Source organism: Schistocerca americana, chromosome 3 (assembly GCF_021461395.2).
Source record: "Schistocerca americana isolate TAMUIC-IGC-003095 chromosome 3, iqSchAmer2.1, whole genome shotgun sequence".
NCBI lineage: Eukaryota > Metazoa > Arthropoda > Insecta > Orthoptera > Acrididae > Schistocerca > Schistocerca americana.
In genome coordinates, this window is record NC_060121.1 from 149,748,998 (window position 1) to 149,893,176 (window position 144,179).

Genomic DNA, 144,179 nt, shown 5'->3' on the forward strand with positions numbered 1-144,179 from the left:
TCGACCAACACTCTTCAGCGTAGTGGTGAGACCGCAAAGAGCATTCAAGTTTTATGTGACTGAGGTCCATGGTATCATTCGAGTTGGATAAAATCGTGTCTACATACGAACTTCATGCGCAGAATATTGGATCTTTGTTCTCTTTCTCAGTTTCTTTAGAACACATGGCGATCAGAAGGCGTCTCTGTGCTATTGGCGAGATGGCGTAAGATGATCCAGCTTTCAATTGCCAAACGGCTCCTGCTGTAGGTATAAACAATAGCTGTCTCCAGAGCTGTGGCAACACCCAGGCTGTACCATAGACGCGCTTACAAAATCGTGATACGTTATTGGTCGAGTTAATCCAGCGAAGCTAACACGCCCTGCTCGCTGCTATCGTCGGGGATCAACTTAACGCCGACTCAGCTAGAGGCACCTGTAAATTCAGGTGACTTACACAATACAACGTTTTCACTCCGTCTGCGACGTTGTCTTTATAATTATGAGATATGCAGTTCGCAAGGAATGTTCGATATTCCTATTATATGTTTATTCATAGCCACCACGACTGAAGAGCCAAAGAAAGTGGTACGCCTGCCTAATATTGTGCAGGGCCCCCGCAACACGACGTGGCATGAACTCGATTAATGATTGAAGTAGTACTTGAGGGAACTGACACCATGATTCCTGCAGGACTGTCCATAAATCATTAAGAGTATGTAGATGGAGATCTCTTCTCAACAGCAGAGCACGTTGCAAGGGGTCCTAGATATGCTCAATAATGTTTATGTGTGGGGGGTTTGGTGGCCAGAGGAAGTGTTTAAACTCAGAGTAGTGTTCCTGGAGCCACGCCTTAGGAATTCTAGACTTGTGGGGTGTCGCATTGTTCTGTTGGAATTGGTCAAGTCCTTAAAAATGCACAATGGACATGGATGGATGCCGGTGATAAGACAGTATGTTTACGTAAATGTCACCTGTCACAGTCGTCTCTACACGCATCAGGGGTCTCATATCACTCAAACTGCACACGCCCCACACCATTACAGAACCTCCACCCTCCTGGACAGTACCCAGCTGACATGCAGGGCTCATGGATTCATGAGGTTGTCTCCATACCCGTACACGTCCATTTGCTCGATATAATTTGAAACGAGACTCGTCCGATAAGGCAACATGTTTCCAGCCACCAACAGTCCAATGTCGGTATTGACGGGCCGAGGCGAGGCGTAAAGCTTTGGGTCGTGCAGTCATCGATCATGATTCGTTGAATGGTTCGCACGCTGACACTTTATGATGGCCCAGCATTGAAATCTTCAGAAATTTGCAGAAGAGTTGTACTTCGGTCACGTTGAACGATTATCTTCAGTCGTCGTTAGTCCCGTTCTTGCAGATATTTTTTCGGCCACAGAGATGTCGGAAATTTGATGTCTTACCGGATTCCTAATATTCACCGTACACTAGTGAAAAATGGTCGTACGGGAAGATCTCCACTTCATCGCTACCTCGGAGTTGATGTGTCCCATCTCTCCTGCTGCGACTATAGCACAACGTTCGAACTCACTTAAATCTTGATGAGCTGTCATTGTACCATCAGTAACCGATGTAACAACTTCGCCAGACACTTGTTGTCTTATTTAGCGTTGCGGACAGCATCGCCGTATTCTATCTGTTTTCATATCTCTGTATTTGAATACACATGCCTATAACAATTTCTTTGGCGTTTCAGTGTACAATCTGCTTGTAAGCTACAGGGAGGACAAAGATACGGAAAGACCATAAAAGCAACTCGCTACCATGCCTAATAATGCGTAGGAAAGCCGTTGGCATTCACATTCCAGACGCCTTGGAATTGATAAATAAAGGTCCTGTATCGTTTTCAAAGGAAACTCATATCACACTTCCAGCAAAATAGAGACAAGTCCAGGTAATGATGATGGACAAGGATAGCGATTACGCAACCCTTCTCTGCAAACTAGATCACAAACTTTAAATAACACAGATACGTGGTGACTGTGTTCGCCATGGGCGATGCGACATTTCATACCCCTGCTCGCAAAACCAGTCCTGGACGATGCAACTTGTGTGAATGGGGCTCTGTCGCCTTGGAACGCAGACTCAACAATGGGGAACAAACATGCCACTACACTACTGGCCATTAAAATTACTACACCAAGAAGAAATGCCGATGATAAACGGGTATTCATTGGACAAATATATTATACTAGAACTGACATGTGATTACATTTTCACGCAATTTGGGTGCATAAATCCTGAGAAATCAGTACCCAGAACAACCACGTCTGGCAGTAATAACGGCCTTGATACGCCTGGGCATTGAGTCACACACAGCTTGGATGGCGTGTACAGGTACAACTGCCCATCCAGCTTCAACACGATACCACATTTCGTCAAGAGTAGTGACTGGCATATTGTGACGAGACAGTTGCTCGGCCACCATTGACCAGACGTTTTCAATTGGTGAGGGATCTGGAGAATGTGCTGGCTAGGGCAGCAGTCGAACATTTTCTGTATCCAGAAAGGCCCGTACAGGACCTGCAACATGCGGTCGTGCATTACCCTGCTGAAATGTAGGGTTTCGCAGGGATCGAATGAAGGGTAGAGCCACGGGTCGTAACACATCTCAAATGTAACGTCCACAGTTCAAAGTGCCGTCAACGTGAACAAGAGGTGACCGAGACGTATAACCAATGGCACCCCATACCATCACGCCGGGTGCTACGCCAGAATGGCGATGACGAATACTCGCTTCCAATGTGCGTTAACAGCGATGTCGCCAAACGCGGATGCGACCATCATGATGCTGTAAACAGAACCTGGCGTCATCCGAAAAAATGACGTTTTGCCATTCGTGCACCCAGCTTCGTCGTTGAGTACACCACCGAAGGCGCCCCTGTGTGTGATGCAGCATCAAGGGTAAACGCAGCCATGGTCTCCGAGCTGATGGTCCATGCTACAGCAAACGTCGTCGAACTGTTCGTGCAGATGGTTGTTGTCTTGCAAAAGTACCCATCTGTTGAGTCAGGGAATGAGACGTGGCCGCACTATCAGTTACAGCCATGCAGATAAGATGCCTGTCATCTCGACTGCTAGTGATACGAGGCCGTTGGGATCGAGCAGGGCGTTCCGTATTACCCTCCTGAACCCACCGATTCCATATTCTGCTAACAGTCATTGGATCTCGACCAGCGCGAGCAACAATGTCGCGATACGATAAACCGCTATCGTGATAGGCTACAATCCGATCTTTATCAAAGTCGGAAACGTGATGGTAGGCATTTCTTCTCCTTACACGAGGCATCACAACAACGTTTCACCAGGCAACGCCGGTCAACTGCTGTTTGTGTATGAGAAATCGGTTGGAAACTTTCCTCATGTCAACACGATGTAGGTGTCGCCACCGGCGCCAACCTTGTATGAATGGTCTGAAAAGCTAATCATTTGCATATCACAGCATCTTCTTCCTGTCGGTTAAATTTCGCGCCTGTAGCACGTGATCTTCGTGGTGTAGCAATTTTAATGGCCAGTAGTGTATTTGATAGTCCAGAACGGCCGAAAAGATCAAATGATCCTTGACAGTATACGACCTTGCAGAGTATCAGTGGGGCCAATGGAACTGCACGATATGGCTGCCCAAATCATCAGCCATTCCCCCCCAAGTTTCACTCTTGGGACGTAAGCTCGGTCGGGAGGGGAAATATTTGGAACGAGACTCGTCCGACCAAATTACTTTCTTCCACTGCTCCATAGACTAGGTTTTGTGGTTTAGAGAACCCCGTTTTCCTGTTAGAAGCATTTGCCTGACTGGTGAGTTGATATGAAATTCCAGCTTGCCGTGCGACTCCCTGCTCGTGGAGCTCCGTTTGTGTTGGTGCTGATAGGATTCGCGAGTGAGATATTCAGTTCTACAGACCTTGGGGCTTTCGACCTCCTATTTTTCGTCACAACCGTCTTCAACGACCGTCTGCCAGGATCACTCAGCACACGCTTTCGCCCGCATTGTGACTTCACATCTACATCTGCATCAAACATGGATACTCTGCAAATCACATTTAAGTGCCTGTCAGAGAGTTCATCGACCACCTTCACAATTCTCTATTATTCCAATCTCGTATAGTGCGCGGAAAGAATGAAGGCCAATATCTTTTCGTACGAGCTCTGATTTTCCTTATTTTATCGTGGTGATCCTTCCTCCCTATGTAGGTCGGTGTCAACAAAATATCTTCGCATTCGGAGGAGAAAGTTGGTGATTGGAATTTCTTGAGTAGATTCCGTCGCAACGAAAAACGCCTTTCTTTTAACAATTTCGAGCCCAAATCCTGTATCATTTCTGTGACACTCTCTCCCATATTTCGGGATAATACAAAACGTGCTGCCTTTCTTTGAACTTTTTCGATGTACTCCGTCAGTCCTCTCTGGTAAGGATCCCACACCGCACAGCAGTATTCTAAAAGAGGACGGACAAGCGTGTTGTAGGCAGTCTCCTTAGCAGGTCTGGTACATTTTCTACGTGTCCTGCCAATAAAACGCAGTATTTGGTTAGCCTTACCCACAACATTTTCTGTGTGTTCCTTCCAATTTAAGTTGTTCGTAATTGTAATACCTGAGTATTTAGTTGAATTTACGGCTTTCAGATTAGACTGATTTATCGTGTAACCGAAGTTTAACGAGTTCCTTTTAGCACTCGTATGGATGACCTCACACTTTTCGTTATTCAGGTTCAACTGCCATTTTTCATACCATTCAGATATTTTTTCTAAATCGTTTTGCAGTTCCTGTATCTACATTCTTCCTGTGTTCAGCCTGCTCCCTTTGTGACTGAAGGCCTTCTTGTGTTTTCCCGAGACCCTCTAACCTAAAAAACCGCCCAGTCCTCGCCACACAGCCCCTGATAACCGTGTAGCCGTCCCCTGCGTATAGTGGACACCTGACCTATTCAGCGGAACCCGAAATCCAACCACCCTTTGGCGAATGTCGAGGAATCTGCAGCCTACACGGTCGCAGAACTGTCTGAGCCTCTGATTCATACCCTCCACTCGGCTCTCTACCAGAGGTCCACAATCGGCCCTGTCGACTATGCTGCAAATGGTCAGCTCTGCTTTCATCTTGCAAGCAAGACTGGCAGCCTTTACCACTTCTGTTAGCCACTCGAAACCAGAGAGAACCTTTTCTGATCCAAAGTGACACACATCATTGGTACCGACGTGAGCAACCACCTACAGTTGCCTGCACCCTGTGCTCTTCGTGGCATCCGAAAGGACCCTTCCCACATCTGGAGTGACTCCACCCAGCATGCACACGGAGTGTACATTGGTTTTCTTACCCTTCTTGTCAGCCAAGTTCCTAAGGGGTCCCATAACGCACCTAACGTTGGAGCTCCCAACTGCCAATAATCCCACTTTCTTCAGTTGCCTGGATCTTGCAGGCTGAGTGGTTTCCACTGAAACAGGGCAGGCGACAGCATCTGGCTCAGCGACAGTGTCAGCCACAGACAGCACCTGGAACCTGTTTGTCAGACAAACCGGTAGGGCCTTACGTGCGGCCGCCTCGGAATTCTTTCGCCATCTGCTTCGTCCCGGGGCGACCTCCCACTCGACCACAGGTGAGGGGTTACCCTCAGTGCGAGCAGTAACTGGGCTGGCCACCGGTGAGGACCAATTGGAGGACTCTGAAGCGCTGGTCGTCCGTTGGATCCCCACGACCGGCCCACAACAGTGGTGCCCTTCCACTACAGCGTCAAGCTGTGTAACCGAAGCCATCACAGCCTGAAGCTTAGAGCGAAGTGTCACCAACTCGGCTCGCATTCGCACACTACACAGGTGCCGATCATGATCAAATACAACATTGCAACCTGAACGCTTATCCAGCATCTGCATTTATGCCACAGCATGAATTCCTCGCAGTGTTTCCATGCTTTTTCCAGCCACTATATACTGAGTTTTTGACCCGGCCCACAAGTCCCTTATCTTACACATTTTTCCTCCAAGTACCATTTTACGAGGCATGTTCGCCCCCGTGTTTGATTCTTTCAACTTGGTTTCACGGGAAACGCGTTTCCCACACTTACCTTTCTACGTTGCACATGCATACCCTAGTAGAAATTATTCTTTTGTAACAAATTTTCGGTAATACAGATAAGCTGACGCTGACGCAGTTCTCCGAAATATTCTGCAGCTCAGACGAAGTAAATGCGTTCACCACACAAGTTCTATGTTTTCAAGCTCTGGTAACAACCGAAAAAAAATTTGTCCACGACGCAAAAATATTTGAGCGTCTTAGTCAATGTAATCAAAATATTTTCCTATTTATGTCACACATTTTGACACTCGAAAAATCACTCATCAAAACTTGTAGTGTAGTTTCCGTTGACACAGAATCATGAAATTTGGCAGGAAGCGATGTTTCACAATAAGTAAAGTACAGTAAAGTAAACAGAATGAGATTTTCACTCTGCAGCGGAGTGTGCGCTGATATGAAACTTCCTGGCAGATTAAAACTGTGTGCCCGACCGAGACTCGAACTCGCGACCTTTGCCTTTCGCGGGCAAGTGCTCTACCAACTGAGCTACCGAAGCACGACTCACAGCCGGTACTCACAGCTTTACTTCTGCCAGTACCTCGTCTCCTACCTTCCAAACTTTACAGAAGCCCTCGTGCGAACCTTGCAGAACTAGCACTCCTGAAAGAAAGGTTATTGCAGAGACATGGCTTAGCCACAGCCTGGGCGATGTTTCCAGAATGAGATTTTCACTCTGCAGCGGAGTGTGCGCTGATATGAAACTTCCTAGCAGATTAAAACTGTGTGCCCGACCGAGACTCGAACTCGCGACCTTTGCCTTTCGCGGGCAAGTGCTCTACCAACTGAGCTACCGAAGCACGACTCACGCCAGGTACTCACAGCTTTACTTCTGCCAGTACCTCGTCTCCTACCTTCCAAACTTTACAGAAGCCCTCCTGCGAACCTTGCAGAACTAGCACTCCTGAAAGAAAGGATATTGCGGAGACATGGCTTAGCCACAGCCTGGGGGATGTTTCCAGAATGAGATTTTCACTCTGCAGCGGAGTGTGCGCTGATATGAAACTTCCTGGCAGATTAAAACTGTGTGCCCGACCGAGACTCGAACTCGGGACCTTTGCCTTTCGCGGGCAAGCGCTCTACCAACTGAGCTACCGAAGCACGACTCACACCCGGTACTCACAGCTTTACTTCTGCCAGTACCTCGTCTCCTACCTTCCAAACTTTACAGAAGCTCTCCTGCGAACCTTGCAGAACTAGCACTCCTGAAAGAAAGGATATTGCGGAGACATGGCTTAGCCACAGCCTGGCGGATGTTTCCAGAATGCGATTTTCACTCTGTAGCGGAGTGTGCGCTGATATGAAACTTCCTGGCAGATTAAAACTGTGTGCCCGATTGAGACTCGAACTCGGGACCTTTGCCTTTCGCGGGCAAGTGCTCTACCAACTGAGCTACCGAAGAACGACTCACGGCAGGTACTCACAGCTTTACTTCTGCCAGTATCTCGTCTCCTACCTTCCAAACTTTACAGAAGCTCTCCTGCGAACCTTGCAGAACTAGCACTCCTGAAAGAAAGGATATTGTGGTGTCACCGCCAGACACCACACTTGCTAGGTGGTAGTTTTAAATCGGCCGCGGTCCATTAGTACATGTCGGACCCGCGTGTCGCCACTGTGTGATCGCAGACCGAGCGCCACCACAAGGCAGGTCTCGAGATACGGACTAGCACTCGCCCTAGTTGTACGGACGACGTAGTTAGCGATGCACACTGAGGAAGCCTCGCTCATTTGCAGAGCAAATAGTTAGAATAGCCTTCAGCTAAGTCAATGGCTACGACCTAGCAAGGCGCCATTAATAACATTGCAGGTATCTAAAGAGTCTCACTTGTATCGCCACAATCTCCAGATGTACCAAAAGGATGGATTAAAGTTAAGTATTCCAGAAGCTACGTTCTTTTCTTTATAGAATTCATTACGTATCCTGTTTCAGACCTCCCGCCATCCTGCTTTAGCTTAGCGCGTGCCTTTCGGCTTCCTCTCGTTGTGTCTAGGCTGTCTTGTCTAGACACAACAGATATTGCGGAGACATGGCTTAGCCACATCCTGGGGGATGTTTCCAGATTGAGATTTTCACTCTGCAGCGGAGTGTGCGCTGATATGAAACTTCCTGGCAGATTAAAACTGTGTGCCCGACCGAGTAGTAAGTAAAGTAATGTAAAAAAAATGTGAACAATTATTAAATTGTAACAATATCACATAAAAATATATTTTTGCCATTAGAACACACATTGCATTATCTTCCTTCTTTTCGTATGTCCAGGATAGTGTGAGGAACTCCAATCGAGATTATGATATGGTCTTCTGTTTCCCAGGACCGATATCGTGGAAGTATCTCATCAAAAATAGGCAAAAATGGTTTAGAATCCCGATTCCCAAGATGGATGATCTGTTATATAGGACTATATATTGCACGGAACCATCAGTGCACATGTCCTACTCGCACTAGGATACCTTTCTCCTCTGCTGTTGTGGGTGTGGACATCATTTTTCTTCTCAAGTTGTGATTGAACAGCTAATACATGTACCGCGACGGTGCAGTTAAAGTGCCAAGCTCACTGAACACGACACAAGAAACCCAGATGACCACTACTCTTACTGCTCGCTTTTGTGCTATCAATACTTTCTTTTTAAGTGATGAGTTACACTAGGAAGTGATTCCATAAGATATTATTGAATGGAAATATGTACTGTATATCAGGCGACTGATTCGTTTGCTTCCAAGATAAGCAATTGTACGAAAGGCAAAGGTAGCTGAACTTATCTATCTGAGAAGCTCGGTAATACGCTTTTTTTTTCAGCTCAAGCTTATATCATTATTTACACCCAAGAATTTGGGTCAACCTAGCCTGATTAGTGAGTGTTTTTTTATGTCCTACATCAACTGTTGGTATAACTCTATTTGTTCTATAGAACTGCATATAGTTTGTTTCCTTAAAAATTTTAGGGAATGTCCATTTTGACGGAATCACTCAATAACTTTTTGACAAACATAATTAACAATTACTTGTTGCTTTCTTTCTGATGGGATTTATTATAACTCTGGTTCGTCAGCAAAAAGTAACAGTTCTGCTTGATGAATTTCAAGTGGAAGATCATTCACATACATAAGGATTAGGAGTGGACCCAAAATTGAACCCTGTGGGACTCCCTTTGTAATTTCTCTCCACTTATTAAGATTTTCTCAACTTCCAGCGTTGTTTGAACAATTTTTTGCACACATTATTCATTGTAACACTCTATGATGGTCACTTGAAATAGGGATTAAAACTCTTAAACATTATTTCACAACAAGTCGCAGTCTATAGCCAAGAAGAGTTTTATGGACATTGGGAACAGCTGCAAAAGATTGTGCACTCGACAGGATAACCTTTGTGAATGAGTTTAACCTCAAACAACGTTTCTCATTCTAGGAAACAATTCTCACATGGTCTCGAGGAGCCAGATGTGCCAGAGCAGCGGGTAAGTCCAGTGGGTGGCAACTTCAGAGAGTAACTCTTATTGCTGCATGAGTCTTCACTCAAATCACCTATACTTTATTCATGGTAATGTGACGTGTACAAAATGACATGTAGAACAGTCCTTATTGGACGAGCCGCTGGTAGACTATCTCCTTGATGATCTTGTTGTTGGCCACCCAGACGGAGCCCGACTTGCCCTCTTGGATGACAGTCATCAGCCCCTCGGCGATGAAATCAGGCCTGCAAAGAGAACACACACACACACACACACACGTCATTAAATTGTTCAAAAAGAATGCAGCATAATAAGTAACAAAATCTGTAATTCCAACATCCACATGTAATTAAGTATTGGCTGATAATTACAAGTGGAATCATTTCATTCCTGTGGAGTATGCTTCAGAAGTGGAGTAGCCATAAACAGCAACAAGGCTAGGTTAAATATGTGCTCCAGCGAAGTGACAAAATCACTATACAGGGTGTTACAAAAAGGTATAGCCAACCTTTCAGGAAACATTCCTCGCACACAATGAAAGAAAATATGTTATGTGGACATGTGTCCGGAAATGCTTACTTTTCATGTTAGAGCTCATTTTATTACTTCTCTTCAAATCACGTTAGTCATGGAATGGAAACACACAGCAACAGAACGTACCAGCGTGACTTCAAACACTTTGTTACAGGAAATGTTCAAAATGTCCTCCGTTAGCGAGGATACATGCATCCACCCTCCGTCGCATGGAATCCCTGATGCGCTGATGCAGCCCTGGAGAATGTCGTATTGTATCACAGCCGTCCACAATACGAGCACGAAGAGTCTCTACATTTGGTACTGGGGTTGCGTAGACAAGAGGTTTCAAATGCCCCCATAAATGAAAGTCAAGAGGGTTGAGGTCAGGAGAGCGTGGAGGCCATGGAATTGGTCTGCCTCTACCAATGCATCGGTCACCGAATTTGTTGTTGAGAAGCGTACGAACACTTCGACTGAAATGTGCAGGAGCTCCATCGTGCATGAACCACATGTTGTGTCGTACCTCTAAAGGCACATGTTCCAGCAGCACAAGTAGAGTATCCCGTATGAAACAGTGATAACGTGCTCCATTGAGCGTAGGTGGAAGAACATACTGACGAAACTAAAATGAGCTCTAATATGGAAATTAAGCGTTTCCGGACACATGTCCACATAACATCTTTTCTTTATTTGTGTGTGAGGAATGTTTCCTGAAAGTTTGGCCGTACCTTTTTGTGACACCCTGTATATAATGGACAAATACGACCACGAACCACAGCACAGCACCTGGCTTTCTAGCTTTTGTAACAATTTATTACCTATCTTATTCATATAATTTTTGGGCAAGAGTTTCTGGTTAGGGCACATCAGGTTAAATTTGGAGATTGGAGACTTGCCATCTTCATGCGCATCAGTAATTAACAGGATGTGGTCTTACTGTAGACACATCTATACGTTGCTTAGTTTTAAAAAAACTAAAGAAAATAAATTAATGAAGTAAAATTAGTTCCTATTTTAGTACAAAACAGAAAGGTGATAGTCCGTGTACTGAAACCAGTCCCCCACGTACGTTAATCGTTGTTTACTTTTACTATTTTGCTTTCAAAGTATCAGAGTTCCTAAATGCATGCACAACGCGGCCCACAGTTCTGACATCAGGTTTATCGCCACTCACGTTGCTGGTACTCCTCATTAGTTTCATCTTTCTTTAGTCTCCTCTCACGACATATTCTGTGCTCAGTAGAATCTTCATGCCGATCAACAGATCCTATAAGTCCTCCACACCTTCAGTGAATGTTGTCGGTGGTCTCCCGTCACTCGTGTTTCAACTTGAATGTGATAGATGATCTTGTCATTCATTTCCGTCATTCCTTCATTAATATACAGGTTGAACGGTAAGGGACGGAAGGCAGCGATGCCACCGTACACACTTTTCAAACCAACCGCTTCCCTGTTGGCCTTCTTATTGTTCCCTCTTCACTCTCCTACATGTTATACAGGGTGTCCGTAAAGTCCGATTACCATCTTAAATAAATCATAACTTGGGGAAACTTTTAAAAATAGAGGAACGTGATTTTTTTAGCAGCTACCAAAGTTTCTTTCCTTTGTACTGTTCTCGGGTCTCCAACCGGGTTCAGTCGTTTTGAAACCACGATATTTCGAGAGCGTTCCTTGCCGTCATCTTCAGGTGATACGTACAGGTATCACCTGAAGAGAACGGCAAGGAACGCTGTTGAAATATCGTGATTTGAAAACTACTGCACCCTGTTGGAGACCCGAGAACAGTACAAACAGTTAATTCGCCGGGAAAGCCTAAGATCACACAAAGTTTCTTTTCCTGTGCCATCTCTCGCACATTTGACTTGGACTCCATCAAACAAGAGACACACCTGGATATGGCCCAAAGTGTCGTGTCATACGCTGAATCCAAGTCTGTGGGAACGATACTGCGGAATGATCAACGCCAGTGTGGGAAGACACAAAATGTAGAAACAACCATAATGTGGTGGTTAAAAAGCAATAAAGAGACAGGCCGCGTTCAACATCTTTCTCGAAGTGGGCCTCCCCTGTGTCTCACGCAGGTGTCAAGGTGTCAATAGAGGACAAACTTCATTTCCACACAGCGCCCCCCCCCCCCTCTCCCCCCCTTCCCCTGAACTCAAAACGTCGTACTTCATGCGAATTGTAGAAAGAACGATCAATTGGCATTAAGTATTACAAAAGCAGTTAGGCCTTCTTGCACACAAAATGCAAATGCTCCAAGCATTACAGCGGAACGCTCGTCCTGTGCGGTATGCATTCGCGTTTTCCAGGCTAGCCCCTATAGACGCTGACAATGACTACCTGGAAAAGTGCCTGTTTCCAGATGAAGTAATGATCTACATTTGTGGACATGTGAATTGGCACAGTGTCAGGATTAGGGGCTCCGAAAACCATGATCCATCGGGCATTATGAATGAGCAAACTTCGATTAAGTACGCAGCCCTGCTGAATAACTTTTTTTTTTGAAGCAGCGTCCAGACTCATTTGCTTCTACTTCTCGTTTCTGATTCTGGAGTGTTACACATTTATACTTCTTAACTGGGCCAGTGTTTACGCCATTGCTTTGGTGGCCCTTAATTAGGCTTAGCTACTATTCGGCATGTTCGCAGCTCGTGGTCTTGCGATAGCGTTCTCGCTTCCCGCGAAAGGGTTCGATTCCCGGCGGGGTCAGGGATTTTCCCTGCCTCGAGATGACTGGGTGTTGTTGTGTTGTCTTCATCATCGTTCCCCATTGCGGTCGGAGGAAGGCAACGCCAAACCACTTCTGCTAGGACCTTGCCTAATCGGCGGTGCGGGTATCCCGGATCGTCCCCTACGCTCCTCGGAGTATGAGACATCATCATCACCATCATCATCATCATCACTATCACTGTCACTATACAGCACATGCCTATCTCCCATAGTGAGGATCGCGAGGTCCACCCAGTTTATTTTACATAGCTCTGAAATGTCCTCTTTTAATAGAAGTTTATATATTTTCAAGTTTTTATACTATGACTACGGCGCATTATTGTGCGTCATTATCTCTGTCCTCATTAAATTAAAATTTTCCTATCTTTCATAATATAAATTTTGTTTCAACTCTTATCTTATGTAAACCTCACTGAGTCGTCACCTTTAAGTTAGCAAGTTTTGAATTGCTCTTACTTTTAATGTGTCCCTTTAGTGCTAGTGAAGCTAGGTATTAACTGGTTCAGAAGTTTCTGACAGTGTACACTGTAAGGATTTGCTACTTTCCATTTTATTCAGTTCCATTTTACCCAGTAGCGAGATGCTTGTTAGTAGGAGTGGCACATGTGTATGTTCTTTCAACTCATGACAGTGGTAAGTTATTCCTCGTATGTATCCTCGCTAAACAAAAAATGAGCATGTTGCTCGTGGAAAGGCAAAAATTTTGATTGCGTTTTAAGGTTTACACATAAATTTAATGTCGCCGGCTTCCAGATAGTTTTACTACAGTTCCGTACTGGCCCTATTCAATATGTTCCTTACGACTCATAACGTACTTTTAACGCGCTTCACGTAACTTTCTATGTAATTTTTATAAACGTAGACCAGTAACTCAAATTGTGAACGGCCGGGCTAGATGGCCGCGCGTTCTTCTACCCGTCAACAGATGGCAATAGTTTTGCCACTCTGGTTTACCAGCTTGCTTCCCCCTTCGTGTACTCTACTCCGTGCTCTGCTCTCGCCAGTGATATTTCTAAACCCAGGCAGTCGTCCGTAGTATTTTCTGGTGTCACTTTGCCATTGACTTATATTCTGCCGCACCCAACCCGACCGTTGTTTTATAAAATGTTATATGTAACTTCTTTTCTGTTTTATATACATATATGTGCTACTGCTTGTAAAAACTATTACTAGCTCCGGTCTCTTGTTTATTTTCAGTATAATACCGGACGATGAGTCTGCAAGAACCCGAAACCGGTCGCGTTTTAACTACTGAAAAATAAAAACAACTTTACGTCTGAAGCGGTATTTTCGACCTCTGCTATAATGTTCAGTTGCGGATGTTCCTCCAGCAGGATTGTTTGTTGAAATGCAGTGTAGTTATGGGGACGGCGGATCTTACAGGCACGGTCGGGAAAAACAACTGAACAGGGAAGGGAGTTCCCTTGTTAGAAACCTTCGGTGTACAGAGCTTTAAAACCGCGATGACAATCTAAAACGGTAAAAAAATCTCGAGTGTAATCTTTCTCAAAATTCGTCAAGCTAAAAATAATTCTGGGTGTCGGTAGGAGCCAGTGTGGAGACCCGCTGCATCCTTGGCGTAAAACGTTAAAATCAACAATACTCATCTCCAGAAGGCAGTCATTCCCATGAATCCCACAGTGCCTCGTTATCCGGTGTCTAGCACGAAGGAGCCTTCCCATCAGTGACCGAGGGACAGTATGGCACGCAGGTTTGTACAGCGTGGACAGTGCTTTATAGCCCTGTCGCAAGATGAGTAGTCATCGTGTGATGTGAAGTGGAGGAATGGGCGAAGGTGAACAACTGTAGAGGGAGACCGAAGTTTGTATACAGTAAATAGATTGAAGAATGCCTAAGGATTTGAACATGGGAATTATCTGCCCGTTACATAAAAAAGGGGACAAGTCAGAATGTAGCAATTATCGTGGAATCACTCTCTTGAATGTAACATATAAGATATTTAGTAAAATTTTAGCCTCCATACTTGAAGGAATGATAGAAAGGATATTGGCGTACTATCAGGCCGGATTTAGGAGGAGCAGATCCAACGATGGATCAGATATTTTTATTAAGACAAGTGGTAGAGAAGTTTTACGAGTATGACAAGCAACTACATCAGTTGTACATTGATTTTAAGCAAGCGTACGGCAGTCTACACAGGAAGAAAATTATACAGATCATGAAAGAATTTAGAATCCCACTAAAACTGGTCAATTTAACAGAAATGACAATTAAAGCAACAGTGTGTAAAGTAAGAATAGAGCAAGAACTGTCTGATGAATTCCAAGCACAGAGGGGGCTACGATAGGGAGATGTGATCTCTACAATGCTATTTAATTTAGTTTTAGAAAAGGAGATGCGGCAAATGCTGATAAACTCAGGAAGAACAATACTTAATCGGCAAGTTCAAGTGGTAGCATATGCAGACGACGTAGCATTAATGGCAAGGAGTGTAAAGGGCACTAAAGGGGAACTATGATACGTTAGAGGAAGCAGCAAGAGAAGTAGGTTTAGAAGTAAACATTAACAAAGCAAAGTATATGGTGATGGGGGAACCCAATATAAACGGACAAAAGAATTCAATAGTAATGAATGGGAAAGAATATGAAAGACTGAAAACATTTAAATATTAAGTTCTGTAATAACGGAGGACAATAAAGTAGCAGTAGAAATTCAAGAAAGGATAGCGAGTGAAAATCGTTGCTATTTTGCCTTGCAGAATGTATTTAATTCCAGGAATTTTAGTAGGAATCAAAATGTACACGACCATATTAAGACCTATAGTAATGTATGGATCAGAAGTTTGGGTATTGACAGTTAACGAGGAGAACTGGTTGTTGAGATGGGAAAGAAAGATACTGAGAAGGATTGTCGGAGCAGTGAGAGAGGAAAATGACTGGAGAGTAAGGACAAATGTAGAACCACAAACACTTTTTAGATAGGTGGATATTTTTGTTAAAATAAAGCAGGGACGAATAAATCGTGCAGTACATGTAAAGAGAATGCTAGAAATTCGGAGTGTCAAGAAAGTTTTCATGGGAAAACCTGGCGGAAGACGGAGAAGAGGTAGATCCAAGAAAGGTGGCTGGACGAGAGGGAAGAAGATCTAAAGGTGATGGGAATAAGAAATAAGAGAAGGAAGGCGATGGACGGAGAATAATGGAGGCGGGTAGTACAGGAGGCCAAGGTTCTTCAAGGACTGTAGAACCAACGAAGAAGAAGAAAAAATAGATTGACGTGGATGTCGGTAGCAGTAGTTATTCAGGGATGAAAAGGCTTCCCGCGGATAAACTAGCGTGGACAGCTGCACCAAACCAGCCGGACTTAAGACCAAATCAACACGTACGTTGTGTGTACTAACATACCGGGTGATCAAAAAGTCTGGCCGAGCGGTTCTAGGCGCTTCAGTCTGGAACCGCGCGATCTCTACGGTAGCAGGTTCGAATCCTGCCTCGGGCATGGATGTGTGTGATGTCCTTAGGTTAGTTAGGTTTAAGTAGTTCTAAGTTCTAGGGGACTGATGACCTCAGATGTTGAGTCCTATAGTTCTCAGAGCCATTTGAACCATTTGATCAAAAAGTCAGTATAAATCTGAAAACTGAATTAATCACGGAATAATGTAGATAGAGAAGTACAAATTGACACACATGCTTGGAATGACATGGGGTTTTATTAGAACAAAAAAAAATACAAAAGTTCAAATAATGTCTGACACATGGTGCTTCATCTGATCAGAATAGCAATAATAAGCATAACAAAGTAAGACAAAGCAAAGATGATGTTCTTTACAGGCAATGCTCAATATGTCCACCATCATTCCTCAACAATAGCTGTAGTCAAGGAATAATGTTGTGAACAGCACTGTAAAGCATGTCCGGAGTTATGGTGAGGCATTGGCGTCGGATGTTGTCTTTCAGCATCCCTAGAGATGTCGGTCGATCACGATACACTTGCAACTTCAGGTAACCCCAAAGCCAATAATCGCACGGACTGAGGTCTGGGGACCTGGGAGGCCAAGCATGACGAAAGTGGCGGGTGAGCACACGATCACCACCAAACGACGCGCGCAAGAGATCTTTCACGCGTCTAGCAATATGGGGTGGAGCGCCATCCTGCATAAACATCGTACGTTCCAGCAGGTGTTTATCAGCCAGGTTGGGGATTATGCGATCTGTAACACATCGGCGTACCTCTCACCCGTCACGGTAGCAATTACAAAACAAGAATCACGTATTTCCTCGAAGAAAAAAGACCCGATAACGGTAGACATGGTAAATCCAACCCATACCGTGACTTTCTCGTCGTGCAACGGAGTTTCCACGACAGTTCTAGGATTTTCAGTAGCCCAAATTCTGCAGTTGTTGGCGTTGACAGACCCTCCGAGCGTGAAATGAGCTTCGTCGGTCCAGAACACGTTACTCAACCAATCGTCATCTTCCGCCATCTTTTGAAACGCCCACACTGCAAATGCCCTTCGCTTCACTAAATCGCCAGGTAACAGTTCATGATGCCGGCCGGAGTGGCCGAGCGGTTAAAGGCGCTACAGTCTGGAACCGCACGACCGCTACGGTCGCAGGTTCGAATCCTGCCTCGGGCATGGATGTGTGTGATGTCCTTAGGTTAGTTAGGTTTAAGTAGTTCTAAGTTCTAGGGGACTTATGACCACAGCAGTGGAGTCCCATAGTGCTCAGAGCCATTTGAACCATCTGAACAGTTCATGATGCCGATTAATTTTGTACGCATAGCATCGGAGGGTCAATGAAAACCAGACAATAGTGTATGGAATGCCGGTGCGACGTGCGACTGCACGAGCGCTAACTTCGTCGTGCATGGACGAACCCGCTACAGTCTCCATTTTTTCCTGAACTGTCTCAGCAGCATTACGTCTTGTGCTCGGTCGGCCACTACGGGGTCTATCGTCTAAACAACCCGTGGCTTCGAACTTGGAAATCATTCTCGCCACAGCTGCATTTGTCAACGGACCTTTACCCGTTCGAATCCCCTTCCTATGGCGATAGGATCGTAACGCTGAACTAGCACATTCCCCATTCTGATAATACAGCTTCACTAAAAGCGCCTTTTCAGGTAATGTCAACATGCTGCGACTGCTGGCGCATCTGATTCTCTCTCTCATTACAGCTCCTTTTATACACGATTGTCATCCGCAGTCACTGACTTTTTGCTGTCCAGCGCCACATTTTTTTTCTAATAAAACCCCATGACATTCCAAGCATGTGTGTCAATTTTTACCTCTCTATCTACATTATCCCGTGATTTATTACATTTTCAAATTTATACTGACTTTTTGATCAAACGGTACGTTTGTTCAAGCCATCAGACTTTGTATAAATGTTGCATGGTACTGGCTGCAGGTCAGTACACTAAACGCAAGTAAAATTGAAGAAGAAAATGGTACGTGCGTGCAGAGGCCTCCGTAGGAGGATGTCACGTCGATCATCGACTGCCGGGCGTAGTCGTGTAGGCAGTGCTGGACGGCGTCTCTCCCAAGCGGAGTGTCCGTAGGCCCCGGGCACAGCGCCACCACCCTCACGCCAGTCTCATTCACGTGCAGCTCGTCCTGGAACACAACACAACACGACACGTCACAGGCCCACCTCCTGTGTATGGTTCAAATGGCTCTGAGCACTATGGGACTCAACTGCTGAGGTCATTAGTCCCCTAGAACTTAGAACTAGTTAAACCTAACTAACCTAAGGACATCACAAACATCCATGCCCGAGGCAGGATTCGAACCTGCGACCGTAGCGGTCTTGCGGTTCCAGACTGCAGCGCCTTTAACCGCACGGCCACTTCGGCCGGCCCTCCTGTGTAGTCGGGCACTGTGTCAATGGTGATATGTCAGAATTTTGGGTCAGGGCGCACTATAAAAATGCCAGCTCACGAAACAACTTGCGGGGGGCGGGGAGTGGGGGGAAATTATGGGAACTCCAAAACACAACATACACTACTGGCCATTAAAACTGCTACACCAAGAAGAAATGCAGATGATAAACGGGACAAATATATTATTGGACAAATATATTATACTAGAACTAACATGTGATTACATTTTAACGCAATTCGGGTGCATAGATCCTGAAAAATCAGTACCCAGAACAACCGCCTCTAGCCGTAATAACGGCCTTGATACGCCTGGGCATTGAGTCAAACAGAGCTTGGATGGCGTGTACAGGTACAGCTGCCCATGCACTTTCAACGCCGTAGTAGAGTAGTGACTGGCCTACTGTGATGAGCCAGTTGCTCGGCCACCCTTCACCAGACGTTTTCAATTGGTGAGAGATCTGGAGAATGTGCCGGCCAGGGCAGCAGTCGAACATTTTCTGTATCCAGAAAGACCTGTACAGGACTTGCAACATGCGGTTGTGCATTATCCTGCTGAAATGTAGGGTTTCGCAGGGATCGAATGAAGGGTAGAGCCACGGGTCGTAACACGTCTGAAATGTAACGTCCAAAGTTTAGAGAGCCATCAGTGCGAACGAGAGGTGACCTAGACGGGTAACCAATGGCACCCCATACCATCACGCCAGTATGGCGGTGACGAATACACGCTTCCAACGTGCGTTCACCGCGATTTCGCCAAACACGGATGCGACCATCATGTGCTGCAAACAGAACCTGGCTTCATCCGAAAAAAATGACGTTTTGCCATTCGTGCACCATCGCAGGCGCCCCTGTCTGTGATGCAGCGTCCAGGGTAACCGCAGCCATGGTCTCCGAGCTGATAGTCCGTGCTGCTGCAAACGTCGTCCAACTGTTCGTGCAGATGGTTCTTGTCTTGCAAATGTCTCCATCTGTTGACTCAGGGATCGAGACGTGGCAGCCCGATCCGTTACAGCCATGCGGATAAGATGCCTGTCATCTCGACTGCTAGTGATACGAGGCCGTTGGGATCTAGCACGGCGTTCCGTATTACCCTCCTGAACCCACCGATTCCATATTCTGCTAACGGTCAGTGGATCTCGACCAACGCGAGCAGCAATGTCGCGATGCGATAAACTGCAATCGCGATAGGGTACAATCCGACCTTTATCAAAGTCGGAAACTTGATGGTACGCATTTCTCCTCCTTACACGAGGCATCACAACAACGTTTCACCAGGCAACGCCGGTCTACTGCTGTTTGTGTATGAGAAATCGGTTGGAAACTTTCGTCATGTCAGCACGTTGTAGGTGTCGCCACCGGTGCCAACCTTGTGTGAATCCTCTGAAAAGCTAATCATTTGCATATCAGAGCATCTTCTTCCTGTCGGTTAAATTTCGCGTCTGTAGGACGTTACCTTCGTGGTGTAGCAATTTTATTGGCCAATAGTGTATTACCACACCTATAAAAAATAGCATCCAGTCGTCTCAGATTGGATAAACACAGGTTCTGGATAGTTTTCAAGAGAGTCGTATACCAGAGGTGGACAGGTATCACGCATGTTACTCTCCAAACTAGACCACAAAGGCTGAATAATAATGAGATCTAGTGATGGTCATGGCTAGGAAAGATGTCATAATTCATCCTTGTGCTCACAAGACCTGTCCTAGACAATGTGAGCTGTTTGAACAGGGGCCTTGTCGTCTTGGATCACACAACCGCCACTGGCAACTAACGTTGTACGATGGGATGGACCTGTACAGGCAAAATGGTCACACAGTTCTTGGCAATAATTCGACGTTCCAGGGCAACCACGGAATACCACGATAGTGCTGCCCAAATCATCACCGAATCTGCGCCATGTATCGCTCTCCGGACGCAAACTCGACCAGAAGTTGGAAACAGTGTGAAGCAAGACTCATTCGACCAAACGGCTTTCTTCCATTGCCCCATAGTCCAGATATTACGACTTTCGCACCACGGTTTCGTATTAACGGTGTAAGACGTATATATTTCTATTGTCAAACCACAATTTATGAGAGATGTTTGTATTGTATTAATAGGATTAAGTAGGAATAATTAATATTCGTCATTTTGGAAATAATTGTGGTAGCAGGGAATGTCTGCACCAAAGTATTGTTGGCGGGAGAGACCGCACATTGATATAATTTTAAAAAAGGCGGGAGAGACCGCGTATGGATACATTTTAAGAAAAGAGCGGGAAAGACCGCGCGTTGATACATTTTGTAATGGTAGCAGGGATTGTCTGCACTAGAAAGCACTGTTGGCAGGAGAGGCCGCGTTCGTAGGAAGTCAGTAGTAAGCGAAATGTGAAGAGAGTCGGTAGCAGATCTGAAGCGAGAGGTTGAGAGGAGCGGTGTGCCTGCCAGCCACCAGCTATGTTTACAAGAGATTATAAACGGATGTACAGAGACATCAGCTAACTATTATCATAAGAGGAACTAACATTATTGAATTATTTTTTTTAAGAAACTCAAGACTACTGAAGGTATGTTTGCGCAATGCTATTTGTAAGATTATTTTAAAAAGTAAGTCCCATTTGAACGTTTGTAAAATCATTTCATTACCAACAGTAAATATTTGAAGAATCGTTTCCAGAATATAATTAATTTTTTCCAGAAATACTGCATTACTGATTACAATCCCTCCCAAAAACCATCAACGAAAAACTTTGCAAAATTTTATTGTAGTCAAGAAAAAGTTTAACTATGAATTACGTAACTTCAGTCAAATTAATTAAAGAATAACGTCAGCTTTGCTATTAAAGAATAACGTCAGCTTTGCTAATAAATACAGCCACTTATGACAGTCCATCAACAGCTAATAGAGTATAGTAAAACAGAGTAAGTATATTCATGTCGCAGTTCGACGTAGCAGTCAGATGGCGATCCAGCAACAGTAAAAAAGGTAAGGAACAGTTTTGGGCTATTGTAGGTAACGACTGAGGGCCACGACGACGACACATTCTATGTTTCATCGAAGTAATCAGCAAATCACTTTTAATAAGCAGCATTTAAATTTGTATGCGAAGATTGCACTTATTAATATTGAGAAAGAGAATTAATTTCAAAGGGAAGATTTCACTTGTTATTATTATGCAAGAGATAGAATTCATAAAGGAACGTACTCAGCTTTCTTGATTTTTGTAAGTGGTAGTCGTACATTAATATACATCCAATGTCTAATAATGAATCATAATAACTATGAGACGCCCATTTTAGGTTCGATGATAATTATTGGTTTAGATAGTAAGCTATTTGCCGCTCTTATTATTTTGCTAAAATGTGTTTGAAATACGTTGCAAACTATATTGCTACATAATTATTAAAAAATGATTGAATCTGTTGAAGTAATATATTCACTGGTTCCTGAAGTCATTTTATCCAGTGTAATGTGATACTCCATTGGGGTGGGGTGGGGTGGGGGGGGGGAGGGCTGTAACCCCCATAGCCCTCCCCACTTGCCACCGCCCCTGTTCCTCTTCAATGACGGTCCGTCACGATCACTCAATATACTCTTTCGTTAGCGCTGTGACTTTGTAGACCATATGTTAAGCCTTCCCTGTATGTGGTATAAATCGATAAGCGCCTCTTGAAACACCAAACATTTCGGCTCCAGTGCTTACAGAAGGATCCCACATATGAGCAAAAACAATTTGTCCACGTTCGAATTCACTCAGCTCAGAAATAACGCAATCACAACTACATACAGCGCTGCATGGCCACCACTGACACTTGCAATGTGTTCAGAGCATTGCAAAGAAGGTGCTGTTCGTAGTCAAATACAACAGCGCAACCTAGAGGCTTGGCTAACATCTGCATATACACGGTGTTAGGGATACCTTTACTGATGACTGAGGACAGTATAGTGAACAACATTCTTTAACTATTTACTTCATCTGAAGAGTAGTATACTTTTAGGTTGGTTAGTACCTCCAAGTGTGTATGGCAACAGCAAACCATTAATGCTTATTTTCCCTGGACCAGTAGGTCAGTTGTTGAAGCATTGACATGTGATCGCAAAACGGTTAGTTTTTAGTCTATACTGACAGGTGTATTCCGCAGTGCAGTTAAGAGTGTGCATAAAACATCACGTGCTAAATTACATAACGTGTTTGCGAGAAGACTATTAAATCTGAGAAAAAGCAGGTAACACGCTGAAGTGGGTATATCCTAAGGTGCCAATGATCACAATATCTGCACACATACTGCTATCTACCTGTCTTCTGAAGCATGAGTTTCTAGCAGTGTGCAGGGCTCCCATACTTTGCACCGACCTCTCTATAACGACCGCTCCTCTCTAATGGCTCGAAGGGACATTCGGTAGACAGCATTAAGGCGATGAAATCTGTAGCTGGATCTCGGTGGGAAGCAGACCCTTACATTAACTTGATGATGAACAAACGCCTAGGCGACTCCGTCATCAATTATGGATGTTCCTTACAACACTACACTGCTAAACATGCTTCATAAACTAGACGTGGTACAATTCCGACGCCTGCAGATATGCCTAGGAGAAAAGTGAGCTGCTACTACGAACGCCTTACTGGTAGAAGCTGCATAACTTCCACTGTCAATATTTGGTGAGGAAATTAGTTTACTGCAAGAGTTCGCAGCCCAATAGTACATTCACCGCCTGGGAGGCAATCTTCCGCTCATAATGTTTACACCGGAAATCAGGGAGCTTTCCGCCCTGCTACTGGCAGCATTAGATTCACAATGAGTGCGTACCACTGACTGATGTATTCAGATTGCTACATAACCCCATTGGGAAAGCCATTCGGATAGCGGTTGGAAAAGCTTGGTATTCACTACTACAGTTTTATGAAAAATTACTTTGCGCAATCAATTCAAACTTCAGTACTTACGTTGCTGACCACACTTTATTCACAAGTGTACTCGTGTTTATAGATGACCTTGACGCTCAATCTCTGTATCACAGTAGAATGAGTCGCAATATTTCACAGATAACTGTTACTGTGTATCATAACATGCCATCTGGTACGGCATTCGTCTGTAGCACGATATATAAAATGTAATAGTCGTATTGGTTCTTGCTTTTCCTCCGATACTGGTTGCAAACCGAATCCGGTCGGAATGAATGTGTAAAATTGAATACAGCGAAGTTAACATGCATTTTTAAAAACATTTACACGGCTTTTTACTCTGTTTATTATAAGGTATAGTTTCTGCAAACCAATTTACAAAACAGAGCAGATCGCTCACAAGTTATATTGTATAACATTTCCAGAGAATTGTTATCAGTCAGCGGACATCAACAGATTCAACTCGATATTATCTTCTGATAATCTCGGCGTCAAGGGCTGTAAATAATAACCACTCATCAGTGATGAAAATGCCCGTAACTTGATGCCCAAACCATAATATGTGAGCTTTGGAGGAATGGAAGAAAGTCATTTGGTTGGAAGAGCCTTGTTTCACACTAATTCTAGCTTCTGCCCGAGTTTACGTCCTGGGAGTGAAAAACTGCGCGCGGATACGGCGATGGTTAGGGGCAACAGTTTTCTTATTAGTTTTGGTTATGTTGACAAAACTAAAACTTTTTGACAAACGGATTCTTTTGAGCCCTCAGGTCTTCTGACTGGTCTTATGCAGCCCGACACAAATTCCTCTCCTGTGGCAACCTCTCCATCTCGAGTAGCACTTGCAAACTACGTCCTCAGTTATTTGCTGGATGTATTCCAATCTCTGTCTTCCTCTACAATTTTTATCCTCTACAGCTCCCTCTAGTACCATGGAAGTAATTCCCAGATGTCTTAACAGATGTGCTATCATCCCGCCCCTTCTCCTTGTCATTTTTTTTCCACGTATTACTTTTCTCTCCAATTCTGCGCAGAACCTCCTCATTCCTTACCTTATCAGTCCACCTACTTTTCAACATTCGTCTGTAGCACCACATCTCAAATGCTTTGATTCTCTTCTGTTCCGGTTTTCCCACAGTCCATGTTTCACTAGCACACAATTCTGTGTTCCAGACGTACGTTCTCAGAATTTGTTCCTGAGATTAAGGCCTGTGTTTGATACTAGTAGACCTCTCTTGGCCAGGAATGCCCTTTTTGCACTGCTAGTCTGCTTTTGATGTACTCCTTACTCTGTGCGTCACTGGTTGTTTTGCTGCCTAGGTATTAGACTTCCTTAACTTCATCTACTTCGTGATCATCAATCCTGATGTTAAGTTTCTCGCTATTCTCATTTCCGCTACTTCTCATTATTTTCGTCTTACTTCGATTTACTCTGCATTTAATAATGGAATTGCATTCTTAATGTTACAACCTTTGCTCTTAATTTCACAGAAGGTTGTTTTGGCTTTCCTATACGCTGAGTCAGCCCTCCCGACAATCATTTCTTTTTCGATTTCTTCACATTTTTCATGCAGCCATTTCGTCTTAGCTTCCCTGCACTTCCTATTTATTTCATTCCTCAACGACTAGTATTTCTGTATTCCTGAGTTTCCCGTAACATTTTTGTACTTCCTCCTTTCGTAAACCAACTGAAGTATTTTCTGTTACCCATGGCTTCTTCGCAGCTACCTTTTTTATACGTATGTTTTTCTTTCCAACTTCTGTGATCGCCCTTTATATAGATGTCCATTCCTCTTCAACTGTACTGCCTACTGAGCTATTCCTTATTGCTGTATCAATAGTCTTAGTGATCTTTAAGCGTATTTCGTCGTTCCTTAGTACTTCCATATCCCACTTCTTTGTGTATTAATTCTACCTGACTAATCTCTTAAGCTTCAGCCTAATCTCCATCACTACTACATTGTGATCTGAGTCTATATCTGCTCCTGGATACGCCTTACAATCCCGTATCTGATTTAGGAATCTCGGTCTGACATTGATGTAACTGAAATCTTCCCGTATCACCTTGCCTTTTAGAAGTATACCTCCTCCTCTTGTGATTCTTGAACGGAGTATTCGCTATTACTAGGTGAAATTTATTACAGAACTCAATTAGTCTTTCTCGCCTTTCATTCCTTGTCCCAAGCCTATATTCTCCTGTAAACCTTTTCTTCTAGTCCTTCCCCTACAACTGCATTCCAGTCCCTCATAACTATTAGATTTTCATATTCCTTTACATACTGCATTGCCTTTTCAATATCCTCATACACTTTCGCTATCTCTTCATCTTTAGCTTGTGACGTCGGTATTTATACCTGAGCTATCGTTGTCGGTATTGGTTTGCTGTCGATTCTGATGAGAGCCATCCTATCACTGAACTGTTCACAATAACACACTCCCTGCCCTGGCTTCCTATTCATAACAAATCCTACTCCCGTTATACCACTTTCTGCTGCTGTTGATCATCTGACGACAAATCCTTATCTTCTTTCCATTTCACTTCACTGACCTTTACTATATCTAGATTGAGCTTTTGCATTTTCCTTTTCAGACTTTCTAGCTTTCCTACCACGTTCAAGCTTCTGACATTCCACGCCCCGACTCGTAAAACATTATCCTTTTATTGCTTATTCAATCTTTTTCTCGTGGTCACCTCCCCCTTGACGGTTCCCTCCCGGAGATGCGAATGGGGGACTATTCTGGAATCTTTTGCCAATGGAGAGATCATCATGACACTTTTTCAGTTACAGGCCACGTGTCCTGTGGATGCACGCTGTGTGCCATTAATGCAGTGGCTTCCGTTGCCTTCAGCAGCCTCATGTCGCTGATCATTGCTGATTCTCCGCTTTCAGCGGCAGCTTCCCTCGCCAAGGACATGAGAGTGCCCTGAAACACTGTCTGTTCCTCCCGCCTCATTGACAAGGCCGTTGACAGAATGAGGGGTCAAGTCTTGTGCCGCAAGTTTTCCGTCGCCAATCCTGATTACTAACCAAAATTTAAACCATGGTGGGTTTCGTGCCCGAGACGGAAGATGTATTTATTATTTATCAAAGAAACTATCCATAGGCCGCGTGTCCCATGACACCTGCACGCTCCCAATTACACCGGGTTATACAGTATGCTACACAGTGTTACACTGTATTGCATTGGTTTAAGTTTTCGAGAAGAGCCCAGTCTGACTCCGGCACTGGGCCATAGCCTATCTCCTGAACTGTGTGTTGTACAATGATATTACACTACTAGCCATTAAAATTGCTACACCAAGAAGAAATGCAGATGACTGCTATACTAGAACTGACATGTGATTACATTTTCATGCAGTTTGGGCGCATAGATCCTGAAAAAATCAGTACCCAGAACAACCACCTCTGGCCGTAATAACGGCCTTGATACGCCAGGGCATTCCGTCAAACAGAGCTTGGATGGCGTGTACAGGTACAGCAGCCCATGCAGCTTCAACACGATACCACACTTCATAGAGAGTAGTGACTGGCGTATTGTGACGAGCCAGTTCCTCGGCCACCATTGACCAGACGTTTTCAGTTGGTGAGACATCTGGAGAATGTGCTGGCCAGGGCAGCAGTCGAACATCTTCCGTATCCAGAAAGGCCCATACAGGACCTGCGACATGCGGTCGTGCACTATCCTGCTGAAATGTAGTGTTTCGCAGGGATCGAATGAAGGGTAGAGCCACGGGTCGTAACACATCTGAAATGTAACGTCCACCGCTCAAAGTGCCGTCAATGCGAACAAGAGGTGACAGAGACGTGTCATACCCCTCACGCCGGGTGATACGCCAGTATGGCGATGACGAATACGCGCTTCCAATGTGTGTTCACCGCGATGTCGCCAAACACGGATGCGACGATCATGATGCTGTAAACATAACCTGGCTTCATCCGAAAAAATGACGTTTTGCCATTCGTGCACCCAGGTTCGTCGTTGAGTACACCATCGCAGGCGCTCCTGTCTGCGATGCAGCGTCAAGGATAACCGCAGCCATGATCTCCGAGCTGATAGTCCATGCTGCTGCAAACGCACTGTTCGTGCAGATGGTTCAGAGTATCTGTTGACTCAGGGATCGAGACGTGGCTGCACGATCCATTACAGCCATGCGGATAAGATGCCTGTCATCTCGACTGCTAGGGATATGAGGCCGTTGGGATCCAGCACGGCGTTTCGTATTACCCTCCTGAACCCACCGATTCCATATTCCGCTAACAGTCATTGTATGTCGACCAACGCGAGCAGCAATGTCGCGATACGATAAACCCCAATCGCGATGGGCTACAATCCGACCTCTATCAAAGTCGGAAACTTGATGGTACGCATATCTCCTCCATACGCGAGGCATCACAACAATGTTTCACCAGGCAACGCCGATCAACTGATGTTTGTGTATGAGAAATCGGTTGGAAACTTACCACATGTCAGCACGCCAGCGGCGCCAACGTTGTGTGAATTCTCTGAAATGCTAATCATTTGCGGATCACAGCATCTTCTTCCTGTCGGTTAAATTTCGCATCTGTAGCACGTCATCTTCGTGGTGTAGCAATTTTAATGGCCAGTTGTGTATTTTGCAAGAACATTTAGTAGGAGATGTGGTGACTGTCTCCAAAATGTGGTGTGATCAAAGTTAGTAGTAAAGAATAACAAATTAAAATGGGATACCTGTGAGACTCTGCTCTGACTTGTAACTGTTGAGTTTAGTTGTTCTTCATCAGCCAGCATACTTCCCGGCAAGAATGAGTTCAAGGAAGTGCAAGTGGTCCTTCACCGAGACAATCTTAGGAGGCACTAACAAAATGTAAATCAATGTAATTTTGGTAACAGATTTAAGTGATATTTTGCATTTCGCATCCAGAAAATTGATACAAGTCAAAAACATCAATTTTTAGTTTCTTTCAGAGAAAAATACGAGTGAAGTGCCCCAATGTGCACGAAAAACGTCTCATCTCTATGTGACACTTTGTCCACTTCAGAGTATATGTGTCTGCTTTGTTGTAGGCTACCTGGTGATGGGCCGCAGTAAGAGCAGTGGAACTTTAGCTTTGCTACTGGCAGGTGTGCATCAGTTAGTCATGAAGAGCGGCACATTCTGAGTTGTGAAATTTTTCACATACAGGGTAAGTAGAATATAATTGTTAATAATCATTGATTATTACAATGTCAGTGTTTGTGCAATGTCCGTATCTTACATTACAATGTCTGTAGCTCACGTATGCATGTCTAAAGGAAGAGAAACTGTTTTGACGATTACAGTTGTAGTAAATATTATGAAATTTCCTGTGTTACAGCGTACAAGAAAAAAATGGTCTTTTCTGCTATAAAGAAAGTTCACATTGAATCCCTTTTCTCAGCGAAAATTATTCATACATTATATAATCCCATTTATGGTTTTATGTTTTTGTAAACTGTGTTCCTTGAATTGTACCTATTACAGTTTCGTTATTATATTACTTTTCAGAAATTACAATTTTGCATTTCGTGTTTTTCTACTAGAACAATTTCAACTTCTTTTTCAGTTTCTTATTTTAACTTGAGTACTAATCGAATGTCGTATAATATTACAGTAAATAAACATGGGCTGTAAAAGTATCAAAGGTGTTACATGTACGATCATAATTGAGAAAAGTGACAAGTGATACACTTCAAAGGTTTAAGTAATAATTACCAGATAACAGGTCTCACATTAGACGAAAACGGGGCTACGTGTCCATATTAATGTTGTGTAGACTATAATGGCATTTACTGGCAAATTAGTTATTTGCAATTTAAAGGACTCTTATACTATTTCATTATAAGTTTTATAGTATACATTTTGAGATGACTCATTGTTCTTCCTGAGGTCCGGTTTATTGTGTTTAATTAAATCTGATTTTACTTTTTGCAGTATCAATTTTTTTAGTGTGTCCCAAATTCTGGTCTGGAAAACATGGTCACCTTAATTGTAAAATGTTTGAGTAAGATATGCTGAGTATACATACCAATAACATGAAATTTCATAGCGGTGCCTTTGAGATGGTTCAATTCTTGCAAAGTAAATGTCAAAACTACTCACACCCACAACTTGCACATGTGCTGGACATTAGAAATGCTGCAGGTAACGGCACCAGGAGCGGTACTCACCCCGTAGGAGCGCGTCATGGCACACACGGCGTGCTTGGTGCCGCAGTAGATGGCCATTTGGGGGACGGGGTCGAGGCCCGCCACGGACGACACGTTGACCACCAGGCCGCCAGCGCCCCCGTTCTGCTTGCCCATGTACTTGTACGCCAACAGGATGCCGTGCACCACGCCCTTCTGTAGGCACACACAAAGCACCAAACGTGTTCAACAGCACAGGGTAACTTCCGTCATTCTAAAACACTCAAGCAATATCGGAACAACTCTACCCTAGAATCTTAGACAGGGTACCTATAAAATCATCATCCACCATACCTGTCAATTCCCACAGCACTAATCCAAGGACAGTCACAAACATTTGCTACTATCTGTTACTCCCAGATACACTCGTATATCAGTCGTTTTGTTATGTTGAGTGATGCTGAGTAAGTAGGCTTACCAGATTTCGGAATGCCAAAAAGAGGACATTTTTTCCACATTTTACGATGAAAAAAGAGGACACTTTCTATTTCTTAAACTTATTACATAAGAAAAAAAATAAAAACATTACACACTTCTCACGCACCTACGTATTTTTCACGTGACTGAATCTTTTTTAAAAGTTCCTTCTCTTGATACAAATATTTAAAAAAGTTCTTGCAATTCAAATTTCTAAAATTAAATTTCACCATTGCAGTCCCCTTTACAGTGTCAATAGTGAGTCTACTTCTCTCCTTTGTCCACTGTGCCTCTATTAATGAAACAACGTCTCCCCACAGCATTATGCGCTGGCAACGCGAAGAAGAATTGTGCAGTTTTGATTAACTCGCTAAACTGTTCCTCACTGCTACACGACTCAACATACTTGCACCACTTTTTATGGCCCGGTTCTGATTTTCCATCATATGTGGCTATGAATTTTTTTAAACTGTAAAACTGATCACAGCACTTTTCATCGTCAACTTTAATATATTTATTCTCAAAAATTTGACTGATGCTTCCACGTAAGACCACGATATATCTGAAAAATCGAGCCACTTAAAACAAGAAAATTCAGAAAATGGTTCCACCCACATATCCAGATACTCGAAACATCCTCGGATATTTTTCTCGGAGTTTATCCGTAAATGCACACTTCCTCTTAGGCACGATGAGAAATTATCTTAAACGAAAGTTAAACAAAGAATGATCAAAACGTACTGTTCAGCTAAACCATGAAATAGTCTTCACTTACAAAACTTAACTATAATTCTGTGCCATAAGCTATATTTTGAAATTCACGAAACTTACCCAAAAAGATGAATACGGAAAGTAAAGATGCAGCTGGACGATCAACAAGTTCGCTAAAAACACGTGTGTCATACGAAAATAAACAGCACGTAGACAATCACAGCTATGCTTTGACCATAGATACTACCTATGGTTGAAGGTAAAAGATACATAATTTGTATGCAATACAAATCGCTATTTTCGATTTTGTGAGTGTAACAGATCGAATTTAAGCTAATAACAAATGATGCAATTCAATGACCGTAGTAAAAAGTACACAAATTGTTGAAAACAAAAATCAAAAGATCTTCATTCCCAAAACCAAAAAATGCGGACGTTAACAGAAATCGCAAAAATGTATGCGGACGCTACATCCCCTCCAACCACCCGAACACACGACGGAGTGGCAGGCATACACCGCTGCTGACGAACGGTGCATGCAGACGGACGTGTGCAGGCGCGCTCATCCATGCAGTGTGATATTGAATATTGAACTAGCTCTATACATTATACAGTGTGTACAGTAGGCAACAAATTTAATAACATTTTAACATGTTGTAAGGTCATTCAGTGATGTGAAAAAAGAGTTTCATCCCCCAAATCACCCTTTTAAACGTCGAATTTTCATTTTTTTTTTTTTTTTTTTTTTTTTTTTTTTTTTTTTTTTTTTTAAGTAGCCTATGTTTTTGCTCAGGGTTCAAGATTTATCCATAGAAAATTTCATAAAAATCGGTTCAGCATTTTAGAAGCGAAATCGTGACCGATTTACTGTCACATATACACTGACGAATAAAATTCGCAACTCCAAGAAGGAGTTCTGCGACCTAAACGAAAGTCTGTGGGCGTCTGAAAGATGATGTCCATTCAAATTTCTCGTCAGTGGCATGAGAGTGGCGCCATAGCGCCACTATGAGGATGAAAATAAGGTTTGCTTTAAATACGCACTGCAACGGTTCTGAACGATAGTTAGCTTTGGGATTGGACTTGGGAGTTGATATTAGACACAGTGCCTTTAAGGCAACAAACTAGCCATTGTCAACACCACACACAGTTGGAACGAGGTTGTGTAATAAAGCTACGAGAAATGACTGTTCCTTTGCGATGCTGCTGAAAGACTTGGCAGGAATGTAACTCTTGCACAGGTTGCTGTGGCGCTTGTCACGAGAATGTACGGTCACATAAAGACCGGGCTTCATATGGCCACTAACGAGAGGTAACACCATCGTGTTCAGCTTGTGGCTCAGACGTATCGTACTGCTTCTGCAGCAGCAATTTCAAGATCCAGAGAGACACAACGAACTGTTACAAACGGTTACTTCTGGGACAGAGCCCTACCAGAAGTCCTGTAGCGTGCATTCCACAGACCCCACACCACCGTCATTTGCGTGGTATCTCGCGAGGGTTCATTGGAAGTCAGGGTGGAGGTATGATGTGTTTTCTGATGAAAGCTGGTTCTGCCTCGGTCCCAGTGATGGTCGTGTGTTGATCAGAGGCCAGTTGAGGGCCTGCAACCAATCTGTCTACATGCTAGACACACTGGATCCACACCTGGTGTTACGGTCTGGGGTGCGATTTCGTCTGACAGCTGGAGCACTCTTGTGGTTATCTCACACATCCTACCTGCAGATTTGTACGCCAATCTGCTGATTTTGCGTGTTGTGTTACCATCATCAACAGCATTCGAGGGGATGCTTTCCAACAGGACAATGCTCACCCACATACCGCCGTTATAACCCAGAATGCTCTACGACATGTTGCCTTTGCCTGCTCGATCATCAGATTTACTCCAGTGGAGCACATATCAGACATCAGCGGACGACAACCCAGCATCGTCCACAAACATTTACTGTCCCTGTGTTGACCATGCCAAATTTCATAGAAATCAGTTTAGCGGCGTAGTATTGCATTTATAAAACTTAAAAATAAGACATGTTTCTTCTGTGATCCAATTTTGATGAAATAAAGTCTATACGTTGCCTCAACCTACGCTGACTCTACCTGTGAAAACCACACGAAAATCGTTTCTATTGCTGCTACGTGTGCGATGAACACACACTGTCCGAAAAACTTCTGCGTATTCCAGTTACTACAGTAGTTCTTTGTGATATGTACATATATGACTGGAATACCCTGGAAGTTCCATGTACTAGGTCTTGAGGAAGACAACAATTTTCAAAAATAACAACTAATGCTATATATTCCTACAACCCCACGAAAGTTCTTCTAGTAGTTACAAGAATAATATACAGAAGAATGGAAAAGAAAATTGAGTATGCGCTAGGTGACGATCAGTTTGGCATTAGGAAAAGTAAAGGGACGAGAGAGGCAATTCTGACGTTACGGCTAATAATGGAAGCAAGGCTAAAGAAAAATCAAGACACTTTCATAGGATTTGTCGACCTGGAAAAAGCGTTCGACAATACAAAATGGTGCAAGCTGTTCGATATTCTGAAAAAAGTAGGGGTAAGGTATAGGGAGAGACGGGTCATATATAATATGTACAACAACCAAGAGGGAATAATAAGAGTGGACGATCAGGACCGAAGTGCTCGTATTAAGAAGGGTGTAAGACAAGGCTGTAGCCTTTCGCCCCTACTCTTCAATCTGTACATCGAGGAAACAATGATGGAAATAAATGAAAGGTTCAGGAGTGGAATTAAAATACAAGGTGAAAGGATATCAATGATACGATTCGCTGATGACATTGCTATCCTGAGTGAAAGTGAAGAAGAATTAAATGATCTGCTGAACGGAATGAACAGTCTAATGAGTACACAGTATGGTTTGAGAGTAAATCGGAGAAAGACGAAGGTAATGAGAAGTAGTAGAAATGAGAACAGCGAGAAACTTAACATCAGGATTGATGGTCACGAAGTCAATGAAGTTAAGGAATTCTGCTACCTAGGCAGTAAAATAACCAATGACGGACGGAGCAAAGAGGACATCAAAAGCAGACTCGCTATGGCAAAAAAGGCATTTCTGGCCAAGAGAAGTCTACTAATATCAAATACCGGCCTTAATTTGAGGAAGAAATTTCTGAGGATGTACGTCTGGAGTAGTGAAACATGGACTATGGGAAAACCGGAACAGAAGAGAATCGAAGTATTTGAGATGTGGTGCTATAGACGAATGTTGAAAATTAGGTGGACTGATAAGGTAAGGAATGAGGAGGTTCTACGCAGAATCGGAGAGGAAAGGAATATGTGGAAAACACTGATAAGGAGAAGGGACAGGATGATAGGACATCTGCTAAGACATGAGGGAATGACTTCCATGGTACTAGAGGGAGCTGTAGAGGGCAAAAACTGTAGAGGAAGACAGAGATTGGAATTGTTGTTGTTGTTGTTGTGGTCTTCAGTCCTGAGACTGGATCGATGCAGCTCTCCTTGCTACTCTATCCTGTGCAAGCTTTTTCATCTCCCAGTACCTACTGCAACCTACATCCTTCTGAATCTGCTTAGTGTATTCATCTCTTGGTCTCCCTCTACGATTTTTACCCTCCACGCTGCCCTCCAATACTAAATTGGTGATCCCTTGATGCCTCAGAACATGTCCTACCAACCGATCCCTTCTTCTGGTCAAGTTGTGCCACAAACTTCTCTTCTCCCCAATCCTATTCAATACTTCCTCATTAGTTATGTGATCTACCCATCTAATCTTCAGCATTCTTCTGTAGCACCACATTTCGAAAGCTTCTATTCTCTTCTTGTCCAAACTATTTATCGTCCATGTTTCACTTCCATACATGGCTACACTCCATAAAAATACTTTCAGAAACGACTTCCTGACACTTAAATCAATACTGGATGTTAACAAATTTCTCTTCTTAAGAAACGCTTTCCTTGCCATTGCCAGCCTACATTTTATATCCTCTCTACTTCGACCATCATCAGTTATTTTGCTCCCCAAATAGCAAAACTCCTTTACTACTTTAAGTGCCTCATTTCCTAATCTAATTCCCTCAGCATCACCCGACTTAATTAGACTACATTCCATTATCCTTGTTTTGCTTTTGTTGATGTTCATCTTATATCCTCCTTTCAAGACACTGTCCATTCCATTCAACTGCTCTTCCAAGTCCTTTGCTGTCTCTGAAAGAATTACAATGTCATCGGCGAACCTCAAAGTTTTTATTTCTTCTCCATGAATTTTAATACCTACTCCGAATTTTTCTTTTGTTTCCTTTAGTGCTTGCTCAATATACAGATTGAACAACATCGGGGAGAGGCTACAACCCTGTCTTACTCCCTCCCCAACCACTGCTTCCCTTTCATGTCCCTCGACTCTTATAACTGCCATCTGGTTTCTGTACAAATTGTAAATAGCCTTTCGCTCCCTGTATTTTACCCCTGCCACCTTTAGAATTTGAAAGAGAGTATTCCAGTCAACATTGTCAAAAGCTTTCTCTAAGTCTACAAATGCTAGAAACGTAGGTTTGCCTTTCCTTAATCTTTCTTCTAAGATAAGTCGTAAGGTCAGTATTGCCTCACGTGTTCCAGTGTTTCTACGGAATCCAAACTGATCTTCCCCGAGGTTGGCTTCTACTAGTTTTTCCATTCGTCTGTAAAGAATTCGTGTTAGTATTTTGCAGCTGTGACTTATTAAGCTGATAGTTCGGTAATTTTCACATCTGTCAACACCTGCTTTCTTTGGGATTGGAATTATTATATTCTTCTTGAAGTCTGAGGGTATTTCGCCTGTTTCATACATCTTGCTCACCAGATGGTAGAGTTTTGTCAGGACTGGCACTCCCACGCCCGTCAGTAGTTCCAATGGAATATTGTCTACTCCGGGGGCCTTGTTTCGACTCATATCTTTCAGTGCTCTGTCAAACTCTTCACGCAGTATCATATCTCCCATTTCGAGATTGGAATACGTCAAGCAAATAATTGAGGACGTAGGTTGCAAGTGCTACTCTGAGATGAAGAGGTTAGCACAGGAAAGGAATTCGTGGCGGGCCGCATCAAACCAGTCAGTATACTGATGACCAAAAAAAAATGCAGTTGTTCCAATCCGAGAGGCACGCCGGCTTGATGGAAAGGGGGGAGGGGGTTGAGAGGTTTATAGGGCGGGGCACAGACACGTCAGCTGACAGCAGAAACATGCTGCCAAGTCCTTTGAAGCACAGTGTAGTTTCGTATTACTCTACATTTGATAACCCTCTTTTACTAAAGTATGGACTGCAGATTATTGTTTTTCAAAAGAAGGAAAAATTAAAGAGATGAATAAAAATAAATAAAACAATAAAATAAACAAGCATAGGCAGGCAAGAGATATTCTGGGCTCTGAAACGAATGTATAATTTTGTGACATCCGTTTAGGAGCAGATGATGATACAGTTATTTCAGCTGGACCTTTTGACACCACTCCTTTTTAACGATGTTTCTTTGAAGTTTGTACACCTTACGTTCCAAAAGGAAGTTTTCGGAACTATTCTGATACATGGCGACTGTCAATCTGTTGTGTACATAGTTCCGCATAGTCAGCGCTTAACAACTTTCCCACTAGAGCGCACCATGCTAAGCACAACAGCGCAGGCGCAGCGCTCGTCCGTCTCCGGACTACGAGATGGCGCTGCCTTAGAGATGGACCAAATTCTGCTTCCGCCAATCCACGTATTAATATGTAACGCGCAGTGATACCTGGTATTATAATGAGTGTACAGACCTCCGATTAGTCAGTCTGCATTTGTCTGCACCAGTCTGTACCAGTCTGCATTAGTCTGTACCAGTTTATAGTCAAGTTTCAGTCTGCACCTAAGAAGATTATCATATTCCTGTACATAGCCATGAAGATAAATGTATATACACTTTGTCAAGTATTAGAGATATGTGAGAATAAGATTAACGTACCAAGACCAAAGGAACTTCAGATTGTCAATTGTAAATAGCATCTAGAAACAAGTTACGTAATGTTTATGCTTGTTATTATTTTAATAAATGTGTGTGAAAATTAATCAAGTTCAGTTTAAAGTTGGTCACCGTCAATCTGCTACTCTAAGCGTGCAAGTGGCATTTCTATTGTCTGACCTAATGGCAGAAGATAAACACGCCATGATAAGACCACGAGACATATTGCTGACACTCGCCTACTTCGTTAGAGCGATAAGTCAAATAATCTGATGGTGTGTATACCAAAGGTCTTACAGTACGCACACCACACAATCGAAATCTCATTTACCAAATTATATTTTTCCCATTATGTCTTGATAACCCGTGTCTTTGTATTTCCAGTTTACCTCTGAAACAATTAGATATTCTATGAAATCAGATTTCTTACTCTTGACAGTTGTCGGAAATAATCTTACTTATCGAAAAATATTGGCGACACTGAGGAGGAGTTTCGCGACATAAGCGAAAGTTGGTAGGCGTGTTTCCACATCTGAAAGATGACGTACACTCAGATTTCTCGCCAGTCCCGTAAAAGAGGCTCTGGTAGCGCCACTATGAGGATGCAAATCAGGTTTGCTTCAAATACACGCGTCGTGAGCGTTTGTTACACTTAAGGCTGCAAGTGGTGAGTAAATCTTAGTCAACAATGCCTTTTAGGTGACAAAGACTCCGTCAGCAACACCTCACTGAGTTCGAACGAGGTCGTGTAACAGGGCTACGACAGGCTGGCTGTTCCTTCTGTGATATTGCAGGAAGACTTGGCAGGAATATAGCCACTGTACATTACTGGCATCGGTGATTACCAGAATGTATGGACGCTAAAAGACCGGGCTGCATATGGCCATGTGGCACTACCAACAGGGAAGACCGCCGTGTCCGGCGAATGGTTCTGGCACTTACTACTGCATCTGCAGCTGCAATCTGAACAGCGTTTGGCACCACAGTGTCGCAACAGACTGTTACACATCGGTTACTTCAAGGGCTGTTCCAAGCCAGACGCACTGAAGCGTGTCGTCCACTGTCTCCGCCATTTGTGTCTTCAATGGTGTCAAGAGTGAGCTCTTTTGAGGGCAGGGTAGAGGTCTGTTGTCTTTTCTGATGAAAGCTGGTTCTGTCTCGGTGCCAGTGATGGCCGTGTGTTGGTTACAAGGAGGCGAGGGCCTGCAACCAACGTGTCTGCATGCTACGTACACTGCACCTACACGTGGAGTTATGGTCTGGGGTGCGATATCGTATAACAGCAGGACCACCCTTGTACCATACATTCCGACTGCAAAGTTGTCCGCCAGTCTGCTGATTCAACCTGTTGTGCTGCCACTCATGAACAGAATTCCAAGAGGGGCTTCCAACAGGCTAAGGCTCGCCGACGCACCACTGTTGTACCCCAAAATACTCTACTGAGTGCCGATATGTTGTTCTGGCCTGCTCGGTCACCAGATTTCTCTCCAGTCGAGCAGATACGGGACAACTCTAGCGTCATCAACAGCATTAATCGACCCTGTATTGACAGACCAAGTGCAATGGGCAAGGAACTCCAGTCCACAAACTGGCATTCGGCACCTGTGCAACACAATGCATGCTTGCATTCAAACTTCTGGCTGTCACACTGGTTATTAATGTACTAGCACTGCATATTTGCAATGGCTTATCTCGCAATGTTGCAATGTTAATCATTTAAATACATTACCTAGACAAATGTGTGCCAAATGTAGAAGTTGGGCACATGTTGGGCGTGTGCATCAGGAGAATATTTTGTATTTCATTTGTGACGTCTGTAAACCAAAGAGCTAAACAATGACAAACTGAACATAAATAATAACAATAAGTTCCCATCCCTATGTGTTATATTATTCTTTTAGTATCATGACAGCGTATAATTAACAAGTGATATTAGCACAGAAAAGACAATGGCCGATACTGCAAAACACTTTCTATATGCCTTTTGATAGTAGCTCTTTTACTTTCGATGTAATTAAGAACTATAAATAAAAAATAAAGATCATTTCACTGAGCTATTCATAAAGCATGTCTTGTGGTAAGACAATAGTGTATTAAAATTTCGGTTAACCACATCAGATATCCAGTAAAGTTAATAAAGTTAAGCGTGATTTTCCCATACCACGAAAAGAAAAAAAAAATAGTGACGAACGCTATGGTTTTGTCTTCTACATCTATCTACATCTACATCCATACTCCGCAAGCCACCTGACGGTGTGTGGCGGAGGGTACCTTGAGTACCTCTATCGGTTCTCCCTTCTATTCCAGTCTCGTATTGTTCGTGGAAAGAAGGATTGTCGGTATGCCTCTGTGTGGGCTCTAATCTCTCTGATTTTATCCTCATGGTCTCTTCGCGAGATATACGTAGGAGGGAGCAATATACTTCTTGACTCCTCTGTAGGTATGTTCTCGAAACTTCAACAAAAGCCTGTAGCGAGCTACTGGGCGTCTCTCTTGCAGAGTCTTCCACTGGAGTTTATCTAACATCTCCGTAACGCTTTCGCGATTAGTAAATGATCCTGTAACGAAGCGCGCTGCTCTCCGTTGGATCTTCTCTATATCTTCTATCAACCCTATCTACATCTACATCTACATTGATACTCCGCAAGCCACCCAACGGTGTGTGGCGGAGGGCACTTTACGTGCCACTGTCACTTTTTTTTTCTAAGCACTCTCCCAATGAATCTCAACCTGGTACCCGCCTTACCAACAATTAGTTTTATATGATCATTCCACTTCAAATCGTTCCGTACGCATACTCCCAGATATTTTACAGAAGTAACTGCTACCAGTGTTTGTTCCGCTATCATATAATCATACAATAAAGGATCCTTCTTTCTATGTATTCGCAATACATTACATTTGTCTATGTTAAGGGTCAGTTGCCACTCCCTGCACCAAGTGCCTATCCGCTGCAGATCTTCCTGTATTTCGCTACAATTTTCTAATGCAGCAACTTCTCTGTATACTACAGCATCATCCGCGAAAAGCCGCATGGAACTTCCGACACTATCTACTAAGTCATTTATATATATTGTGAAAAGCAATGGTCCCATAACACTCCCCTGTGGCACGCCAGAGGTTACTTTAACGTCTGTAGACGTCTCTCCATTGATAACAACATGCTGTGTTCTGTTTGCTAAAAACTCTTCAATCCAGCCACACAGCTGGTCTGATATTCCGTAGGCTCTTACTTTGTTTATCAGGCGACAGTGCGGAACTGTATCGAACGCCTTCCGGAAGTCAAGAAAAATAGCATCTGGTACGGATCCCACACTGCTGAGCAGTATTCAAGCAGTGGGCGAACAAGCGTACTGTAACCTACTTCCTTTGTTTTCGGATTGCATTTCCTTAGGATTCTTCCAATGAATCTCAGTCTGGCATCTGCTTTACCGACGATCAACATTATATGGTCATTCCATTTTAAATCACTCCTAATGCGTACTCCCAGATAATTTATGGTATTAACTGCTTCCAGTTGCTGACCTGCTATTTTGTAGCTAAATGATAAAGGATCTATCTTTCTGTGTATTCGCAGCACATTACACTTGTCTACATTGAGATTCAATTGCCATTCCCTGCACCATGCGTCAATTCGCTGCAGATCCTCCTGCATTTCAGTACAATTTTCCATTATTACAACCTCTCGATACACCACAGCATCATCCGCAAAAAGCCTCAGTGAACTTCCTATGTCATCCACAAGGTCATTTATGTATATTGTGAATAGCAACGGTCCTATGACACTCCCCTGCGGCCCACCTGAAATCACTCTTACTTCGGAAGACTTCTCTCCATTGAGAATGACATGCTGCGTCCTGTTATCTAGGAACTCCTCAATCCAATCACACAATTGCTCTGATAGTCCATATGCTCTTACTTTGTTCATTAAACGACTGTGGGGAACTGTATCGAACGCCTTGCGGAAGTCAAGAAACACGGCATCTACCTGGGAACCCGTATCTATGGCCCTCTGAGTCTCGTGGACGAATAGCGCGAGCTGGGTTTCACATGACCGTCTTTTTCGAAACCCATGCTGATTCCTACAGAGTAGATTTCTAGTCTCCAGAAAAGTCATTATACTCGAACACAATACGTGTTCCAAAATTCTACAACTGATCGACGTTAGAGATATAGGTCTATAGTTCTGCACATCTACTCGACGTCCCTTCTTGAAAACGGGGATGACCTGTGCCCTTTTCCAATCCTTTGGAACGCTACGCCCTTCTAGAGACCTACGGTACACCGCTGCAAGAAGGGGGGCAAGTTCCGTCGCGTACTCTGTGTAAAATTGAACTGGTATCCCATCAGGTCCAGAGGCCTTTCCTCTTTTGAGCGATTTTAATTGTTTCTCTATCCCTCTGTCGTCTATTTCGATATCTACCATTTTGTCATCTGTGCGACAATCTAGAGAAGGAACTAGAGTGCAATCTTCCTCTGTGAAACAACTTTGGAAAAAGACATTTAGTATTTCGGCCTTTAGTCTGTCATCCTCTGTTTCAGTACCATTTTGGTCACAGAGTGTCTGGACATTTTGTTTTGACCCACCTACTGCTTTGACATAAGACCAAAATTTTTTAGGATTTTCTGCCAAGTCAGTACATAGAACTTTACTTTCGAATTCACTGAACGCCTCTTGCATAGCCCTTCTCACACTACATTTCGCTTCGCGTAATTTTTGTTTGTCTGCGCTAGGAGCTCTGCTTCAGCGTCACGTGACTAAGCGACCCTAGAGCAGAAGTATGTGAATCAGCCTCGTCGGTCACGAAAGGTTGCCAATGGTTGGTATAGTGTATCATTATCTAAGAGAAACAGAGATACGACGCGACAGTACCCTCCTAGTAACTACGTACGTTGATGAGGCTAATATCATGACCATCATCTAGTATCGTTGCAATCGTGTGAAGCGGCCACCAAATTCCCCTTAACTGAACCCAGTGGAACATATCTGGGCCGCTATCAGTCACCTTCTCAGCACTCATAAAACATCAGCCTGCAATTTATGGGATTTGTGTGACCTGTGAGCAGACATCACTTGCGATATACTTGCAGAAACCTACTGACTGCATGTAGAATGCGTGGCATGCTGAATCGCTACTGAATTTCGATCCAAAAGTGGACCAGCATGCTGTTAAGAAGGTAGTGATAATGTTTTGACTCGTCTGTGCAAATACAATAAAAATGTGGCTGTAAAGAAATGAAACAGTCAGTAACCTTTTTCACATGTTCCATAATGCCTGTTTTCCTTTCGTGTAGTCACATAGTGTAGAAATCATACTCTGTACCGACCACCACTTCTGAATAGTGGTCCTTCCTCCTCAGTGTCTCCCACTTACCACGTTGACGTCTATTTCCTTCTCCCAAACCGAATCTCTCATGATACCTGCATTGTTGATAACAATGTCCAGACGGTTGAATGTGGATTTGGCTGCCTTGAAGGCCTCTGCAACAACAATAAACGTACACCATTAATAAAAGCATCGACATGTTGGGCATACAAACACAACAAATGTTGGCTTATTGCAAGAGCAAGTTAAGTGCAGATTTAGTCAATTTTGGGTTGTTGATCCATTCCATTTCATCCTGAAAAAACTAGTTAAGTACAGTTTTCACTCTAAGAAGTTAAAGAGACGTGAACACAATATACAGAAAAAAATCATTTAGGTTCACTTAAACGATTTACCCTGCACGTTGCCGATAGGCTTGATAAAATTATTTGAACAACAATAATCCATGACGTGAACTTAATGGATACCAGCAGAAAAAGATACACTCTAGAACGAAAATACATTTTATAAGTAGACTGTAGTAAGCTAGCGTTCCTTAGGCTCAGCTACCATAAAAATGATCTAAAGTTGATGTGCAATAATGTTACAATAACTAAACAGTTGGATATTAATATTATTGCACATAATTTGAAAGATATCTAGGATAAAGATTATTAGCAGGCATTCGTAAATCTGTGTTTCGTATTCTTAACAGTCAACAACAATGCAGGTGATCCAAAGTTGTCACGTAATAATGTCCGTTACTTGAACAATATAACATCAGTATCATTGTCGATTACTATAGTTTACGTCCACGAATGGCAGGACGCCCACTGGACCAGGAGCTGTTGTGAGTGCAGTAGCTCACACTGTGTTTAACTGCGAAAAATGTTTCCAAGAGGTGCCCTCCATGCATCATTGGCCGAGACAATGATACCCACGAAAGACAAAATTGGTGGTAATCAACAAAATGTCACTCTAAACATGAACTGAATTCTCACGATACTTTGATATTTTAAATATGCGTAAAATACCTTTGTTTCATATTTTCGTTTCAAGAAAATGGTTGTGAATATTCAGATGTATCAATTAAAAGCGGAGCATATTACACAAGCAGAGTATACGATTAAGTCCCCCTACAACAGCAGAAAACAAATCAAAGCAGAAATTGTATCTACTGAGTATGGGGGGGGGGGGGGGGGGGGGGCAGGGATGGGATGCTTTTAGTCGAATGATAGGCATAGTGCAGAAGAATATCATTTTGATTCTGACTTCTCCGTCAAGGATCCTGACTATGAACCAAGTTGCAGTGACACAGGTCTCATGGGTAAATAAATCAGTGCTGTAAAAGAGAGTAACGGTGCTAAACGATCGAGAGTGGAAAAAGTTATTCCAAAAGATAAAAAAGAATATAATTAAAACTCAAATTAAAAAACCAGTGCCAATTAACTACATGAAAATCTGGATACAAAGGCAACAACAGTTTTTCAGACGAAATTAGGTTCTCCTTTTGCCTTTTGTAGAAGCTTCTGCGACTGCGATTACACATGGCAGATTATTTTTTCTTGATGATACAATGAGTGTTCCTCTGGTATAAAGTGAAATACTGATCAGCCACTGAAACAACGTAAAGATTCTGTTGAATAGTACTTAAATAAAAATAATTAGAAAGAGTCTGCAAGAAGTCTTTTTTTGAAACTTTATGAATATCAACTGAGGTCATTGGTACTGTACCTAAAGGGTAAGGTGAGAGAGGACTTTTGATAGGAACTGATAAGAAAGGCAAAACCAGGTGTTGCACAGACAGCTAAAGAACACATAGAAACAGTTTCTGCAATGGACTCTCACTAGTCAAGGAAATCCACAAAACGACTGGACTTAGACCCCAAAGTAAGTATGTCCAAAATGTATAGTATGTAGAAGAAAGAATACAAATATTTCAAGCCATTCAGTGAACTAACTTACAGAAGAATATTCTGTCTGAACTACATTCTCAGATTCTACTAATGTAAAAAGTATTACTGTCAGAAGCGTGTGAGTGAAGAGTAATGAAGAAAAGCAGGCACTGGACAGAGCACAATGATCATATTGCAGGGAAAAATGAATGCAATCACGTACAAGTTGCTGCTAAACGAAAATGTAAAGTAGGCAATACATGTAAGTATTTCACAATTTATTTACAATTATCTTTCAAATAATTTCAAATGAGGTCAGTCTGATGTACTACAGTCTGAAAAATTGTACATACAGTCTCACTATGTATGAATTTCGTGAGCCAAACGATGCATTCTGCTATGCTTGGATTGAGGTAAACGATCTAGAGTTATATTAAACCTTCTGCTTCCACCATTAAAACAGAAATAATAGCAGTCAGGGAAATAAAATTAACCAGCTAAAGTGAAATGTTTTCGATACGAAAAATTCAAAACAGGAGTGTTCGAGTACAGTTATAATCATTCATTAGATTATAAATTATTAGATTAGAACTCATTAGATCATAAATTATATATAAATACTGACTAACAAGGTCTTTATCGCGAAATTATGCCAATAAGTGACACGAAAAAGAAGTGCCTAACACACTTATGCAAAAGGGAGTCGCTCCTGAGGAATATCAGTCTTGATACAAGTCTCTTCCTACTTCATCAGCACACATCGATAGAGTTCCTGGAGGTAGTATAGAAGACATGACCCAGATTTATAAAGTACAGGGAAAAAATAAGTTCTTCAGCGTTTTAAATTTATTTAATGATCTAAAAAAGTTATTGGTTATACTGATTGCAGTTATTAGTGATGTGTTTTTTAATATATAACTTTGCTCAAGTAGATAAATAATTTCAGTGATGACTGCCGAAACCATATAAGAGCAACAATATTAGCTTTCTTCTGTTAATTACTAAAAATAATAATCCATTAACTAGCCAGTTATGCATTAAGATTTTCTAGACATCGTCATTAGTTAATTACTGCAGCGTAACAGTTCCTTAGAGGAAACAATTATTTGTGAATTAATAAAGAAATTAAAAATTCCTTTGTTCATTCATCTTCAGTTGTAACAAGGTGAACTTCTTAGCCGAGACAGTTTGTAAACAACCTTTGTCGTTGATTACGGGGTTTGGTAATCATGGTTACAATCTTCAGATCTCGATAAAAGGTTATTACGTGTCTCCTGTACCAGCTGCACAAGTACTGTTTCTAAACCATTGTCAGGTATGTGAGGGACGAGCTGCACGATGCAGCGGCAAGTCAAGTTCACAATATACAGAGTAATTCGCAGAAAGCTCGTGTCTCATACTACATACTTCACTACAGCCCTTCTGGTGAGTCTAGCGGTGCCCTGCCTGCGATGAAATGCACAGTTGCATGTGGTATGGGACACGAGCATTTGGCGAGTAACTCTGTTTATTGTGGTTTTAACCTAGACTAGCCGATGCATCGTTCATCTCGTGCCTCAAACACCTAACAATGTTTTAGAAGGAGTACTTGTGTAACATGTTGACTGGCTTATTCTCTTTGAAATTCTGAAGATAGGAGGGGTAAAATATAGTGAGGGAAAGGCTATTTACAAATTGTACAGAAAACAGACGACAATTATAAGAGTAGAGGGGAGGAGTGGTTGGGAAGGCACTGAGACAGGATTGTAGCCTATCCCCGATGTTATTCAACCTGTACATTTAACAAGCAGTAAAGGAAACCAAAGTTAAATTTGCAGTGGGAATCAAAGTCCAGGGAGAAGAAATAAAAACGTAGTAATTCTGTCAGAGACAGCAAAGAACTAGGAAGAGTAGTTTATTGAATGGACAGTGTCTTGAAAGGGGGCTATAAGATTAATATCAACAAAAGCAAAAAAGGATAACGGAATGTAGTCTAAGTGAATAAGCTGATGCTGAGAAATAAAGTAGTATATGAGTTTTTGCTATTTTGGCAGAAAAATAACTATTGATGGCCGAAGTAGATAGGATATGAAATGTAGACTGGCAATGGAAAAAAAGCGTTTCTGAAGAAGAGAAATTTGTTAACATGGAATATAGATTCAACTACGAGGAAGTCTTTTCTGAAAGTATGTGTATGGAGTGTAGCCATCTATGGAAGTGAGACATGTACGATAAACTGTTTAGAAGAAGAGAGAATAGAAGCTTTTGAAATGAGGTGCTAAAAAAGAATGCTGAAGATTAGATAGGTAGATCACTTTAACTAATGAGGAGGCACTGAACAGAACTACGGAGAAAAGAAGTTTGTGGCACAATCTGACTAGGAGAAGGGACAGGTTGACAGAACACATACTGAGACATGAAAGGATCATCAACTTAGTTCTGGGGGGACGTGTGGGGGATAAAAATTGTAGAGAGCGACCAAGAGACGAATAGAATAAGCAGATTGAGAAGGATGTAGGTCGCAGTAGTTGTTTGGAGATGAAAAGAATTTCACACGATAGCTTAGCTTGGAGAGGTGCATCAAACCAGTCGTAGGACCGAAAACCACAAAAACAACAACTTGTACAACTGGTATAGGAGACATATAATCACCTGCTATCTAGATTTCAAGATTGTAACCATGCTCATCGAAACATATAATCAACAATGAAGGTTATTTACAGGCGTTCTTGGCTAAGAAATTAATCATCTCTCAAGTAAATAAAAAGTCTTTTTTCTCTAAACTTGCTAAACAGTGATTAACGAGTTCTTTCAGGAAGCCCATGCGCACTTTATTTTATTTTTCCTGCGGCCTATTTTAAATGATGTCTTCAGACGGCAGTAAACATCGGAATACTCAGAATTAGTGCTCCCGGGGCATCAGTACGGGATTCTGCGACACTTCTCCTTCCTGCATCAGGACTTGATTGTTTTACTGACATGTGAGTATTTCATATTGGTTGTTATAGAGAGTAGATCATTAGGACAGGTACTTTTTTATCATAATGTCGATTGTACATTATGTGATTAAAAGTATCCGGACACCCTCCATCGGCAATGCTGGAATTCAATATGGCGTTGGCCCACTATTAGCCTTGATGCCAGCTTCCACTCTAGCAGGCATACGTTCAATCAGGTGCTGGAAGGTTTCTTGGGCAATGGCAGCCCATTCTTCACGGAGTGCCGCACTGAGGAGATGTGGGTCTGTGAGGCCTGGCACAAAGTCGGCGTTCCAAAACATCCCAAAGGTGTTGTATAGGATTCACGTCAGGTCTCCGTGCAGGCCAGTACATTACAGGAGTGTTATTGTCGTGTAACCACTCCGCCACAGGCCTTGCATTATGAACAGGTGTTCGATCCAGTTGAAAGATGCAGTGGCCATCCCCAAATTGATCTTCAACATTGGGAAGCAAGAAGGTGCTTAAAACATCAATGTAGGCCCGTACTGTGATAGTGCCACGCAAAACAACAAGGGGTGCAATCCGCCTCCATGAAAGACACGACCACACCATAACACCACCACCTCCGAACTTTACTGTTGGCACTACACACGCTGGCAGATGACGTTCACCGGGCGTTCGCAAGACCCACACCCTGGCATCGGATCGCCACATTGTGTACCGTGATTCGTCACTCCACACAGCGTTTTTCCCCTGTTCAATCGTCCAATGTTTACGCTCCTTTCACCAAGCGAGGCGTCGTTTGGCATTTACCGGCGTGATGTCTGGCTTATGAGCAGCCGCTCGACCATGAAATCCAAGTTTTCTCACCTCGCGCCTCAGTGTCACAGTACTTGCAGTGGATCCTGGTGCAGTTGGAAATTCGTGTGTGATTGTCTGGACAGATGTCTGCCTATTACACATAACGACCCTCTTCAACTGTTGGCGGTCTCTGTCAGTCAACAGACGAGGTCGGCCTGCATGCTTTTGCGCTGTACGTGTTCCTTCACGTTTCCACTTCACTGTTGTTGTTGTTGTTGTTGTTGTGGTCTTCAGTCCTGAGACTGGTTTGATGCAGCTCTCCATGCTACTCTATCCTGTGCAAGCTTCTTCATCTCCCAGTACCTACTGCAACCTACATCCTTCTGAATCTGCCTAGTGTTCCACTTCACTATCACATCGGAAACAGTGGACCTAGGGATGTTTAGGAGTGTGGAAATATCGCGTACAGACGTATGATACAAATGACACCCAATCACGTGACTACGTTAGAAGTCCGTGAGTTCAGCGGATCATTCCATTCTGCTCTCTCACGATGTCTAATGACTACTGATATGGAGTGGCTGGCAGTAGGTGGCAGCACAATGCACCTAATATGAAACACGTTTTTTTTTGGGGGGGGGGGGGTGTCAGGATACTTTTGATCACATAGTGTGCGTTTCCTGTCTCGTAGAAGTCCGACTGAAGATGTGATTTGAAATCACGAAACCACTCGTTTGCCTGTACAAGTTCATACGCAGCCGAAAGCAGTTTATTTTGGAAACATATAATTTTATGTATGTGACGACAGGTGCGGCGGCGTATTGTGGTTTTAGTGGGGGTAGTAATGGTAGTAACGGTAGTAGCAGTGGGAGAGACTGCAGCGGTCACCTTGCACAGGCCTACTCGTGTAGTGTCTTCAGGGCTGCATTGGATGCTGAATTCATTTTTATGGAGGAGAATGTGAGACCGCATCGTACTGCCCATATGGAGGAGATCTTGGAAGGAGAGGCTAATCGGCGAATGGCCTGTCCTGCCCGTTCCCTCGGCCTAATCACACGGAGCAGGTGAGGGACGCGCTATGGAGACCCACTGCAGGACCTCCACATCCACCAGCGAGCACTCAGCAGTTGCCAACCGCGCTGGTGGAAGAAGAATGCAACGCCCTACCACAAGAACTCATGAACAACCTCGTCACTCGCACAGGAGGACGTTGGATTGTCGTCCGTACAGATCACACATTCTGCTAAAAACCATGTCCCACAGTTTATAATGTCACGGCACCATTTTGAAACGTAGTGACTTCAGTGAAATTATTGCCTTTGAACAAAAGTGTCATTTTCGTTCGTCGCATTTCTTATTTCTTTCAGTTACCTTCTCTGCCGTCCTGCAGCAATTCTTTCTATCTACGAGGGGCGTTCAGAAAGTAAGCTCCGATCGGTCGCGAAATGGAAACGACTATGAAAATCCGATAAAGCTTTGCACAGATGTGTTGGGTAGTGTCTCTAGTATAACCCCAGTTAGCATCACGTCGCTCTTCTCATTTCTGAGCTCGCAGTGAGTGCGTAAAGATGTCTAGAAAATAGTGTCTGCCGCCAAGTACGAGGGCCTGGTGAGAAATTTCGCCTGAAGCTATGCAGCTAACATTACATAACTGTCGTGCTGTTTCTTCTTCAAGACAATTCTCAGCCGCATTCTGCAGGGGCAATGAAGATGCTCCTGCATCGTTTTCAAATGGAAATGTGAGATTACCCACAATACAGTCCGCAATTGTCTCCCCCTGAGTTTCATCTCTGGTCACATGAACCGCTGTCTTTGAAGACAACATTTTGACACAGACAACGAGCTGTAGGCCAGCGTGGAGAATTGTCGGAAAGCACTGGCGGCTGCCTTCTATGATGAGGCTGTTGAAAAGTTGGTACAACGCTATGACAAAAGTCTAAGTCAGAACGGCGACTACGTAGAGAAGTAGCTGAAAGGTGTAGCTAATTGTTACAAGTAAAACATTTCTGATGTTCACTGTGGTTTCAATTTGGCAATCAATCGGAGCTTACTTTCTGAACAGGCCTCGTATGTGTGGTCGAAATTCATCGGGCTACGTTATTCGGCAGTGACAGATCAAGCGAAAGTTATTTTCGTCGTTAAGATCTGCACACCAGTGTGTGTGTCATGCGCCGTAAGGTAGACGACGTCACCTGCACCTGGGTCGCAAAATATTTTTGGCAACTTACATCAAATGGTTCGAATGGCTCTGAGCACTACGGGACTTAACTTCTGAGGTCATCAGTCGCCTAGAACTTAGAACTAATTAAACCTAACTAACCTAAGGACATCACACACATCCATGCCCGAGGCAGGATTCGAACCTGCGACCGGAGCGGTCGCGCGGTTCCAGACGGAAGCGCCTAGTACCGCTCGGCCACGCCGACATTCGCGCTTTCTGAGTTGGGTTGCCGATCTTAAGGTGCCAGAAATGTTTTCGACGCCAGTTTTATTTTGGCCGTCGTGTACGAAGCAGAGGGCAGCGGAGTGTGTCTGACGTGGCTCGACGTACTATCCTCTGGTAATGGCGCCCTCAAGTCCGCCAGTCAGGTCTCTATGGTGGCATTTTTCAATGGAAGAGTTGAAACGTCCCCTTTCAACATTTTGCTTGACTGTGCTTAAACTGACACACAATATTTTTTAGCGCAACGCAATCTGACTTTAAATAATCCCTACAAAAGAATGGCCCTAACTAACAATAACCTATACCTTTCACAAATCACTTACCTCACAAAAGTCTTCGTTACTCGAACTACTGCAATACAGCGAGCGCCACTACTGCCAGCTAAATAAAAGATTCAAACTACGGAAGGTACTAACTACTGATAGGCATAGTTAGCAAATGAAAGATTTTAATAGAGAACAAACAATGTATTTACCTTAATAGTCATAATATATATAGCAGTTCATGACATCCAGTCTTACAAATTTCAAAACTCCGCCATCTCTCTCCCCACATCCACCTCTGCTGGCGGCTCACCTCCAAATACATTGTTTGTTCTGTATTAAAATCTTTCATTTGCTAACTATGCCTATCAGTAGTTAGTACCTTCCGTAGTTTGAATCTTTTATTTAGCTGGCAGTAGTGGCGCTCGCTGTATTGCAGTAGTTCGAGTAACGAAGATTTTTGTGAGGTAAGTGATTTGTGAAAGGTATAGGTTAATGTTAGTCAGGGCCATTCTTTTGTAGGGATTTTTGAAAGTCAGATTGCGTTGCACTAAAAAAATATTGTGGGTCAGTTTAAGCACAGTCAAGTATAATTGTTGAAAGGGGACGTTTCAGAGTGAGTACCTCTTCCGTGCGGTAAACGGTAAGGTAGCTGCGAATTTTATGAGCTGTTTGGTACTGAGGAGAAATTTGCATGTCGCTGAGGGACTGTTTTACCACTGTAATTAATGACCAACAGCATCCCAAATTTGTATCAGGGTTCTTTCTTGCTCTTATCCGTCATTCAGTCAAAAACAAATGTTTATGAAACGTGAAATACAATTTTCCAAGACGGCCGGAGTGGCCGAGCGGTTCTACGCGCTACAGTCTGGAACCGCGCGCCCGCTACGGTCGCAGGTTCGAATCCTGCCTCGGGCGTGGATGTGTGTGATGTCCTTAGGTTAGTTAGGTTTAAGTAGTGACCTCAGAAGTTAAGTCCCATAGTGCTCAGAGCCATTTGAACCATTTTTGAACAATTTTACAAGAAAACAAGGAAGAGCTTGCGTTGGATCTGACGCTGATTGACGCTACTGGTAAGCCAGTGTAAATAGAATCACACGACGTGAGAAAATAGTGGTTATATAGGAACTGCATGGGAGTTCACATTGGTAATGGCTTAAGCATGGGTAGCTAGAAGTAATCGAAAGAATTACACTGGTTTAACTTGGAAACCACCTCACATAGAGTGCTGACAAATCTTATTTATCAGCCAAACTGGAGGATAAGGCACTTTGCTATGCTAGCGTTATGGAGAGTGAGCAGAAGAATCAATAATATGAAGAGCCTTGGAGGCCTCCTGGAAGACACCTCCAGTGGTTCCAGAGAGGGGGTGCTACCTTCCAGCGAGCTGCTGTTGGTGACGTCCGCTTTGACGAAGACGACCTTCCCCTTTCCGAACTGCTTCTCCAGCTCTTCCAGGGCCTTCTTCCCCGCCGCCTCGTCAGCGTCCGACGCCACGATCTGCAAAAGAAAGCTCATTACCAGCGCGAAGGAGAACTCATCGGAACTCTTAATTTGGATTTCCTGCTGCACGCAAGCAGTCGGCTCAGTCATTAGGTTATGTGAGCACGACCCCAGACCTGACTTTCAGTGTTACTGATCTGAATCTACTTTTACATGTACACACGAGGGTTAAACTTTAGTAGGGCCAACTATTTGTTAACAACTGACACGAAATACATGCAGTTGTAGTGTACAACATGTTGCGAAGGACGTAGAAGTCGTGGTATACCCTTAGCACCGCCAGTTGTCTTGGAAGTTCGAGCGGAGCAGTCTGTTACCTGACGAATCCCTCTAACAGTTCTGAAGCGAATGCCATGAAGCTTTTCCTTCAGTTTAGGAATCAGGTTGAAGTCACAAGGGCTTAAGTCCGGGGAGTTTGGCTGATGGTGCAGTACTTCGCAGCCTCATCGACTGAACAAATCTGGCAGACCTAGGTCGTAGGCGGCCGAGCATCGTCCTGCACAAGGCTGGCCGGCTTCTCTCTCTAAGCTCTTCATTTTTGGAACACCGCCTGCTGCCAGTTAACAGAAAGAAGCGGCGACACTTTCTGCAAGCGCCGCACTTCATTTTATATTCCAATGCTCGCACTCATATAGCAGAAGTTGTGACCGAATTTTTCGATCGATGGCGGTGGGAAGTGCTGCACACCCGCCACACTCGCCACACATAAGCCGTTGTGAGTTCAACTTGATTCCTAAATTGAAGAACGAACTTCATGAAATTCGCTTCAGAACTGTTTCAGAGATTCGTCAGGCAACAGACCGCTCCATTCGAGCATCAACATAGCTGGCGCTGCTAAGGGTCTCCTACGACTCCCACATCGCTGGCAATGGGGTATACCCAGTGCTGGTGACTATGGTGAAAGACAGTAAGACCTTCAAACACGTACCCATTTTTTGTAATTTGTAAATAAATATTTGCTGCTATTAATGTTCCAACACACGCACTTGCTCTGAAGACTTCTGTGAAGTGAATGGCACAGGGTATTTGCCAAAGTATCAGTTATTAGGGCTCCTTTTCTTTCCATTGAGGTGTGGAGCGCTGAAAGAATGAGCGCTCGGACGCCTCGGAGCTACAATTAGTCCCATCTTGTCCTCGCGTTCACCACGCCAGCGATACGTTGGGCGTTGTAGTATATGTGTAGATTCATCACTTAAAGCTGGCTCTTGAAACTTTGCGAGTAGGCTCCCATGGGACAGTTTGCGCCCATCTTCAGGTGCCCGTCAGTTTAGTTTCTTCAGCATCCCTGTGTCGATCTCTCACGAGTAAAGCAAACCTATGGCCATTCATGCTACACTACTGGGCATTAAAATTTCTACACCACGAAGATGACGTGCTACAGACGCGAAATTTAACCAACAGGAAGAAGATGCTTTGATATGCAAATGATTGGTTTTTTAGAGCATTCACACAAAGTTGGCGCCGGTGGCGACACCTACAACGTGCTGACATGAGGAAAGTTTCCAACAATTTCTCATACACAAACAGCAGGTGACCGGCGTTGCCTGGTGAAACGTTGTTTTGATGCCTCCTGTAAGGAGAAGAAATGTGTACCGTTTCAGACTTTGATAAAGGTCGGATTGTAGCCTATCGCGATTGCGATTTATCGTTTCGCGACATCGCTGCTCGCGTTGATCGAGATCCAATGGCTGTTAGCAGAATATGGAATCGGTGGGTTCAGGAGGTTAATACGGAACGCCGTGCTGGATCCCAACGGCCTCCTATCACTAGCAGTCGAGATGACAGGCATCTTATTCGCATGGCTGTAACGGATCGTGCAGCTACGTCTCTATCCCTGAGTCAACAGATGGGGACGTTTGCAAGACAACAACCATCTGCACGAACAGTTCGACGACGCTTGCAGCAGCATCGACCAACGCGAGCAGCAATGTCGCGATACGATAAACAGCAATCGCGATAGGCTACAATCCGACCTTTATCAAATTCGGAAACTTGATGTTACGCATTTCTCCTCCTTACACGAGGCATCACAACAACGTTTCACCCGGCAACGCCGGTCAACCGCTGTTTGTGTATGAGAAATCGGTTGGAAACTTTCCTCATGTGAGCACGTTGTAGGTGTCGCCACCGGCGCCAACCTTGTGTGAATGCTCTGAAAAGGTAATCGTTTGCATATCACAGCATTTTCTTTCGTCGTTAAATTTCGCGTCTGTAGCACGTCATCTTGGTGCTGTAGCAATTTTAATGGCCAGTAGTGTACATTCAGTCATCCATTCTATAACTATGTTGCTGTGCTGACATAAGCTATCACTAGCACACCAGGCGCAAAGAAGTTGCGAGAAGATTAACAGAAGGTGCAAGGAACATGTCTGTCAGGAGAGAGGCCAAGGACAGACTCGCAAGAAACAAGCCGCCAACGCCCTCTCACCTGCCAACATTTAGATCACTGGACAGCCCAGTTAGTCATCCAGTGAGTCACCAAGTCAAGTCACCAGGAGTCCAGTCGCAGACAGTCAATCAGAGTCCCGACACAAAAGTTCCCAACCGACAAGTGCTACATTCACTTCTCTTCCTTTGCTGGATTTACGTAAAACGTCTTTTATATGCGTTTCATGTGGGAGGGGAGACTGACAGAAATATAGTCACGTCCGTACCCGATCTTGCGAAGTAGAAAAATTACAGCATTGTTCTAATTTTGAGGAATTGTCTATCTCTGGATATATTTCTACATCTGTGCTCTGCAAAACACCGAAGAGCATGACAGAGGGCACTTAGCTTGGTACTACTGGACCAGGTAGAGGAGTGGTTAGCACACTGGATTCGCATTCGGGAGGATGTCGGTTTAGACCTCCGTCCGTACATCCAGATTTACGCTGTCCGCGATACCCCTAAATTACTTGAGACAAATGACGAGATGATTCCCTCGATAGGGCACGGCCAATTTCCTTTCCCATCCTTCCCTAATCCGCGCTCATGCTCTGTCTGTAACGACCTCGATATCGACGGGACGTTAAACACTAAGCTCCTTCTCCTCCTATTCCTTAGCAAGGTATTTCATGTTGAAGTTTCTTCTCGTTCCCTTTACGATATGGAGCGTGGGAAGAATGGATGCTTAGATACCTCTGTCCTCGCGATCAAGATACGTACAGGACCGATAATATACCTAGACTCTTCACTTAATACTGTGTCTTGAAAGCTGCAGGTAGGCTTTTACGGCATCTGTTCCACTCGCGGATCGCACGAGGGAAAAAAGAATGCCTGAACGTCTCAGTACGAGCTCTAATTTGCCTTATCTTTTTACAGCACAACAAAAGGAAAGAAATCCAGAAACTGTTAATTTTGTAAATATGTGACACACAAAAAAGTCATTTTTTTATTTAACTGTCTGTCTGTCTGTTAAGAACCTTCTTCTCAGGAACGGACTGACGTATGAAGTTGAAATTTATGTGACATACTAAGGTCTGTGTCCCTTGAGAGTATAATAAATGTAAGCTTCTAACTCAACGCAATCAATAGATACTGTTACTTCTATACTCGAGAAATTATTCATCAAAACCAGTAGGGTTCTTCCCGATGGCCTTGAGTCATGCTATTTGTGCTATTTGGGAAAAAGACAAGTCTCGCAGTACAAGCAGAAGAGTAAAATCCGAAAATTATTGATTTATAATTATGTCATACGAAGGAATGATTTTTTTTTTTTTTTTCATTTGTTATCTGACTGACTGTCTCTCTCAATCTGTTAAGACTCCTTTTCCTCAGCAATGGTAGACGTATATTTCGTCTTTGCCGATACCGATAACAGGCAAGAATCGTCGACATTGTCGATTCCTGTCTGTACACATAATTATGTTTGAACGAAACCCTTGGTGTGCGCGTCCTTCTCGGACTTCCCTTATTTTTTTTTCTTTATGAGCGCGGTTATCTTATTTGACAAGATTAGCTGCTCCAAGCTCTCTCTTACTTCTAAGCAAGCATTCTGACAGATTTTCTTTGCCCCTGGAAAGATTAGTGACAAAGAAGAGATTTAAAAGGACAATGACGTAGAGCAGGTTCGTACGACAAGGCAGTGCTGTTAGACGCCATATGTGCCGAGGCTCAAGTGAGGTATGAGGGGAAGCAGAGACTCACCTTGGCTCCTGCATTCAGCAGCGCCCTGCTGAAGGCTCTGCCCAGACCGCCGGCCGCCCCCGTGATCAGCGCCACCTTGCCAGAGGGGTCCATCCTGCAACACGGGACACCGTCTCAGCAATACGCGTGTCAGCTACAGGCTCAAAAGCTACACCAATTGAATTGCTAAGCGTTCTCACTTTGTCTTCTTTGTGATGCGAGTGCATAACTGGTTTTGTTTATTAAGACCACACTGAGTAGCTCAACAGCAACGGCACACTCCAGCTGCCTGCTTTCTATCTCCTATACTGGAATTTTCCATTCGATATCTATGACATGATGAATGGAAGTAAAGTGAATCGCAACACAGTTGTAATTGGTTATATCTTTATTGCCACAGCTGGTTTCCCTGCATTAAAACAGCATCCTCAGGTGAACTGCATAAGAAAGAAAAGATCCCATGAAATACATATGGCCGGCCGCGGTGGCCGAGCGGTTTTAGGCGCTTCAGCCTGAGGTTCGAATCCTGCCTCGGGCATGGATATGTGTGATGCCCTTAGGTTGGGTAGGTTTAAGTTAGTTCTAAGTTCTAGGGGACTGATGACCTCAGATGTTAAGTCCCATAGTGCTCAATGCCATTTGAAATACGTATGATCGAAATGCTACAAGAATCTTTTACAAAATCTCTAAAAATATTTAAAATCATATTTGAAATGTACTTACAACAGTGACATATTTGCGCACCAAGACGCTCCCAACGTTCGTAATTAAAATTCAAACCACTGAAGAGGAGAAGTCGTCAAAATAAATAAAGCGCGACATCGTCTGAATAATGTGATGGCACTCTAGGAGAAAAAACTATTTATAAATACAATGAGTGAAACCGAAAGACATAAATAAGGAAACATCAAAATTGGGGCCCTACAGCGAGTTAAATGACTAACCCCGCCCCTCCACCTACGCTTTCTGACACCCTCTCCCCTTCACTCAACCGAACACCATTCTTAAAAAAAGTCAAGACCGTAGGGCTGATTGAGCAACAAGTCGATCATCGTACCATACGGAATGGATGAAATGAAGGAAACACAAATTAAAACCGCAACATATTGACATAGTTTTTGACATGTTAAACTTTATTAAAAAGATTATCATAGTATTTTGACCATATGTATTAAATGGGATTTTTCCCTTCCTATGTAATTCAACTGAAGATGTTGTTTTAATTCAGGGAAACCGGTTGTGACAATAAAAAAAAAGAACGTCGGCTCTATCCCCCTCTCTCTCTCACTCATACACACACACACACACACACACACACACACACACACACACACACACACGGTATGAACATCATAAATAGAAGTTAGTATCGAACATACACTTCGTTAGGTTGGCAACAAATAGGTAAACATACCAAAGAAGATGAAACACGTAATGGAGTCGCAAATAGTTGTATCGAGTGACAAAAGAACAATAGCCCACCACAAAAAAGAGTGAGAAACATGGTGAACAGTGTGTGGAAGGCGAGAAACGTGATAATATGGCAGTGATAAAAGTGGTAGTGCGACCTCCATACCAGACGTGAGGAAACGCAGATCAGCAAATCGTAAGTAATTACTTTTTTTACAAAAAACCGCAAAGTGAACTATTTGATAATCTATAACTAACAAAACTGTATCGTTATAGATACCACTGATGATCCCTTAGAACAGGAGAAGGCGAAACGCGTATGGGATAAATAAAGTAGCTAGCAGCAGGAAAAGGCAGTTTTATTTACAAAACAAGTATTTATATGCTTGTTGCGGAGGATGGTCACACAATCAAACTTGTTAAAGTATTCGCTAGTTGCAGCTGTCTTGCGGTTCGTTTTACTTCCATTCATTAAACAATTTAACGGCTGTGGTTGCCCGCATTATGAAGTTCTAAGGAACTATGTCATGGCTTCACGATGTATGTAAAATGAGTTGCAGAAAGCTGGTTCAAATGGCTCTAAGCACTATGAGACTTAACATCTGAGGTCATCAGTCCCCTAGACTTCGAACTGCCTAAACCTAAGTAACCTAAGGACATCACACACGTCCATGCTCGAGGCACGATTCGAACCTGCGACCGTAGCAGCATCGCGGTTTCGGACTGAAGCGTCTAGAATCGCTCAGCCACAGCGGCCGGCGTAGAAAGCTGGGCAACTTTATGACTCAATTGTTACTTTGAGACGATAGCACACTTTGCTTTTTATTCTGTAAGTATGCTGTTTAGGTTTTTATCTTGGTAACGAAACGTAGCGCTCTGTACTAAAATCACTGACTGTGCTGTGTGCAGTCTGTGGCTGGTTGGACTCATTGGTCGAATATTCACTAATGTAGTGTTGGGCAGTTGGATGTGAACAGCGCGTAGCGTTGTGCAGTTGGAGGTCAGCGGTCAGCAGTGGTGGATGTGGGGAGAGAGATGGCAGAATTTTAAGAGTGGATGACCTGGACGTGTGTCCGTCAGAAAACGAAATTTGTAAGACTGGATGTCATGAACTGATATATATATGATGACTTTTGAACACTATTAAGGTAAAGACATTGTTTGTTCTCTATCAAAATCTTTCATTTGCTAACTATGCCTATCAGTAGTTAGTGCCTTCAGTAGTTCAATCTTTTATTTAGCTGGCAGTATTGGTGCTCGCTGTATTGCAGTAGTTCGAGTAACAAAGATTTTTGTGACGTAAGTGATTCATGAAAGGTATAGGTTATTGTTAGTCAGGGCCATTCTTTTGTGGGGATTATTGAAAGTCAGATTGCTTTGCGCTAAAAATATTGTGTGTCAGTTTAGTGTTGATCAGAATAAGTAAAGAGTTTGTAGTGTTCTACCGCACAAAATTCATTTCCATCTGTTCGTGAAACCACCTATTAAATTATGAAATACTTTCTGTACGATGGGCGCAGCTGCTTCGCGTGTCTGTAACGTCTCTACGGCTACACTTCTTCGTAGCTCCATAGACGTCCATTTTCGTCGTCTACAGACTGTTGCGCTTCGCAGTTGAAAACTGTCAAAAGAGCTGCCAGGTGTCTGGGATTTCCTTAAGCCGATTCATTTGTAGGAGACGCTTAGTAGTACTGAATAAACGTATTTCAACTTCACGCGTCACGCAGTTTATTTTCGCGCATCTCACTGCTTATGATCTCATACCTGCTAAACTCAAATAGTTAGGTTGTTCCTACCCCACAGCGGTTGTTGACTTATGCGTACCAGGCTTGGCTGAAATCGGTCCAGTGGTTTAGGAGGAGATATTAAGCGTACACAAGTACATACATACATTTTTATAGCTTGGGTGGACACTCTGGTCAATATGTAACGTATTGGTCAGCTGCAGTGTATTCTCGCAGAGTGTTGCCATTAGTGCCATGGAAGCTAAAAGCACGTTCATTGCACCTGAGCTGGCCACAAAGTCATTTTGTTTGCAGGGGGGAAAACGTGTTTGTAGATTTCTTGGAAATTTTTTGCTTCGGTCGATAAATTTTATGACATGATTAACTCAGATAGGGTGATACAAGTGAGTTAATCTTGCAGGCCTTCTGTATGACAGTTAAATTTTACACACATTATCTTCACCTACAGGAAAGCGAAAGCAGCTGTTTCCGTAGATTACAGGGCTAACATTGTGAAAGCAAGCAGCAGAAACAAATGTGACAGTTGAAATTGTAGAAAACCAGTCTGATTAATAAAATTAGGGATATTTGTGAATGGTTCAGCAAAAAAGACAACGTTTTGTTACCCATTATAAATTCGTTCCTAAATACAATTGACAAATGCTCAGAATGTTCTACTGAATGTGTTACGCTTTTTCTCAAATACCGCTCAATGTGTAAGTAACAGTCTGAACTGCACTGAGGCAATAAACTTGGTATAGCGATAAGCACATACATAAAGGGCTGTACTATCGGGTAAACAAGTCCTGAAAGGGTGCTGCACTAGCGGAGTCGTCATTTGCACTCAACTGATTCGTGTGAAAGGGTTGCCGACGTGATTATGCCCTTACTCAGCACGGATTCAGAAAATACCGTTCTTGCGAAACTCAACTAGCTCTTTATACTCATGAAGTAATGAGTGCTATCGACAGGGGAGGTCAAATTAATTCCATATTTTTAGATTTTCAGAAGGCTTTCGACACCGTTCCTCAAAAGCGTCTTCTAACCAAACGGATGCCTATGGAGTACCGCCTCAGTTGTGCGACTGCATTCAGGATTTCCTGTCACAAAGGTCACAGTTCTTAGTGATACACGGAAAGTCATCGAGTAAAACAGAAATAATATCCGGCGTTCCCCAAGTAAGTGTTATAGACCCTCTCTTGTTCCTGATCTATATTAATGACGTAGCACACAATCTCAGTAGCCGTCTTAGATTGTTTGCAGATGATACTTTCATTTACCGTCTTCTAAAGTCATCAGATGACCAAAACGAATTGCAAAATGATTTAGATGAGATATTTGTATGGCGTGAAAAGTGGCAGTTGACACTGAATAAGGAAAAGTGTGAAGTTATTCACATGAGTACTAAAGGAAATCCGCTAAATTTCGATTACGCGATACGTCACACAAATCTGAAGGCTGTAAATTCAACTAAATACTTAGGGATTACAATTACAAATAACTTAAATTGGAACGATCACATATGTAATGTTGTGGTAGAGCGAACCAAAGACTGCGATTCATTGGTAGAACACTTAGAAGGTGCAACAGGTCCACTAAAGAGACTGTTTACACCACGCTTGTCCGCCCTGTTATGGAGTCCTGCTCTGCGGTGGGGAACCGCATCAGGTGGGAGTGACGGATGACATCGAAAAAGTACAAAGAAGGGCAGCTCGTTTTGTATTATCGAGAAATAAGGGATATAGTGCCACAGACGTGATACGTGAATTGGAGTGGCAATCATTAAAACAAAGGCGTTTTTCGTTGCGACGTGATCTTCTCATGAAATTTCGATCTCCAGTTTTCTCCTCCGATTGAGAAAACATTCTGTTGGCATCCACCTACATAAGGAGAAATTATCATCACGATAAACTAAGAGAAATCAGGGTTCGCACAGAACAATTTAAGTGCTCCTTTTTCCCGCACGCCGTTCGAGAGTGGAACGGCAGAGAGACAGTTTGAAGGTGGTTCATTGAACCCTGTGCCAGGCACTTTATTATAAATAGCACAGTAATCACGTAGATGCAGATGTATGTATGTATTGAACTGGGGACCTAGAAACGACGGAGAGGCTTCGTCCCCACCGTAGCCCTCAGTGGTAGACAGCCCCACAACAGGCTACAGCAGTCCACCCACCCAACCGCCGCCCCACACCGAACCCAGGGTTATTGTGCGGTTCGGCCCGCAGTGGACCCCCCCCCCCCCCCTGGGAACATCTCATTCCAGACGAGTGAGTGTAACCTCTATGTTTGCGTGTTAGGGTAATTATGATGTACGCGTACGTGGAGAGAGTGTTTGCGCAGCAATCGCCGACATAGTGTAACTGAGGCGGAATAAGGGGAACCAGTCCGCATTCGCGGAGGCAGATGGAAAACGGCCTTAAAAACCATCCACAGGCTGGCCGGCACACCGTGTCACGACACTCATCCGCTGCGCGGATTCGTGCCGGGGACCGGCACGCCTTCCGCTCGGGAAGCAGTTAGTTAGACCGTACGGCTAGCCGGGCAGGCCAGATGTAGATGTAGATGTGTGTTGTAGTTAAGTGTCGCGGTACATCTTTGTATAGGCTTACGTTATCGGAAGTACTAAAAGTGTCACAAAGTTAGCCGCTTTTATGCTACTAACTTCATTCACTAAATAATGTGCAAAAAGACAACGCACCATTACGGAACGCATTTTAGTTGTTGTGATTTACCTAGTTCAGACTGTATAATGGACCATAAAAAGTTTCCGTTCAGAGGCCGTACAGTTCAAAATCTGCAAGCCAGTCAGGCAAAATCGTCATCAGAACTGGGCAATCGTCCCAGCGACGAACCAGGTTGAGAAGACCCACCTGGTAAAAACAGTGTTCTGCTGTGTCAAGCGCATACAGCACATCCTCGTCCGACAAGAATCGCCAACAGTTCAAGACCTTTTTTTAAGGGACCGAAGGCGTCCATCAGCTCGAATTAAAGGAATACATCGAAGAAATTCAGAGGCGAGCTGCTAGAATTGTGACAGGTGGATTCGATCAACAGGCGAGTATTAACGGAACTGCTCCGTGGCGTGAAACGTGAATCCCTAGAAAGAAGACGAGCTACTTTTCGCGCAACACTGTCCAGAAACTTTAGACTACGGGCATTTGCAGCTGATTGCAAAAAGTTTCTGTTACCGCCAACCTACATTTCGCGTAAGGACCCGAAGAGGTGATATGACAAATTAGGGGTCGCATTGAGGCATAAGGGAGTACACAGTCGTTTCTCCCTCGCGCTGTTTGCGAGTGGAACAAGAAAGGAAACGACTGGTAGCGAGGCAAAGTACCCTCCACCGTGCGCCAAACTGTGGCTTAAGGAATATGAATGTAGATGTATCAAGAAGAAAAAGATTCTGACGCACCCTGACAAATATCCATTGGGCTCCCATGCACAAGTGACTTGAGATATCTCATAGGAAATAATCAAGGGGATTCAGGTCAGGTGACCTCACCGGCCATGGAACAGGACCTGCCCTTCCAATCCAGTGGCCAGGAAACACAGCATTCAGATGGTTGTGGACATTCACACTGAAGTGGTTCGATGCAGCGTCATGTTGTATCCGCATCCTCTCACGAACAGTCAAGGGTACGTTCTCCAACAGCTCGGGTAGAGATCTTTGCACGAACCTCACAAGTACAGTGACCATTCAGACGGCCAAGATATCGCCCAATGATACTGTCACCTACAATGCCGGCATTGACAGCAAAACGTACCTGATGGTGTGACTCTACCAAAGCGTGAGGATTTTCCTCATCCCATAGAGTGCTATTCCTGCTGTTCGAAATACCATCTCGATAAAATGAGGCCTCATCAGGAAACAGCACGACCTATACGTAATCTGGTCGATCAATCCATTGTTGGAGCAACCACTGACACCATGCGACCCTTGGTGCAAAGTCAGTTACAAGCATTACATGAACTCGTTGTGGTCGCATGAGTTGCGTTGTTGTTCGTGGAGTACTCGCCACACGGTAGCGTGTGCCGCACCCATTTCACGTGCAATACGACGAGTACTTGTAGTGGGATCCTCTGCAACACGTTACAGCACCCCCTCTTTAAAAGCGGGTGTGCGATCGATCTTCATGTTGCCAGGTCGCTCGTTTCTTCTTTCCAGTGAACCAATCTCCCGCATTCGTCGATCGAGAGAAATAAACACTCGTCGTGACGGATGATGCATGCTAGGAAGTCGTTCCCTGTACATCCTTTCAGCAGCGAGAGCGTTGCAACGTACTTCCCCGTAACACAAGACCTCGAAGAAGCTCGTGTATTCCCTTCTGGGACTGTAAATGTTCATACGGAAGAGAAACAAGAGGATATTGTCAGAGAGAGTTTTGGCCGTTAACGAAGAAGTTTGCGCTTGTTTTATATACTGGCAGAAGGCCTTCGACAGAGTCAATTGGAATATATTGATGAACATCCTTAAGGAAATAGGAATCAACTGGAGAGATCGGTACGACTGAACTATGGAGAAACTAACAGTGTGGAAATAGGAAGGGGAGTGAGACAAGGATGTTGTCTGTCGCCAAGTCTCTTCAAACTGTATGGAGAAATGCTGTCGAGAGAAGCGCTGAAAGGATGCGGAAACTTCAAAGTAGGAGGACGTCTCATCAACACCATCAAGTATGCAGACGACCAGGTAGTGCTCGCCAAAAATCAGAGACAGCTGCAACACATGATGAACAATTTGGTGGAAACGGGAAGAAAATGCGGCATGGAAATCAACATCGAAAAATCAAAAGTGATGTGCATATCAAAACGTGAGAAACACTTGAACGTAACTGTTGACAAACGGTAACTGGAAAATGCGAATCAGTTGAAGTACCTGGGAAGTTTTGTCACAAAGGATGCCCACTGCACCAACGAAATCCGAGCAAGAATCGCCATTGCCAAAGCTGCTTTCAACAAGAAGAGGACCCTGCTGACCAGCAAGTCGAATTTGGCATTGAGGAAAAAACTGATAAAGTGCTACATTTGGAGCTTTGTACCGTATGGAGCAGAGACATGGACCATGAGAAAGAAGGAGAAAAAATACATAGAGAGTTTTGAAATGTGGTGCTGGAGGAGACTGGAAAAGATCAAGTGGACAGATCGCATAAAAATGACGATGTACTGCGAAGAGTAGGACAGAAGTACGGGGTGATTCAAAAAGAATACCACAACTTCAAAAATGTGTATTTAATGAAAGAAACATAATATAACCTTCTGTTATACATCATTACAAAGAGTATTTAAAAAGGTTTTTTTCACTCAAAAACAAGTTCAGAGATGTTCAATACGGCCCCCTCCAGACACTCGAGCAATATCAACCCGATACTCCAACTCGTTCCACACTCTCTGTAGCATATCAGGCGTAACAGTTTGGATAGCTGCTGTTATTTCTCGTTTCAAATCATCAATGGTGGCTGGGAGAGGTGGCCGAAACACCATATCCTTAACATACCCCAAAAGAAAAAATCGCAGGGGGTAAGATCAGGGCTTCTTGGAGGCCAGTGATGAAGTGCTCTGTCACGGGCTGCCTGGCGGCCGATCCATCGCCTCGGGTAGTTGACGTTCAGGTAGTTACGGACAGATAAGTGCCAATGTGGTGGCGCTCCATCCTGCTGAAATATGAATTGTTGTGCTTCTTGTTCGAGCTGAGGTAACAGCCAATTCTCTAACATCTCCAGATACTGTAGTCCAGTTACAGTAGCACCTTCGAAGAAAAAGGGACCAAAAACTTTATTGGCTGAAATGGCACAGAAAACATTCACCTTAGGCGAGTCACGCTCATACTGAGTTGTTTCCCGCGGATTCTCAGTGCCCCATATACAGACATTGTGACGGTTGACTTTCCCGTTAGTGTGGAAAGTTGCTTCATCACTAAACACAATCTTTGAAACGAAAGATTCATCTGTTTCCATTTGAGCAAGGATAAAATCACAGAAATCGATTCTTTTAATCTTATCAGCTGCAGACAGTGCTTGAACGAATTTCAGACGATAAGGTTTCATAACTAACCTTTTTCGTAGGACTCTCCATACAGTTGATTGTGGAATTTGCACCTCTCTGCTAGCTCTGCGAGTCGATTTTCCTGGGCTGCGAACAAATGCTTGCTGGATGCGTGCTACATTTTCATCACTCGTTCTCGGCCGTCCAGAACTTTTCCCTTTGAAAAAACACCCATTCTCCGTAAACTGTTTATACCAACGTTTAATACACCACCTATCAGGAGGTTTAACACCATACTTCGTTCGAAATGCACGCTGAACAACTGTCGTCGATTCACTTCTGCCGTACTCAGTAACACAAAAAGCTTTCTGTTGAGCGGTCGCCATCTTAGCAACAACTGACGCTGACGCCTAGTCAACAGCGCCTCAAGCGAATAAATGTACAAGTAAATGAAACTTTATAGCTCCCTTAATTTGCCGACAGATAGTGCTTAGCTCTGCCTTTTGTCGTTGCAGAGTTTTAAATTCCTAAAGTTGTGGTATTCTTTTTGAATCACCCTGTATTATGCGTACAATTCTTCAGAGAAAGGCCAAATGGATTGGACATGTACTTAGACACGAGTGAATCATACATGATGTCATCGAAGGGAAACTCAGAGGAACCGCAGGACGAGGAAGAAGAAGAATTCAACATCTGGACGACATGAAAGATGCAAGTAAATACAACAGACTGAAGGAAGAAGCTGAAGACAGGGAACAGTGGAATCAGAAATTCTCCGTACTGAGACATGGACCTGCCACTAGGCAGAATACTACATAATAATAATAATAACAGAAGTGACCAGAGAACATAATTTAGAATTTTTAAATGAAAGAAAATATTGTTCTCGTGGTAGCCTGTTCGATAAATGCATTGTTCCGGCCCAACGAAGACTGTGCACTATTCCCCTGCCTTCGTCGAACATCTGTCTGGTCTTACGTTAAACCAGTAAACGTGTCTGCATTGTTCCGGTCCAACGAAGACTGTGCACTATTCCCCTGCCTTCCTCGAACATCTGTCTGGTCTTACGTTAAACCAGTAAACGTGTCGAAGCCCCCCGTCCAGACAGTCTATGACTGTAATTGCGCGAAGGATAACACGGAGGAGGCCGAAGTTATAAACTTTTTTCTCCAGATCGGATTAATTGAGGAAGGTCGTACTGGAATCTCAAAGTAGGAAATATGGAAATAAGTGACCATGGGAAAAAAAGGAACGGAAGTAGTTCAATGTAGGAAAGGCCGCTGGACCTGGCGTGCAGTACACTTCCGCACTGCCGCATAATGAACGAAATACGAGAGTCCGGAATATCGGTCAAGGGTGTGGTTGGACTGAAGGACTTCTAGCAAACAGAAAGCAACATGTCATTCTGAATGTAGAGAAATCTTCAGCCGTAAAAGTAACTTCGGGCGTACCCTAGCTGAGTGCTAGAGGATGACAAATTTTCAGAACACGTAAAAAAGACCTAGCGCATTTTGTTACAGTTTCATTTCGTAAACTCCAAAGAATCACGGTGATTCTCAGCGGCAGACGCAGCGAGAGGGGCATTCTGCATCACCCTCTGTTTTGCTCTTCAAGTTTCAAGAGCGTATGTTCCTAGAAGAGAAACCAATATACTGCTTCCCCCCTGTGGCGAAGGGATCATGAGCGTGAATGGTAAAATCAGAGAGATTGGAGCTCACACTGAGGTTTACCAGCAATCGTCTTCCCTCGAACCATTCACGACTGGAACAGGAAAGGAGAGAAGTGTTACTCGAACATAAAGTACCCGCCGCCATACACTTAAGATGACTTGCGGAGTATAAACGTAGATCGATGGAGAGAGTCATTTTTCTATAATGAATCACATGCACTGAACTGAAAAGAATGGATCCATGGAATCTAAGCATTGGACGAGCAATGGCATGAAACGTTTTAAGCGTAAATCGTCGAGATATGCGGAACATACGTGTGCTGCTTAGTTTTGGTCAGTGAGCACAAGAAAAGACGAATGTCACCCGAGGCTTGTGTCTACATCACGATATGACGAACGGAAAACAAAGACGACGTTTTTCGAATGACCCTAGTCACTGTGGACGCAGTCGAGTGCCTTCTAAGGACCGAACGCTTCACGTCCAAACACGTGCGGCCTACTTTGGTAAGGTGCTCGACGGACGTGGACGGTCTTGTGGGAACAGTGTTTGAGGAACACACTCTGCCACGAGTGCAGCTCGCAGGCAGCGTGACATCGGGCTACAGGAATGGGTTTCTGTCCCCGAGAGGTACTTACTCGTCAGGCGTCGACGGCACTGCAAGTGTTGTTGATACGTAATCAGACATAATTTGTGCTCACCTGCTTCACGTGCCCAAAGCGAAAGTTGCTCCATGACCGGTGTCTAAATCTACTATATCTAACGCCAGTACAGCGTACAGCGATGGTTAGATAACTTCTCACCCAAATACAAGAAACCAACCCGAACCGACCGCTGTGCTTAATATTCATCTACAGAAAAGTGTCAGCGAATGCAGTGTGATGGCAATTGTAGAAACAAAATTCTCGTGGTACAACTGATATTGTTATAAATCCAGTAAATACAAAACAGATTTCAAGCGTCAATCTCGTCATCACGTTCAATCGCATGCGCCTGGCAGCGATAGACAAGCCGCACATCTCGAGGGTCACCGGCTTTATTGTACATACACCTAAACAAATACTGGTTGATCATAATTAAAGTTCGGCTACTTACAGAGGTTCAGTGTGGATTATAATTATCATATGGGAGCGAAACTTGGTAGATATTCCATTTCATTAATGCGGAGCAGATTTACTCTGGAAAGAATGGCGCAAATGTGCCGCTATGAATGCAACGAAGAAATACAGAAATGTCTCCATGTGTAATGGATTAGGAACGGGACGAGGGCAGAATAGATCAAACAAGCGAAAAAGACACTACTGGCCGTTAAAATTGCTACACCACGAAGATGACGTGATACAGACGAGAAATTTAACCGACACGAAGAAGATACTGTGATACGCAAATGATTAGCTTTTCAGAGCATTCACACAAGGCTGGCGCCGGTGGCGACACCTACAACTTGCTGACATGAGGAAAGTTTCCAACCGATTTCTCATACACAAACAACAGTTGACCTGCGTTGCTTGGTGAAACGTTGTTGTGATGCCTCGTGTAAGGAGGAGAAATGCGTACCATCACGCTTCCTACTTTAATAAAGGTCGGCTTGTAGCCTATCGCGATTGCGGTTTATCGTATCGCGACATTGCTGCTTGACTGTTAGCAGAATAAGGAATAGGTGGTTCAGGAAGGTAATACGGAACGCCATGCTGGATCCCAACGGCCTCATATGACTAGCAGTCGAGATGACATTCATCTTATCCGCATGGCTGTAACGGATCGTGCAGCCACGTCTCGATCCCTGAATCAACAGATGGGGACGTTTGCAAGACAACAACGATCTGCACGAACAGTTCGACGGCGTTTGCAGCAGCATGGACTATCAACTCGGAGACCATGGCTGCAGTTACCCCTGACGCTGCATCACAGACAGGAGCGCCTGCGATGGTGTACTCAACGACGAACCTGGGTGCACGAATGGCAAAACGTCATTTTTTCGGATGAACCCGGGTTCTGTTTACAGCATCATGATGGTCGCATCCGAGTTTGGTGACATGGCGGTGAACGCACATTGGAAGCGTGTATTCGTCATCGCCATACTGGAGTATCACCTGGCGTAATGGTATGGGGTGCTGTTCGATACACGTCTCGGTCACCTCTTGTTCGCATTGACGGCACTTTCAACACGGGACGTTACATTCAGATGTGTTACGACCCGTGGCTCTACCCTTCATTCGATCCCTGAGAAACCCTAAATTTCAGCAGGATAATACACGACCGCATGTTGCAGGTCCTGTACGGGCCTTGCTGGATACAGAAAATGTTCGACTGCTGCCCTGGCCAGAACATTCTCCAGATGTCTCACTAACTGAAAACGTCTGATCAATGGTGGCCGAGCAACTGTCTCGTCACAATACGCCAGTCACTACTCTTGATGAACCGTGGTATCGTGTTGAAGCTGCATGGGCAGCTGTACCTGTACACGCCATCCAAGCTCTCTTTGACTCAATGCCCAGACGTATCAAGGCCGTTATTACGGCCAGAGTTAGTTGTTCTGGGTACTGATTTATCGGGATCTATGCACCCAAATTGCGTGAAAATGTAATCACATGTCAGTTCTAGTATAATATATTTGTCCAATGAATACCCGTTTATCATCTGCATTTCTTCTTGGTGTAGCAATTTTAATGGCCAGTAGTGTATTAACTGCTGCTTAAACAGTTTGTTCAATATCATCACTGGAGACGCATTCAGATGTTGCATTCAGAAAAGGACGTGAAGAGTTGTCGCTCGGAGCAGTTCCGGTGGAGTATGAACAAGGAATTGCCGTGTACTTGTCTTGAAGTCAGTGTCCCTTTTTTTTTAGGTATCCCTGTAGCAAAAAGTCACATGGATTCATTTCAGGTGACCTTGGACACCATACATGTAGAAAACCTCTGGAGGTAACACATTTGTGGTACGTTCCATTAAGCAGATCTTTCTGTTGTGTTGGCAGAAGAGCCAACATCGTCTTGCTAGAGGAGGCCGAGATGCACGCTTTTAAGCTCACGCAGATTGGCGTGAGGTCTGGAACAGTTAAGAGAATTAATAGTAGCAAATAAAGTACGTAGTTGATGTAATACTTAACTTTAATCCATACTTGGAGAACATCGCTCTTGTTGATACATGAATGATAATCTCAATATAAACTGGTAATGGCGCCTTGCTAGGTCGTAGCAAATGACGTAGCTGAAGGCTATGCTAACTATCGTCTCGGCAAATGAGAGCGTATTGGTCAGTGTAGCATCGCTAGCAAAGTCGGCTGTACAACTGGGTCGAGTACTAGGACGTCTCTTTAGACCTGCCGTGTGGTGGCGCTCGGTCTGCAATCACTGACAGTGGCGACACGCGGGTCCGACGTATACTACCGGACCGCAGCCGATTTAAAGGCTACCACCTAGCAAGTGTGGTGTCTGGCGGTGACACCACACTTTCACTGGACGAGCCACCTGAGATGTCGCCCCACCTGGCATGAAAACAGTGATTTCCACACAGTTGCGCTCTTCCAAAGCAGGAATCACACGCTGTACAAGCAGCTGACGTCACGTTACGCCTGACAGGCCCTCTGGGTGTTTCCTCTTTCTTTAACCATGAACGCGCCGAGAATGCAGCTGCTTGTGAATACACACCACACTGTCAGTGCAGTGGCACTTCGAGCACAACAAGCGATTTTACTACACCCAGAATTCGACAGTAGTATATTCGGTGCATACTGTAGTGTAAAATGTGTCTCGTCACACCATAGAACATTGCCTGGGCACATATTATCAATGTCGACCCACGCCAGAAACCGAAGAGCAAATTCAGAATGTTGCTGCAGATCACGAGGTTTCAGTTTTTGCAGCGTCCGGGTGCCAGCGTAAAACAGGTCCCAAAACTTTCCGTACTGTTAACCATGGGATGGACAATTCTCGTGACACTGCCCGAGCACTAGCGCTACCCAGGGCACATGCTGCGTGGTCAGTTACAGCAACAGCAACCTCGTCAATAACTTCCACTGGGATAAGTCGCCTTCATGTGCCACACCAAGCTCACCCGTGTTTTCTTATTATCGTCATCTTTAAGACGTCTAATGACATTGGGTCTCTCCTAAGACCTCCCAGTTGGCGATACTCACTCAAACACAGCACTGTAATTGCTGCATTTACGAAAAACAGTTTCACAAACAGCGCACAGTATCTCTTCTCGGCAGCCACACGTTATGGCTTCTTGAATAACAGCGTGAGTGTCATATCGCCATACAGTGTACAGCACCATAGTTGCACCTGTTGGCCACAGTTGGAACTAATTTGCTCTCGAGCGTAAATCGGTTCCACATTAACACATTAGCATATGTACAAAGTTTCACTGCCCTACGATAATTACAGCCGAACTTTGATCTCTGTAAGTAGGTACACTTTAATCGTGACCACCTAGTACGCTTACAGTGCGCCCCCGGTAGCTGCGTGGTCAGCGCGACAGAAAGTCAATTCTAAGGGCCCGGGTTCGATTCCCGGCTGGGTCGAAGATTTTCTCTGCTGTGGGACTGGGTGTTGTGTTGTCCTAATCATCATCATTTCATCCCTATCGACGCGCAAGTCGCCGAAGTGGCGTCAAATCGAAAGACTTGGACCCAGCGAACGGTCTACCCGATGGAAGGCCCTAGTCACACGACATTATTCTTACTACACTTACACATACATTAGGATTTCATATTATTTTAAAAAATCGTGCCCATAAAGGGTTCTAACCAAGGTTTTTGGAGATTTCTCTTGGGTGTAAGGGAGATGCCACCACTGGAGATGAAAGGTGTCTCAGAAATGTTGTGACAAACCCAGAGGGGTTGTGAAATGTGTCTTGAGTAACAAATCGAGGATAGGAAACGTCATCCAACGGCGCTACAGAGGGTCGATGTTATAGGTTCCAGCACCTGCCACTAGGCTACCCGTTCGACAGCAAACGTGACTTCGTACGCTGACTGAGCGTAGACGGAACATCTCGAAATGATGTCTGTTACTCAGTGATTGCAGCTGATTGACACGGTCCCGAGTGGAGGAGATGGAGCAAGCTTCTGCGTAGAAAGGCTCTCCTATGAATGCGATGCCGTGTTGTCTTGGTGGACGTCAGTTTCAGACACAGGTTTCTATCTGGACTTTATTTTTCTCCTGTATACAGAAAAACATTGGAGAAATTAGTGGGTCCCAAGAGAAAAAGAAACTGCGGACGGAAATTCGTGTCTGAAACCATCATCCACTGAGGCAACAGAGCAATGCATTCATAGGAGGCAAGGCCTGTCTGCACAGCAGCTAGCTCCATCTTCTCCATTGGGGATCCTGTCAGTCAGTCGGGATCTCTGAATAACAAACAACATTGCGAGACGTTACGCCTACGGTCCCTCAGCATTCAAAGTCACGTTTGCTGCTGAAGGGGTGTTCTAGCGACAGGCGCCATCGCATCGCCTATAACTTTGACGCTCCGAAGCGTCGTTGGATGACGTTTCCAGACACAGGTTCCTATCATAGATTTTTTCATCAAGTCACCATATACAACCCCTCCAAGTTTGCATGCATACACCTCTACGTAATGTGGAAGAAAGAGAATCTCTGTCTTAATACCAACTCTACATCTACATCTACATCTATACTCCGCGAGCCACCTTACGGTGTGTGGCGGAGGGTACTTATTGTACCACTATCTGATCCCCCCTTCCCTGTTCCATTCACGAATTGTGCGTGGGAAGAACGACTGCTTGTAAGTCTCCGTATTTGCTCTAATTTCTCGGATCTTTTCGTTGTGATCATTACGCGAGATATATGTGGGCGGTAGTAATATGTTGCCCATCTCTTCCCGGAATGTGCTCTCTCGTAATTTCGATAATAAACCTCTCCGTATTGCGTAACGCCTTTCTTGAAGTGTCCGCCACTGGAGCTTGTTCAGCATCTCCGTAACGCTCTCGCGCTGACTAAATGTCCCCATGACGAATCGCGCTGCTTTTCGCTGGATCATGTCTATCTCTTCTATTAATCCAACCTGGTAAGGGTCCCATACTGATGAGCAATACTCAAGAATCGGACGAACAAGCGTTTTGTAAGCTACTTCTTTCGTCGATGAGTCACATTTTCTTAGAATTCTTCCTATGAATCTCAACCTGGCGCCTGCTTTTCCCACTATTTGTTTTATGTGATCATTCCACTTCAGATCGCTCCGGATAGTAACTCCTAAGTATTTTACGGTCGTTACCGCTTCCAATGATTTACCACCTATGGCATAATCGTACTGGAATGGATTTCTGCCCCTATGTATGCGCATTATATTACATTTATCTACGTTTAGGGAAAGCTGCCAGCTGTCGCACCATGCATTAATCCTCTGCAGGTCCTCCTGGAGTACGTACTAGTCTTCTGATGTTGCTACTTTCTTGTAGACAACCGTGTCATCTGCAAATAGCCTCACGGAGCTACCGATGTTGTCAACTAAGTCATTTATGTATATTGTAAACAATAAAGGTCCTATCACGCTTCCCTGCGGTACTCCCGAAATTACCTCTACATCTGCAGATTTTGAACCGTTAAGAATGACGTAACTTTAGCCATACTCTTCGGTTTATTCACGTTTTGTAAAGCATGTGGAATGTGTTACCTGCAGCTAAGTGTGTAAAGTGCAGTAAAATTACCGTCACTGGAAAACATTCATTATGTTTTCCAGAATACTGTGTACACCACCATCCAACCAACAGACATTAATCACTTTAAGTAAAGCACCAACATCTATCTCATAATGTGAATAATTCTCGCCACACTCAGTGCTTACATGTCTCGTTTATACATCATGCCACAGTTACATCACTCCCACACTGCTGCAAACAATTAATACAGTATGTCTACCATCTGAAGATGAATCGCTAAGCCGATCGAAACGGTAATAGAATAATAAAAAATTGAACAACAAAACGACAGGCGACTGGTTGCGGTAATTTCAAGAAACCTTTATTCATCACAGTCGCAGTGCTTCAAATTCATAATGGATAAAATTTTTACCAAAAAATGTGCCTCTTACTACATCTACATTTACATGGATACTCTGCGAATCACATTTAAGTGCCTGGCAGAGGGTTCATCGAACCACCTTCACAATTCTCTATTATTCCAATCCCGTATTAGTGCATGGAAAGAATGAACACCTATATCTTTCTGTACGAGCTCTGATTTCCCTTATTTTATTGTGGTGATCGTTCCGTCCTATATAGGTCGGTGTCAACAAAATATTTTCGCATTCGGAGGAGAAAGTTGGTGATTGGAATTTCGTGAGAACATTCCGCCGCAACGGAAAACGCCTTTCTTTTAATGATTTCCAGCCCAAATCCTGTATCATTTCTGTGACACTCTCTCCCATATTTCGCGATAATACAAAACGTGCTGCCTTTCTTTGAACTTTTTCGATGTACTCCGTCAGTCCTACCTGGTAAGGATCCCACACCGCGCAGCAGTATTCTAAAAGAGGACGGATAAGAGTAGTGCAGGCAGTCTGCTTTACGGCGTTATATTTTCTAAGTGTCCGCCAAAAAAACGCAGCCTTTGGTTAGCCTTCCCCACAACATTTTCTATGTGTTCTTTCCAATTTAAGTTGTTCGTAATTGTAATACCTAGGTATTTAGTCGAATTTACGGCTTTTAGATTAAACTGATTTATCGTGTAACCGAAGTTTAACTAGTTACTTTTCGCATTCATGTGGATGACCTCACATTTTTCGTTATTTAGGGTCAACTGCCACTTTTCGCACCATTCCGATACTTCTTCTAAATCGTTTTGCAGTTTGTTTTGATCTTCTGATGACTTTATTAGTCGATAAACGACAGCGTCATCTGCAAACAACCGAAGACGGCTGCTCAGATTGACTCCCAAATCGTTTATATAGGTAACGAACAGCAAAAGGCCTATAACACTACCTTGGGGAACGCCGTTTTACTGCTGACTTTCCGTCAATTACTACGAACTGTGAGAATCCACTCACATAACTGAGACGATATTCCATAAGCATGCAAATGTATTACGAGCCGCTTGTGTGGAACAGTTTCAAAAGCATTCCGGAAATCCAGAAATACGGAATCGACCTGAAATCCCTTGTCAATAGCACTCAGCACTTCATGTGAATAAAGAGGTAGTTGTGTTTCACAGGAACGATGTTTTCTTAACCCATGTTGACTGTGTGCCAATAGACCGTTTTCTTCGAGGTAATTCATAATGTTCGAACACAATATATGTTTTAAAATCCTGCTGCATATCGACGTTAACGATATGGGCCTGTAATTTAGTGGATTACTCCTACTACCTTTCTTGAATATTGGTGTGACCTGTGCAACTTTCCAGTCTTTGGGTACGGATCTTTCGTCGAGCGAACGGTTGTATATGATTGTTAAGTATGGAGCTAATGCATCAGCATACTCCGAAAGGAACCTAATTAGTATACAGTCTGGCCCAGAAGACTTGCTTTTATTAAGTGATTTGAGTTGCTTCACTACATCGCGGATATTTACTTCTACGTTACTCATGCTGGCAGCTGTTCTCGATTCGAATTCTAGAATATTTACTTCGTCTTCTTTTGTGAAGGGAATTCAGAAAGCTGTGTTTAGTAAATCTGCTTTGGCAGTACTGTCTTCGATAGTATCTCCATTGTTATCGCGTAGAGAAGGCACTGATGGTTTCTTGCCGCTAACATACTTCATATACGACCAGAATCTCTCTGGATTTTCTGCCAGGTTTCGAGACAAAGTTACGTCTCACATTGAACTCCGCGCTAAGTTTCGAGCTTCTGTAAAGGATCGCCAATCATGGGGTTTTGCGTCTGTTTAAAATTGGCATGTTTGTTTCGTTGTTTCTGCAACAGTGTTCTAACCCGTTTTGTGTTCGAAGGAGGATTAGCTCCGATGTTTGTTAGTTTATTTGGTATAAACCTCTCAATTGCTGCCAATTCTATTTCTTTGAATTTAAGCCCCATCTGGTCTTCACTTATATTATTAATTTGGAGTGAGTGGAGATTGTCTCTCAGGAAGGCGCCAAGTAAATTTTTATGTGCTTTTTTGAATAGGTATAGTTTTCGCTTATTTTAAAAGGATTTGGGGATTACAATATTCAGTCTCGCTACGACAACCCTGTGTTCACTAATCCCTATATCGCTTTTGATGCTGGTTATTAACTCAGGATTATTTGTTGCTAAGAAGTCAAGTGTGTTTTTACGATCATTTACTATTCGCGTGGGCTCATAACTAACTGCTCGAAATAATTTTCAGAGAATGCGTTTAGCACAAGTTCTTATGATATTTTATGCGTACCTCCGGAATTAAACATTTATTTTCGCCAACATATCGAGGGTAAATTAAAGTCACCACCAACTATAATCGTATGAGTCGGGTACATGATTCAAATCAAACTCAAGTTTTCTTTGAACCTTTCAGCAACTGTATCGTCGGAACTGAGAGGTCGGTAAAAGGATCCAATTATTATTTTATTTCGGTTGCCAACAATGACCTCTGCCCATACTATCTCACAGGAAGTATCTACTTCAATTTCGCGACAAGTTAAACTGCTTCTAACAGCAACAAACACGCCACCGCCAACCGTGTTTAGCCTATCTTTTCGGATCACCGTTAGGTTCTTCGCAAAAATTTCGGCTGAGCTTATATCCGGCTTTAGCCAGCTTTCAATGCCTATAACGATTTGAGCATCAGTGCTTTCTATTAGCGCTTGGAGCTCTGGTATTTCCCCAACACAGCTATGACAATTTGCAACTGTTATACCTATGGTTCCTGTATATATGTTCTTCCTGTGTTCAGCCTGCACGCTTTGTGACTGAAGCCCATTTTGTGTTTTCCCGAGACCCTCTAACCTAAAAAACCGCCCAGTCTACGTCACACAGCCCCTGCTACCCGTGTAGCCACCTCCTGCGTATAGTGGACACCTGACCTATTCAGCGGAACCCGAAATCCAACCACCCTTTGGCGAAAGTCGAGGAATCTGCAGCCTACACGGTCGCAGAGCTGTCTGAGACTCTGATTCAGACCCTCCACTCGGCTCTGTACCAGAGGTCCATAATCGGTCCTGTTGACTATGCATCAAATGGTAAGCTCTGCTTTCATCTAGCAAGCAAGACTGGCAGCCTTTACCACTTCTGTTAGCCGCTCGAAACCAGAGAGAATCTCTTCTGATCCAAAGCGACAGACATCATTGGTACCTACGTGAGCAACCACCTGCAGTTGGCTGCACCCTGTACTCCTCATGGCATCCGGGAGGACCCTTTCCACATCTGGAATGACTCCACCCGGTATGCACACGGAGTGCACATTGGTTTTCTTACCCTCCTTGTCAGCCAAGTCCCTAAGAGGCCCCATAACGCTACCAACTACCAGTAGTCCCGCCCTCTGCGATTGTCCGGATCTTGCAGGCTGAGTGGTTTCCTCTGAAACAGGACAGGCGACAGCATCTGGCTCAGCGACAGTGTCAGCCACAAACAGCACCTGGAACCTGTTTGTCAGACAAACTGGGGAGGCCTTACGTCCAGCTGCCTGGGAAGTCTTTCGCCGCCTGCTTCGCCCCGGGCCCGAACTTCCACTCGCCCACAGGTGAGGGGTCAGCCTCAGTGCGAGCAGTAACTGTTTTGGCCACCGGTGAGGACCGATCGGAGAACTCTGAAGCGCTGGACGTCCGTTGGATACCCTTGGCCGGCCCACAACAGTGGTGCCCATCCACTGCAGCCTCAAGCTGTGTAACCGAAGCCATCACAACCTGAAGCTGAGAGCAAAGTGTCACCAACTTGGCTCGCATCCCGCATCCGCACACAACAGTAGCAGCACCTGTCCACACCAAAGACAGTGGAAAACTAAACTATGCAGATAAACGGACTATCGGCACGTGCTGCGCATCTCTAATGTAGACCCTGACGAAAACGCACGAACTGTGTCTAGTAATACGCAGATAATCAAGAAACTAACTACCGAAGCACTCAGGTGAAACTAAATAATTTGCCCCTGATAAGGAACTTGTAATATGTCACAAAATCAGTTTCCTTTCTGACGCAAACGAAAACGTGAGAACTGTGGCTGTTAGATTCTAAATTTACACGCAGAAACTCAAGCAACTAAACTATTAAAGCACACAGATGATATAACAAAATTCGCTTCTGGTTAGGAACTCGTAAATGTCACAAAATCGGTTTACTTATACTAGTAGGATAACTGTAGTTTAAGTTTTATGGTGCTTTTCCCCTTGCCGATTGTGTATCCGTTTGGACGTGTGCATTCGTTTGGTTGCTTCGATTGGAATGCACTTGCCAGCAGGTATCGAAAAAGCAAAACTGAAACTGTGTGTTTGTGCGTGTGTTGCGTCCTGCGTGCCGATTATTAGCTGCAAAAAACAGTAACGCAGTGTTCACAGGCTATGCTCCTCACGTCATGCTCTCTTACGTTACCTGTAGTGCGGCAGTTGCCAACCTGGGGGTAGTCGTCTCCTGAACGGGAAAAGAAATTTTTTGAGGGGCAGAAACCAAGAGTGTCCCCTTGTGCGTCAATCAGAAAACTAGTTCTAATAGATTGTTGTTACTGTCATAAATACTGTAAGACTCTTAATATTGATTGCATAAGAACAATAACTACTTTTTTTCAAATGCTATCGTTAGTGAGTGATGCTTAGCAGTAGAAGTTACAGCTAGGGAGACGGAAATGTCAACGTTAGGCTCTCCACATTCCCACCCCGTACACACATACTTTATACTTTGTACCGTGCATCTATAGCAATAAGAGTGAGACACGTATTAAGTGTTAAATGTCTCTTGAAAATTTCTTCTCCACGTTGTTGGTACTCTTGCAGTGCACCAAAAATCGCTTCTTTACTGACTATATGTACTTTGAAACACTACACAACAGTAACTACATATTTGCTACTATATTGCTGCAAACAAGGCTATAATTACTACACTACTGGCCATTAAAACTGCTACACCACGAAGATGACGTGCTACAGATGCGAAATTTAACCGTCGGGAAGAAGATGCTCAGATATGCAAATGATTAGCTTTTCACAGCATTCACACAAAGTTGGCGCCGGTGGCGACACCTACAACGTACTTACATGAGGAAAGTTTCTAACCGATTTCTCATACGCAAACAGCAGTTGACTGGCGTTGCCTGGTGAACCGTTGTGTAATGCCACGTGTAAGGAGGAGAAATGCGTACCATCACGTTTCCGACTTTGATTAAGGTCGGATTGAAGACTATCGCAATTCCAGTTTATCAAATCGCGACATTGCTGCTCGCGTTGGTCGAGATCCAATGACTGTTAGCAGAATATGGAATCGGTGGGTTCAGGAGGGTAATACGGAACGCCGTGCTGGATTCCAACGACCTCGTATCACTAGCAGTCGAGATGACATTCATCTTATCCGCATGGCTGTAACGGATCGTGCAGCCACGTCTCGATCCCTGAATCAACAGATGGGGACGTTTGCAAGACAACAACCATCTGCACGAACAGTTCGACGGCGTTTGCAGCAGCATGGACTATCAGCTCGGAGACCATGGCTGCGGTTACCCTTGACGCTGCATCACAGACATGAACGCCTGCGATGGTGTACTCAACGACGAACCTGGGTGCACGAATGGCAAAACGTCATTTTTTCGGATGAATCCAGGTTCGGTTTACAGCATCAAGATGGTCGCATCGCCGGCCGGAGTGGCCGAGCGGTTCCAGGCGCTACAGTCTGGATCCGCGCGACCGCTATGGTCGCAGGTTCGAATCCTGCCTCGGGCATGGATGTGTGTGATGTCCTTAGGTTAGCTAGGTTTAAGTAGTTCTAAGTTCTAGGGGACTGATGACCTCAGAAGATAAGTCCCATAGTGCTCAGAGCCATTTGAAACTTTTTTTGATGGTCGCATCCGTATTTGGTGACATCGCGGTGAACGCACATTGGAAGCGTGTATTCGTCATCGCCATACTGGCCTATCACCCGGCGTGATGGTATGGGATGCCATTGGTTACACGTCTCGGTCACCTCTTGTTCGCAATGACGGCACTTTGAACAGTGGACGTTACATTTCAGATGTATTACGACCCGTGGCTCTACCCTTCATTCCATCCCTGAGAAACCCTACATTTCAGCAGGATAATGCACGACCGCATGTTGCAGATCCTGTACGGGCCTTTCTGGATACAGAAAATGTTCGACTACTGCCCAAGCCAGTACATTCTCCAGATCTCTCACCAATTGAAAACGTCTGGTCAATTGTGGCCGAGCAACTGGCTCGTCACAATACGCCAGTCACTACTCTTGATGAACCGTGGTAACGTGTTGAAGCTGCATGGGCAGCTTGTACCTGTACACGCCATCCAAGCTCTGTTATAATGTAAACAGTGTGTAAGTAGGCTATTTAGGTTTTCTTATTGGTAACTCCATGTAGCGCACTGTATGAAAATCACTGGCTGTGCTGCGTGCAGTCTGTGGCTAGTTTGCATTGTTGTCTGCCATTGTAGTGTTGGGCAGCTGGATGTTAACAGCGCGTAGCGTTGCGCAGTTGGAGGCGAGCCGCCAGCAGTGGTGGATGTGGGGAAGTGAGATGGCGGATTTTTGAGAATGGGTAATCTGGAGGTGTGTCCATCAGAAACAGTACATTTGTAAGAATGGATTTCATGAACTGCTATATATATTATGAGTATTAAGGTAAATACATTGTTTGTTCTCTATTAAAATCTTTTATTTGCTAACTATGCCTATCAGTAGTTGGTGCCTTCCGTAATTTGAATCTTTTACTTAGCTGGCAGTAGTGGCGCTCGGTACACTGCAGTAGTTCGAGTAACGAAGATTGTTGTGAGGTAAGTGATTTGTGAAACGTATAGTTTAATTTAGTCAGGGATATTCTCTTGTAGGGATTACTGAAAGTCAGACTGCGTTGCGCTAAAAAAATATTGTGTATCAGTTTAAGCACAGTCATGTAAAATTTTTCTAAGGGGACGTTTCATATGTCGACCCTTAGCCGAGGATACCTCACTGGAATCTTCTGATTTTTTCTTGTAGTTTGTGTAATTAGTGTAGCTTTTGCTTATTGCTAGTGCGTAATTGTAGAGAGAATCTCCTTTGTAGTTGCAGTCTTTCATTGTTGTATAGTAAAACAGTTGTGGCATGCATGTAGATTTGCACCAAGTATTTCGCAGCTGCGCTTGCAATTAACAAGATATTATTTTCAATGCTACGATAATGTGTTTTCTTATTGTGCTCTTCAAATTGTGCTTTTCTGTGTTGTCGTCTGAAATATTGTGATAATGGCGTGTGAAAAACGTAACACTAGGCTCCAAAGTAAACTGAGAAATAATAGTGACGACGAGCGTATCTTATCAGCGCCGCCGAGTAATGAATTAACTAATGTTCAAAGTAGTAATTTGGTAATTGTGCATAGGGAAATGGAGTGGGCTGCAAATAATGGTGTAGGCAGTGAAACAATTAGTGAACAGGGAAGCATTATCGATCGATCGGTCGGCAACAGCTCGCCTCAGGAATCCGAAATGACAAGACACAATCTTGCAAATACTGTAGATTCAGGTTTTGCGTCCTCACCGTTTTCTCAAATAAGTCAAGACACATTTTCTCCTTGTGAAAATGTGAATGTTGCCGGTGCAAATGCACTGCTGAAAAGCATAGAGGAACAGATTCCAGACACTAATACATTATTATTGCAATTAATGCAACAAATGGAACAAAGTCAGAGACAAACACAGATAAAGCTTCAAACGTTAGACACAATGGAACAAAAGCTTCAAAAGTTAGAATCAGTGGAACATATGCTTGAACAAACACGTCAAGATTTAACTACTGAGTTACATAAAATCGAATCGAAATGTCAAAATGTCTGTAATGACGTAAAAACACAAATTTGTGAGCATTTCCAACCTATTTTTTCGCGGCATGAAAATACATTACAGAATCACGAATTAGCCATAAAAGAACTGCAAACTATTGTTCATGAAAATCATGAGACCTTGCAAGCTAAAATTGACTCAGTTGTATCTACCGATTCGGTTACGCAACTTGCAAAATCTCAGGAAAACTTAAAGGACACAGTAGATACGATTTCAACACAAATGGACAATCTGAAACTTGGTTCAAAAGAACACACTGAGGCAATAAATACACTATCGGAGAAAGTAGCTGAACTTTCGGTTAAGTTGACTAACTTATCTGCAAAGGTAGATCGTGATCTGAATGACACAAGACCAGTAACCATCACTGACACAGAAGAGTATGAACAAATTAAGAAATTCAAACAAAATCAGAATCAAATTAATACGCAACACAAAAGAGAAATCCGGGAAGTACAAGATCAGTTGGCACAAGTAATACAAAAATAACATATTTCAGAGGGCACTCACGCTCCAACACGGGAAGAGGGACTTAGAAATACGGAAAAGCCACAAAATAATAACACAGGGCATTTCGGAAATTATGAAAGAAATTGGCAAGGTGCACCTAATTTTGAGATGGAACCGCCGACACGACGTAACAATGACCGATATGCTATTCGGCGACATGATGATTTTGACTATAAGCTGTTCATTACTACACGTAAATTCAAAACATTTAAGAATTCTGGCAACGACATTCATCCACAAGCGTGGCTCCATCAATTCTCTCATTATTTTCCTCCCATCTGGTCATTAGAGTACAGATTAGAACTTATGTGTAGCTACTTAGAGAATGAACCAGCTGAAAGAATGCGATCAGTCATTCATGATTGTCACAGTGAAGGAGAATTTTATCATGCCTTCCTCTCAGCATATTGGTCTCAAGCTACACAAGACCGAGTAAAACATAGCATCATAATGATGAAACATTTCGAATATTCTGAATTTTCCAGTCTTGTGAAATATTTTGAAGACATGTTGCACAATAATCAGTACCTGTCAAACCCATACAGCCCCTCAGAACTCATCCGCATTTGCTTAATCAAATTACCTGAACATTTACGACATATTATTTTGGCAGGACGTTGCAAAGACGACATTGAAGCTTTGCAGGGACTCTTACAAGAATTAGAAATTGACACCGACAATCGCAGAACGCGAAAACAGGAACACAACAATTACAGGTCACATCCGTCACAATTCCGCGATGACAGAAATAGCTGGACACGACAAGGCTATTGTCACAACACAAATCGTGACCAAAACAGACACCACCCATATGACAACCGTTGGCAGAATAATAGTTACGGAGAAAGATCGCATTTCCGTAGTAATGAATGTGACAGAGATAACCATAGAAACAGACAATATGGGAACCAAAACAATTATTATCAGGGGAGTCAGAATAACTTCAGATGCAACGGTCCACCGTGCAGTGATAATTCAGCGAGAAATTCTCCACCACTTAACCGACAAGAAAGAAACTACAGGAGCTACCGACATGACGACAGACGATATAATCGTAACGACAGACCTGAATTTCATCAGAACTGTTGGGATTCAATCAGGGCAGGGCCCTCTCGACAAGGTGAATTTGTAGAAGTTACGTCTACCAATACCAATAACGACGCGCGCCAACAAAGAGACAGACAATGACTCGCACCGCAGGCAGCCACGTGCGCCAGCTCGGCTTGAGGAAAATAACATAAGCTAACCTTCAGAAAAATTCCAGTATTCTTTACCGACGTATACAACATGATAATTGCGTTGAAGTTGAAACTCTGTGTACTAAGAAGAGTAAAGGATTGCACCATATTTCACATGTAAAACCGTTTATTGAAAGATAATCTGTTTTTTAACTTAGTCTTTGTCATAAAACTTTTCACTTCACGCTACTAGTACAATTTGTCACACTGAGAAACTGTTAACAAGCAACAATGTTTTGAAGTTAACTACCCAGTCTAGAACCTAGGGAGCATTTTTCAACAGAAATTACGAATGCATTGTTATAGTGAACAGCCGACACAGTGCTGTTATTTGTACATTCTTGCTTGTTAGTTGCACGATTACGTAACGACTATCAGGCTTACATACTTAGAACATATACTGGTACTGCTAATGAGATTTTAATGCAACATTTTGGTTTACTTGAAAATACATTCTGTATTTAAAGTACTTTCTGCGAGATACCAGATGACACAGTGGTTAGTTTATGTGACAGCTACACGTATTTATCACGATGCTACTAATGAGTGACAATTTACAATGTTGCTTTTGTGGTGTTTCTGTTTTATATCTGCACAGTTTTTCTCTATTATTCTGGAAAGTAAAACATGTTTTAGTAGTAACTTTTGTGGTATAGCTACAATGAGACAGCCTTTTTCGTAGCACAACAATACGTTACATTATAGTACTTTCTTGATCACGGTAAGGTACGTAATAACTACGATATCTATATGCAAAGCATTTCACTTTCGTTTATGATGAGGTAAGTACATTGATTTCAGCAGAACTTTGCTTACAGAGGACGATAACTACGACACTTCCACAGAGATTATCTTACAACAAGACGCACAGTTTAGCGCTACAGTACACGTATTTGAGTGATTAATTTTGTACTTAAAACATTTATTTTCAAAGATTTTGAATTACAAAGATACAGAGGTTTTCCCATGATACATTTCATTCCATTGCTGTAATCTGTAACACCTGAGGGTATAATTACATTAATCCTCAGGGGGGTACACGCTTACTTTGTGTACCATGTGTTTGGCGAACACAAGGAGCCCTAGCTAATATGGTATTTGCTTATACAACTTTACACGTCGGTACCATATTTCTGTAACACAGAATTACACAGAGATCTGATTATTTGACAGAGAAACAAACATTCTTTTTCCTACGTCAGTGACACATGTTTACGCAATTACACAGTTGGATAACTTCACACCTATGAAATTGTATTTTGTCTGTAGTTTGTGAACTCTTCATATTTTTTCGGAACCATTGTGATACTATGAGAGCTTTGAATGATGTATCTGGTATGGGATCACGATTTTTAAAGTACGTTTGAGGTAGATGACACTTTTGACATGTGCAGAGAATTTTTTTTAGGTTTTGAAATTATTGGAGGAAGCTACGACGATTTTGAAATTTGGCTGAGGTTTTATGATGTTATGATGACGATGTGTATTACGCTGTTGCGGTATGTTTATGATCAATAAGCTGATGCTCTATGAGGAATTTGATTATGCTACACATTTATTATGATGAAATATTGAAGAAGTGTCTACGAATATGTATATGTGAAATAAAGCAAGGAATAATAAGTAGTGGTTAGGGACTCTGGTTTGTGAAAAAGGATGTTGGAAACCAAGAATCGTACTTTAAAATGTGTGTAAATGCGTGAGAGTATCACAATGCCGCCGAAAATTTTTTGCACACTGTTATATTTATAGGATTTCGTTTCTACACATTTGTAACGCAAATTTTCGACCTGTGAAAATTTTTATATGAGACTGTCACTGTAACAGAAACTGCTGTCGTAAATATTTAACAAGGGGAGGCCGCCAATTGTGAAATTCAGATTCGATTCATACTGCGCATAGTAAAAGCTCATGGCCAGATGTGTAATGTGGCAAAGCACCAAGATGCACTTCTCAGTCGCTGTCGAGAAAATCGACAGTTAAAAGAAACCGTTGCGGTGAAATACTCTCTACAATAAATAATTTTTCCACAGCATCGTGGCACAGCGGTAAGCGCTCAGGTTTGTATCCAAGGGTCGCCAGATCGAATCTCGCACCATGCAGCTTTTTTTTTAGTATTTGTTTTTTGTAATTCAGATATATATATATATATATATATTTCCCGGCAATCAGTTGCAACAATTATGCATATAATAAGTTGTTGAAAGTCGTTTGTCGTGGAAAAACTGGCGACTTCGAACATCATTATGTTTTCCGCAAACAAAGTTGTATTTCACAAATGTCATTAATGTCCTCATAATGTTAACCACCTATAGTTAACGGAAGACGTAGAAACGATATTCCGAAACGAATACGTATAACGTAAGTCAAACGTTCGAATTAGAAATGAGACCCCACGAACACAAATTCGCTGTGGCAGGTATGAAATATAAACTCCGTTACTCGCTCGTTATACTTGAAGGACAGATGTTGAATGGGCCAAAACGAGCCGCTGCATAACAGCGTAGTTGCCTGCTAACTTCGAAAGAAGGTAGATGCGGTCCCTAGCGCAACTTATAACATCGTCGAAAATCACTGCGGACGGGAGAGTTTTGGTACACCCTGTTAAAAAAACGGAAAAATGGAGGCGGTACAATTGGAGAGCGATCCGTCTTCACCAACATGCATAAGCAATTCATTAATAGTTTTTATATATATATATATATATATATATATATATATATATATATATATATATTTGAATTACAAAAAACTAATAATAAAAAAAATTGTATGGCGCGAGATTACGAACCCGACCACTTACCTCTGTGCCACGACGCTGTAGAAAACTATTAATCGTAGAGAGTGTTTCACCGCAACGGTTTAACTGTCGGTTTTCTCGACAACGGCTGAGAAGTGCATCTTGGTGCTTTGCCACATTACACCTCTGGCCATGAGTTTTTATTATGCGCAGTATGAATCGAATCTGAATTGCACAATTGGCGGCCTCCCCTTGTCAGTAAGAAAGGTAATTGACCTTGTCCGTAATGCGTTTTGGGCGCCCAGCTGAGAGATAGTCGTCTGACAACAGAGATCCATTAGGTGGAGAAAAAAAGGAGGCCATTATCCTCACTATTGACAGTTCTTTGTAGAAAGTATCGCAAATACGACACCCTTAAACTTGAAAACATGATTACACTGTAGAGTTCTTAATTTGTGATATTTACTGAAATGAAATGATGAGAAACATTTCATGTCTATTGTCTTGCTAGTTGGAAGATTGTTTACCGCATTATGAAATGCCTTATGGCTAGCGAATGACGTTTCACGCCTTGCTTTGCCTATTTTGTTTAATATCTAGTTTCTAGCTGCACTGCAGCATTGGTTAAAATAAAATTTAATAGATGTACTAATATAGTTATTTTATGCCTACAGATCCAGTAAAAAACAATTTTATGATCTACTTCCAAGAAAACGAGGGAACATAAATAGACATTTCCCTTCACAGGAATTGCATAAATAATTTTTTTACAATTTGGTAACTTGTCTGCTAGAGTAAGTTCTCGTGATGCATCACTCTAGTGTTAAGATGTGACATAGGTATTAAACATCGCCATTTTTACTGTAATATTTTTTCTGCCTGAACTTTGTCATGATTAGATATAAGTTATAGTATTTGCTGCTGCTGTTTGCCAGGCATAGTGTTACTGAATCTGACTTTGTATTACTCTGTTAAGCCAGTTACTACGGATCTATTTTTCTTGTTTGCTGCACAGTGCCTTATATTAGTTGTAATACTGCAATTGCTTTGCCAATTTCCATTTTTTTTGTCATTGCTGTTTGTGTTAATTGTTTTGTACTGCTGCATTGCCTCGTCCCTTAGTTTAGCATCTGAGCTCAGTAGATTTAAGTTAGCTTAAGATGGGGTAGGCTATATAAGAGAACGAGTTGTGATGAATTGGAAGAAATGCATTGAGGAGCTATAGGAAAATGGTTTGGCCAAAAAAAAAAAAAAGGATTTTGAAAGAGGATGTGAACAAAAAGTAGGGTTTAGGGACAACAGGTTTAGGTAGGATTTTCTTGGAAATAAATATGAGGTAAGATAATGGAAAATAAATAATGAGGTAAGAAATATGTGAACATATAAATACAGAAAGCATGTTTGGTAGGATTTTTTTGGTGGAAACAAATGTTGAAATAAGAGCAAAGATCCATGGAATGAAGTTTTGGGTTGGACTGCAGTACCAAATGTTACACTGAAAACGAACCCTGTCCTTTCCTTTTGTGTTATCCCGCTGTGTGTTTGTGTACTCTTGCATATTTGTGTTTTTCCTGTCTTTATGTGTTTAGCTGATACGAGTTATGTTGTAGAATTTTTCTAATAATATGTTATTTGCTTTGTAAAGATGTTTAGACATTATTTATTCTGTTTTGTTTTAATGGTCATGTGTGAAGTTGATGTTTCAAAAGTTATTCTGATCTTTTATGTATGTACTTATGTCATAATTCTTGTAACACTGATGTACATGTTTATTTCTATTCTTTTGTAAAGACTTTTTTACTACAAATGTTATCTGTATTGTTATGTTTTTTAATGATGTATTTGTATTCTTATGTTATAAAATTGTAATTGTCACCAGTTCATCAAATTAAGTAACTTGTAAGTTACATTTCACTGCACACGTTTCTGTTGGTCATAGTATATGGACAATATGTGAGAAGTAGGGACTGATAGTGTTTGCACGTGTGTTAATAATTCAGCAAGGGACTGATTAACAGCATTGCTGGTTCTAAGGACAAGTCCAAAGACTTTGTGAGTGCACAAGTGGTGGTTTATGGACTTGCTATATTGTCCGCAAGACTCTTCAATGGTGATTGTGCACCTGCACAGTCACAACAGATGGCTGCTGGCCATCTCTACAAAGACTACAGTGGGTCTGCATCTTTGATGACCCACCAATACCATTATTTCTACAAGGACTGCAGTGGGTCTGCACTTCTGGTGACCCAGCAATACCGTAATCTCTAAGAAGACTACAGCAGTCTGCTCTGTGATGACCTACCTACCAATATTCTTCAACTTCGACTGACTCTGCTGTGGGTTTGCTCTGTTGTGGCCCATTACCTGTCTTCATGTCAAGAGTCAGCACTGTCTTTCCGTTGGAAGGACAACACTACTTTTTCAAGACTGCATGGAAATCCACTACTTCCGTGTGCATTTTCTTTAAATGCTCAGACTTTGAGAAGCACACTGCAATTTTACTGTGATGAACGATCAGGACTGTCTTTATGGACTGTGAGAAAATTTTAGCTTTTGACCAAATCAATAAGCGTGTGCATTTCATTTCTTTGTTGTTGTAACTGTGAAAAAATTTTAACAAAAATGTATTGGCCAGTGCCCAAAACAATTTGTAAAATTTTTTGTGAGGAACATGGGGGCTATGTAAGTAGGCTATTTAGGTTTTCTTATTAGTAACTCCACTTAGCGCTCTGTATGAAAATCACTGGCTGTGCTGTGTGCAGTCTGTGGCTAGTTTGCATTGTTGTCTGCCATTGTAGTGTTGGGCAGCTGGATGTTAACAGCGCGTAGCGTTGCGCAGTTGGAGGCGAGCCGCCAGCAGTGGTGGATGTGGGGAAGTGAGATGGCGGATTTTTGAGAATGGATAATCTGGAGGTGTGTCCATCAGAAACAGTACATTTGTAAGAATGGATTTCATTAACTGCTATATATATTATGACTATTAAGATAAATACATTGTTTGTTCTCTATTAAAATCTTTCATTTGCTAAGTGTGCCTATCAGTAGTTAGTGCCTTCCGTAATTTGAATCTTTTATTTAGCTGGCAGTAGTGGCGCTCGCTGTATTGCAGTAGTTCGAGTAACGAAGATTTTTGTGAGGTAAGTGATTTGTGAAACGTATAGGTTAAATAAGTCAGGGACATTCTCTTGTAGGGATTACTGAAAGTAAGATTGCGTTGCGCTAAAAAAATATTGTGTGTCAGTTTATGCACAGTCATGTATAATTTTTCTAAGGGGACGTTTCAAGTGTTATAATTAATTACTATTACGAGTGACAGTGGTCAAACACAAAGTGTTAGTGATCTAACGTCTTTCAATTTCTGCCAACCGAAAGGTAAGTATTCCAGGAATCAACTGGTTTACAAACAGTAAGTATAGTACGTACGTTTGAACTTGCTTGATTTTAAATGGGGTGCAGGTTTGGATGAAGCAACTGCCGCTAGGGAATGCATGAGTAATGCAGAGGAAGCACGTTTTGTACCAAGTATCTACCCTCACTGTGGATAATTAGCTGTCTTTTCTGACAAGGAGTTGTAGGCACCACTCACTGTATACTGAGAGTCGCTTCATTGTTCATTCTAACACCCGTTTTACTCGAACGTAACACAAGAGTTATTGATGTGAAAGTAGATTTTTGTCTCTGATAAGAACGAAAACAGAAAGAACGAAATGAATGGACTTGGAGGGTGGTTAGAAATAAGCAGTACAAACTGTCTCATTGATACATTAGTTCGTGGTTCATTAAAACACCTACAAAAAGTAAATGTCAGATACAGGGGCGGATTAATGAAGTGTTGCGGGTGGGGGGCCTACAAGAGAAAGGAGACCAGGGGTCCTTTCTTTGAAAGTTAAAGAAAAAGATTTTCAAAAACTGCTGTTTAAGCTGTTTTGATACTTAAAACTGCGAAACAATTGTAAAAATATTTTATTTTAGACAGAAAATTTTTAAATTTCTCTAAGTGTGTAGCGCTCACAGTGTTTTCTGAGTAACTTCTCTTCTACAATTGTTAATTTAACATGCTCATAAGGTCTTTAGTTAACACAAGAGTTGATAAACAAATGAAAAGCAGGAGTGCTTCTGTCAAGGCACAAGGATATTTCGATCCTGTAAAGCGAACTCAATACCGCATTTTAAAAGGCGGCGAGAGAACGTAGTCCAATTACGAATTGCGCAGCTGTTGCTGCTACAGCCACACTGCGTGCACGACGCATCGGCGAACCGACGACACCGCCCCCTCCACAATCAACTGTGCTTCGCTGTCAAATCACTTTGTAATTCTGATCCAGGTACAGACGTTCAGAAAAATTCGAGGAAATATACACTATCATTCGCTCAAGACGACTCAGTACATGAACTAGTACGTCTAACTACTAAAGCACACTTTTCGCTGCCTAAATAAATGCAGTAAAACTAACTTAGTTCCGTCAACTAGTCTGATCAAAAAAAAAAAAAGAAAAAAATGGCTCTGAGCACTATGGGACTTACCATCTGAATTCATCAGTCCCCTAGACCTTTGAACTACTTAAACCTAATTAACCTAAGGACAGCACGCTCATCCATGCCCAAGGCAAGATTCGAACCTGCGACCGTAGCAGTCGCGCGGTTCCGGACTGAAGCGCCTAGAACCACTCGGCCACCGCAGCCGGCAGTTTGATCCATTTGCTACCTGAAGGTGATGGGTGAACATCAAAATACTTCATGCTTATCAAGTAAAACAACTGATGTAGAAATTCTCTGTACTTCCTAATCTAACTTTACAGTCGCAGCAACAAAAACAGCCCACCATGGACGAGAAGGTATAAAAATTAGTGAGTTATCTCAAATAGTGTTACTCTACTGAAATTAATTCCAAAATTAATCAATATTGGAAAAAAAGCACTGGTCACCATAATACGCGAGGAGTCACATGTTGTCTTCTGTTTTTTAGAGAAGAAAGATGTTATTTTTGAAACTCGTTTCATGCCGCACAAAAATTAAAAACTCCAGACTGTCAAGACGAAAGTCCCAAGTCCCCTTCACACTGAGCTACCGCTGCCGGAACGTTGTTTCCAAGAGCGGCCTTCACATGACACCACTCGCTGGCGCATTTCATAAGAGACCACGCCTCGTATTCTCGCCTATGAAAATTCTGCACATGACGTCAGCATAGCAGTAGCAGCTACGGATCAACAGCGCTAGCGGTAGCATCAAAAGCTGATCGCAGCAACAGCGGCAACTGTTCTCAATGCCAGCGTACCGCGTCGCGCTGTGTTTAAGGCTCAGGCGCTGCAGAGAAGTACTTCTCACGTTATAACGCCGGCCGGGGTAGCCGAGCGGTTCTAGACGCTACAGTCTGGAACCGCATGACCGCTACGGTCGCAGGTTCGAATCCTGCCTCGGGCATGGATGTGAGTGATGTCCTTAGGTTAGTTAGGTTTAAGTAGTTCTAAGTTCTAGGGGACTGCTGACCACAGATGTTAAGTCCCATAGTGCTCAGAGCCATTTGAACCATTTGAACCACGTTCTAACAATACCACCACTTGCAAAGTGGTTAGAAATCAGATTAATAATGTTGATGACACAGCTTATGTTCGCTTTATGGGGCAACAACAAAGTTATTCACTGTGGATGGTATCGTCAGAATGGAAATAATGAAGTCGGTGTAAAAAAGTCATTAACTTTAAGATTTCGTCGAAGTTGTTATGGCTCATCTTGTTGATTCTAGGGTGATTCCACTTTGACTGCTAGAAGATCCAGATCTGTATTTTAGCAATATTTGAAGACCTAACAAATGCGTTTTTCAGGCAATTCTTAATGATCAAACAATCCCAGATCAGAACAATGGTATGGTAGAAATAATTTTTGACTTGGTGTTCACGATCCACATTTTTATTAACGTTCTTGCAAATTCACATATACTTCTTCTTAATTGTCACATCACCAAGAAAACGGTTTTGTATCAATCTTCATATATTTAATTTCCACTTTAACCAAACACAAGACTTTTACTGCTCTTTTACAAAGCGAAATAACAACTTCTGCAAAAGTGAAACAAAGACTGCATTCGCGCCAAAATGGTTAAAAGTAAGTCAAAAGAATATGACAGTCTCACAGAAATGAATACACACAAGAACCGTATCACTGTAATATATCGAGGTGGCGCAGTGGTTATACACTGGACTCGCATTCGGGAGGACGACGGTTCAATCCCGCGTCCGGCCATCCTGATTTAGGTTTTCCGTGATTTCCCTAAATCGCTCCAGGCAAATGCCGGGATGGTTCCTTTCAAAGGGCACGGCCGACTTCCTTCCCCGTCCTTCCCTAATCCGATGAGACCGATGACCTCGCTGTCTGGTCTCCTTCCCGAAAACCAACCAACCAACCAACATCGGAGTACCTATACATTAATAAAACGAAATGTGCTATTGTCACAAAAATAGGTTACTTCGCAGAAAAGTAGTACGATATTACTGATATCGAGAACTGGGGTTGCAGTGCCGTAATGGTCACGTAAATAAAGAACCATTACAACGTGAAGACGCCCTAACTGTTAGGATATGCCTCTGAATTCTGAGCGGGCAGTCTAACAATAGCAGCAATGACAACAATGGGAGCAAAGCAGGTAGTGCCCTAACGGAAACGCGGAGCGCGTACTGATAAGGCAGCTCGGGAAGCCCTGCCACAATTTGGCTCCCACAATTCGAACAGGAGGAGGTACACAAGTCACTGGTATGCTGTCGGGCAGACAAATGAAGGTGGCTTGAGGAATACTGAATTAAATGACTCAATCCACTGTCCAAGACTTTAAATCTGCGTGCTTAGCTTTGGCGCAGATTACAGAAATTATCGTCTGATTTTAGTTTCAACTCCCGGGGGCAGGGGGATCGCTCCCTCATCTCGTCCTGCCTTTAATCTGCTCTTGATCAGATAGGTTTCGTCCACTGAAAATTAAAAGATTCAAAAAGGGGTTGGGGAGAGGGGGGAGTGTTCTAATACCTGATTGCACTAAAGGGTCAAAACCACTGCTCTCTAGTGTAAACGCGAATTCATAGATTGTAATGAATGGTAGCGAACACCGGCGTACTGTCTGGAAATGCTCGTTCGTTGTGTTTGCCTGCATTCACTGCGGTGCGAGGCAAGCTTTTTGGATGCTGCCGGATTAGCGACGTAGATATCGACTGCGGAACCGGTTGCGCCTCCAAGCGCTTGTTGGCAGCTGCAGCAGCGTCGCGCTATGTCCCCTACCTGTCGCTGTCGCTGATAACTACTGCAGGTGTGGCCGGCTGCGAGCTTCTGCTGCTCCAGGAGGCGACTGTCCGCGGCTCTGCCAGACCTCACGGGCGTCGCTTCTCGTGACGTCACCGCAGGAGCAAGGTCCAGGGGCGCGAGATACAGCCGCGTACCACGTCAGCTGAGAATCCCACAGGCGGCGTCCCACGCCAGCCTCATCGCGCGATCGCTGCGGCTTAACTTCGGCACTGTCCCACGTGAACGGCAATTCGGCGGCCGAACACCCCGCATGGGGTCTCCCGGCCAACAATGCCGTACGATCATGATCATTTCATTTTGACGCTCGGGGCACTGGCTGAGTTCCCCTACAACGGACGACGTTCGAATAACAACTTGCTTGAATCTACATGATGAGCATCAATGATTACAAACATTTATTTCTAAAGAATTATTCTATACACGGTGGTCCATTGATCGTGACCGTGCCAAATATCTCACGAAATAAACGTCAAACGAAAAAACTACAAAGAACGAAACTTGTCTAGCTTCAAGGGGGAAACCAGATGGCGCTTTGGTTGGCCCGCTAGATGGCGCTGCCATAGGTCAAACGGATATCAACTGCGTTTTTTTAAAATAGGAACCCCCATTTTTATTACATATTCGTGTAGTACGTAAAGAAATTTGTATGTGTTAGTTGTACCACTTTTTTCGCTTTGTGATAAATGGAGCTGTAATAGTCACAAACATATGGCTCACAATTTTAGACGAACAGTTGGTAACAGGTAAGTTTTTTTAAATTAAAATACAGAACTTTCGGTTGTTCCAATGTGATACATGTACCTTTGTGAACTTATCATTTCTGTGAATGCATGCTGTTACAGCGTGATTACCTGTAAATACCACATCAATGTAATAAATGCTCAAAATGATGTCCGCCAACCTCAATGCATTTGGCAATACATGTAACGACATTCTTCTCAACAGCGAGTAGTTCGTCGTCCGTAATGTTCGCATATGCATTGACACTGGGCTGACGCATGTTGTCAGGCGTTGTCGGTGGCAAATATCCTTCAACTTTCCCCACAGAAAGAAATCCGGGGACGTCAGATCCGGTGAACGTGCGGGCCACGGTATGGTGCTTCGACGACCAATCCATCTGTCATAAAATATGCTATTCAATACCTCTTCAACCCCACGCGAGCTATGTGCCGGACATCCATCATGTTGGACGTACATCGCCATTCTGTCATGCAGTGAAACATCTTGTAGTAACATCGGTAGAACATTACGTAGGAAATGAGCATACATTGCACCATTTAGATTGCGATAGATAAAATGGGGGCCAATTATCCTTCCTCCCATAACGCCGCACCATACATTAACCCGCCAAGGTCGCTGATGTTCCACTTGTCGCAGCCATCGTGGATTTTCAGTTGCCCAGTAGTGCATATTATGCCGGTTTACGTTACCGCTGTTGGTGAATGACGCTTCGTCGCTAAATAGAACGCGTGCAAAAAATCTGTCATGGTCCCGTAATTTCTCTTGTGTCCAGCGGTAGAACTGTACAAGACGTTCAAAGTCGTCACCATGCAATTCCTGGTGCATAGAAATATGGTACGGGTGAAATCGATGTTGATGTAGCATTCTCAACAACGATGCTTTTGAGATTCCCGATTCTCACGCAATTTGTCAGCTACTGATGTGCGGATTAACCGCGATAGCAGCTAAAACACCTACTTGGGCATCATCATTTGTTACAGGTCGTGGTTGACGTTTCACATGTGGCTGAATACTTCCTATTTCCTTAAATAACGTAACTATCCGGCGAACGGTTCGGACACTTGGATGATGTCGTCCAGGATACCGAGCAGCATACATAGCACACGCTCGTTGGGCATTTTGATCACAATAGCCATGCATCAACACGATGTCGACTTTTACCGCAATTGGTAAACGGTCCATTTTAACACGGGTAATGTATCACGAAGCAAATACCGCTCGCACTGGCGGAATGTTACGTGATACCACGTACTTATACGCTTGTGACTATTACAGCGCCATCTATCACAAAGCGAAAAAAGTGGTTCAACTAAAACATTGATATTTCTTTACGTACTACACGAATATGTAATAAAAAATGGGGGTTCCTATTTTAGAGAACGCAGTTGATATCCGTTTGACCTATGGCAGCGCCATCTAGCGAGCGAACTATAGCGCCATCTGGTTTCCCCCTTCGTTCTTTATAGTTTTTTCGTTTGATGCTTATTTCATGAGATATTTGGTCCGGTCAGTACCAATGGACCACCTTGTATACAGCAATGTAGTTTGTTACAAATGGTAAATTAGCTCATGAAGTTTTTATGACATGTGTTCTGACAGAATCTGCTTCCTTTCCTTTTTCTCTCTTCTTACAGGTAGCGTAATATATGAGGGTTGCCCAGAAAGTAATGCACCACATTTTTTTCTCAGCCGAGTACAATGCTACGAATGCGAAATGTTACGTATGTGTTATTTGTAGTCTCCTGAGTGAGAGAGCCAAGTTTCCGTCACGTCCGACAAAACTGCGCAACAGTTTCAAAACGGCGCCTGTAGGTGATGTACGTTTCAAGGAACGTACTGTCATTGAATTTCTCACTGCAGAGAAAGAAACTGTGGGGAATATTCACGAACGCTTGTGCAAAGTCTTTGGAGCGTCTGCTGTCGACAGGAGTGCAGTTAATCACTGGGCACGGAGGGTGAGGTCATCAGAAGGCGGTTCGGCGGAGCTCCACGATTTGCAGCGGTTGGGAAGACCATCCATGGCTGTCACACCTGACACGCTGCAGCGAGCTGATGCTGTCATTCGCTAGGGCAGACGCATTACTGTGTTCAAATGTATGTGAAATCTTATGGGACTTCACTGCTAAGGCCATCAGTCCCTAAGCTTACATACTACTTAACCTAAATTATCCTAAGGACAGACACACACACACCTATGCCCGAGGGAGGACTCGAACCTCCGCTGGGACCAGCCGCACAGCCCATGACTGCAGCGCCCAAGACCGCTCGGCTAATTCCGCGCGGCAGACGCATTACTACTCGGCAGTTGACGCTGCATCTGTCAGTCAGCACCGGAAGTGTGGATGCAATTAATAGCACTCTTGGATATTCAAAAGTGTGTACAAGATTAGATCCCGCGGTGTCTAACGGTGGACTAAAAAAATGGTTCAAATGGCTCTGAGCACTATGGGACTCAACTGCTGTGGTCCATCAGTCCCCTAGAACTTAGAACTACTTAAACCTAAGGACATCACACACATCCATGCCCGAGGCAGGATCCGAACCTGCGACCGTAGCGTCGCGCGGTTCCAGACTGTAACGCCTAGAACCCCTCGGCCACTCCGGCCGGCCTAACGGTGGATCACAAATTGCACAGAAAAAGCATTTGTCTTGATTTGATGCAACGTTTGAAAGCCGAGGGGGAGGCCTTCTTGTGCCGGCTTGTGAGAGGTTATGAAACCTGGGTTCACCATGTTGAGCCCGATACAAAACGACAGTCGATGGGATGGCGGCGTTCCCACTCCCCACAGAAGAAAAATTCAAAGCAACTGCTTCCGCCCGTTTGGTTATGATCACCGTGTTCTGGGAATGTGAAGGTGTGATTCTCATTCATGTGATGCCAAGAGGTGGTGCCATTAATTCAGAAGCATATGTCGAAACATTAACAAAACACAAGGAGCGCTTCTGCCTACTTTGGTGCCACAGCAACCCAGGAGATGTTTTGCTTCAACACGATAACGCTCGCACAGAAGACTCCAACTGGGTCAGACATCGTTACCCCATCCACTCTACAGCCTGGACTTCCATTTTTTTGGGCCATTAAAGGATGCCATTCCTGGAAGACACTTTCAGGACGATGAGGAGGTGATTGCCACCAGGGCAAGAATTGGTACCAACAGGGCTTTCACGACCTTGTTTCGCGCTTGAGGAAGGCCAAGAACTGGACGGAGATTACGTGGAAAAACAGGATGTGTAGATAAAACACTAGTCTTTCGTGCGTATCATTCTCATTATGTTCAATAAACAATTGTTGAAGAAACAAATGCGGTGCATTACTTTCTAGACAATCCTCGTAGAAGTGCTATTCTCATAGTAGCTCCTAGGCAGGAGAACGCACAGCGTCCTGGGTAACACAAATGAACTCGGAAAACAGTTATCTGAGCGGGCAAGCGAACTTCATTCAGGCTTAACGTGTACAAATGTGGTGTATTTGCCGCAGTAGATAAAAGTCTCAAATCCGCTAGGATATACACTCCTGGAAATTGAAATAAGAACACCGTGAATTCATTGTCCCAGGAAGGAGAAACTTTATTGACACATTCCTGGGGTCAGATACATCACATGATCACACTGACAGAACCACAGGCACATAGACACAGGCAACAGAGCATGCACAATGTCGGCACTAGTACAGTGTATATCCACCTTTCGCAGCAATGCAGGCTGCTATTCTCCCATGGAGACGATCGTAGAGATGCTGGATGTAGTCTTGTGGAACGGCTTGCCATGTCATTTCCACCTGGCGCCTCAGTTGGACCAGCGTTCGTGCTGGACGTGCAGACCGCGTGAGACGACGCTTCATCCAGTCCCAAACATGCTCAATGGGGGACAGATCCGGAGATCTTGCTGGCCAGGATAGTTGACTTACACCTTCTAGAGCACGTTGGGTGGCACGGGATACATGCGGACGTGCATTGTCCTGTTGGAACAGCAAGTTCCCTTGCCGGTCTAGGAATGGTAGAACGATGGGTTCGATGACGGTTTGGATGTACCGTGCACTATTCAGTGTCCCCTCGACGATCACCAGTGGTGTACGGCCAGTGTAGGAGATCGCTCCCCACACCATGATGCCGGGTGTTGGCCCTGTGTGCCTCGGTCGTATGCAGTCCTGATTGTGGCGCTCACCTGCACGGCGCCAAACACGCATACGACCATCATTGGCACCAAGGCAGAAGCGACTCTCATCGCTGAAGACGACACGTCTCCATTCGTCCCTCCATTCACGCCTGTCGCGACACCACTGGAGGCGGGCTGCACGATGTTGGGGCGTGAGCGGAAGACGGCCTAACGGTGTGCGGGACCGTAGCCCAGCTTCATGGAGACGGTTGCGAATGGTCCTCGCCGATACCCCAGGAGCAACAGTGTCCCTAATTTGCTGGGAAGTGGCGGTGCGGTCCCCTACGGCACTGCGTAGGATCCTACGGTCTTGGCGTGCATCCGTGCGTCGCTGCGGTCCGGTCCCAGGTCGACGGGCACGTGCACCTTCCGCCGACCACTGGCGACAACATCGATGTACTGTGGAGACCTCACGCCTCACGTGTTGAGCAATTCGGCGGTACGTCCACCCGGCCTCCCGCATGCCCACTATACGCCCTCGCTCAAAGTCCGTCAACTGCACATACGGTTCACGTCCACGCTGTCGCGGCATGCTACCAGTGTTAAAGACTGCGATGGAGCTCCGTATGCCACGGCAAACTGGCTGACACTGACGGCGGCGGTGCACAAATGCTGCGCAGCTAGCGCCGTTCGACGGCCAACACCGCGGTTCCTGGTGTGTCCGCTGTGCCGTGCGTGTGATCATTGCTTGTACAGCCCTCTCGCAGTGTCCGGAGCAAGTATGGTGTGCCTGACACACCGGTGTCAATGTGTTCTTTTTTCCATTTCCAGGAGTATATATATATATATATATATATATATATATATATATATATATATATATATATATATATATCCAAAAACACTGTGACGCCTCTGACTCTTTGTAAACTCTCTCTTAGCACATAGTTTTGTGTTATCTTTGAAGCATGTTGAAGCATGTTTCGATTACGAAAGCAAACAGCACGAATAAATAAGTGACTGGTGCAGTTTCTCATTATTTAAATTGTGAACAATAGGTTAAGTTGATTAAAAGTGAAATGATTATGTTGCTTGCACTGAATAACAGATTTTAAAGTTGTTTTCTATGTACCACTTATCACGAATTATACGTCATTATCTTTTTTTGCAATGCATGCCTTTCAGCTTTTAGTCTGGTACGTTCTCGTTGATCAGCCTTACTGTTGCTGTGAGATTGTTCCCTGGCTTCGTATACTTTATACAGACCATACTGAACTTTTATAAATACACTATTCAGTACCCTTTCGACATTCCTCTTCTGCTGACTTCTTTTCACCGTGCTCTTGCCCATTCCCATTAGCTTCCACAGCGCCAATGACAGTCAGGTGGTTAGGTAGCACCATCTCTTGTTTTCACAGAGTTGGCGTCCATTGCTTTCCCCACGCATTTTCAGACAGAATACGGGCTTCTTCATGTCTTACAGACAAACCGTATTGTTCGTACGCTGTATAACACGTCGGGATCGGTGGTCTAGCGGTTAAGCGTGAAGACTGAAACCGATACGTCACGCGATCTCATCCAGGCATGGCCCTGGAATCTGTCTGCCTGCCTTTAACCTAGCCTCCACCTCTCAACGGTGTCAACAGTCACCAGGAACGGCACGTGGTTCGAATTCCACGTCAAACCGGAGATCACCTTCCCCAGTTGTATTACTGGGATAGGTTAGGGACAGGCAAGTCGTCGATGTGGCGTCCAGCGGAAAGACTCACATCAAGCCGCGGAGGTACCTGAATTATTATTACCCTTTGAGTCATACCGTATTATTTTCAATTATTTTGTGTCGACTGATACTTATCAGGTGTTTTGTCAACTTAGATCCTGAACTAAAACCTTAACAAGGAAATACGTTCAGTAATATGGGTAGTTTGTTAATAGCGTTATTGCGGATGGATCTGTCGTCCTTTATCTTCTTATTCGTTGTTCCACTTTTAACTTACTATTCATTTTTTGCAGTACTGTTCCTGTTCCTGCATTACCTACTCTGGGACGGAAAAATTCCTAGTGAGATAGAAAATGCAGTTCACGAAATATGCATTGCGACATCCGATCAGTCTTATTCGCCTTTTCTTTCTATGGCCCTGCAGTTCACTGTGAATGTTGGGTCTCTTCAACAGTTCTCCTCATTCTGGAAACATTCCCCAGGCTGTGGCTAAGCCATGTCTCCGCTATATCCTTTCTTTCAGGAGTGCTAGTACTGCATGGTTCGCAGGAGAGCTTCTGTAAAGTTTGGAAGGTAGGAGACGAGGTACTGCCGGAAGTAAAGCTGTAAGGACGGGGCGTGAGTCGTGCTTGGGTAGCTCAGTCGGTAGAGCACTTGCCCGCGAAAGGCAAAGGTCCCGAGTTCGAGTCTCGGTGAGGCACACAGTTATAATCTGCCAGGAAGTTTCATATCAGCGCACACTCCGCTGCAGATTGAAAATCTCATTCTAGTTCTCCTTCAGCCCATTTTCTACGGGTATTCCACGATCCCATCTATCCACCTGACACCATCCTCGCTGACGCTCTGAATCTCCATCTTATGTCCTCTTGGCTACTTCTGTATGATTCACCCATGCCATGTATCCGCCCACCTCAGTCTGACTGTCTTCACTATTCTTCAAATAGGTGGATCTTTATGTACAGTACAGAGCTCATTGTACTTCCTCCTTCATTTTCCTGTTTCACAGATGGCGCCGACGGTTCTCCAAAAGTCCTTTCTCTCAATGGCATCTAGCAGTCTTTTAATGTCGATTAACAAGTTTCGAAAGATTATGTAAGCATTCATGTGTAAGTCTTTTATAAATGGTTAATTTGTTGATTCCATTTAGAAGCATAGAGGAAAACAGTTTTTAATTCGGAAAAACATTTGTTGTCTGCTATTTCTCTGTTTACTTTCGTAAGAGGTGGTATTTGAATGGGTGCCTTTCCATCTCAAATATTTAAACTGCTCAACTCTCTTAAAAAGTACAATTGTCCAAAGTTATTCAGAATGTCATGTCATACTTATGTGCTTTCCCACTAGCCATATGTTACTTTTCTGTTGGTTGATATTCGATGCTACATTCGTGTTGACCTCCTCAGGAGCAATAAATGTCTTATCCAAAGTCTTCCGAGATGTTGCAACTACATCTATTTCACTGACACAAGAGAGTATTTGCACACATTTATAAAAGCATGTTCCCGTGCACAGAAGGTTTGCATGCCACATAACTTTCTCCAAGGCAATATTATGAAGAGGTCTCGCCAGCACGTCTTCCTCCGTTTCATCATTTTGAAAAAGCCTGAAACCACATCCATACATGCATACAAACAGGAGAAAATGTAGCTATTACACTGAACTAAATTACCGATGTGGACAGATTGTTTGAAATAGTTCCAATGAGAGTTGTTTAAGTTCATGAAACTTTCACTGCAGTAATATGAGTTCGTTTGATCTTGCAGCCACTGTGAACCAAGACACAAAGGAGTTAAAGACATTGGCTGACAGTGGGTATTAATTTATATCAATGGGCCGGGTTGAAAATTTTTGCCAGACCAGAGTTCGAATTCGTGTCTCCGGCTAACTAGACAGATTTACTGACCACTATGTCTTTCGGACACAGTGATATCTACAATCGCATTGTCTTCCCTAGGACGCCTTCCGTCGGTCCCTAATTCTCAACTTATTCCACGCACTACTGATATAGTGACCCTGCTAATTAGCCTCACTACTCGCAGCATCTCGTTGATTATTGGAACAGTTCAAGCTTGGTGTACATCTTGTAAGTAGGCTGTTTAGGTTTTTACGTTGGTAACGTCACGTAGCGCTCTGTATGAAAATCACTGGCTGTGCTGTGTGCAGTCTGTGGCTGGTTGGCATTGTTGGAATATTTGCTATTGTAGTGTTGGGCAGTTGGATGTGAACAGCGCGTAGCTTTATGCGCAATTGGGGGTGAGCCGCCATTGGTGGATGTGGGAAGAGAGATGGCAGAGTTTTGAGAGCGGACGATCTGGATGTGTGTCCATCAGAAAGAGTAGATTTGTAATACTGGATATCATGAACTGATATATTTATATGGTGACTTTTGAATATTATTAAGGTAAATAGATTGTTTGTTCCCTATCAACATCTTTCATTTGCTAACTATGCCTATCAGTAGTTAGTGCCTTCAGTAGTTAGAATCTTTTATTTATCTGGCAGTATTGGCGCTCGCTGTATTGCAGTAGTTCGAGTAACGAAGATTTTTGTGACTTAAATGATTCGTGAAAGGTTTAGGTTAATGTTAGTCAGGGCCATTCTTTTGTAGGGATTATTCAAAGTCTGATTGCGTTGCGCTAAAAATATTGTGTGTCAGTTTAGTGTTGATCAGAATAAGTAAAGAGAGAAATGTCTGAGTACGTTCAGTTCTACTCAGCTGTTTGAAAATCAAATAACGTAAGGGGTTTATCAGCACAGTAATTCATTAATTTTTCTAAGGGGACGTTTCAGTCTTCTCCGAAGGGTTGATTGGCCACCATCGCCTTAATTTGTGCCTGTTCTTTTGTACATGTCATCAGTAGTGTGTGGTATAAGCTGTGAACATGGGTGTGATGGGAGGAATACCAGGGTAGTCCGTGCGATTGTGTTGACCACTGTGACTTGATGGCGTGGTCGTGAGCGCACCTGCCTAGTAAGCAGAGGACCTGGGTTCGAATCCCAGCCCAGCAAAAGATTTAAAATTGCATAATTGATGAAATTCAATGCACGCTGGCAGCTGATGGCCTTAACTTCTTTGTGTCTTAAAATCAGTTCTACTCAGGTGGAATTACGTCTAGATAATTACTTTGCAATTCATAATTACACGCCTGGCAGAGTGATCATCGAACCACCTTTAAGCTAACTCTCTACCGTCCTACTCTCGAACAGCGCTCGGGGAAAACGAACACTTAAATCATTCAGTGCAACTTCTGAGATCTATCTTATTATGATAATCATTTCTCCCTATGTAGGTGGACGCCTACAAAATATTTTCATCCTCTGAGGAGAAAGTTGGTAAGTGAAATTTCGTGGGAAGGTCCTGACGTAGCGGAAAACACCTTTGTTTTAATGCCATCCCAAACGTCTATCATATCCGTGGCACTCTCTCATCTATTTCTGGATAATACAAAACGAGCTGCCCTTCTTTGACCTTTTTCGATGTCCTCCGTCAGTCCTATCTAATGCTGATCCTACACCGCACAGAAATACTCCAGAAGAGGGCGAGCACACGTAATGTAAGCAATCTCTTTACTAAAACTGTTACATTTTCTAAGTTTTCTGCCAATAAATCGCAGTCTTCGTTTTGATTACCCCACAACATTATCTATGTGATCGTTCCAATGTACGTTATTCGTAATTGTAGTACCTAAGTATTTAACTGAGTTTACATCCTTTATATCTGTGTGATTTGTTGCGTAACTGAAATTAACCGGATTTTTCTTTTTTAGTGCTCATCTGGATGACTTAACACTTTTCATCATTTAGAGTCAATTGTCTCTTTTTGCACCATACCGATATCTTGTCTAAATCATTTTGCCTTCGTTTTGACCATCTGATGACATGACATGAGTGTAAAAGACAACATTATTTGTAAACAATCTAAGAGGAAAAACAAACAGCCTATAACACGTCCTTGAGGTACCGGTATGGTAGATATTATTTTTCTTGTTTCTCGATGGATTCCCGTCAGTTACAACGAACTACACACATCAAAAGTTTTGCATCACCACGGTTCCCAGAACTCCTGAAGATAGACGTTGACTGTGGATATCGTATCATAGACTCAGTCCCTTTGACTGTTCAGAGATGTCACTAACTCCGCCTAAAGATGTAAACAATCATGCATTAGCAGCGCCTATTAGACGGAGGGGGCCGACAGCCGATCATTTCCAGTCATTCCATTAGAAGTATGATGATGATGATGATGATGTTTGGTTTGTCGGGTGCTCAACTGCGCGGTTATCAGCGCCCGTACAAATTCACAACCCCTGCTCAGTCCAATTTCGCCACTTTCATGAATGATGATGAAATGATGAGGACAACACAAACACCCAGGCATCTAGAGGCAGGTGAAAATCCCTGACCCACCAGGAAGGATGTACACGGCTCGTGTTGTCTGTAGTTCAACCATGCCTAGACGATCAATCCCGCGGTTCGATCGCGTCCGCATTGTTTCTTTGTGCCAGCAAGGGCTCTCAACAAGGGAAGTGTCCAAGCGTCTGAGTGAACCAAAGCGATGTCCTTCGGACATTGAGGGGATATAGAGAGACAGGAACTGTCGATGACATGCTTCGTTCAGGCCGTCCAAGGGCTACTACTGCAGTGGATTACCGCTACCTGCGGATTATGGCTCGGAGGAACCCTGACAGCAACATCACCATGTTGAATAACGCTTTTCATACAGATGCAGGACATCGTGTTACGACTCAAACGATGCGCAATAGGCTGCATGATGAGCAACTTCACTCCCGACGTACATGGCGAAGGTCCATCTCTGCAACCACGACATCATGCAGCGCGGTACAAATAGGCACAAAAAAACACGGGAGAACTGCCGGATATCAGTAACGTTCTGCCACGATATTTCGGCGCAGAGTCTTCTGGCCATCTTCAGGTGAATGCCACTGTAGTAGTACTGGCGAGTACGCGCTGAGCTCCGCTATTTAAAGCCTTCTCAGGTGACATTGCGCATGCGCTGCTCAGCGTGCGCGTTCATAACGGCTCCGTGCGCTGCGCCTCGCGCCCTCCACTGCGAAAGCCTGGCGTATCGGTGTCAGGTCGATTTCCATCTTTTTGCAGATAACTACGTCGACTACGAAGTTTCTCTATAACAGGATTCCAAGCAGAGTTCAGCTGATAACCGCTATCTCGATTGATGAGAGTCTCGTTGTCAGACAATCTTATTTCCACAGATTCATCGATAATCGAGCTCCAAAAGTTTGATGTATGGGCCAAAATGTTTGTGTCGTCGTAATTCATGGAATGGTCTGTGGAAATACAATGTTCGGCGATTGCGGACTTGGTGGGTTGGAGAAGGCGAGTATGCCGTCGGTGTTTCACAATGCATTCCTGCACAGTTCGTGTCGTTTGCCCTATTTATGATTTGCCGCATTCACACGGAATTTTGTAAACACCTGGTTTACGCAGGCCCAGGTCGTCTTTAACGGTTCCCACCAGTGATGAAATTTTGGAAGGAGGACGAAAGATGACTCTCACTTGATACTTTCTCAATATTCTGCCTATCTGTGAAGAAATATTCCCAATAAATGGTAGATAAACAGTCGACCTGAAAGCCTCTTCCTCTTCCTTGTTCCGTCGTTTGTAGGTTTTCATCACTCTGTTCACTTGCCTAGGTGAAAAGCCATTCTTCAAAAATACTTTTTGCAGGTGTTCCAGATCCGCTTGAAGACTGTCGGCGTCAGAGATAGTATGGGCACGGTGGACCAAGGTTTTGAGAACGCCCATTGTTTGTGCTGGATGGTGGCAACTAGTAGCTTGTAGATACAGGCTGTGTGAGTAGGCTTTCTGTACACCGAGTGACCAAGTGTGCCATCACTCTTCCGTCGCACGAGGACGTCTAAAAATAGCAGACAACCATCTTTCTCTGTCTCCATGGTAAACTTTATGTTTTCATGCATGGAGTTCATGTGACGTAAAAATTCTTGGAGGTGGTCGAGACCATGAGGACACACCATAAAAGTGTCGTCAACGTACCGCCAATATACTGTCGGTTTAAAAGTGGCAGAGTCGAGTGCTCTCTCCTCAAAATCCTCCATAAAAAGATTGGCCACCAGGGGAGACAAAGGATTCCCCATGGCGACACCATCAGATTGTTCGTAAAATTCGTTGTTAAATATAAAATATGTAAAGGAGAGAGTGTGCTCAAACAACGCTGTAATGTCTGCACCAAACATATTGCCAATGAGGTGTAGTGAGACCACCAGAGGCACCTTTGTGAACAGTGAAACCACATCAAGACTGACCAATAAGTCACTACTTTGCAGTTGTAGTGACTGAAGTCGATTGATAAATCACCAGAATGAAAACATAAAGTTTACCATGGAGACAGAGAAAGATGGTTGTCTGCTATTTTTAGACGTCCTCGTGCGACGGAAGAGTGATGGCACACTTGGTCACTCGGTGTACAGAAAGCCTACTCACACAGCCTGTATCTACAAGCTACTAGTTGCCACCATCCAGCACAAACAATGGGCGTTCTCAAAACCTTGGTCCACCGTGCCCATACTATCTCTGACGCCGACAGTCTTCAAGTGGAACTGGAACACCTGCAAAAAGTATTTTTGAAGAATGGCTTTTCACCTAGGCAAGTGAACAGAGTGATGAAGACCTCCAAACGACGGAACAAGGAAGAGGAAGAGGCTTTCAGGTCGACTGTTTATCTACCATTTATTGGGAATATTTCTTCACAGATAGGCAGAATATTGAGAAAGTATCAAGTGAGAGTCATCTTTCGTCCTCCTTCCAAAATTTCATCACTGGTGGGAACCGTTAAAGACGACCTGGGCCTGCGTAAACCAGGTGTTTACAAAATTCCGTGTGAATGCGGCAAATCATAAATAGGGCAAACGACACGAACTGTGCAGGAATGCATTGTGAAACACCGACGGCATACTCGCCTTCTCCAACCCACCAAGTCCGCAATCGCCGAACATTGTATTTCCACAGACCATTCCATGAATTACGACGACACAAACATTTTGGCCCATACATCAAACTTTTGGAGCTCGATTATCGATGAATCTGTGGAAATAAGATTGTCTGACAACGAGACTCTCATCAATCGAGATAGCGGTTATCAGCTGAACTCTGCTTGGAATCCTGTTATAGAGAAACTTCGTAGTCGACGTAGTTATCTGCAAAAAGATGGAAATCGACCTGACACCGATACGCCAGGCTTTCGCAGTGGAGGGCGCGAGGCGCAGCGCACGGAGCCGTTATGAACGCGCACGCTGAGCAGCGCATGCGCAATGTCACCTCAGAAGGCTTTGAATAGCGGAGCTCAGCGCGTACTCGCCAGTACTACTACAGTGGCATTCACCTGAAGATGGCCAGAAGACTCTGCGCCGAAATATCGTGGCAGAACGTTACTGATATCCGGCAGTTCTCCCGTATGGAACAATCAGTACGCCGGGAAAGCTTTAAACATCACATCAGGCCCAAAAACATGCCGAATGGAAAGCTCAGGATTGGCATCACGTTCTCTTCACTGACGAATGTCGCACATGCCTTCAACCAGACAATCGTCGAAGACTTGTTTCGAGGCAACCCGGTTGAACGCCTTAGACACACTGTCCAGCGAGTGCAGCAAGGTGGAGGTTCTCTGCTGTTTCGGGGTGGCATTATGTTGGGCTGACGTTCGCCGTTGGTGGGCGTGGAAGGCGCCGTAACGGCTGTACGATACGTGAATGCCATCCTCTGACCGACAGTGCAACCATATCGGCAGCATATTGGCAAGGCATTCTTCTTCATGGACGACAAATCGCGCCCCCATCGTGCACATTTCGTAAATTACTTCCTTCAGGATAACGACATCGCTGCCATGTTCTCCAGTCATTAACCCTATCAAACATGCCTGGGGTAGATTGAACAGGGCTGTATATAGGAGCAGTGTAGATGGCCTTCTGGAGATGTCAAAGTGTGGAGTCAATTTGACATTCACTGACGATGTGACTCATCCCTTTATGAGAATAAAGAGCTAGCTGTGTTTGAGAACACCGATATTTTCAGAATCTGTGTTGGCTATTTGTCAAAACACCGTTTTCTCCGATGTGATTCATAATATTCGAGCACACTATCTGTTCGAAAATCCTACTGCAATTAGACGCTAGTGATATGGGTCTATAATTCAACGGATGACTCCTGATTCCTAGTTTGGGTACTGGCGTGTTCAAATGTTCAAATGTTTGTGAAATCTTATGGGACTTAACTGCTTAGGTCATCAGTCCCTAAGCTTACACACTACTTAACCTAAATTATCCTAAGGACAAACACACACACCCATGCCCGAGGGAGGACTCGAACCTCAGCCGGGACCAACCGGACAGTCATGACAGCGCCTGATCGTGTCGGATCTCCTTTTGCCCGGCGTAGAGCAGAAACCTGACATAGCGTGTGCTCAACAAGTCGTTGGAAGTCCCCTGCAGAAATACTGAGCCATGCCGTGCACCAACTGACCTCTCGATACCGTCCCATAACTGTTCGTTGGGATTTATGTTGAGCGGTCTGGGTGGCCAAATCATTCGAATTGCCCAGAATGTTCTTCGAACCAATCACTAACAATATTGTGGCCCGGTGACACGACACATTGATCCATAAAAACTGCATCGTTGTTTGGGAACATTAACTCCGTGAACGGCTACAAATTGTCTCCAAGTAGTCGAACATAACCAGTGAACCCAGTCTATTCCAAGTAAAAGCAGCCCACGCCCTTATGGAACCGCCACCAGCTTGCACAGTGCCTTGTTGACAATTTGGGTCCAAGGCTTCGCTGGGGTCCAAACCTACCTTCAGCTGTTACCGCCTGACATCGGGCCTCGTCTGACCAGGCCACGGTTATCCAGTCGTGAAGTATTGGAGGGCAGCGTGGAGGGTAAAAATCGTAGAGGGAGACCACGAGATGAATACACTAAGCAGATTCAGAAGGATGTAGGTTGCAGTAGGTACTGGGAGATGAAAAAGCTTGCACAGGATAGAGTAGCATGGAGAGCTGCATCAAACCAGTCTCAGGACTGAAGACCACAACAACAACAACAACTTTGATACATTGATATGTTTATGTTGCAATGATATTATTCTTATGTGTATTCTTTCTTTTGTCACTATGATCTTTGACGTACTTGTAACTCTGATTTTTGGGCGCGTAAGCGATTATTAGTTAGTTGTTAGAGTCGGACCTTGAGAAAGTCTAGTCTTGGACGTCATGTAGAAAAGACGTATATTGCAGTCAGCTTATAAAATGTGAACTTCAACAGTGAGGAAGATGTTTTCAGGTATGTTTTGTATTGTGAAGTGATGTTTTGTGTGTTACGTGATATTGCAACAAAAGCAATAAAAAGGAAGTGTAACTTAAATTCGGAGCGCTGATTATTTTTTTACATCACCATTGTGCTAACTTTTAAACGTTTAATCTTCAAGAATGGTTTGTGAAACACGTCTATAAAACTTTTGAATATAGCAGAATAAAACCTAGGCCTCTTTGCATTCGAGCTTGGAATCATCACTACCTAGATTTTCGACGATTGAGCCATGATTTTACAACGAGACCAGCGTGGGAAAGACGAAAAGATGAGTGCCTAGTTTATTCATTATTACATGAAATGACTTTATTAACCGTGCTCTAGTGACACCTACCACATAATAACTTCGTTGTTTCCCGAAAATGCAGTATTTAGCAGCGTGAGCAACACCACAATCATTATTAAATTTTGACCTTTGTTGTGGTAGGGTTGTTAGAATAGTCCTAAGGAATACGCTAATCTGTGGTTATTTCATGCAGTGTTTCCTGTCTGTTCAGCAGTGACAACTCTATGCAGACGCCGCTGCCCTCTGTCTTTCAGTGTAACCAGTCGGTCAATGTGTTGTGCCCGTGGTGAGAGGTAATGCCTGAAATTTCGTACTCTCGGCACACTGATGTTAAATTCAATTTATTCCACCTTAAATTTGTCAAATATTTGAGAGTTGCTTTCATGAAGCGTTATCCAAAAAAGCCATCACAAAGTCAAGTAATCCATGGATTACTAAGGGAATTAAGATATCGTGTAAGAGGAAGAGGGAAATATATGGTCAGGCCAGAATATGTCAGGATCCGACGTTTCTTGCTTACTACAAAAGATACTGTAATATTTTAATGAAAATCATCAAGAAGTCTAGAAGCTTATGTGTTCTGACAGAAATTAATAATGCGGATAGTAAAATTAAAACTATATGAAATATTGTCAAACGGGAGACGGGGCAGCCTACGGTGCACAGCATACCTTAGCAATAAAGCTAAATGATAATGTTGTGAGTGATAATTCACAAGTTGCAAGTATTTTTAACAATCACTTTCTGAATGTAGCAGCAAAAATAGGGTTAAAAGGTTCAGTTGAAGAAGCAAAAAAATGTTAAAAATGTCATTCCCCAGAACTTTAGGCCTTTAGAAATAGCACCAACATCCCCCACTGAAATTAAGGGAATTATAAATATACTGAAAAACAAGTGCTCATGTGGTGTTGATGAAGTCTCTAACAGAATTTTGAAGTGTTGTACTAATTTAATAAGTGGAGTCCTTAGTGATACATGTGATGCTTTGCTGACAGGGAATTTTCCTAGACAGATTGAAATACGCAGTTGTCAAACCTCTTCATAAGAAAGGGGACAAGAGTGACTTAAATAATTATAGACCAATCTCATTGCTGACTTCATTTTCTAAAATATTCGAAAAAGTTATGTATTCAAGAGTTGTTGTTGTTGTTGTGGTCTTCAATCCTGAGACTGGTTTGATGCAGCTCTCCATGCTACTCATACAGAAAAGCTGCATGCCCTCGAGAAAAATTACGGCTGTAGTTTCGCCTTGCTTTCAGCTGTTCGCAGTACCAGCACAGCAAGGCCGTTTTGGTTAGGGTTACAAGGCCAGATCAGTCAATCATCCAGACTGTGGCCCCTGCAACTACTGAAAAGGCTGCTGCCCCTCTTCAGGAACCACACGTTTGTCTGCCTCCCAACAGATACCCCTCCATTGTAGTTGCACCTACGGTATGGCCATCTGTATCACTGAGGCACGCACGCCTCCCCACCAACGGCAAGGTCCATGGTTCGTGGGAGGGGGGGGGGGGTAGTAGTCTCACATTTAAGTGAAAATAGTGAAAATAATTTACGCAGCACGTCACAGTTAGGATTCCGAAAGGGTTGCTCGACTGAGAATGCTATCTACACATTTACCCATCAAATAGTACAAGCCCTAAATAACAAATTATCGCCAGTTAGTATTTTCTATGATCTTTCCAAGGCATTTGACTGTGTGGATCATTTCACACTCTTAGAAAAACTCAGGTTCTATGGAATTGATGGCTGTACACACAGCTGGTTTCAAAAAAACAGAAAGCAAAAAGGTGTGCTGCATAACATAAATAATGTTGGGAGGGTGGTAAATTCTGGTGAATGTGGAGTTATCACAAAGGGAGTCCCACAGGGTTGAGTTTTGGGACCTCTCATGTTCGTTATTCATGTGAATGACTTCTCACTTAACATTCAGCAAGCAGAACTACTAGTTTTTGCAGATGACACGACTTTTATAATAAATCCCATTCCAGAAAAAGCAGCTGAAGATATTGTTAAGGATGTCTTTCAAAGAATTATTAAGTGGTTATCAGAAAATCACTCTCCCTTAACTTTAAAAAACTCACTATATCCAGTTCTGTACACCGAATAGAGTGATACTGGTAATTGCTGTAGCATATGAACAGGGCTCAGTTAACAGGGTAGATTTCTCCAAATTTTTGGGCGTTGACATTGATGACAACTTGAACAGAAAGAAGCATATTACTGAGCTTCTCAAACAATTAAGTTCAGCTTCTTTCGCTCTTCGTATAATTGCTAGTCTTGGTAAAAAAACAGATCAGCTTCCTAACGCACTTTGCATATTTTCACTCTACAATGTCTTATGGAATAGTTTTCTGGGGTAACTCACCACTTAGACATAAAGTATTGGTTGCACAAAAGAGAGCAGTGAGAATAATTTGCAGTGTTCGGCCAAGGACGTCATGTAGGACTTACTCAAGGAGTTAGGTATTTTAACTGCACCATCAGACTACATATATTCGCTAATGAAATTCGTTCTAAGTAATCCATCTCAATTTGCGAAGAATAGTGATGTTCATACGTTCAACACTAGAGGGAAAAATGATGTTTTCTATCCGTTATTGAAGCTGTCAGTTGCTCAAAAAGGAGTATATTATTCAGCAACAAAAATCTTTTATCATTTGCCCAAAAACATAAAGTTTCTGGTAGGTAGCAGATCAAGTTTTAAATCTAGCTTAAAATCACTTATTTAGGATACCTCCTTCTCTTCCACGGATGAGTTTCTGTTTCACAACTGGTAAAAAAATTTACCTCTAAATGTAGTTGCATGTGTAGAGCTAAAAATTTCAGTAATATTAATATTAGCACTGACATGTTCCAAAAAAAAAATGGTTCAAATGGCTCTGAGCACTATGCGACTTAATTCTGAGGTCATCAGTCGACTAGAACATAGAACCAATTAAACTTAACTAACCTAAGGACATCACACACATCCATGCCCGAAGCGGATTCGAACCTGCGACCATAGCGGTTGATCGGTTCCAGACTGTAGCGCCTAGAACCGCATGGCCACTCCAGCCGGCGACTTGTTCCACAATATATCGATAAAGTAATAGTGAAAATGGTCTATGGAACAACACATAACCAAACTAAACTAAACTAAACACTGTAGATCTCAGAATACTAAATTCCCTTGTAACCTCCCCACAAATAATAATAAAATAAATATTATTTGGTTAATGATTCTAATTTTAGTGTAACCTCAGAACAAAATTGATTCCCATTTATAATCTCCGTACAGAAATGCATTCACATTTAATGTACCCACAAAATTCTTTTCTCATTTAATGTAAGCTCGAAACAGAAAAATTCCTAAACCTCGTAATAAAAAATAAATTCAGTAACCTGGTAAATTTTGGACGACAGCAGTGCTGCGTCATGGCCCTGTAAGATCATTCTGAATAAAAAAGCAAAAATTCTTACCTCAATAAAGTCGCCAAAAATCTGCTCTTACAATAACTTTTTCCGGCACAGCTCTGTGCAATGCTGGCCGATAGATTTGTCATTTATGAAAGGAAGCAACTGATTTTTCTTTTGCAACAATCGGAATGATCATGGATTGGAGAAATTAGTAAATTCTTTAAATTGAAATGAATGCTTGTTAGAAATTACTTTATTTGACAAAGATTATTATTAGGACATTTTTAAAAGATTTACATGGGAGTTCACATAACATTAATAGATATGCGCGAGGCTGCTTTTTACCTTATACAATAATACTCAGGCTCCAGCATCGCTGCACTGCGACTGGCCCAGCCAACATGATACACTATACCAGACCAGAGCAGACTCTGGACCAGACACAGACTGGCAACAACTTACTGCTACAGCTACACAGTTCGTACTCAGTCAACACAGCTCTCTGGTCAGCGATTCTCTTATACCTTGCATATCGCAGGCAGCGCATGAGCAATACATCGAAATTACATCTGCTCGGACCTCTTACATAACCCTCCACTGGGGGGGGGGGGGGCGCGCGGGGGGGGGGGGGGGCAAAAATTTGGCAGCGATGTGAGTCAATTGGACTTGCCATGAGCAACAAATTTTTCTTAATTAACTAAGTTTACAGTCACAGAGTATATACATATATATATATATATATATATATAAGCGCAGAACATGAAATGAAATAGAGTGCACATGCACTGAGTACAGAACGTATCAAGAAATCACAAAATGTATACGCAATAAGTACAAAACATATTAACAAATGACATAAAGTGCACACGCACAGTAGCGCAGAACATATCTAGCAATGACAAAATGTATACGCAATGAGTACAAAACATATTAACAAATGACATAAAGTGCATACGCACTGTAGTATTTTTTTACCATTTTACAAGAACTAAGATAGGAAAGGGAAGGATTGAATCATGGTTGTAGCACAGTAGGTTGCACGTAGTTGCACTGAAAGTCCATATCTTTCTACAGAAGCACAACACCAAGTGAGACAATCTGAAGTTCTCTTCCCTGAAGTATTAATCAGTGTAGCCAAGACACTGAAATGTCGTATCAATGTTCAATGTTATCATTTTGGTAGTACATTAGGTACACCAAACAGTGGGACCATAACAACATCTCCATCGTTCAAGGTAGTGGACAGCATGATGTGTCAACACCACACTCCTGCAGAGTTGATACTTTTTCACCAGCGTAGAATTAGTGCAAATTCCAAATATAGTGCTCCATGATCATGAGGATGGACAGGACAAACGGATATTGCATTTAGATCAGAAGGTGAAGGACATTAAGTCTTATACTAGTCATCATAGAGAATTACACTAGTCTAACAACCGATTTGAGTAATTGTTGGCACTCATTGCCTAGTTACTAAACATTTCTGTACTATGTATGGAGTATTACAGAACAGTATTCATATTTATGCATTGTTCAGAAGTCATCATTCAAAGCAAGAGTCAATTAACAGCATACCATTTACATAATTCATCTAGTTATAGTAATCAATGGCACTCATTGGCCAGTTACAAACCATTTTATGCATAATTCAGAAGCCATCATTCAAAACAAGAGTTAATGAGTGTAGCATTAAGCTACTGGTATTCATGTATGATAGCATGTAAGTGATATGACAAATTTAAAAAATATATAAAAAACAGTGGCATTCATTGGCCAGTTACGAAGTATTCATATAGTTTTATAAAACATTATTCAGTATTATTCAGAAGTCATCGTTCAAAATGAGGGTTAATTATTGGCATAGCATTTATAGAGTACAACAAAAATATTATTTACAGAAATTATTGCTATATCATGTATGCATTATTACAAAATATCATTCACTATTACTCAGAACTCATCATTCAAGTGACATAGGACATATTGAAAATGTAACACACTGTAACTATTACTCAAGGTCTGTGTCTAGAAAACATTACTCAGAACTCATCATTCAAGTGACATAGGACATATTGAAAATGTAACACACTGTAACTATTACTCAAGGTCTGTGATTAGAAAACATCATTCAGTATTACTCAGAACTCTCTTAAACTTGTAGCATTATTTGGGACTGGTAATACATATTTTTGTGCTAGCAATGCATTGCGTTGGGATCGATAATTAATTGCTGGGGTATAACAATATTTGCTTTTGACTTATTGCTGCAAATGAGGATAGGTAACGTCATTCGTCATGAATCAGCTGTAGCAAGGTTATGAAACAAGTAGAGTATATGTGATCACATTTATGAATGACACACACAAATGGGTAAAAAAAATGCAAGTACTAGAACAGGTTTAATGACTAACTGCTTATAGCACATTAGTTTCATGAATAGCTTCTCCTAGAAAAAATACAAGATGGATTATTAAGCTGAAAGAAGAAACACATATTATGCTGAAAAGTAGTGAACTTCGAATTAACAGGTAATGAAACGTGTACTCAATATGTATGTACTCTAGCTGTCCTTTCCAAAACATTCAGTCATTATACCATGTGACATAAGACATACTGTCAAAACGAACTGCAACAAATACTTAAATAACTACATAGCATTTCTTAACTGACAGTAAATATATAAACTTCATCATTATTCTCATCTGCAAAGAAAAACTTCATTATTCATATTACCATAACTTCATTACTATCATCACCTACAAAGAAAAACTTCATTATTCATATTAGCATATTCTTCATATAACTATTCATCACCATTCATTATCATCTGCAAAAAAGACACTTCATTATTCATTATTCATATTACCATTTACTTCATAAAACTATTCATAGTATAGAGTTTCTTATTTCTAGCGTATTTCATCACTAAGACTAAGATGTGTAGTTCTGTCTGACAGTCTGCATCAATCGCCTCGTATTTTGAAAGAAAAAATTAGTTAAGACTGCTATCATACGATGTGTATGGTATATTCTTGTTAGTGTTTGTTAATTCTGATCCATTTACTCTTCGTGACGAGATATTGCATCTTCTTTCGTTCATTCCGAAGGTGAAATTCCCGTTTCATAGTAATCCACTGTGGTTTCTTTAATTTATTTATTTTAAACGTTATTGCTTTCTGAAAATGATGAATTAGGATTAATATCTTGCATTTAAATCATATACTCATTAAATAAAAACTTGTTTCTAGTGATATAATTAAGCATACAGCATAGCATGACAGAAAACATATTATGTCAAAAACATAGACAGTGTTCAGGTGCAAAAAGGTACACACAGTCTCATAAAGTAGTAGCAAAAAAAAAAAAATGTAAAATAGTCACGATGTTGAGATATCCTAAGGCAAAATGTCAAAGTCAACTGGTGCTTGTTACATCTTAAACATTTCATAGTACATACAGGAAAACAATCGTACATACACGAAAAATGGAAAATGTGCACGGTCTGATACATAACGACAAGAAAAGCGACCTGCTAACCTTACCTCGCCGGGCACTTGCCAAGAAAAAATACGATAATCATCAGTAAGTAGTCACATAAATATAATTGCTTAAGTGGTCATAAAATATGTAAGTTTATCTGGAAAAATGTGCACGATCTGATGTATAATGACAAGAAAAGCGACCTGCTAACCTTACCTTGCCGGGCACTTGCCAAGAAAAAATATGATAACCATCAGTAAGTAGTCACATAAATATAATTGCATCATTGGTCATACAAAAATCGGAAAATGGCATTACAGTGTGATAAATCATAAAGTATGTTCATTCAATAAAGGGTTTAATATTGGAGACATGGTGATTGCCTTTGCTTTTCTGGTTCTTAAAGTTTCAACGTGTACTACATTGGGGTGAGGAATGCTGCGAATTCGATAAGGACCTGCGTATAGAAGCTCAAATTTACTGCATCTATTCTTTCCTCTGTTGGATAGATAGTGTGTATATACTAATATCTTCTGTCCATTGTGAAAGTTACGGCGTGTACAAACCTGTTTTTGCTGTCTTCTCCGGCGCTCTGCGGCACGTTTGATGTTCAGCGCAATGTCAATTATTTCATGGTGTCGTAGTCGACGAGATGTAGGAAAGGATATTAATTCTTTAATTTTGTTAGGTGGTTCAACATTTTTCAGTATAACAGTCGGAGATAGCATAGTAGATTCATTTGGTATGGAATTAATTACATCCTGGAATGAGAGTATGTGTGTGTCCCAATCAATATGTCTTTTATGACAGTATATTCTACATAGTTTACCAATTTCTTTCATTAGTCATTGACAAGGGTTCGAAGAAGCGTGGTACCTGGATATATAGATCGGAGAAATGTTTCTAGTTCGTAACATACGTGTCCATATAACAGATCGAAACTGTGGTCCATTGTCGGAAATTACTTTCAATACATGTCCTACATGAAATAGAAAATGTTTTACAAATGCTTTCGAAACAGATTTAGCAGTAGCTTTGCGTAACGGAGTGAAGGTAACAAATTTCGAAGTGAGTTCAACAGCGACAAAGATGTAGCATAAACCTCTATTGGTTCTGGGAATCGGACCAAAAATGTCTACAGCGGCCATGTGTCTCAATTTCACAGGTACAATGGGATGTAATGGAGGAATATGTGAAGTCGTATCTGACTTAGCTTTCTGGCAGATTTTACATCACGTTAAAACTCGTCGAATACGTTTCTCCATGTTGGCAAAATAACAGTTCTGTTTCAGTATAAGAAAACATTTTCTGGCTCCGTAATGTGCGTAACTTAAATGAGTATACCAAATTAATTTGTTAATAAGCTCGTCAGGAATGCATAGTAACCAGTTGTTGCTGTCAGGGTGAGAGCGGCGAAACAGAATGTTATTGCGTACAGTGTAATGGTTTCTGATGATAACATTATTCCTATCTTGCCAAAGGTGTTTAATTTCTTTCCATACGTTGTCTTTACTCTGCTCTTGTGCTATGTCTCGTAATGACGACGAAATGAAATTTTCAAATGCAACTTGTTGAATATACATGACGCTGAAATTTGCTTTGCAGAAGTTTGCGATGTCTTGCTGATTGTTGCTGAGAGAACGGGATAGTGCGTCTGCTACAATATTTTGTGTACTGGGAATGTGAACAATTGTAAAATTAAATTCCTGTAAATAAAGTTTCCATCTGCTTAATCTGTCGTGTGTAAATTTAGCGGAAAGTAAAAACTGTGTAGCTCTATGATCTGTGTAAACGGTCGTATGTCTTCCATAAAGAAATTGCCGAAATCTCGTAAATGCCCATACAACACATAATGTTTCAAGTTCTGCAACAGAATAATTGCGTTCAGCAGGTGACAAAATGCGACTCGCAAAGGCGATGTTTTTAATTACTGTAGTTCCATGTTCTTCAATTTCATGAAAAATGAGTACGCCTAAAGCGGTGTTAGAACTGTCGGTGGCAATGGAAAAATTTCTAGTAAGATCTGGATGTGATAAAAGTGGTGCATTCAACAAGGCTTGTTTCAGATTGACAAATTCAGACTATTGGTTTTTCATGTAAAAGTGTGTCTCAGATGTCGTCAAAAGTAATAACATTTTCGTCAACAAGATTCTCTGTGTCAAAAGTATTGCTTGCGTTGCTGGAAGATGCAACCTGTACTGTATCTAGTCAAATTCTATCTGACGTATTATTTGCGGGAGGATGCTGTGGCATCTCCACTATTTGTACTGTTCTGTTATTTCGTCCTGACGCATTACGTTCGGGATGATATCTACTGTCTGGTTCATTCATGATAATCTGTTGTCGCGGATGATTTTGCTGCTGGTAAGACCGACTATTATTAAACGTACGCTGAAAATTGTGCTCATTACTTTTACGTCTGTCATGATAGTCATTACTATACGGCACGTTGCGATAAGAGTTGAAATGGTGTGTTTTCTGCATGTACTGATTTCCTTGTTGCTGTGCGTTACTATTTGGCAGAGCCGACGCTATACGTGTAGGCGGCGAAACATTAAAGCTTGGTTGACCTTGCAGACTGCATTGTTGGTTTGGTATGCTAACCGGTTGGTTTTGTTGCTGTTGTTGGGAAAAACCTCTATTGTTACCAAAATGTGGCTCCTGTTGCTGATAATTTTGACGATTGCTTAAAATGTTGTACATACTGATGATGACAATTTTGTCAGTTGTTAAAGTTCTGGTGCTTGTCTAACGAAAATTGTCACTTTCGGTAAAACTTGTCATATTTGGTTTTCTTTACTCATTCTTAATTCTAGATAGATCGATAGTTGAAGAGCTGTTTTGACAGATATAAAGGCTCGGGGCCCTGTGCACGCTACGGCACATATTCATCGAAGTGTAATGAATCCTCTGAGGTCTATTACGTGCTGCAAATAAATTTTAGTTTCTGCGTTACAGGCAACAACGGTGAAAATTCAAAAGCAAATTGTCGTATCCAGTCCAAAGCGTGACTCTGTGTTCTGTCATTTTTAAATACCTTAAATTTCCTCGGGGATATAAAGTGTTTGTAATAAAAATTATCGTCTCTGTATGTCTTGGCAGGTTCAGGATTGCATGAGAATCTGTTTGTCTGTGTCTCTTCGGATTCTAACTCACGTATTCTCTGTGAATTACCTGAATTATACTGGCTGTGTGAGTCTGACAAATGTTCGGAGAGTGGCGGATGCTGTGATGTATTCAAGGCTGAAATATTTTTCAACTCCGTCACTTCGTGCTGTAAAGATGACAATTTTCTATGTAATGTATTATTGGACGAACCTATCTCACTGATCGTCTGCTGTAAATTTTGGAATTCGGGTGTTTGATTAAACGAAACTGGTGACGTATCGTCTGTTTTGGTGTCATTATTACTTTCGATAACATCAATACGACTGGCCAATTCATCATATTTTTCAGTCAGTACTTTTACCTAATCATCGTTTTTAGTATCACAAGCATAAATTTTTTTTGTATTTTACGTGTGGTTTCGTTCAATTTTTTAACGTCTGCTTTGATGGCATCGGGATCGTGTATTAGTTCTAATTGTTCAAGTTTGTCGGTCACTGTCTGAAAGTCTACTGTGTGTGTGTCTGTTTTTGTTTTAAGATCAGAGATTTCATCATGTAATTCGGTGTTCAACTGTTTGATAGTATTAATTTCGTCTGATACTGTAGCAATATTGTTGTCTACGTATGTTTTTGCTTTCGTAAACAATTTACGCTTATCTTCCTGTCTCTGTGCAGTAATTGTTTCTATGACTTTTCGCTTTACTTTATTCTGTTGCTGTATAAATTTACGGTAACGCGTTTCACTGTTTTGTAGGTGGTGATTAAAACGTTCGTCAATTTGGCTGTTCTGTTGGTCAAATTTCCCGTCTACTTTCGCGTCCAGTGTGTGTGAAAGTTCTGCTGACATTAATTTAAACTTGTCGCGTAACTGTGTTGCGTTCTCAGAACATTGTTTAGCGACTGCACTAATTTCATCTCTAAGTAATTTAGTTGTGGCTGCATGTGTATTACTTAATTCTTGTGTCACAGATCTAATTTTTTCACGGCTGTTCCTTGCACAAGCCTTAATTTCCTCACGTAATTGTTCTTTAGTATCATGACATTGCGCGGCAACGGCTGTAATCTGTTCACTAAGTTGTTTGTTCTGTTCATTAAGTTGTTTGGAATTGCTGTCTAGTTTTTCATTTAGTTGTTTGTAATTTTTATTAAGTTGTTTGAAACTGTCGTCTTGTTCTTTCTTAGACTGTAGCAATACTGCCATAATTTGATCCAAGCCAAAATTAGCGATTCTATTTTCTATGCTGTGTGATGGTGTATCTACATGTGTCACATTTTGTGTAACCATTTGGTCATCCTCTGATTCTTGAAAAGGTTTGCTAATCAGATGTGCACTATTGGTCGCTAAATGGGAATCAAATAAATTTGACGTACTTTGAGTACATTGTTCACCTTCGTTAGAAACAATTATTTGCTCACAATTCAAATTTTGCAAACCGGGTGTGACAAACTGAGCAGCGTTCATTGTAACGGAACGTGCCACATCATCAATTGTTACATTTACTGTGGACATAGTTAAATTTGTTTGCTCATCATTAAAATTAAAATCATTACTAGCGATCGGTACGCACTGATTGTCGGTAAATGGAGGACTATCATTAAGACACTGAGTGTCGCAAGTATTATCTATCAAACTATTCGAGTCGGCTATTTCACTCATTGCACATCGCGATGTATTGTTAACAGTTTTTCGCGGCATTTTTCACAAATCAAAATTAAGCACAAAAATGAAACAAAGACAAAGCAAAAATGGAACAAACACAAGTACAACAAAGAGCAATAAATTGCCGATGATCTCTGAAAGAAAGAGTGACAAATTAGTAAATGCGTTGCGCCAGATGCAAACTACATGTAAGTAAATAAGAGCAGATATATGACTACTTTTCAGAGATTCACAAAGAAATACGATCCTGGCCGGTTGTCGCCAACTGTAACCTCCCCACAAAATAAATAATAAAATAAATATTATTTGGTTAATGATTCTAATTTTAGTGTAACCTCAGAACAAAATTGGTTCCCATTTATAATCTCCGTACAGAAATGCATTCACATTTAATGTACCCACAAAATTCTTTTCTCATTTAATGTAAGCTCGAAACAGAAAAATTCCTAAACCTCGTAATAAAAAATAAATTCAGTAACCTGGCAAATTTTGGACGACAGCAGTGCTGCGTCATGGCCCTGTAAGATCATTCTGAATAAAAAAGCAAAAATTCTTACCTCAATAAAGTCGCCAAAAATCTGCTCTTACAATAACTTTTTCCGGCACAGCTCTGTGCAATGCTGGCCGATAGATTTGTCATTTATGAAAGGAAGCAACTGATTTTTCTTTTGCAACAATCGGAATGATCATGGATTGGAGAAATTAGTAAATTCTTTAAATTGAAATGAATGCTTGTTAGAAATTACTTTATTTGACAAAGATTATTATTAGGACATTTTTAAAAGATTTACATGGGAGTTCACATAACATTAATAGATATGCGCGAGGCTGCTTTTTACCTTATACAATAATACTCAGGCTCCGGCATCGCTGCACCGCGACCGGTCCAGCCAACATGATACACTATTCCAGACCAAAGCAGACTCCAGACCAGACACAGACTAGCAACAACTTACTGCTACAGCTACACAGTTCGTACTCAGTCAACACTGCTCTCTGGTCAGCGATTCTCTTGTACCTTGCATATCGCAGGCAGCGCATGAGCAATACATCGAAATTACATCTGCTCGGACCTCTTACACCCTAATGATTTCCGGAATGTATGTCCCACGCATCTAGTTCCAACAATCATTACGCGTTCAAAGTCCATTAACTCCCGCCGTGCGGCCATGATCACGTCGAAACCTTTCTACATGAATCACCTCAGTACAGCAGATAGCTCAATCAATGCACTATCCTATGCCATATGTATGCTATGCTACCACCATTTGTATACGTGCCAAACGCTATACCACGACTTTTGTCACCTCTATGTGTATTATGGAATGCTGTCGTATTACAGGGGTAAAAAAAGGTAGTCTTGCATTCGGGCTTTTTCAATTATTTTCTTTGTTGTTCTAGTTCTTCCGATCTTCATTCCGAAGACTGGTTTGATGCAGCTCTCCAAGCTACTCTACCCTATACAAGCCTTTCATTTCCGAGTAACTACTGCAACCTACATCCTTCTGTATCTGCTTACTATGCAAATCTCTTGGTCTCCCTTTACGATTTTTACCCCCCCCCCCCCTCCCCGCCCCCCCTCCCCCCACTTCCCACCAATACTAAATTGGTGATCCTTTGATGTCTCAGAATATGTGCTACCAACTGATCCCATCTTCCAGTCAGGTTGTGCCACAAATTTCTTTGTTCCCCAATTCTATTCATTATTTCCTCATTAATTAAGTGATCTATCCAGTTAATCCTCAGCATTCTTCTGGAAAGCTTCCATTCTCTTCTTGTCTAAACTGTTTATCGTCTGTGTTTAACTTCTGTACATGGCTACACTTCCTGACAGTTAAATCTAGACTTCATGTAAACAAATTTATTTTCTTCAGAAATGCTTTCCTTGTGATTACCAGTATACATTTCATATCCTCTCTATTTCGATCATCACTAGCTACCTCGCCGCCCAAAAGGCAAAACTCATATACTACTGTAAGGGCATCGTTTCCTAATCTAATTCCCACGGCGTCATCTCATTTAATTCGACTATATTCCTTTATCCTTGCTTTCTTTTTGTGATGTTCATTCTATATCTTCCTTTCGAGACACTGCCCATTCTGCTCTACAGCTCTTCCAAGTCCTCTGCTATCTCTCACAGGAATACAACGTCATAGGCAAACCTCTAAGTTTTGGTTTCCTCTCCCTGGACTTCGATTTCTACTCCAAGTTTTGTTTGGTTTCCTTCACTATGTGCTCAACGTAAAACCTGTATAACATCGGGGATACAACCCTATCTCACTCCCTTTCATGCCCCTCGACTCCTATAACTGCATCTGGTTTCTGTGCTAGTCGTAAATAGGCTTTCTCTCTCTGTATTTTAACCCTGCTACCCTCAGAAGTTCAAAGAGAGTATTACCGTCAACATTGCCAAAAGCATTCTCTAAATCTATAAACGCTATAAACGTAGCTTTGTCTTTCCTTAACCTATCATCTATGATAAGTCGCAGCGTCAGTATTGCTCGTATTTCTCCGTAATCCAAATTGATCTACCCGAGGTCGGCTTCTTCCAGTTTTTCCATTCTTCTGCAAAGAATTCGTGTTAGTATTTCGCAGCCGTGACTTATTCAACTAATAGTTTGGTAATATTCACACCTGACAGCAACTGTTTCCTTTGGAATTTTAATTATTACATTCTTTTTGAACTCTGACGGTATTTCGCTTGTTTAATACATCTTACTCACCAGATGGATGGGTTCTGTCACCACTAGTTCTAACGGAATTTCGTCTACACTCAGCGCCTCGCTCCGACTTGGGTCTTTCAGTGACCTGTCAAATTTTTCTCGCAATATCTTATCTCATTTTCATCTATTTTCCATTTCCGTAATACTGCCCTCATGTACATCTCTCTTGTATACACTCTCTATGCACTTCTTCCACCTTTCAGCTTTCCCTTTTTCTCTTAGGACTAGTTTCTCATCTGTGCTCTTGATATTCACACAGATGGTTCTCTGTTCTCCAATGGCCTCCTTAACTTTCCTATAGGCTGTATCTATCTTTCCCCTTGTGATATACGCTTCCATATGCCATTTGTTCAAATGGATCAAATGGCTCTGAGCACAATGGGACTTAATATCTGAGGTCATCAGTCCCCTAGAACATAGAATTACTTCAACCGACCTAAAATGACATCACACACATCCATGCCCGAGGCAGGATTCGAACCTGCAACCGTAGCGGTCGCGCGGTTCCAGACTGTAGCGCCTACAACCGCTCGGCCACACAAGCCAGCGCTTCCATTTGTCCTCTAGCCATTCCTGCTTAGTAATTTTGCACTGCCTGTCAATCTCACTTTTAGACATTTGTATTCCGTTTCGTATGCTTCGATTCTGCATTTTTATATTTTCTCCTTTTATCAGTTAATTTCAATATCTCTTGCGGCACCCAAAGATTTCTACTAGGACTTGTCTTTTTACCTATTTTGTTCTCTGCTGCCTTCAGTATTTCATATCCCAAAGTTACCCGCTTTTCTAGTGTATTTCTTTCCCCTGCTCTTCTCAATCGTTTCCTAATGCTTCCTCTGAAATTCTCCACAATCTCTAATTCTTTCAGTTTAACCAGGTACCATCTCCTAAACTGCCTACCTTTTGCAGTTTCTTCAGTGTTAATCTACAGTTCGTTACCTATAAATTTTGGCCAGAGTCCACATCTGCCCCTGGAAATCTCCTACAATTTAAAATCTGGTTCCTAAATCTCTCTCTTGCCATTATATAATCAATCTGTAATCTCCCAGTCTCCGATCTATTCCATGTCTGCAGTCTTCTTTCATGATCCTTAAATCAAGTGTTATCGATGATTAAGTTATGCTATTTGCAAAATTCTACCAGGCGGTTACCTCTTTCATTCCTTTCCTCCAATCCATAGTCACCTACTACTTTTCCTTCTCTTCCTTTTCCTGCTGTCGAATTCCATTCCCCCGTCACTACTGAATTTTCGTCTCCCTTAACTATCTGACTAATTTCTTTTATCTCATCATTCATTTTTTCAATCTCTTCATCATCTGCGGAGCTAGTTGGCACATAAACTTGTACTACAGTGATGGGTGTGGGTTTTGTGTCTGTCTTGGCTACAATAATCCGCTCACTGTGCTGTTCATAGTTGCTTACCTGCACTCCTATTTTCTTATTCATTACTAAACACACAACTGCATTTATCCTATTTGATTTTGTATTTATAAACCTATATTCTCCTGATCAGAAGTCCTGTTCCTCCTGCAACCGAACTTCACTGATTCCCGCTATACCTAACTTTAACCTATCCATTTTACATTGTTTAACCTGTCTGCTCAATGAAGGGACTGGACTTTCCAAGCCCCGGTCCGTAGAATGTCAGTTTATTTCTTCTCATAACGACAACCTGGTGAGTATTCCCCACCTGCAGATCTGAACGGGGGACCATTTTACCTCCGGAATATTTTACGCTAGAGGATGCCATCATCATTTAACTGTACAATAGAACTGCATGCCCTCAGGAAAAATTACGGCTGTAATTTCCCCTTGCTTTCTGCTGTTCTCTTTACGACCACAGAAAGGCCGTTTTGTTTGATGTCAGGCAATCATCCAGACTGTTGCCCCTGCAACTAGTGAAAAGGCTGCTGTCCCTCTTCAGGAACCACACGTTCGTCCAGCCTCTCAACAGATACCCCTCCATCGTGTTTGCACATACGGTATGGCTATCTGTATCACTGAGGCACGCAGGCCTCCCCAATAATGGAAAGGTTCATGGTTCATAGATGGGGGGGGGGGATATTTTTCTAGAGTTCCATTTAAATAAAATTTCTTTATCATCTCTTCAGAGCAAGATACGAATATTATCTTTAAATGCACAAAAAAAAATTTTTCGTTTTAAAAACCAGGTATTGAAGAAAGAACAAAAATTGAGTTCACAATTATTTCGTTTTTCTCAAAGGCCTGGTGCAAGTCATTCAATTGGACGCCACTTCGTAGACTTGTGTGTCCCTATCCTTCCCCAGTTATCCAGCTGGGCAAGGGGGGCCTACTGGTTTATTTGGAATCTGAACCACGGGTTGTTTCCGGAGATTCCTCACATCACTGAGAGGTGGAGGCGACGGTAAAGTCAGTCTGAAAACAATCCATGGTCCTATTGGGATTCGACCTCATGAGCTTCCGCCTTGCAGACACCCGGTGTATCACGTTTTTTCTTTCTTTCTATCTGTTTCTACAGCGCGGAGATCGCTTCTGTGCAGACATATTAGGACACCTCTCAAAATCTTAACGATGATGTCCCTACTGAGTAGCTCATTACAGAGGGTGGTCAACCCTCTCACAGAAACTGCAGAGCTATAGCGCATTGACATGCGGAGTACATGGCTCTGAGCACAATGGGACTTAACATCTTAGGTCATCAGTCCCCTAGAACCTAGAACTACTTAAACCTAACTAACCTAAGGACATCACACAACACCCAGCCATCACGAGGCAGAGAAAATCCCTGACCCCGCCGGGAATCGAACCCGGGAACCCGGGCGTGGGAAGCGAGAACGCTACCGCACGACCACGAGATGCGGGCATGCGGAGTACATGAAGGTATTAATACACACTGTGTGTATTTTCAGGCTGCCAACCTCTCACATCGAATTCTTTTATTTCTGTTAGGGCCTCTAACCATTGAAAATACGAAATAAGCTGTGATTTCAGAACCCCTAAATAACCCAATATTTTGTTAGCTCATTTCGTGATCAGCACATCACTTTTTTTGCTACAGTATAGCCTACTGATTATCTATGGTACTGATGACTGATAACGCACAAGACATAACTCATGACATACATTGCAAAGTAAACTTTCCTGGCGTTCATGTGCTTCTTGCTTGGGTGCAATATCTTAAGGGAATTTAAAAGTCTCCATTCTAAGCTCCTCTACGTTTCTTAATAAAATAAATTATTTAGCAGAACGTTTACATAACTGTCATCATTTAAAATTCTGCAAATATGAGTAATGGCTATTCCTATACTGGCTGCAAGGGTCATACAGTCTCACACCAAGAAAATTTCTCCTCACTCGGTACAGTAATTTTTGCGGCTAGATCACTTTCTGCGCACGAAAGAACCAAATCTAAAGTATTGTTTCCATCTGTGAAGAGTACACCTTCCAAAATTTGATTTTTTTAAATATAATTTTTGGGTGAATTCCAGTAGAATCTTTCTGCTTTCTCACTAACAAAGGATGGGCAAAATGGCGCAGAAAACATTTCATGCTCCTTAAGACAGACAAAGCAGCTGACATCATCAGTACCTAGACTGGTTCATGTAACATGGGTAGCCTATATGAAGATGAATGTAATGTTCTCTGGTCCAGTTTCATTTGACGCATCCTGTACATGGCTTCTTCCCCTAAACATAAATAAATGTAATGTAATACTGATTGACCCTAAATTGTTTCACTACAAGATGAGAGAACATTTATTGGCACCAATGAGAATCTCGAAGTACCGTGGAGTCCCCACCTGGAAAAACTTGGGGTGAAAGACTGCGGAGATCTCCGCAGACTGGGAAGTCAAATGCCTGAGACAGGTTTATTCGATGAAAGTTGAGTAAATGTAGTTCACACTTCAAAGGGATGGGTTATAAGGGCCTCGTCCGACTACTCTTTTATTACTGTTCGTCTGTCTGGAACCCTTATGAAGTTGTACAGAATGTCCACATGGCACATCTCTGACTTCCTAACACAGTTAAAAAAAGTCTATGCTACGTAGTTCCTTGCAATTTGCAATATCATGTTAAGCATCACAGAGAGTTTTGTATCTGGTTAAATGGAAAAGAAAGAAAAGATGCACACGTTTCTAATATGTACGCGAAATGGATACACGTCCTAATTTCCTTCTCCTCCCTATCTCTGCCTTTGTCTTCCTCAGACTCTCTTTCTCCACATCCTCCTCCATCCCCTCTCTGTCCATTACCTCCTCCCCTCTCTCTCTGTCCATCTTCTCCTCAAGCCTCGCTCTCTATCTTCTCCTGCCCCCCTTTCCGTTCTCTATGACCATTTCTGCCCACTCCTCTGTCCATCTCCTCTGACCTTGAGTATTGTTTATTGTTACTGAAAACTCAGATTCTGTAGTAGTATTCTGATAATAAGCCAATAAACCAGAAATACAACTTCATGTTTAAAAATACGTGCAACGGGAAAAAATGTAAACGAGAGAAACAATTTGTCTGAGTGCTCAAATGTCCCACAATCACAGTTAAACCAGCCGAGCATTTTCTTTCTCGCAGTCGGTTTTGACAGAAGATGTGTGAAGGGTTTTTCAACAAAATATAATGAATGTTTAATACAGTATCGCTTAAAATCTTGGCGGAACTGTCATTTGTACTCAGGTGAATCATGTGAGAAGATTTCCGATGTTTGTAATAAGTGCTCTTAACATGAGCCATATCTCACGCGTTACGTTTGATCATCTCCTTATCTCATGTTTGTGAGTCCGTATTCCAGGAGTGTGTGTGACAACTGTCAAAACTCGTGGGAAACAAACGTACAAAATTGTGTTGCATAAGACTGTGAAAACAATGCCGTGTAATGCGTTTTCCCGTACTAGGAGCAGTCATGTAATTATCACCTCCAAAGACCAAACTGCGACCATGAAAGTTGGTGATGGTGTCAGCGTTCTTCTACGCATTCTCCTTTCAGTACGACACGTTTTTCCCCGGCGATGGATAGCTCTGCAGAGCACGTCGTTATAGAAATCTACATTCGACTGTAGAGTCCTTCCCACCTCCAAAATCATCTCATTGTCGTTATAGAATTGCCTGACAAGCAATGGTGTCTAAATACGAAGGGAAAAAAAATCTGCGATGGTAAAATGTACAATGTTACGGTACGTAAGCCAAGTTATGCTGTGTCGTCTTTGGGATGACCTAATACAAAAATGTTTTATGGATCCTACTGATTGTTGGAGAAAAAAGGCAGACCGATTTGAATAGTTCAGGTAGATTATCTTTCTTTTATACAGGGTGTCCCAGCTATCTTGTCTACCCAAAATATCTCTGGAACAATAACAGCTATTGGAAAACGACTTTCACCGGTATAAATGTGGGGCTGGGGCCCATGAATGTACATATTTGGAAACATTCTAAAACGAAAGCATATGTGTTTTTTAACACAAACTTATGTTTTTTTTTTAAAATGGACCTATATTTTTTCTTCAGCAATCCATAGCATGACAAAGCACATACACAATGGCGTTGATTGCATCGCAATATTCCCATTACATCCCGAGATATTGAGACGCGAAGTTGACGCTTGAAACACCCGACATGCGCTGCTAGCGCACGTCCTGAAGCTCAGGCGTGAACCCCATGCTGCGCGTAATCGCGATGTGATTGACATGTGTAATCACACCTCCATACTTATCAAGAGGTCCGAAACGAATAATACGGTCTGCTGCCATCAACTCTCATAAGCACATAATGGTTTCCCTTTTGCACGCTTTACGTATCTACGTACACAATATGAACCAGTACCGATCGGTGTACACCCGTCAGGTTGTCTTATTTATCCTGCACACCCAAAATAAGGCTTATCTAATGCGTTATATGACCCATTGTGCCTGTCCGCAGGGCCTGGCTCTACCTAGTCAAGTGTCCAACGTAGTTCCCACTACTGCCACAGTTACCACTTCGCCTTGTTTATGATTTGCGACCCATGCAAACTCCTGTACTCCACCACCCTCCGAGCATCACATTTGTTGTTGCTTTGGCGTGCAGTACACCGCTTGCCAGTGTAGTCGTGCATCAGAGTAATGTAGTGACGGCACGGAGGTAGTACACATTGTGAATAAACGTTGTGTTGTGGAACTTATACTGTACAGTATAATGTACACACATGAAGATATGGTAGAAATGCTGCTGATCTATGGAGAATGTACGTTGACGGGAAATACGTTATGAGATTGCTTGTTTGTTGATAGTACTGTTAGCGAACATTATGATTATTAAGTTAATATGTCTGTTTTCTACCCTAGTCTACATATCTGTACTGTACCCTGTTATAAGTGGACGAAATGCTGTTCAGGCAGAACGACTGTACAGAAGACGATTCCCTGACAAGCCATCGCCTTCGCGCCGGATGTTTGGTCGTCTCACATCTCGTCTACGTAAAACGGGAAGCTTAAATCCAAGACCTCGACATCGTCCTAAAACAAGCACAGATGAACGTGCTGAAGTTTATGCTCGCTACCATAGCTGTGAATCCTCAAATCAGCACACGTCAAATTGAACGTGAAGTTGGTGTGGCGAAATCAAGTGCACAGCGTATTCCTAAAGGTCATAAATTTCATCCTTACCATGTTCATTTACACCAGGATCTTCATGCAAATGACTTCCGCAATAGGGTAACATTTTGTCGGTGGGCTCATCAAAAACTTCTGACTAATCCTAATTTTTTTGTAGATGGTCTCTTTACCGACGAGGCATCATTCTCCAACAAAGGAATTGTCAATATGAGGAATATGCATTATTGGTCCGCAGACAATCCAAAATGGCTCCGTCAGGTAGAGCATCAACGTCCGTGGAAAGTTAATGTTTGGTGTGGGATTATTGGAGATACCATTATCGGACCTTTCTTTATAAATGGCATCCAAAATGGCAGACAATACTCCAGATTTATACGACACAATCTTCCTGTTCTCTTGGACACCGTACCTCTGAACCGGAGAATGGTCATGTGGTATCAGCATGATGGATGCCCTGCACATAACGCCTTACGAGCACGACGACTTCTGAACCGTAAGTTCCCTGGTAGGTGGATTGGACGAGGTGGCCCAGTTAGGTGGCCTGCCCGATCTCCGGACCTTACACCGCTGGATTATTTTATTTGGGGAGCGGTGAAGGATGCTGTTTACCAACATGAAGCAATGCATTATTGATGCTTGTACAGCCATCAAAGAGGAAACAGTAGCACGAAGTAGGGCACCCTTCGTCTCCAGAGTGACCCTATGTATGCAAGCCAATGGGCATCACGTTGAGCATGAGATGTGAACACTATCTTTAGTATGTAGTGCTGGTATCACAGTGGAAGTTTCTACAAAAGGCCATTTTACCCAGTGATGTTAAGAAACATTTATTTGCAACTATTTGTCATTTAACGCATTAGATAACATAACATTGATAATTATGTGATAATAAAACTAATTGGTTAAACATGTTTACATTCATCTTCTATGTCCTACCTGAACTTACCAAATCAAAACATTTTTACCTAAACAACGGTAAAACTTTTAGTCAACTTGCTCGTTTCACTAAAACCATCAACATGAATTTTACTATTACGAGTGAATGATTAACTGTCACTTGCGCTAGATCTACAGTAAAGTAAAGTTTTAACGTTGAACGGCATTACCTTTTTAGTAACGGATTAACGATAAGCCTATGAGATAAATACCTGCTGGAATGTGCGACGTTAATGCAGGATGGCAGCAGACCGTATTATTCGTTTCGGACCTCTTGATAAGTATGGAAGTGTGATTACGCATGTCAATCACATCGCGATTACGGGCAGCATGGGGTTCACGCCTGAGCCTCAGGACGTGCGCTAGCAGCGCATGTCGGGTGTTTCAAGCGTCAACTTCGCGTCTTAATATCTCGGGATGTAATGGGAATATTGCGATGCAATCAACGCCATTGCGTATGTGCTTTGTCATGCTATGGATTACTGAGGAAAAAATATAAGAGGTCCATTTAAAAAAACATAAGTTTGTGTTAAAAAACACATATGCTTTCGTTTTAGAATGTTTCCAAATATGTACATTCATGGGCCCCATCCCTACATTGATACCGGTGAAAGTCGTTTTCCAATAGCTGTTATTGTTCCAGAGATATTCTGGGTGGACAAGATAGCTGGGACACCCTGTATATTCAATGGAACAAAAGTAAGGAACCTAAAAGATAAATTATAAAAAGGCAGTAAAGATATGTATATCAAATTTCTGTAAGTAAACCACTACTTTACCACAAAAATACCAACTGAAAGCCAGTCCCGGGAGGTATATGAAACAGCCGACAACCGGCTTTCGTCTTAGAGAGGCAGGCAGAATGTCCCACTTTGGGGTGCCGAATGTGTTGGATTGCAAAAGCGTTGAGTCGCGAGCAAGATTCGAAAAACAAACGTTTTTTGCAATTCAAGACGTTGTACGTGTCGTGATTCAGCCGTGAGAGCGGCTCGGCGGTTCAGTTGTGCGCACTTTCTAAGGCAGATTGTGACTTCATATATCGTACGTAACGCTCACGGCAAGAATACTGTTATGCGATTGCTACACAATACAGTAAACTAATTCGAGGCAGTAGTATGAAGACTGTAATATGCTAAGGAACTCGTCGAACGTTACGCGCGGTTTGCTTTAAAATCTCATTCTACAGGTGCTGTTTGTGTATCCGCGGGGGAGTGTCCAAATGCTTTAACACAGTTGTTGAGTGGATAACAATGAATTTTTTAACTGATTACAAGCAGTATTACCAGTCTGCTCGCGTCCATCCCATTTGATTATCTGCCTTCAAACTCACCTTACAGCGCCTTTCCGGCTTACGTATTAAAATGACGTCAGAAGGTAAGGAATTCATGGGGATGCGCTACGCAGCACTTACTATCGCCAAGGGCGCTGCATCTCCGATACCACCAAGAATTGAGTAACGTCCATCGGACTGGGAAAACACAGACATGTGCCCAACGAGTCAGCAGTTGTCGCACCAGTTTATTCAGTTAACGGTTCTCAACTGATCTAAAATGTAACGAATTTTAGCCTCTCTAAAAGAACGTAAAGAGGCTCGAAATTTAGCGCTAACTTCAATGCGAAATGCTTTTAATAGTTGCCACATTGAAACTCTGTCTCGAAGTCTGCCAAAAAAAACCAAAGAGATTCTAGTCGTATGTACAGTACACCAGTGGCAAGACGCAATCAATACTTTCACTGCAGGCTACTAAAGCCGCTGCTAAAGCGCAGTTCCTAAACATGGTTTTCCAAAATTCTTTCACAAAAGAAGACGAAGGAAATAGTCCAGACTTAGAATCAAGAACGACTGTCAGCATTAGTAACTTAGAAGTGGATATCCTCAATGCAGCGAAACAGCTTAAAACACTTAAGAAAAGCAAGGCTTCCAGTCTAGATCGTATACCAGTCAGGTTCCTTTCATAGTATGCTGATACAATAGTTCCATTCTTAGCAATCATATACAACCGCACGTTCTAGATGGATCCGTACCTGGAGACTAGAAACTTGCACAAGTGACATCAATACTCAATAATGTCGATTTGCAGTAGGATTTTGGAACATGTACTGTGCTCGAACATTATGAATCACCTCGAAGATAACGACGTATTGAAAAATAGCCAAGATGGATTCACAAAATACCGTTCTTGTGAAACACGACTGGCTGTTTGTTTTCGCGAAGTAATGAGTGCTATCGATAGGGTACGTCAAATTGATTCAGTATTTTTAGATGTCCAGAAGACTTTTGAGACAGTTTCTCACAAGAGACTTCTAACTGAATGGCGTGCCTGTGGAGTATTGTCTCAGCTGTGTGACTGGATCCGTGATTTCCTGTCCGAAGGATCACAGTTCGTAATAATTCACGGAAAGTCGTCGAGTAAAACAGAGGTAAGGTCCAGCGTTCCCCAAGGAAGGGTTATAGGCTCGCTGTTATTCCTCTTAGATTGGTTGCAAGTGGTACTGTCTTATACCACCATGTAATGTCATCAAATGATCAAAACAAATTGCAAAATGATTTAGACAAGATGTCGATATGGTACAAAAAGTGGCAATTGACTCTAAATCATGAAGTGTGAAGTCACTCATATCATCACAAAAAAAATAGGATTGACGGACACATCGAAAAAGTTCAGAGAAGGGGAGTTCCTTCTGTTTTATCGTGAAATAGAACAGAGTGTCACGGATATGATACACTAACTGGCGTGGTACGGATTAAAACAATGCGGCAGGACCTTGTCACGAAATTGCAATCAACAACTTTCTCCGCAGAGCACGAAAATATTTTGTAGGCGTCCATCTACATGGGGAGAAATGATTATCATAATAAAGTGAGAGAAATCAGAGCTTGCACGGAAAGATCAAAATGTTCGTTCTTCCGGAACACTGTTCGATAGTGGAACGGCAGAGAGTTAGCTTATAGGTTGTTCGATGAACATTCTGCCAGGCATTTAATTGAGAATTGCAGAGTAATCATGTAGAAGTAGTTCCATCTGAATAGAACTCATTTTAATACACAAGGGAATTAAAGACATTAACTGTCAGTGGATACTGATTTATATCAATTTTGCAAGTTGGAAACTTGTGCTGGACCGGGATTCGAATCCAGGTCTCCCTCTTACTGGGCAGTTGCGCTGACCACTACGCCATCCAGTCACAGTGGTCACCACAACCGCACGGACTACCTTAGAAATTTCTCCCATCACATCCATGTTCACAGTTTGTACCACACACTACTAATGGCATGTCCGAAAGAACAGGCACGAATTAAGGCGATGGTGGCGAATCATCCCTTCAGAACAGATGCACATCAAGCTTGAACTCCTCCGAGAATCAGCGAGATGCTGAAAGTAATGAGGCTAATTAGCAGGGTCACTACATCAGTAGTGCGTGGAATAACTTGATAATTAGGGTCCGACGGAAGGCATGCTAGGGTGGTCATTGCGACTGTAGAATCACTGTGACCGAATGACAGTGGTCAGTAAATCTGCCTAGTAAGCCGGAGACCTGGATTCGAAACCTGGTCTGCCACAAATTTTTAACTTGTCCCAGTGATGTAAATCAACACCACTGGCAGCTAATGTCTTTAATTCCTTTGTGCCTTGCTTCGCAGTGGCTACGGCATGAAATGAACTCATATTATTGCATTGCAAGTTTCATGAAGTTAAAGATTTTTTTTAATTGAGACTATTTCAAGCAAATTGTGCACTTCGGTAATTTCTAATTTTTGTCCAGAGTAAGAGCTACGTTTTCACACGTTTGTATGCATGTATGGACGTGATTTCGGACTTTTTGATGTTCAGAGATTGTCTTCAGGGTCGCTTCTTTCGGCATTTGCTAATTAAACAGCAATATAAAGAAGCTTGGAGTACTGTTACAACAATTGCAGTCGTTAATTAGTTTCGACTAGTAAACAATTGTTTGGCTAGCCGTTCCCACCGACTGCGTGACGTTTTGCATTTTCGCAGGAAACACGTTATGAAGCAAGACCGCCGCCCTTAGAGAAAGTGAAAAGGTATGCGGAGTGAGGGCCCGAAGAGGATCCACGACATTCCGCATGGAGGGCAGCTGCGTCAGTGAGCTACCGACTGGCCGAAACATCGACGGCTTTGTGACAGCCATAGATGCGATCGTAGACACGCGAACAGGGTCGAATAGAAACGCTAATGCCATTAAACTTTTGAACCCACATCCTTTACAGGAACAATGTTCTTCATTTACAAGAGACTTTAAATAAGTACTACAACACTTTTTTTCTCGGCCAGTTTCCTTTGTGAAACGTCAGGAATTTGCTGTGGGACATCGTACAATATTTCCCCTTCAGCCACTATAGTTTCATCAAGTTCCGTTGGTAGCGGCACAATACATACTTTGCGAAATGGTGTCTGTAACAGAGACGCATTCGAAGCAAGAGCATCGCAGATCTTCATAGGCACTTGAAGAATGTCTTACGGAGATGCGGCAGTGAACAAAAGCACGGTGAGTCGTTGATCGAGGCATCTGTCATCATCAGCACCACCGCCACCACCACCACCACCACCACCACCACCAGGTCGCGTGAACCTGTCCGATCTCCCACGTGCCGACCAGCCGCACAGACTTTGACTCCTGCGCTGTTGTAACGTGCGAACACTCTCATTCGCGGTGATGGACGGGTCACAAGCAAAGACCTCGCTGCTCAACTGGACGTCTCGGTTGGTAGTGCTGACACACTCGTCCACCAATTGGTGAACTCAAATCTGTGTGCCCATGGGTTTATCGTCGCCTAACAGTAGACCATGAAGTGCAACGCGGACAATCTGTGCGGAAGTTGTTGATAATTGCGTGGCTGATTGTGACAATTTTTTGTCGATCACCATCACACGAGATAAAACATTGGTTCATCTCTTGAAACCGGAAACAAAATAGGAATCCATGGGTTGGTGCCACACCACCTCTCCTCTGAAGAGAAAATTCAAAGGCGCAACCACAGCCGTTATAGTCAGGGCGACGGTCTTCTGGGACTCTCAGGGGGTTATTGTGTTTGATGTCCTCCCTCACGGTGCAACGATCAGCTCTGAAGTGTATTGCGATGCCCTCAGAAAACTGATGAAACAGACTTGAGCATGTCTGTCGCCACAAAAATGCAAACAAACTTCTCCTCCATGACAACGTAAGACCTCGCTCAAGAGAAGCTCACAAAACTTCGTTGCACTGTTCTTCCTCATCCACCCTACAGCCCGGGCCTCGCACCTACGGATTTCCATCTATTGGACCCAATGAAGGATGCATTCTGCGGAAAGCAGTACGTGGCTGTACGTCAGCAAACGCAAGCGCCTCAGCGGAGTCCACAAGCTCTGGGAATTGGGTCCATGATGTTGCGTGACTAACAAAGGTGAAATGTGAACGATCCTGGGGCCGCATTCCCTCAATAAGTTGTTCAATATTGTCCCTCTCAGAGATTTGCATACCCAAGGCGTATGCACTCGATCAACATATTGTGCCAATATCTCATTCGGGCCCTGAACACGCCAATAAAAATCTTGTTCCAACTCTACCCGCACGCGCACCGAAAGTTTCTCTTTTACCAGACATTGACGAAGTTGCCCCAAAGACCCCTGTTCCTGTAAAACCTCGGAAACAATTACACTTCACCTGCCCTTCGTGATCGGATAAATAAGGGACAAAAGAACCTGGTGAGATACCCGCAAGGCATCAGCATGAGTTTGGAGACGGACTAACAACCATAACACCTCTTGAATTTGTGACAAGGTGTCAAAAGACAATTCCCTGATATCTTTTATTAGGAGTAACAAGGGTTTGGGCAACCGCGCAAACTGCTCAGATACGTTCACTACAGGAATGGGTGAGCTATTCCTATTCTGGACTCGGACATCGGGTGCTGAACCCAAACTTCCCCCCTCCAAGCCAATCGTCAGCAGACGATCCTGCAAAACGAGCACAGCTTCGCGTAACTGCTTATAAATGCCTGACTCCGCAGTACTGAAACCACATTAGCTAAACAATCATTGTAATGCGTAAGGTGGGCCTGAAGTCTACAAATTTGGCTATAGGTGGGCTGAGTGGAACTCAAAAAGGCAATAGTCTGGTCAGCTCGTCAGTGGCTACAGAAATACGTGAGAGAAACTCACTCGGAGGACTGATGACGTCCGACGTCAACACTAAAGGTAAGTGGCTCGCTGCGTGGAGGCGGGCGGTAAGGTCAGTAACAGCACCATCATTTGGCAATCCACGTTCAACTGTTCCCTCTTGAGATGAGCAATCCTGGGTATTTGGCGAATATTACCTGTGACCATGGTTTCCTGTGAACACTCAAACAAGTAATCAATACTAAACAAGATAAAAGTACATAAAACAAAAATATAGAAACTTCAAGTCATGTGCACAATCCTTGTTCCCCCTTCCATAGATCTGCTCTGCAATGGAAGCGTGATGGGCCCATAACCCAGGTCAGTGGATCGAAACCACGCTCTGCTACCAGTTGCAACGTGGTTGTTACGTGCAAACCGGTGACAAGTGGAACAATAATAAGTACAGAGGACTTGCAAGATACAACTAATTTATTACTGATCAACAGTTTCACCCAAAGGGCAAATTATTTACCAATAATTTTCGACAAGTGCCTCTCATTCACAAGTCAGTAAAATACAGTACATAATACCTTTCTAATTGAATTAGGTGCAAACAAGAACTTCTTATAACTTCTATACTAGCTGTAAGCACTTCAATAGTGAAAGGTAAAATCAAATTCATTTAACAAAGGGCACTTGAATAATAAAGGTGAAATAAGTTTCTTTTAAATAGGTCACCTGGGCAAGTGCAATAGGACAATTCACATAATTTCCAATTTCCGCTACCAATCAAGTATTTCTCTTTAGCATTGCAAGGGGGCTTAATTAAAAAGAAAAGACTAATATTAATGAATAAATGCAATAATTTTACTAGCTGTGTAACCGGCTACGAAGTCTCGTAACCGGTTGGCCCTGACTATTATTAGGACGAAATCTGACTGCATAAAATAAAAATAAAGAATGACAAGGAATTTCCATTAACACAATTGATTAATTAAGTCCCCTGTATCTATAAAGGCTGCGAAACAACAAGGCACAAGTGTAACTGTTCTGTGTGTGGTAGTGTGACTCAACGTACATGTATCTGGCTCGGTTCTTTCTCAATACGACAAAATATTTTAACACCATTTAAAATGAGCTAATTGAAAAACCAGAAATATTATAATTGCACATAGAAACCAGAATTACAAGTCTAATAAATGAACACGAGCCAGATGCTTTGTTGATTGTACCTGTGAGCAAGAGGGATTGCTATTAAAGAAAACTGTAATACCTTTTTACCTCATTATATATTGACGAAAATATCCCATTACACCAGCATCATAAATCAAAAGCCCATCTCCTTTCTCAAATATATTCTGACAATTTCATCTTCTTCCATCTATACATTACACCAACCGAACAGTACAACATTCCAGTCAACACTCAGATCGTCTACTCTCTCGCCCAACAGAACGACTGCTCTCGACATCCTCTGAACTACTCCTGCGCCCAGTGGAGGCAGCAGAATAATAAGCTTTGGCGCAATTTCTGGCGCTGTGACTCAGTGCAGCCACCTTTCATATGCCCCTCCTACACGGGCTAGAATTTGGTGATAATTTTGCCAGCATTGGTGGTGAAAATACCGCCAAATTCGTCCAAAAATCACAGACAAAAATAAAAGATGATATTAATAAGTAAATATCATATAACTAAATAAATTTTGGCTTTGCACTGACCCTTCAATAACCTAATATATAAATATACAGCAACGAATACAAATGCTTACATACTTATGATTTTACACAATAGTTTACGCAAGTATCACTTCTCAGAGTAGTTGAACAATTCAATCAATGGCACCAGCAATGATGAATAGGTGCAGATAAGAGTCTCATAACATTTCATAAACAGCAAACACACAATGAATCAGTTTACACAAATATTCACATAAAATCTTTTCAATAGTTCAATAAACAAGTAGCACTCCTCAGAGTAGTTGACAGTTCCAACAGTAGCACCCAGCAATGGCCAACAGGAGCAAATAGCAGTCCTATAACATTTCAACAGCAGTATTTGAACAGCTCCCAGCAATGGCGAGCAGGTGCAGGCAGGAATGAGTGACATCACGCCAGTAGTTGCCGTTCCAACAGTGGCACCCAACAATGGCGAGCAGTTGCAGGCAGCAACAACTGACATCTCATCAGTGGTTGAGCAGTTCCAACAGTGGCACCTAGCAATGTTGAACAGGTGCAGACAGCAACAAGTTACATCATCTCAGTAGTAGCAGTTCCAACAGTGGCACCCAGCAATGTTGAACAAGTGCAGGTAACAGTCCATAATATTCACCAGCAATAATTAAACAGTCCATCACATTTCATCAGCAGAAATTAAACAGTTCATCACATTTCGTAAGCAGAAATTAAACAGTCCACCACATTTCACCTGCAGAAATTGAACAGTTCATCACATTTCGTCAGCAGAAATTAAACATTTCATCACATTTCATCAGCAGAAATTGAACAGTTCATCGCGTTTCGTCAGCAGAAACTAAACATTTCCGAGTGGCACCCAACAATAATAATAGGTGTAAGCACGAACAACAGTTTGAATGCACACACAATTATTTTTACAAAATTATTATCAATGCTCTTACACTAAACATACAAATTATAATAAACACACAAATGATATCAGATATGTATCATATTAACCATTAAAAATACACAAATATCAGTAAACCTATAATATTTATGGGTGTCAGCGCAAGCCACAACAAATAAGTAAAATAATATTTAGGAAGTAGGGATTAGGAAAGGAAGACACACAAAACACACCCACTCATCCTTCATCCACATACTAAGTACTATTGTGTAACTGAATATTGTCAACTGTGCAAATGCAATTCTGTCAAAATTTGATGTGTAAGATGTGTATCAATTAGTAGTGGCAGCAGTGTATAATAGTCAATAGTAGTTAGTCAACTTCATAGTCATCATGTCAAGACCAATGTTTGCCAAGCCACATCAAAATATACGGTTGCTGAACAGCTGTCAGTTTGCCAACATACAGAAATACTTCTTTCCCATATATATATATATATATATATATATATATATATACATATATATATATATATAGTCATCATGTCAAGACCAATGTTTGCCAAGCCACATCAAAATATACGGTTGCTGAACAGCTGTCAGTTTGCCAACATACAGAAATACTTCTTTCCCATATATATATATTTCTGTATGTTGGCAAACTGACAGCTGTTCAGCAACCGTATATTTTGATGTGGCTTGGCAAACATTGGTCTTGACATGATGACTATATATATATATATATATGGGAAAGAAGTATTTCTGTGTGTTGGCAAACTGACAGCTGTTCAGCAACTGTATATTTTGATGTGGCTTGGCAAACATTGGTCTTGACATGATGACTATGAAGTTGACTATATATATATATATATATATATATATATACTGCCTTACTGATTTAACAATGTGTGTGTGTGTGTGTGTGTGTGTGTGTGTGTGTGTGTGTGTGTGTGTGTGTGTGTGTAGACAATCTTCCTTCCACTGGAGTGTTTGAGTGTGCCATCTTCATCCTTCTTGTTCTATATAAACCAACAACAACAAATATATATATATATATATATATATATATATATATATATATATATATGCTCCTCACTTACCTTACCTCTTATCCACCAAAACTCCAATAATCATCAGCACAAACAATCTCAATACTTCAATAATACCTCTTCAATACATCGATACATATAAACCTTATCACCAATATCATTTCACTTACATAACAACTCTTTCCTCTAGTCAGTCTCCTCGAACAAGTACAGATAAAATCCTAGTGCAAACTTCAATTCATCATCCCATATAATCCAAAGATACAATGTCCACAAACAACCTCTGTAAAATACACCTGAGCCAAACCTTCAACTCATTATGAATTATAAAATATATTTTGGTTGTGTGTGTGTGTGTGTGTGTAGACAATCTTCCTTCCACTGGAGTGTTCGAGTGTGCCATCTTCATCCTTCTTGTTCTATATAAACCAACAACAACAAAAATCATCATAAAATAAAAGAAATGCATACATAACCTCTAACAGCCTTCAGTTTGAATAACTTTTAGTAAATAGGTGTGAGTATACAGTGTTAATGATCACATAAAAATTTGAATGAATAAATTATAATATTTCACAGTGTGTACACCACTTCAAGAATCATGGCAAAACAGAAGCAAACAGGTGGAGTATTTCTTTGTGTCGAGTGTCACTTGTTATTTCAATTGCTCACGAAGAATGCAGTGTAATAAAAGTCAATAGTCTCAAGCTAGAATTGGTATTTCATGTCGTCAACTTCCTTTCTATAATAATGAATTTATATAGCTTCCATAAAACCTCCAGTTCATGTGACTTCAATGAAGTTTAAGTACCCATGTAGTTCGTAGAACTATAGCTGTTCATTGTCTTATCTTAAAATGTAAAGCACTGAGCATAAGCACAACATGCAATAGCGAGTAAACATACCAGTAGAGAACAGAATGTCAACAAGTTGATTCAGCACAATCCCTACAACGAGGCTCTGCCAAGCGAACAATCTATAATTAATACCATAGTGTAACCATAGTGTGACCTAAACTGTTCGTACACAGCATATAAGTATTTCTATATGCTAAATTAAAGAGTAGTTATGACAACAAAACAGAAATGTGTAAATATGCAATCCATACGCAAAGCAGCAAGCATATATCTTACTTAATAAATAAGTCATTGCCATCATATGAGCATAAGCAAATAAATGTTCATATGTAATCTTAATAAGTAAACACGAAGGCGCAAGCAGATAAATTACGAAGTATAACTTACATACATAGCCATATCAGCACAACTAATCAGGTGACAAATATAATTTAAATAAATAGGCACATAATGAATAATATAACATCAGTACATAAGCATAGAACCGATGCATAATATACACAAGTAACAACCCTGTTCATTATTAAAACACTCAAAATCAGCAAATGTACACAAGCATGTTGCTTCACAAGTAAATTCATAGAGCATAAAATTTAACACAAAGTATAAATCACGTAATCGCGAGCAGCAAATTAGGTATAAATTACATACCTAAGAAGAAATATGTTACATGAAAAATAAACTCAATTAATAGTTACCTTTTTAGTTTATTACTTTCTTCCTCGAAATTACATTCTTCCTGAAATTTTCTCGAAAGTAAGTCTTCTTAATGTCGGACACGCAGAGTATTTACCTGTAGTTCTTAAAGATTTTATACAACTGTATCCTGGAAAAACTGAACATTAATAACATGATAAATTATCAAGTCACTATAGCTTTATACTGAATTTAACCGGAGAGATTAGACTGTGTATTTATTTACGGCTGTCAGTGCATTTGCACTGAGCGCTCGATCAGCTGTAAGTAGGCATGACGTAGGAAGTAATTGTTTGCGGTCAATGGTTCCCTTGTGCGGCGTGCAGACTGACTGTCATTTTGTGTATGTGCTGCCACTAGAACACGGCGCGGTATCCCTGTGTTCTCTGCATGTTTACATGTAACTTTTAATTTTCGCAAAAGTATGTCATTCCACAAAAATTTTAACGTCCGATATGAGATGTATTTCCGTAGAGCGCCGTGATTTAAGAGTTTCTACTTCAACAGTGTTAACATGAATAATTTTGCGAACTCTATATGGACCGTTATAAAGCAGAAAAAATTTGTGACACAAGCCTTTTCCTTTGTGAGACAAATGATGAAACTTAATTAACACCTTTTGACCAACTGACAAAGTTTTTAAACGACCGGGATGTTTAGATGATTTCTCTCTTCTAGCAGCTGCAGATGCAGTATTTTGTAGAGTCAGGTTGACAAGTTCAGAATGCCACACTTTCCATGTAGGTGAAAAAGTAACGATTTCAGAAATACAATTTGTTGGTGCTTTATTTTTTAATATCAATATAGGTGGTAAAGACGTTGAATCATTAGGGAGTTCTTTCAGAATGTTTGGAAAATATGAAGATACTGATCCCACGTTCTGTGATTATGATGACAATAAAGACAACACAATTTATTAATTTCCTTCGTCCATCTCTCTGATGGGTTAGATTGAAGATGAAAACGTGAAATGAAGATTGGTTTAATCTCTGACGCCGTAGAGTACGAAGACAAATTTTAGAGCGAAATTGTGATCCATTATCTGATACAACTTTATCAACATGACCCACTTCTTTAAGAAAATGTTTGATGAAAGCATTAGATACTGAACGAGCTGTTGCTTTGCGTAAAGGTGTAAAACACATATATTTTGATGTCAATTCCACTACTACCATAATGTATGCAAAACCATTAGCAGAACGAACCACTGGACCGAACAAATAGACTGCAGCCATCACCTGTAATCTCGATGGAATGATAGGAAACAATGGTGCTCTGTGAGAAATAGTTGGCGGCTTACCCTTTTGACATAATTTGCATTTAGCAAGAACAAATAGAACAAGTTTTTCCATATTACTGAAGTAATTTATGAAAGCATTTTCTGGG

At 42.5% G+C, this 144,179-nt stretch overlaps 1 protein-coding gene and 1 non-coding gene across 2 annotated transcripts; both read right to left on the reverse strand.

Moving 5' to 3' along the window:
* Positions 1-7,099: 7,099 nt before the first annotated feature.
* On the reverse strand, positions 7,100-7,174 carry Trnas-cga. The gene has a single exon. It is a non-coding gene; the product is annotated as a tRNA-Ser (tRNA).
* A 2,408-nt stretch (positions 7,175-9,582) lies between these two features.
* LOC124605761 (15-hydroxyprostaglandin dehydrogenase [NAD(+)]-like) lies at positions 9,583-93,546 on the reverse strand. Its single transcript, XM_047137646.1, has 7 exons — positions 93,426-93,546; positions 56,017-56,110; positions 51,762-51,885; positions 42,135-42,241; positions 29,666-29,839; positions 18,195-18,352; positions 9,583-9,770 (listed from the first exon to the last, which is right to left on the reverse strand). Exons 2-7 carry the CDS (start codon positions 56,107-56,109, stop codon positions 9,653-9,655), a joined length of 774 nt encoding a protein of 257 aa, XP_046993602.1. The 5' UTR covers position 56,110; positions 93,426-93,546; the 3' UTR covers positions 9,583-9,652.
* Between the last annotated feature and the right edge of the window lie 50,633 nt (positions 93,547-144,179).

Excerpts from the sequence above, each read along its gene's own strand:
- LOC124605761 (XM_047137646.1), bottom strand. The coding sequence starts at position 56,109 with ATGGACCCCTCTGGCAAGGTGGCGCTGATCACGGGGGCGGCCGGCGGT. Across the intron at positions 29,840-42,134 it reads AGGAAATAGACGTCAACGTG|AAGGGCGTGGTGCACGGCAT; the intron begins GTAAGTGGGAGA and ends GTGTGCCTACAG. Across the intron at positions 18,353-29,665 it reads CCATGACGCGCTCCTACGGG|GACGAGCTGCACGTGAATGA; the intron begins GTGAGTACCGCT and ends GTTGTGTTCCAG.